Below are 144179 nucleotides of genomic sequence, written 5' to 3'. Positions count from 1 at the left end.
ATGCAACAGACAAATTGCAGAAACAGATTGCAAAACACAGAAACACCTTAACAACAAACACACAGTCGCTTTCCTACAGTGTAGATTAAACTTCACGCAGTAGCCGAGCTGCAACCTGGAGCTTGGTGCAGGGCAACTCCCCGGCAGCGGCGCCAAAAATGTGCGCTTTTGTCGCACAGGTCGTAGCTGGGGACTTGCCAGACACCGTATGCGAGCCACGAATGGCTGCAAGCATACAACCAGGGAAGGAAGCTCAAACAGAATGCCAAAGGGTGTGTCACTCACCGCTCAACCACCGCCTTGAAGGATTCCCGCGTCGCAGCCGTGAAGGAGGAGCCGCCGTCGCCGCTCTACCGCCTCTCCGCCACCGCCGTGCCGCTACACAGTGCTCAATCGCTCTCTCACTCACTCTCTCTCTCTCTCACAAACGCAGGAGAAGGAAACCAAAGAGATAAGGCAAGAGCACTCTTGTATTCACAACACATGAGAATGAGGATTTTAGGGTTACATTTGACTCATATAGGTGACTTGGCCGTTCACACTTGGGCGCCCATACATGGCCGGCCGACCTTAACCCTTATCCTACTGATATCCAAGGTGCGCCTCTCATCGGCGATCACCCAATCCCTTTATCCTTAACATATGGTGTCGACAAGCCCGGCCCATGACTCAGAATATTTAAATTAATGACGTAAAACATAGTGCGTCCGCCATGGGTTAACATACATTTTTGGCCAGAATAAGTTGTCCAACAGACATCATTGTTGCCCTGTAGCTCTACTCCCGCGAAGAAAGCTCCTTAATCGGAGTCCCGGTGCCTCCTAAAGACAAGGGTGTAGTAGCCAACACAAAGGGGGAAGAGTAGATGAAGCTCTTACCCTTGTACTGCTTCCTGTGCTTCTCTTGCTTGCCGCTCAACCCTTAGCATGAACCACGCTCTGATACCATGAAATTATGTAGGGAAGAAGAGAGCTTGAGCTCTTGCAAGCACACACACACACACTCACACAAACCCTAGAAGAGAACACACAAGGTGAGAGACTGAAATTTCTTCTTCTTCTTCATACAACCAAAGAGGTCTACAAAGAAGATAAAGTGATTGACACACATAATAGAGTATATACAAACAGTCAATAATGTGAACACACTAAGTGGAGTGGATAGGTATGGACTAGTCAGTGTAGTCTAGTTGTAGAATCTCTGGGCGAAGATATGTCGGTGCGAGCTACTACCAAACCTGCTAGTGATGTAAATGTCGAATGATCATGCATGCGCCTCATGCGTGTTTGTGCATGTCATCTCATGTTGAGCTTGACATCTCAACAAATAGCTTCTAAAGTTTCTCCTCCCATACTTTGTCATGAAGCCTTCCAAAAATAGAGGCCAGCTATTCCAAGTATCAGCTCTGCTGGTAATGCTCTGAACCATGCTTTCGCTTCATCCTTTAGAAATAAGTGTATAGCCCTTAGCTTCTCTTTAAACGTGTCCCTGCTTGATTGAAAATAGAAGAGTTCCAGCTCATCCAAAAAGTCTTGAACATTCTCAATTGATCCTCCATGAAATTTGGTAAAAATCCCATTTTTCTTCTCTTTGCAGTAACAAATAAAGATAGAAAAATAACCTTTGAGCAAGGTATAAAGTCTTCTCTCAGTGAGGGGCACTAAACTAATAGGTAAGCTGAGTTTTTTCTAGAGATGGCATATACCCCCCTATGAAGCAGCAACACCATTAGTTAACTAAGCTACAACCAATCCCTAAACCCAACACCTCCCTAGGCATCAATTTCCTAGTCACCCAAGTCTTTCAAACCATAAGCAAGGCAAGACATCTTCACCTCATGGTGATAGCTCTCCCAAAATGCTAGCAAGAGATCCTAGTAGGTGATCACTCAAGTTGGCTTGGATCAAAACGAACTGAAAACCCTTTTCAGAAAAGAAAGCTAAGTCCTATCCAAGGAGTTAAATTTGTAGCAAAGTGATGAGCTATGGTGGATCAAATGCAAGAATCAACATCATTAGTGAGTGATTAGATGATGATTAAGATGAGATTTGTGAGTAATTAATTGATAGCTTAGTGTAGGCATGGATACTCAAAAACCAACAAATACTCATTAGGCCAATGCCTCATTTTATAGTGTTTACATCCATGATCCGCTCCTTAATTTGTGCCACCTCCTACATCTGGGGGGACACCTCATCCTTGATTCACTCCACCTCTTTTGCTTGATTCTCTCCACCTCTTCACTTTTCCCAGAATATCTCCACACATCTAGATCTTCTCATGCTACCCTTTATTCTCTCCTAGTAGATTCCACTCATCTTTTCATCACTGCTACACACTCATTTACAGACTCTCTTTACAGCCTCTTGCTAAGGGCTTATTCCCGCGCACACACACCCATTCACTTGTATATTTCAACACCTCCCCTCAAGTGAATAATCCTAGCACACCTGGACCCTATACCAAGTTTCCCTCTTACTTGGTAGCCTGCGACCCAATGCCTCAAGTCCCTAACTCATAGTCCTTGACACTCTCTCTCTATATGTGCCCAAGGCTTACTACAAGTGCCCGTGACCTTGACTAAAGTGCTCACACACACATCTACCACATGTCCTATATCATCGGTGGCTTAGAAAAGCAAAACTCGTGCCACGTTCTCATCATGTAGATTATGATCTGACTCCACTTCCTTAGGAGTCTCCATGAAGTTTGCCGGTGCCGATCCTTCTTCACTGGGTTTGCTATAGCAGTCTCTTACCATGTGTCCTTGCTTCCCATAGTTGTGGCAAGTGAAGGTCTTTCCTCCTCCCCTGCCTCTTCCTCGTCCTCGTCCTCGTCCTCGTCCTCGTGAGAATCCTCCTCGGGTGAAGAATGCTTTTTCCTCTTCAGTTGTTGGGTCCACCCCTTTCTTCTCTTTGACCTTGGTCTCTTACTCTAGTAAAGCTCTTTCTATCTCATGTAGCTTCAATTCTGGTACATTCTTTAAGGTTGCCACGATGTTTTCATATTCTTCTTTGTCCACACGCTTCAGAAGCACTGCTAGTGCCTCATCATCCTTTACCAATGGCTGCTAGTTGTTGCTTAATGCTTTTATATTTGTTCAAGTGTGTGGTTAGAGGTTCACTTTCCTTCATGTCAAGTTTGTAGAATTGCATTAGAAGATTTATCTTTGAATTTTTTGCTTGAGTGCCAAATAATTTATTTTCATCCCATGCATCTTTAGCCCGTTGTATCCCTGTGATGTGGTAAATGATTTCATCATTTAAACTGAGTACAATGAGTCCTAATGCTTTCTCGTTCCTGCTCTTCCACTCATTCTCCCCAATCACCTTTGGGAATTCATCTCTTCCCTCAACTAGCCCCCACAGATTTTTCCTCATGAGAAAATACATGGTCTTTGTTTTCCATGTACGAAACTGCTTCCCCATGAGAAAATACATGGTCTTTGTTTGCCATGTACGAAACTGCTTCCCCATTAAATTTGGCTATTTCTTGTGCCGTGCTCATGATGATGTGAAGGGGGTCTTACCTCTTGATCCAATTCAAGATTCGATGGTATTTTCTATCCTTTTACAACTCAAATTTGGTGTTAAATGATGATTACAATAGATTTATCAGCATAAATTTATCAAAAATTATATAAAGCCAAGTGTAGCTGATTTGTACTGAATGGTTGGAGTATCAAACCATCTCCGAATTTCAATCTGAACTGATAGGGATCTGTATCAGATATAGAATGGTAAATTTAAACCCTCAATTGCACCAAAATACAGTGATTAATGTTGATTAATACTGATTAGTGAAATAGTCCCCTGTTTTATGTGTGCAAAAAATACATTGATTTGGAGGGATTAATCGGGGTAGTGATTGTGACAGAAAATTCAATTTGAACACATAGACATGTATAATAGCGCCTTCCCAATGTTGGATTAGATCCACCAATGCCTAATTAACACCTTGATTAGGTGGATTAATTAAGCAATTTGCCAAGATATTCACTATTCATGTGTAGAAGACTGTCCCAACTTGGAGTCTTCAATTGATCCACTTGCACAAATCTAATCTCAAAATGCTTCAATACAGTAGTAGGTAAATTCATCTAGATATGTTTTGAGCCCACAAACACCAATATTGAAGCTTTAATAAAGAATTAATCAAGTGATTAGTAGAGGTACTTTCGTGACTGTGCACAGTGTTGGATCTCACTGTAGACTTGATGAAATCAAAAACCACCTTCACCAGCTTGTAGAGCATGCTTGAAAACCCCCAGGCCTAGTTGGAATTAGGCAAATTCGAAGTAGACGCGTTGCTTGAAGCTTTTTCCCCAAATTTTTTGGCGCGTGAAATTCGCGCCGGCGTCGCCATTCTACGCTGAAATCACCCGCCGATTCCTTTGAGCTGTGTGTAGGCCCTTGAGTCTTGTATGAGGCTCTAAAAGGGCTTGGGCAATGGGTATGTGTGAAGGGAGAGAGATCTCCTTTATCAGCTGGGGGTACAGTGGCTAGTTGAAAAAGAGCAAAAAATTAGATTATCTCATAATTATGATTAGTAGAATTATTAGCAAGGTAATTAGGCTTAGAAACTAGATGAATCCTAAGCTTGGCTCAGATACCAAGTTAAATTTGAAGCAAAGTGATGAGCTATGGTGGATTAAATGCAAGAATCAACATCATTAGATGATGATTAGGATAAGATTAGGATAAGATTAGTGAGCAATTTACTGATAACTTAATGTAGGCATGGATACTCAAAAACCAGCAAATGATCCAAAAATTTTAAAGAACAGAATACATAGTTTTTTTTACAAATTGTTCATTTTTATTTTTCAGGGGTTTTCTTAATGTTTTTAGGATTTTTAACATGGTAGGGTTGCTTAACAACACTCCATTGTTATGATCTTCAACTCAAATTTTAACAAAAATAAAAATTACTAAGGCTAATGCCTTGATTAAGCTAACCTTGGCACAAAATGTAAAAATACTAATGTACACTCATGTCCTAGTAGTTGATCGAAGGCTAATGCTCATAGTTATGATGAAATCAATCAAGTGGAGAGATAACTTGTCTTAATCACATTTGAGAGAGCTTGCTCTTCATTTCACCACTCCCATGACACAAAGAATTGAAGAAATTAAGCAACATAAAACTAAAAGAGGTTAACGTTAGAAGAAAATCCTACTCCTAATTACACCCATGACACACATAATCACAAAATGCGACTCCAATCCTACTCTAGAACACATTTTTGCTGAGATTTGTGGTGCCTTATGCACTAGAAGAGGTAGCCTAGCATTGAGCCACATCATCAAAGCTATTATCCCATAAAGTAAAGCAAGCCCATGTTGTACTCAACAGATATATAAGGGGGTCTTTCCCGCAATGAATCAATTAATCACATCTCAAGTTTCTTTATGGGATCAAGTCTCAATCTTGTCACCTAATTGAATTGATTCCATTTAAATTAGAATACACATACACTTGTGTGAGTGATGAGTTCCCTTCATTCTATCCACCTTAGCTCACCTTATTCATTATCACCTCCATGGCTATGGAGAGCTCTCTCATAGCTACATTAACTTTCATAAGCTCATTAGATATTTAAATTAGAACTAATCACTAACCCCACCCTTATCCACATTCTTCACTTGTGGCTTGATTTTCTCGAGCTTGCCTTTTCCAACTCTTGCATCCATTTGTGAAATCCTTTTGGGAGCACCTTTAACTCATCTAGGCGTAGACTCTCACTAGAGCATTTAGCTCAAATCACTAACAAATGTGCAAATTTTCTACTGGAGGGCCATTGAGATTTAGAGCCCCATTCTCAAGCCGTGCTTCAAATTGAAGCAAAACCTCTCAAGAGTAGCTTAGGTATACTACAAGGAGTCCACAACTCAATGCACTCATCAAATCTTCCACTGTGCATGATGCTTGAGTACAAAAACCAATCACCAAAATTCATGGATTTGCATCAATTTGAGTGCAATTTGAGCTGGTAGTTGGGCTTCATTCAAGGCTTCTCATTAAGTGCTTCAAGAACATGGTAAAATCTCCTTTAATTTCAACTTCTATGAGCTCAATTATGCCTCCAAATCCTATTAATGTTAATCACTATTTTAAGCTACCAATCACAATCTCTAAGAAACTGTTAGCATAAATTAAGGGAAATGGGCTTGAAAATTGGAACCTTTGGGTTACATTAGCCTTGTATAAGCATCAAATATCATCATTTGGAATTTGGGATGCTGGGAAGCATTTGAGCATATTTCACTACATTAAGAGCGAAGGATAAACTTAGATAAGACCTTCACAAATGGCATCAAAGCACAATGAGTCAAGTTGAAAGATTCACTAGGGAAGGGTTCCATACTTGGGCTACATAAATGAAGTATCTTTATACAAAAACTATGGAAACTCATTAAAGAGAATGCACCTGATAATCCTAATGATGAGTGGGTAGAAAAGGATGAGCAAGCTCTTTCACTCATTGGGTTATACCTAGGGCCTAACTTTATCCATCACATAGACTCCAAAGAACACGCTAAATATGCATGGGATGAGTAAAGTGTTTGGGACTAAAGCCAAGAATCACAAAATCGATCTCAAAATAGAATTCTATGGGCTAGAAATGAACTTTAGTGAGTCACTAGCACAATTTGTTAACAAGATGAAAAACATAATGACACACTAGATGGCATAAATACTAAGGTAGGAGATAAAGATGCATTAGCCATTCTCTTAAAAAGCATGCCAAAAGAGTATAATGTATTGGTGACTACACGAAAGAATTTACCAACCTTTGAAGGATGTGTCTTCACTTTTCTCAAAGAAGAAAAGGAGCTAAAGCAAGGAAACACAATTTTGAAGCAAGCACTCTTCAACAAAACCACCAAGAAATGCTTCCATTGTGGAAGAATGAGACACTACCAAAGTGAATTCAAACTCAAGCACAAGCCAAAGTGCAACCATTATAAGAAGCTATGACACAGAGACGAGAAGTGTAGATTCAAGGACCAAGAAGCCAACTACATGGAGTCTTCATCGAGCAAAGAGAAGATCTCCAACGATAGTCTCTTCTAAGAGCTATATCAATAAAACCTCACTACCCAAGCCATTGTAAAAAGGTCACCAAATGAGTAGACCTAAATTTTGTTGTTTCCACCACACTTCACCACCTTAAGTAGACATGTGAGCACTAAGGGGGGGTGTAGGCAATCACATCTTACTACCGTAGGGGGGTGATGACGTGTTGTAGCACCTCACATCCAACCACCTTGCAGTAGCCTATCCATCAAGGCACCAAGGGGGAGGCGTGTTGAGATTTGTGGTGCCTTGTGCACTAAAAGAGGTAGGGAGTGAGTATGCCTAGCATTGAGCCACATCATAAAAGCTATTATCCATAAAGTAAAGCAAGCCCATGTTTCACTTACCTCATATAAAAGCGGGTCTTTCCAAGCAATGAATCAATCAATCTGATCTTAAGTTTCTCTATGAGTATAAGTCTCAATCTTGTAACCTAATAAACTTAAGTCCATTTAAATTAGCACACACACACACACACTCATGATGAGTTCCCTTCATTTCTATCCACCTTAGCTCACTTTCTTCATCATGGCCTCCATGGCTATTATTATGGAGTCTCTAGATCCACATTTTCTAACAATTTCCTCAACAATCTACCAAGGATTTGCATCCAAGGGTAAGATAGAATATTTTTGAGTAGAAAAATAGCTTTACTTCTCCTTACCTTATCCAAGACTAGATTGATCCTTGGTAGCGGTGCCATTTGTTCATGTCAGAACCTTCTTGCTCATTGTGTGCTAGCCAACAACCTTTGTGGCTTGCACTCGGGCTTTGAGGTTAAAAGCTATGCTTTTTTCTTCTTAGCTGCCTTGAATGTTTCCTTGGAAATTTCCCTCGTCTTTGGTACGAATCATTTTTCTTCTTTGGACCTTTGTAGTCTTTGTGGCTTGCACTCAAGCTCTTTGGCTGCTGTGCTGGCTTCGAGCTTGAAGAATGTGCTTTTTTTTTCTTAGTTGCCTTGTCAATGAATGTTTCCTTGGAAATTTCCCTCATCTTTGGTCTAGACCATTTTGATGGCATTAAGGTGGACTGTATGAACAAGTCCTATAAGCATAACAAGTTAAGGCTTACCAGAGTGGCTTATGCTTCTGGCATTGGGGTGATTGTCACCCTGTTGGGACAATCCTTGAAGCATTTTTGAATCCACACATAGGGTAAACATGGCTAGGTGGATAGTTTTTTTTAACTATATAGCATGAAGATATAGCACACACCATAGCACAAAAAAAGAACTTTGATACATAAAAAGTATAAAAATACTCATAGCCAAAAAAGGATGTTCGTTGCATGATGAGTAAGCGTACATGTTTGTGCCACTAATTTGTAAAACTAAAAGCCTGATGTGTTGTTTTTTCTAAGAGCTCCATTTACACACAAGTCGAATTTGTTCATTGGAACTTACTCCTTTTTCTCCATTTGCACACAGGTCAATTTTGCTTATCTCGAACTTGCTCACTCCCACTTGTTGAACTGTTCATGAGCTCTAGTCACTTGCAAGTTAGTTTTGATATGCCTTTCAAATGGTTCTCTCTCTATAGAGCGCTCTGTCTATCTCTTTAAGAGAAAAACATTTCTCCATTGACTGTATCTCAAATGATTCTCTCTCTATAGAGCGCTCTCTCTATCTCTTTGAGAGAACAATTTTGCTCCATTGACTGTTCACTACATGCCATTTTTTGCTTTTCCCTTCAAATGCCTCTCTTTCTGTCTCTTATGCATGAGAGGCATTTTATCTCACATATAGTAGTCGACCCTTAAATTTTTTTATTTTAAATGTTAGTGCTTATGCACACCTCTGGAATGGATTGTAATGGTTAAGACCTTTTAAGTCTTTATAATGTAACTTTTATCTCATATGCCTTTTAGGCATTCTGTAGATGTTAATATAAGTTTCTTTCTTTCTTTCTCTAAAGCTTGCTTTGTCTCTCTTAGAGAGAAAACTAGGTCTATTGGTATAGGAATGAATGACATGATCGAAATTATATTGTTACTAATATTGCAGGCCTAAAAGGATTTGGGGCATTTCACCACTATGGCACCCAATGTAAAAAAGGTCTCACTGGTGGAGGTGCTTATATAGATAAGGTTTTGTAGGTATTCCCATGAGTTCAATAAGGAGTATGGGCTCAGCATGGTAAGATTAGATCCCAGGGAATTATGACCAAGATTAAGTGACATCAGTGTGTAATACTGGGACTTTGTCTTTACTTATTCACCAATTCTGGGCCAGAAGAAGGTGAAGTCATATCGGGATATGAGTTGGCTAAGCAGCTATTTTTGTGCATTACCTCCCAATTATAAAATTGGCCAATGATTTGCAAAAGCATTTGGAGAATTATAAGTTGGCATAAAGGGTTGTGCAGCAAGCAACCTCACATGATTGCATGGGCTCCATTCTCAGAGAGTGCAATGGAGCACATGGAGACTACAGGACATCTGGCAGAGTAAAGTAAAATAGGTGGGGGGAAATACAAAATCCAAACATGGAATATTCTCTTCATTATGCAATGCAAAAACTCAAGTTACAGAGCAACACCTATGAAGATAACAAAAATCAACCCTGTGTACATGGCATCACCATGATGAATAGTTCAGTTAAGATGACATTGGGCCAGCTCAAGTCTATTGTTGATGAGGCCCATCATGTTCTTAAGGATGCTTCTTGAAACTTGTATAGGGAAGAGGGGAAGTGCTTAGAGATCAACTAGCTTGAAGGTGAACTACATAGTCTGAAAGAGGAAGTGCTTAGAGATCAACTAGCTTGAAGGTGAACTACATAGTCTGAAAGAGGATGTACTTCAATGGCAACGACTTCTACAAATGCTGTAACAATTTACAATCAAAAGATGACATTGCAGAATTACAAAGAAAGGTCGATGATGCAAAGGTATGCCACTCACATAATGTTTTCTTCTTCTGTATGAATTGTGTGTGCACAATCTATGTGTTACGCAATACACAATTTGTGGTACATAGCAAATAATATATTAACAGCTACATACTATGTATTAGAGAGTATGCGTTATATATAATAGATGTAAGATCCCCGTCCCCACCGCGCAACAGATTCTGGGTGCTAGCAGCGGAAGTAGCACATCTTGCACGGGAAAGGGTCCTACACTCGGGGCCTCGCCCCCACGGATATCCGGACAGGTGACTAATTCCTTGGTTCTTCCAAAACCGAACTTAGAAAAACTTTCCTTGCCCGGAAAGCACAGGCGATTCCTCCAGGATAAAATTTTACTCTAACGTAGTCAGGGTCATTACTGACCAAAGTGATCCAACCGAACCTAAAGTCACTTGGTCAGATCAAGGAAGAAACTTGCACTTGGATCATAGAAATCAACACTTTTTTCCCCTCAAGAGGCACAGCCATTGATTCCTTTTTCCATAGAACAATTACATCTGGGATTTACTTCATCTAGCGTACTACTATAGAAATTGAGTCTCATTTTACGGATCCATCAGTCCCCATCCACAGTCCCATGGGTTAGCCAGCCACCCAACCACTGTAGTGATGGGATCTAATTTAGAATTTGGTTAGGTTTTGTCCCGGGTACCAGGGAAAAGAGTTCCCAAGCCCCCTAGCCGGAAGTTCATGCAAACATAAAACTAGTCACACCACTTACACACCCAATATGAAATTGCCTTTTTCTTAGCATCAGCTATCTTTAAAACAATCCTTTAATGAAACCATTGTGTCACTGATCACAATCCTCAAAATCTCTGGTTGAATCCTTATTTCCAATCATTCCTTCATCGGTGTACTTATGGCATTATTGGCCAACCAGAACGCTCACTACCTGTTCACTCAAGGGCCTTTTCAATAGTTCCTAGCTCATAGTACCCGGCAATATAATCACTTATAAAAATCAAAATGGAATCCTCGTTGAAGTACAGCAAGATCAACCAACAGATCTATATAAGAGAGCTATGGACTCATCAGTTGAGGACCAACAAGGTCAATCAACCAGATCCATACTCGATTTCAGAAAACAACTCTTACTCCTTGTTCCAATATCTTCCACGATGCATGTGTGGGTATCTTCGGCGACCCAGAGCCCGAGCACCGTATGGTCAGCACCCTCTAGGATCCTTCGCAGGTCACCTAGCGCTTCACTCATAGGCCGCTTCCTTGGTCCCTCATCCACTATACCGGAAGCTCACCATTTAAATCGAACCGAGGCTGGTCAAGACCTCGGCCGACCTTGCTACGCGAGATGTTCTCCGTTGACTCTCTGTCAGCTGTTGCAACTTTATTAGGTAGGTCTCCACGACCACATTCTCAAGACATTCAAAATGCTTCCCCAACATTCTTGACATAAAACAATCATTTACAAACAGTTCACAAAATACAATTTCTATAATGAACTCTCGTCTTTCCAGATTGTTCCACATCAATCCATATTACTTAATCCAATTCCAAATCATATGTGTATCCATTCTTAACTAGATACATCATTTTCCATCCCATCACATCAGATTCATTCATTTCTCATAACATCCATTCCTATCTTTCTTAAATTACATTACGTCTCATCACATCCATTTCTCATTACCTCTCATTCATTCACATCTTATATCATTCATTCACATTCTGATTCACATGACATCTCATCTCATCCATTCACTCATATCAACGTCATATCCATTCACATACATATTCGCATTCATTCATCCACATCCACATCCACATCCATATCCACATCCATACATCCACATCCACATCCACATTCATACATCCACATCCACATCTACATCCATACATCCATTTTCACATCCACATCCACATCTACATCTATACATCCATTTTCACATCCACATCCACATTCATACATCCACATTCACATCTACATCCATACATCCACATCCACATCCACATACATATCCATACATCCATATCCACATTCCACATTCATACATCCACATCCATATTCACATCCATACATCCATATCCACATTCCACATTCATACATCCACATCCACATTCACATCCATACATCCATTTCCATATCCACATCCACATCCATACATCCACATCCACATCTACATTCATACATCCATATCCACATCCACATTCATACATCCACATCCATATCCACATCCATACATCCACATCCACATCCACATTCATACATCCACATCCACATCCACATTCATACATCCACATCCACATACATATCCATACATCCATATCCACATTCCACATTCATACATCCACATCCACATTCACATCCATACATCCATATCCACATTTCATATTCATACATCCACATCCACATTCACATCCATACATCCATTTTCATATCCACATCTACATCTACATTCATACATCCATATCCACATCCACATTCATGCATCCACATCCACATCCAGATCCATACATCCAGATCCATACATCCACATCCATACATCCACATCCACATCCATACATCCACATCCACATCTACATCCATACATCCACATCCACATACATATCCATACATCCATATCCACATTCCACATTCATACATCCACATCCACATTCACATCCATACATCCATATCCACATTCCACATTCATACATCCACATCCACATTCACATCCATACATCCATTTTCATATCCACATCCACATCCATACATCCACATTCACATCTACATTCATACATCCATATCCACATCCACATTCATACATACATCTCCATCCATTCTTCGTTCATTTTCATCTATCTGATTCATTTCATATCCTCATATCTATTTATAGAATATAAGAGAATTCTTATTTTTGATATAAGATTTCTTTACGTATCTATTTATGCATAAATTCCATTTTAAGGAGAATAACACTTTCGAAATAAAAATCAATCTTTTAAGCATCTTCCTATGCATAAATTCATTTTAAATGAGAATGACACTTTTGAATTAAAATTCAATCCTTTATGCATCTTCTCATGCATAAAATCAAAATTGATGAAAATAACTCTTTTGAACTAAAAATAGATTTCTTTATGCATCTTTCTATGCATAAAATCAAAATTGATGAGAATAGCACTTTTGGGTTAAAATAAATTCTTTATGCATCTTTCCATGCATAAATCCAATTTAATAGGAATTACACTTTTAGAATAAAAGAATTTCTCTTATGCATCTAATTTATGCATAAAATCGTTTATGATGAAAATCACACTTTTAATATAAAAAAATATCTTTTATGCATATGTTTATGCATACAAATCATTTATGATGAAAATCACTCTTTTAATATAAAAGAATTTCTTTTATGCATCTAATTTATGCATAAAATCATTTATGATGAAAATCACACTTTTAATATAAAAAAATATCTTTTATGCATATGTTTATGCATACAAATCATTTATGATGAAAATCACTCTTTTAATATAAAAGAATTTCTTTTATGCATCTAATTTATGCATAAAATCATTTATGATGAAAATCACACTTTTAATATAAAAAAATATCTTTTATGCATATGTTTATGCAAACAAATCATTTATGATGAAAATCACTCTTTTAATATAAAAGAATTTCTTTTATACATCCATTTGTGCATAAAAACCATTTATGATGAAAATCACTCTTTTGAATTAAAAATAAAATTCTTTATGCATCTTTCTATGCATAAAATAAAAATTGATGAAAATAACAATTTTTGGATTAATTTAAATTCTTTATGCATCTATCCATGCATAAATCCAATTTAGTAGGAATTACACTTTTAGAATAAAAAAGTAAAATTTATTTTTACACAATTTTAAAAAATTTTGCCATAACCTCCTTTGTATGGCTGACCATTTTTCAATTTTTAACTTCCTAAAATCAGCTAGAATTTCACCAAGAGTATTTAATTCATTCTAATGTAAGCAATTTCTACTTATTTAAGAAAATCATTATGAAAAACTTGATTCTATCCATTAATCATTCATCTAGGATAAAGAATGGTTGGATTTACTAAAGAAGAGAGGGGAATGCCTTTTTTTCAATGAGGCATAACATCATTTTCAATTTAGAGAAGACAAAAATCATAAAAAACCATAAAATTAAGCATAGATGGAAATTTATGCATCTTCTTACTATCATTCATCAATTAACTTCAATAGCATTAAAAAGCTATTCCAATTAAGCTTCTCAAGCTTGAGAGGCGTTGAGAAGAGAGAAACATTAAGAAATTATGGAAAAAGATCAAAATTCACACTTTACCTTACAAATTGCTTGATTCTTTGGTCATGGTAGAGGCCCCCAACCAATCAATTGGTTTGGTGTGTCGATGGTGGAGATTGAAGAAGGAAGGAAGCTCCAATTTCTTCAATTTGGAGAGAATTTTAGAGAATAGTAAAAATTATCATTATTCTAGCATAGTATAATTCTCCTATTTTTTTACAAAGGGCTCAGGTTCTATTTATAGGAGAGGGAGGCTCTAACCAAGGCCAACAGATTTTTAGAATTATCCAGATTCAGTTTGGTTGAATTTGAACAAGATTTGGACCTAGTTTGGTTCCTTTTTTATTCAGTTTGGTTCCTTTTTTATTCGGTTTGATCCAAGAGAGAGGAGAGATAAAAATATCACATTATTTTTGAGTTTAAAACTCATTCAAGCATGTGAAGTAGGCGCCTCCTTGAAGGGACTCCCCTTCCTTACATATGTGTCAAAATGGAATCATTATACCCAAAATATCTCATTTTTTTAATATTACTCATAGTTTTTTTACTAATAAACCTTGTACATAGTCAACTCTTCATCTTATGTGAGCATTTACTCATTTTTGGGTATTTTTTTTTATAAATTAGGTTTATCTCCTCCCCACACATGGATTGATCTTATTGGCCCATAGGAACCTTAATTTAAAATTTTGAAAAAATCTTGACCCTCAGGATAAGGCCTCTTGAACAGATTATACACCTTTTGAAAATCTTTTTGAACTTCTGTTTTGGGAGAACTTATTTTAATAATAAGAGATATTTTTCCATCCAAAAATATTTAAAAACTGAATTACCACTCTCTAGAAGATTTTCTCTCTCTAGGCCAAAACTGGTAGAAACAAGATCTTTTTTATTTCTGAAGAGGGATTTGACTACAGGGGAAGATACTAGACATCCTGAGAGGCTGGGGAGGAATCTTACAATAGAAAATGTTCTTTATAGCACACAATCTATGTATATAGCAGATAATGTATGCACACATAGCACACAATATGATGTTCATAGCACATATGCTTTGTGTACCACAAAGCTAGAATGTGTTTTATAGCAACCAAAAGGTTCATGCATGAAGTTTTGTACTATGTAACATTGAGTATGTGCTATATACCAACAATAATGTCAAAGTGGTGCATAATTATGCTATCTATGACATTATTATTGGTATATAGCATGAAGTTGTGTGCTAGACATTATTATTGTTGGTATATAGCATATAACCTATTGTATATAGCACATAAAATATGGTACATGGCACAAGCATTGTGTGGTACATTGAGGTGAAGTCTGCTATGCATGGTTGTGTGCTGTGTAGCAAAGATTATGTGATATGTAGCATGGATAATGTCCTTTTTATGACATGGAAATTTGTGCTATTTACCACATATTATGCTATATAGCACATAACCTATGCCATATAGCAATTATCTTACAAATGTAGCAAAGATTATGTGTTATATAGTGCATATAATGTGCTATGTAGCATAGTTGAACCCATGTAGCAAAGATAAGTGCTACATTCTGTGTTATATAGCCATAATCTGTGCTATATGGCACATAAGCTTTGCTACATATGTTTAAGTGTGTTATATATCATAGATAATGTGCTATAGAGGTTATGTAATAAAGCACATTATCTATGCTATATAGCACAGATAAACATATGTAGTAGCAAAGCTTATGTGCCATATAGCACAGATTATGTGCTATATAATACAGAATGTAGCTCTTATCTTTGCTACATGGGTTTAACTATGCTATATAGCACATAATATGCGCTATATAGCACATAATCTTTGCTACATACATCATAACACAATATCTATGCTATGATGTATGTGGCCACATTAAGTTTTTATAATTGATATTGTGTATATATGTACAAGTTACATTGCTACAAGCAAAGAGGATGAGTGAGCAGGCACAAGCCCACTATAATTTTTATTTGCAGTGAAGTCTAGAGCTAAGTCTAGGCATCCCATTCTAGTTCATCCATGTCCACCAATTGTTGAGGATGTGGCTAGTGAATTTCCAAAGGCCGGTGTGTCTGTAGCCATTGTTCATCATGTGGCTTCAAAGAGGATGAGTGAGCAGGCACAAGCCCACTCTAATTTTTGTTTGCAGTGAAGTCTAGAGCTAAGTCTAGGCATCCCATTCTAGTTCATCCATGTCCACCAATTGTTGAGGATGTGGCTAGTGAATTTCCAAAGGCCGGTGTGACTGTAGCCATTGTTTATCATGTGGCTTCCCATTTTCTATTGAGTCATTCGAGTTCTTCTCTTTTCCTTACTATCACATGTACCATTTTCTTTGCTTTGCTCATGTAGCAACAAAGATTGGTACATGTGTAGAGAGCTCATGCAAGGAGCCCATTTATGAAAGGGCTAAAATTATGCTAGGCATTTGCAACAACAGTGAGCCTTGGTATGTCGCATAATTTTATGTATCATGTATATATCATAGCAAGTTTGTAGTGAAATCATATAAGTTTTGTTATGTTCATGTGTAGATGGGAGACCTGGTCTCTGGAATGTACTTTGGACAACGATGGGCAAGAGACAACTCATTTTACTAATGTGTACTACATTGCACTCAACTGATTTTGCACATGCTCACCATCTAAACCCTTATGTCAAAACATACAGCAAGCTCAAAGAAAAGGAAAAAAAAAGAAAGCAAGTGGTAAAGACAACCCTGCAATATAATGATGATGGATTCAAGGAGCTCATTAGTGAAGAACCAACCGAATAATTATCAGCTTTTTGGTCACCAAGACATGTTACAATATGTTCATCACATACAATACTACTGCCATGATTTCAGACTTGTGTTTCCTAGCAAAACCACGTGACAACCACAAAATATTGTCCACTATCTTCTCTGTAGCCACTTTCTTCTTTGCATCAATGTCAAAAGTGTCATCACTCTATACCAGTTTCTTTCATTTCCTCTGATCCCATTTCTTGGTAGCTTCATAATTCCTTATGACCTATAATTCTCGATGAAGCACATTCTCTTCGATCGAACCCTGATTGTAACACTGAATGTTATTGTTGAGATCATTACCATGTTCCATTTTAAGGTTGGGGAATTTGGGAGGGAGACTATTGAGTGAGGAAGAAGAGAGTCAACAAGAAAAACATAGAGTAGAAGAGAGAAAGATGTGTGTAGGCAAAAAAAAAAAAAACATGGTAGAAGAGTGAGGGAGAGAGATAAATCATGCTGAGCAAGAGAAATAGAAAGAGAACGTGCACCCAGGTAGTGGGTGGGTCCTATTGCACCTAAACTATGCTAGAATCTTAAAGCATTTGAATGTTTTTTTAATTCTAAAAAAAACCCATTTTCACCTTTGATTTTGGGCTTTTATAGCATATCCAAGACACTACTATTTTGGACCACTTACCATGCTTTCACCCAACATGTGCCTTCATATTGAATGGATTGGAGTTTGGGACTTGATTCAAGGATAGAGTTGGGGTACTTGATGTGAAGACTCTATGAGAAGCTCTATGAGGACATTCAACAACATGGTGTGGGCCTTCATATTGAATGGATTGGAGTTTGGTACTTGATTCGAGGATAGAGTTGGGGTACTTGATGTGAAGACTCTATGAGAAGCCCTATGAGGACATTCAACAACATGGTGTGGGCCCTTGTAATGGAAACATTAGAGAGGTGGCCTACGTGACATGTTATTGAAGTCTCTCACACTTTGTTGTACCATAGCTTTAAGCAAGGAGGCATAGCCAATGGCTGGGATCTACTCTCGATATCCATATGAATCAAACTACTCATATGACTTGTAGCTCTCTTGTCCTTAGAGTCTGTTGGCAAAGTCATTGTATTGATGCAGTTCCAAGAGGAATCAGTTGGGGTGTTAATATCGGAGGTGGATATGGTATTGGTGGTGATCTCTGTACATACCTCTCAGTATAGAGTTTTGATAAATGGGCAATGGATTATGCTTCTATTTGACATTATGCACAAGAAGAGGCCACTTTATATATTCCAATGTTGCCTTATAAAAGATAAGTGCCCATTTGAGTAGGTAAGATTACAAAGTGATGCCTAGGGACATACCCCCCTGATGAGGAGTCATTGTGGAAAGGTATTATCCATGCCTTGCTCCACGTGATACGTTGCATGCCTTGCCCCATGTTAACCAAATGTTTGACCAAATGTTTGACGTAATTTTGTGAAAAGAAGATCTACATCAACCTAAGAGGTCTATAGCCGAGCACCATGAGAGAGGAGAGATGAAATATCTTGATTTTTTAAAATTAAAAATGTCAAGAAATGATGATAAAAAAGGCGCCTAATTGATGGGGCTCTCCCTCCTTACTGAGGTGTAAAAAATTCATCATTTTATTAAAATATCTCTTTTTTTAACTAATAAACCTTAATTTTTATACTCAATCAACTCTTCATCTTACGTGAGCATTCACTCATTTTTGGGGTATTTTCTTTTATTCTTTGCATTTTTCTCATCCCAACACTTGGACTAATCCTACTAGCCATTTGGTACCTTATTTGGACCTTAATCCAAAAATTTCTAAAAATGTGGACCCTTAGGCTAAGGTCTCTTATACACATATTGGAAAATTCATTTTGAACTTCTGTTTCAAGGGAATTCATCTTAGATATTAGGGAAATTTTCGTATCCAAAGATATCTCAATTTTAAATGACCTCTCTCTAGACATTTTCTCTCTCAAGACCAAAACAGGGTAAAACAAGATCTTTTTCTATTTCTGAGGGGGGATGATTACAAGAGACTGAAGGGGCGGTTCTTACAACTTTACATCTCAAAATCTGGGGGGAGGAATCTTACAAGCACACTCAAGAATAGCCAGAGGAGACTTCGCTAGAGAAGTTACATCTCGCAAAGTGCTTCAAGTAGGATTGTGGTGGCCTACGTTATTTGGGGACGCCATAGAGTTTGTGAAAAGATGCGAGAAGTGTCAAAGATTTGCTAATTTACAACAAAGAGATAGGATGCCTCTCACCTCTGTGATTGTAAGACAACCCTTTGAGAAGTGGGAGATTGATTTTGTTGGACCCATTAGTCCAGTAGCGCATCTGTCGCAATCCCGATATGTAATCGTGGCCACATATTATTTCACAAAGTGGGCAGAGGCAAGAGCCTCTAAGCGAGCTGATGCACAAACCACAGACAAGCTGTTATATGAACAGATCATTTCTAGATTTGGTTGCCCACTTGAATTAGTCAATGACCGGGGTTTGCATTTCATTAATAAGGTGATTGAACATTTACTTGCCGGATTTCTTGTAGTCCATCAAAAGTCATCACCTTACTATCCACAAGCAAATGGTTAGGCAGAGAGCACAAACAAGATTTTATGTACCATCTTGACTAAAAAATTAGAAGCCAGTCGCACGGATTGGGAACATAAGTTGACTGCTGCAGCTCTATGGGCGTATCGTATATCGTATAAGGTAGAGACGGGATATAATCCCTTCCATCTAGCTTATGGTGTTGATGCGGTAATGCCTATGGAGTACTTAGTTCCAAGCCTGTGAATTGCAGTATAGGAGAGGCTTACCAAAAATGCTTTGTCTAAGATATTTATTGATCTAGAAAACCCGGATAACATGGGCTTATGGTCAAGAAATTGTGGAGAAAGCATTGGTTTGACTATAACCTAAAACACAAGGAACTAGAAACGGGGGACCTCATCCTTATGTATGGTGTTGGAAGCACCAAGATAAAGAAACTCAAATACAGAGGGTTAGGACCTTTTAGAGTGTCCGAAATCACCCCTCAAGGGTTGGTTTAAATTGAAACCATCGAGGAAGTACAAATGGAAGGATACATCAATGGGAGTAAACTTAAGAAGTATTACAGACCACTGACCCAGGAGATGCTCACACAAGAGCATCTACTGGAACAAAAGAAAGAGCTGGCTAAAGAAAAAATCAAACAAGCTCAAGAAGAAGCCAGGCAAGGGAAGCCAAGGCCAACAGAGATTTCATGGGAAAATGTTGCATGTGAACATGGCTTCATTCACCCTTCTTGATGAGGATGACCTGGACATTGAGCCGACATGTGTCTCAGTGTAAAAGTCTCTACGAAAGAGAGACACTTCAAACGCATTACATTAATTGATACAAGATCAAGTTATAACTTGACCTCCTATGAAACATGGGTAGCTCTAGACAAACCTCACCTCGAATCCACAAATGCAGAAGTCCGAGGTGTGCATGTATCAAATACAAAAGTTGTGGGGTTTTTAAATTTTATATTTCTATAAAAAATAACCCCTTGGTGGGAAAGGTATTTGTCATGCCTGCAGGAGCCATGGAAGAAGAGATGATTCTTGGACAATCCTGGATCTGCACATAGTAATTGTCATATCCAATGGGAAGAGAGGGAAGAACAACTCAATGAAGGCAAGGATACCCTCACTGTGCCATTATGGAGCCCCTTAAACAAAGGAAAACAGGCAATGACAGGTGACATGGAACCATCGATGCCACAGAAAGCAGGGGTCATACTAGACAAAGAGTCCACATCACAACCTCACCTCCATACAAGAGAACTGTAAAAACAGTAGCAAAAGTGTCCACCAATACGTCAACAGTGATTCCCAAAGCCCAACTTCAAGCACAAGGATACTATGATACAAACAAGGTCTCATGGGGATTAAAGCAAAAAAGTCAGGCTACAAGAATGGAACCAAGAAAGTTAACCAAAGACAAGAAGAAATATACCAAACAAGCAGAACTGCCATCGTCGAAGTATTCAAAAGAAATGGGTTTGAAAGAATATACTAGCTGCATAAGGCTATTATCAAGGCAATACAACAGTATGGGTACCCAAGTTCAACCCACGATCCAATACTGCATGCACCTTCAGGAGAACCGAAAAGGACCATAAACATAAATAGAACCAATTCCCATTAAAAATTAAGTAATATACTAGCTGCATAAGGCTATTATCAAGGCAATACAACAGTATGGGTACCCAAGTTCAACCCAAGATCCTCCTTCAGGAGAACCGAAAAGGACCATAAACATAAACAGAACTAATTCCCATTAAAAATTAAGTAATAAGATGGTTCAAAATTTGGTCTAGAGAAAGAAGCCTATTCAACCAAGTGAACAAAAAAGTGCGACATTGCCAATGTCATCCACGAAGGAGAAAAATCTAAACAAAGTTGTAGATGAGGGAAAGGAAGACGTGCACTCACAAGAAACAAAATAGGTTCCACAAGATTCGGTGGATGCACTCTTCAATTGGATGGAGGGAAAAATCAGAAGCTCCCACACTGAATTGAAGCGGTTTTGAAACAACAAATTCCCATGAGTTTCCAAGTACCACATTGGTTTCTGTGGCAATAAACAGAGAAAAATTACAAGAGGTATCCATTCCCCCCAGCAAAATGGGTACGAAGGTAAGAGAGTATGATCTTCATGCCATGAAACATGTTCATTTGTTTCATTTGTATTCAATCCTTCTCTGAATGCATAACATGTGGCTTTGAGTGTTTTAGCATATAGACAACCATAAGGTATCAAAACTTGCATGCATAAGGAATAAGATAGTTTCACGCCGTGAACCGGTCTGGGGTGCTTCACACGGTGAAACGTGCAAAAACGGTTCACGTTGTGAACCGCCTTAGCACTTCATGCCGTGAAACAATTCAAATGGTTCACATCGTGAACCACCCTTGCCACTTCACATCATGAAATAGTCACAAGCCTTCCACCAGTCATATGCTAACACGTGGCATGCCCATTTAAGCTAGCCACCATGACTGAATCCTAATTCATTAAAGCTTCTTTTTTCCCTTTTTTGTGCATTTTCTTCGTCGATCTTTGTGTTTGTATTGCATTTTTTCTTCATTGCCTTGCATTCATATTCATCACTTGCAAGATTGCATTCAAGGGGTCTTCCATTTATCATTGCTTTTGACCTTCAATCACGGGCAGGAGCTTGTCCTCCAACTTAGATTGTTTCATTTCTGTTGAGTAAAAGTATTATAGGACATGAAAATAATCGAACACATTCTTATTCCATTCGTCTGCATATATTATGCCTTCTCTGTATACGGGTTGCATTGATTTGTAAACCTTTCGTCCATATTCCATTTGCATGATAAAATGTATCATCACACACATAAAGTAGCTTAACCTGTGAAATAGAGTCTACTATTTCACAGAATCCACACCAACCCTTCGGTAGAAATAACACTACATCATATCACATTGCGATGTTTTGGATGTGCTATTATAGCTACACATTCACACTTAATTTAACCCAAAACATCACACACAAAATCTCCTATTTCACAGATTTATAACTTGCACCTTCATGGGTTAAGCCTTTCATGGCTTAAGCCCTTCACGCACTAAGTCTTAACGTGCTAACTCTTCACGAACTAACACTTCACGGCTTAAGCCTTCGCACCTGCACCTTCACGGCTTAAGCTCTCACATCTACAACTTCATGTCTTAACATTGCTTCCCAACTAACACTCATACACTCTATTATTGCTCACCCTACTAACATACTCCTCATCACACATCACATACACGACCGCACACACCCAAAAAGGGGGGGGAGGGAGGACCACGAGCTCCTACCAGTCATTATGAATGACGTTCTTTCCAATGTTATATATGGCCTCCTTTGTTACACTAGAACTAGAAGTCGAAGAGACTCCGTCCGCTGTGACCCAAACCAGTACCACAGGGTCACCCGTGGAACAAAGAAAGAGAGCACCACGCGGCACCAAGCTTAGCTATCTAGGGCCATATGCATAAAAGTTCCAAGGAAATGTGATCAGCAAAAAGACATACAGACATTACACAAGACAATCACGCTCTAGTACCACAGCAACCCTGAGTGTTTTCAAATATTGGAAGATACATAGGTCAAGGGTAAGCTAGAGAAAGTGGGTCTTGGTAGAATGGCCAAAAGCCTTCCCCGCACCATCAACGCAGATTTTTGTGCGGAGTACCTCAAATCATATGATAAAGCGACTAAGAGATGTACTGTAACAAAGGTAGATGGCACCACAGAACAGATCCTCCTCTCAGAAGAACTGATATGCGATGCTTTGCAGACAGCTACTACCCCCACTAATCCACACACATATCCAAAATATTGAGAAGATGCCCATGGAAGATATGCTAAAAAGGATTTCCCATAACTCTAATGGGGTAGAGTATGACAATATACGTGATGAAGTAAATGAGAAATCTTGCAGAGAGCAATGGCTATGATGATGCACACGAAGTCAGTAGACAGGTACAACACAGTTCCACTTAACCGTATAGCCAAGGTACATGAAGAAAAAGAGAAAGACTGGGCATGGTACATCCTAGAGAGATGGATAATCACTTAAAGTCACACCAATCAAAGGTGTGCAATCATATCTACTTACCAAGGTACTGTCATGTAGCTAACCTTTCAATTCTTGAAAGCATGCTGCAAGCATAGGTACCACAAGTTGCAGTGTCTCTAGAGCCACCAACCATCATTAACTGAAGAGTTGTAGGAAGGACAAGCCCTATTAAAGGAGATAATGCAGGAGCTGAAGAAAGGGAAGCAGAAAAAGAAAGACAAAAAGATGAGGGGCATAATTCTAGGAGTTACTGAGGAATCCTAGCGCTTGGATGTAGAAATAGCACAAGATATTGCATCATTTCACCAGGTGCTGGAGCATCACGAAGCATGGGGAATGAAGCTTCCCAACATACCAACAAGCATAGTTTTGGAGGTACCTCTTGGCACATGCCCCCTCCCAACCTGGCACAAATGGCATTCAAGAATCTCTCACCACTCTCTGCAACTCTATTCTCTCAAATCAGCCAACTTCAACGGAGATTGGTGCAAAGAAGCCCCCAGCGGAAGTAGTGCCGCAAAAAAGATGTTAACAAAAGGAATGAAGAGGCTACATCCGCACATCTAGAGGCCACTGAAAAAGACCAAGAAGTTGAAAAAAGAAAGAGAGCAGAAGAACCTTCCAGCCCAAACAAACGCCAACGACTGGAAGATGAAGGCCTAGTCTGAAGATTCTTTCTTGCATAACATAGAGGTTGATCGCTTCTTACAGGAAACAATGAAGGGCCTCGATAGCTTGTTACAATGACCATTATAGCTTGTTACAATGACCATTAGAAGGCGTAGCCTCCACACGTGCTTCTATCTGAGAACAAGAGCAAAGGGTATGGCGATGTCACTTACTTACTACTCACATGATCCAAGATAGGAATGTCACCCTATGGAAGTAAGTACAGGAAGCTACAAAGACTAAGTGCAAAAGCTGAAGGAGAAAATGGCTGCAGCAGCAGCCGATGCTACACATAGAGAGGTAATCCTAAAAAGCTTGAAGGTTGTGGAAGAACAAGAGGCAAGGTACTAGGTGTTAGAAGGGCATAACCAAATGCTAATCAAAACCGTAATTCAAAGGATCAAAGAGAACACAGAGTTGTTAGCACAAGTCAAACAAGCCAAGGAGTAGCTTCAAAAAGAGGTGGCAAATGCTAAAGAAAAAGAAGGACAACATACATAGCAGCTTAAAGAAGCTCATGCAACATTCCAAGTCAAAGAAGAAGGGTTTAAAAAGCAAATCACTACCCTAACTCAAGCCGTGTTGCAACTGAACAAAAAGCGATTAACCTTCAAAAACTGAACGAGAACAATTAAACAAAGCCCATGCAGAAAAGGTTAAAGCTTTAAATGAGGTAATCACTGCAAGATCTTTAGAAAGGGATCAAATGCGGGCCAGCCACAAGCAAGAGCTTGACCATATCAATTAGCACAATTGAAGATATTAGCATCTTCTTTAGTTGCTCTTCTGCTAATATCTGGCGTAAGGAATATCTCACAATTCCTTAATATAGTCAGTAGCCCTAGTGCTCCCCACCACCAACCCAAAGGGTTGATCCACTATACATGCCTATCAAGAGGAGGCTGACCCCATTACAATTCCATGATGCCAAGCACCTGGGTTCTCATGTTTGCTATAATTTTTTGCAGTTTGCACCGTCAACATTTCTAGATATTTCAAGTCAAAGGCAGCAAATGCTTACCTGGATATGAGTTTGGAACCATATTCCAAATCCAAATATCATAGCAACAGTCAGATTTCCGAAACTGATAGTGATCCTAATAGATTAACCTAACAAATGATATGATACATTTGTAGCTAGACAGCTCCACTTTAACATGAACATAGGTCTTGCTGAAAGAGAGATGATGCTACACTATCATCGCCTAAGGTGTCTTCCAGGTTATATGCGCATTACATTTGAAGATATGGTTGATACTGGGTTCTGGACGTCACATGCAGCCTTTAGAAGAACCCAAAAAAAGCCTCAATCACGCTGCAACATCTATAGACATGAGTTTGGTGACTAGGTCTTTAGACCTCGGTAACAGGTTCTGAGGACAGAACCTACATCAAGTAGGGGGGATGTTAATCCCATTTTGGATTAACAAATATTCTCCTCCATTTGAGGACATTAATAAGTGTTATGCAAAGGAATTATAAAAGTGGTACATTATGAGATGCTGGCCACCCAAGGCCTTAGTTAGTAAGTTTTGGGCGCCTAAGTATGAGTAAGGGCCAGTTGTATAGAAGGTAATTTCTCATAATGGAAAGACACAATCCCCCTTTGTGCTATGAGAGCTCTTGTACTTTGTCAAGAGAGAGAGAGAGGGAGAGAGAGAGAGAGAGAGTGTGTGTGCTCTAGTACATGTGCCTCTTTCATGCATGCATTTGTATGAGGGAGTGAGAGGTTGGTTGCCTTGCGTATGTGGTGTGAGCGACTTTACTGGTGATAGCATGGAGGTGGTGTTTGGAAGAGTGGAACTTCCAAAAAGTGAGCTTGGGGAGCCTCAAGGGACAGGAGCTCAAAGCATTGGTAAGTTCCCAAACGATCATTGTGTCTATTGCTTCTCCCATTGGTGTTTGTGTGGAGTTGCTTCTTGGGAGGTGCGGTAGCCAATAATATGTGTTCATAGGTGAGGATGTTGCTCAAGTTCTGAGGAGTGTTGAGTTGGTTGCTCTGAGGAACAACAGAGATGCATTGAACTTTTTGAGATCAACACATACTCGTAATTCCCCATTCTTTTTAGACACAACCACAATTGGTGACACCCAGTCCGAATGTTCAATCTCATAGATGTATTCACATTCGATGAGCTTGTCTATCTCTTCTTTAACAATGTTAGGATACTTTGGATTCATTGGATAAGGTCACTGTGATGGATAGGTTTAGCATTCAATGAGCTTGTTTATCTCTTCTTTAACAATGTTAGGATACTCTAGATTTATTGGATAAGGTCATTGTGATGGACAGGATTAGCATTTGATGAGCTTGTCTATATGTTCTTTAACAATGTTAGGATACTTTGGATTCACTGGATAAGGTCGATGTGATGGTTAGGTTTAGCATTTGGTACTGTGGGGATTGTGTGCTGCACAACCTTAGTAGGTTCTCCCTTCCTATCATGGTAAGCCCATGTGAAGCAATCCTTATATTCCTTGAGGAGATCAATGAGTTCAGCTTCTTAATTTGGAGTGAGGTCTTTTGCTATATAAAGATTGACTTAGGATCTTCCTAGGTTCAGCCAAGTTGGGCCATCATAAACTCCTTCTGCCTTGCTTGGTTTTCGTGTGGCATCATCAAACACTAACTTGTGGTCCCCAATTGAAAAAGATTTATAGTTCTCTAGGGTAGGGTGTAAGTTAGGTGTTGGCTCTGGATTTTCTTCAACTGCCTCAGCTAACAGCTTCGCTTTCCTCTCTTTTTGGGCCAACTCTTTGTTCATTTTCCACCTCGCAAAATGATTAAGTTTTGCTTCATCTATGATGTAATGAAGCAAAACTCAGGTCCAAAATATGTAAATAATGGGCCATGTGCAAGGCTACTATAAATAGGACCTTGGGTTCACTGTAGGGATCTTTTGATCATTCTTATATTGGACACTTACATGTACTCATGGCTCCTTTCACGGAGATGGCCTTACATGGTCTAGGGCCCATGGAAATCTTGATAGCCATCCTCTTGGTGGGAGGTTAACTTACTCAAGCCTTAAGCACATACCTTCTTTGCTACATGTGCATGTGGATTTCTTCTCTTTTCATCATAATCACATGGATTTCTCATATGTTCTTGATGCTCATCAAATGGATGCTAGTTGTGGACTTATGTGTTGATTTCTTTGATATTTGGTCTATATTCATTTCAATTGGTATCAGAGCTTTGATTTTGATCCACTTTCTTGGATTTTCTTGAAAATTTTTGAGTTTTCTTGATCAAGAAGTTGGGAAAATGGTGAGATTGCATGAATTTTGCTTTATCTAAAAAATTTTCTAAGGTTTTTGGGGGTAAAAATTGGGCATTGGACCGAATTCGAGCATAGGATCAAATCTTTTAGGGTTGTGGACCAAATTTGAACTAATTGGGATGATTAGTGTTAATTTTTTGCTAATTACAGTTTAAAACCTTCTTCTCCACTTTTCCTCAAGCTCTCCATGGCTAGGGCTTATCATAAAGTAGCCACTTCTTCTCCAAACTTTAGAGCTTTGGTCGCGGACTTCCCAAGCTTCACATAGAGCTCCATTTCTTTAATATTTTCTGTAATTTCCAGCCCTTCTTGTGAGCTTGAAGGCCCTAGAATTTTTTGCCCTCCTTTTGGTGCTTGATCTGAGGGATTTGGAGCACATTCAGCATCGTTGAAGCTTGGTATGCCATGGGAGGACTCTTGGCTTTGAATCTTCCATAACAAGTTAAGCAAGCAATGGTGAGTCTATTCGGGGTCTCTTGCTGTTTCTTTTTTGCAAACGTTTCTAGTGCTGTCCTCTATGCGATCTTGCCTTCAATAATGTGGAGCAATGGACTTACATTCCAATATGACTAACTCTCAATAAGCTTAGTCAACTTGGCAATGGTTCTCAATGGTGGATTTCTACACGTTTTTATGATTCGTGTGGGGGGGGGGGGGGGGGGGGGGGGGGGGGGGGGGCGGGGGCTGCAGTCGTTTCCCTCTTCTTCATGGTTTTTGAGCTCACAAAGGTGCCTATTGGTTAGCCAAAACAAGCTCTATTGGTTAACCACCATTAGAGCTCACTTAAGCTTGGCAAAGGTTCGAGCAAGCATCATATTCATGAGAAGCTTCGTAATAGAGTTGCTTCTTGAGCATTTTGGCTGCCTACGTTTGGAGAAAAGAATGATGATCATCATCATCATCTTTATCTATTGCAAGTCCTCCCCCATGATGTAAGCTTCCATTCAAGTTAATTTTCTCATGATTTCATTAACATTTTGGGAATTTAGGGTTTTTCATGAAATTAGGGTTTCATCTAAATTTTTGAGAAATTTCTTCATCCATCTTCATTATCATGGTTGGCTACATTCAAATATATGATCGAACATGTAAACAAAATTGGAACCCTTCTCTTTAGCCCATTCCTAGCATGTCAAATCCCCATACCATAACGTTTATAGCATGGCCAAGCCTCTCTTACCAGAACATTTATAGCATGTCAAATCCCTCTACCATAATGTTTATAGCATGGCATATCTTATCAAGGTGTGGTGTGACCATATAAGTATCATAAGAAAGATGTGATCTTTCTCAACATATATATGTATGTATGTATGTATGTATATATATATATATATATATATATATATATATCATAAATCCCCTATGCAAACATCTGAAGAAATTGTGCAGCCATTTTATGGAAGTGTGAAGCCTTTGAAATTCTTGGGAAAAATCAAGGTTTCCTTCATCATCATGTGTTTAGATAGAGTTACCTTCTATTCACTTTGATGGCAATTGCTTCTCTATCAAGCCATTGATACACATTATGTACTCTAATCAAGTCATTAATCCTCATATGTTTGGGTACCTTCAAGATTGGTCATTTTTAACTTTTCCTTGATGGGCTTGCCTATTAGCCAAAGTCACATGCTAATTTGGTTTAAGGGTAGCCATACCACTCTTATGCTTCCAAAGATTACCATCATTAGCTATCGTATGTTATGCATTGAGACATTAAGCTTCACAAATCTCTATTGATTGCTCAATTTGTTGCATGGAAGCTTACTCTAGCAAGGACTGGAAAGCTTTATTGGATTGATAAGATTTGAATGCATATTGGAAAAAGGGAATTTCATTGAGTAATGGATGCATTGTGATGGATTTGGTTCATGCTCATGCTCAATGTGGATGCCTTTCTTTGTACTCTTAAGTCCATGATGAGGGTCTTTGGACCGGGATCATTTGGGACAAAGAAAGGCTATTGAATACATGAGTTGTAATGATTGGCATGCTCTATAAATGCCATTGGTATGTCTCCTATGCTCTCATCCATTTCTATGCTTTCCATTGTCAATTCTTGCACTATTGGAAAGCTAGTTATGTGGTGAGGGTACCTTGGCAATTGGTGGAGAGGCCAAGGGGAGAATGTCTTGAATCTAGTGTGCCATGAGTGCCTTGGAGAAGTGGTACATCGCGGAGGATTAGGTACATAGAGTGAAGGGCATTGGATTTTAAACTTTGGTAAGAGGGTGAGAAGGCTTGGCTGGGAGATTAGCAAGCAAAAGCTCTACACCAACTCACATCAAAAACCTCTACACCGATTTTCCTCAATCCAATCAAGTGGCAATAGTTTCAAGGACACTTGGCAATCAATGGTTCACAATATGGTTATGCAAGGATGCATAGTTGATATCTTTGATTGCATTGGATTAGTTTTGTATTGATTGAGAATCCGCTTCCAAATGCAACAAAGTTATGGTAAAAATTTTTCAAAATTGAGTCAAGATGTATTGAAAGGATGCTAATTGGATGTCACATGATGCTATGGGTATGCCGGAATGCATTGGTGCAAGGGTATGCAAAGGGGATACTTACGGTTGACATTTAGGCATAATCTATAGATTTTACAAAAGTATAATTCAGTTCGAGAGGTTTTGGGATGACTCAAATTGGACAACTACACTTCATTCCCCATCCAAACAAGCCACACAACATACCATTTGGAGCTATTGGTGAGCGGTTATACCCGTTTTTCATAGGGTTGTCCTGTTTTGACAGTTTGTAAACCAAAAGTGATCTCATGGTTTGAATGGGTGTGTAGTACTCCTCAAAGGGATCCTAACAAGCTAAATATTTCCCAAATCAAACTCTTGAGTAGAGAGTTACGGCCCATTTTTGGTAAAAACTTGTTTCATAAAAATCTAAAACATAGAGTGTTAGGACCCAAACTGAATTTAAACTATTCATATAGGCTTATTCTTCATCTCATTACCTTTACATAGAGCCTTAGTTTGTTCAAATCGGATAACCCTAGCTCCACTTTTGACAATTTTCTCAAAACAGTCCATTATGGTGGCCGGTAAGCCAAAAGGTTGTCCCTCCCAAGAAGCTATCATTGGTCACGGAAGACATGGAAGGTGAGGAGTTGGTGGAGCATGGCAACATTGATACAATGGAGTAGTTGGAAGAGCAATTTATTGTGACAAACACTCATAAAATCACTTCTCCATCAATGGGGCAAGCTTCAAAGCAAATTGAAGAAGCAAATTGAAGAAGAGGCAAATATGGGAGGTACTCATAAGCATACATCTCAAGGTGCTCAATCCATTTCAAATGATGCCCTCTTGCAATTACTTATGGAAAAACTCAAGTTCAAGCCACTTATGGAGAGGTTGGATGTCATCAAGTTTTGACTATCAAGATTGGGGCTATTAAAGACCAATTGGAGCAACACCATGAAGATGCTATTGGTGGTATGCATGGGAGCAAGCAGCCTATGCAAGTCATAAGGAAGGCAAGCAAGCTATGCAAGAGGCTTGCCATGGTGGTCACAAGAAAGGCAAGCAAACTATGCAAGAGGCCTTTACAAGGGCTACCCATGAGATTCCTACAAAGAATGCCCCAAGTGGATTCATGGCGGAGACTAGAAGAACTCTCATGAGGGAAATGAAGTCTACATCCTTCCAAGCCAATCCCTCTCAACTACATGGGAAGCAACATACATCTTGGTCTACACATTTGGAACCAACCCTTGGAGAACCTAAAAGAGTATCTTCACATCCCAAGGGAAATCGATCTTCTATGCTTGAAGAGGAGTTGTATGTTGATGGTGATGTGGTTGAGTATGATTGGGAGCATATGTCATTCACCAAAAGGCATAGGAAAGCTTATGATCTATGGATGGAAATGCCTAATTTCATTAAGAAAGAGTACAAAGATGTGGCTCAATTTTTCAATACTTATATGCAATTCTCAATTGATGAGGATATTGATGAAGAGGATGTTGATGCAATGCAAGCAAGGATCTATGCATTGTCAATGCCTAGTGGTGGAGGAGAAATGAGCACTTGGATGTCCTCTAGGCAAGATATCTGTGATACAAGGAGACAACGATCTCAAGAGGGGATAAGTGCCTTGAGGACTCCTATGCAACAAGGTGGGACAAATAAGAATCATATACCCTTGAATCAAGTTGATGTCCATGATGAGACACATAGTCAAACATTATTCTCCTCAAACAAAGTGATTGGAAGAAGGCAATGTGCAATGAATGATGAGACACATAGTCAAACATTATTCTCCTCAAACGAAGTGATTGGAAGAAGGCAATGTGCAATGAATGATCTTAAAATCTCTACAAGTGTAGCCAAGGAAAAGAAGAGTAATATTTATGAATTGTTGGAGCCTACACTTGGTTTTCCTCTTGCTTTGAGTGGGGATAGAAGATCTATCATGCACTATGTGGGTCTTTATGCACACATGTGGGTGTTGAAGTGGATGAGACACTTGCTGTAATTTATGGACAGCAAAAAGATAAAGATACTTTGTTACCAAATCTTTCTTAACAAGTCACCAATGTATCCATGGTGGTTAAAATGAATATGCAAGCTGAAAATGGGTATGATTGGACAGCTTTCATAAGTGCTTTGATTGAGGAATTTTCAGCTCATGATTTGACACCACGAGATTGTGAGGAGATGGTCATTGATGACATTTTAGATGAGTACCCATTTGTTGATGACGAATGGGATGATGACTCATTTGTTGATGATACATGTGATGCATTTCTATGAGATAGGAGGATTCGGTGCTATGGCCATTGATGATGGAGTTCCTCATACCCAGATGGTGTTGGGTTTATATTTTGGATTGTTGGATGCACCGTTATATCTTCCTTTCAATCCAAGAGGTCACACATTTATTTCATGGTTGGATGATCTACATTGTGGTTATCCATTTGACCCAGGAGGATTGGCTAGTCGCATCACTGACATGGGCTTTCTATATTCTCTATTTGATCCAGGCAGTTTGATAGCCATTTCTTTGGATTCTACATGGCTTGGATCTACATTTCGTCCATGCGGTCATAGTTGCGTGGATTACCTCATCTTTGGGGGGACGATACTCATAACTTTCCAATTGACCCCTGTGGTTGAAATAATAATCACATTTTGGATGACAAGGCATTTCAAAAGAATAAATTTCCATTTGACCCCGATGGTGGGATTTATCTATGAGAGGATTGCCACATTTGTAGTGGATTTACTTGTGGATGAGGATGCATGGCAACCACTTTCTTATGTGAAAAAACAAGCTCTATTGTGTGAGGATATGGTTGGGCCATTTAATATTCATTATATAGGCTTTTATGACTCCTACAATGGAAGATGTGCATTTTGGAAATTTTTGGACAAATTTAGCAAAAGCACTTTTTGGAGTCTTTTGGTAATCTCAATGAGCTCTAATAGTGACTATGATGGTAGTTTATGATATGTAGATGCTTTGGCATCATACATATGTCAATTGGAGCTCATTTTGAAGTATTCTTATGAGAGATTTGCAAGTGCTTTTGACATTGACATGGGCTACCATAATAGTCCACTATGCTTCAAGAGCACTTCTTTCATGATGATTAGAGGGTCTAGTTCCACATTGCTCATGGATGTGGCTACTTGGCAATCTTTGGAGTATGTGCAATAATATGGCATACTTGAGGAAGGTCTTGCTTGACCAAGTGGAATGATTTGTATGGAGAAAATGGACAATACTTGGGATTATATGTATGTTGTAATTTCTTTACAGTTTTGTTTAGGTTCATTGTTGGGGTCAATGCTCTACTCCAACAAGCTTCAATGCTCATCACAATGGAAGAATATGATGCGAGACATGTTTGACTAAAGTGTATGCATAATTTGCGGCCTATTTCATGGAGTTTTCATGAAGAATCTTTCAAAGGATTTTATCTACAACAAGGGTTGCCACAACAGTTCCACACATATGCATTGGAGATAAAGTTTATTGGAATTCCTTACATTTGGAGAGCATATTTAGGACCTTTATCACTTCCCATTGATTTCATTTGAGGCTATGTTGAATTGTAGATATCTTGTATAATTTTGAGGACAAAATCTTTGGGAAGGGATGGTTTGTAATGAAGAAAAACTAAGGTTCAAAATATGTGAATAATGGGACATGGGCAAGGCTACTATAAATAGGGCCTTGGGTTCATTGTAGGGATCTTTTGATCATTCTTATCTTGGACACTTACATGTACTCATGGCTCCTTTCATGGAGATGGCCTTCCATGGTCTAGGGCTCATGGCAAGCTTGATAGCCATCCTCTTGGTGGGGGAGGTTAACTCACTTAGGCCTTATGCACATAACTTTGTTGCATGTGCATGTGGATTTCTTCTCTTTTCATCATAATCACATGGATTTCTCATATGTTCTTGATGCTTATCAAATGGATGCTAGATGTGGACTTATGTGTTGATTTCTTTGATATTTGGCTTAGATCCATTTCATATGGCATCAATTTTGGCTATCAACTTAGTGGGAGGAGGGTTACAATAAATAATACATAACTTTTTATAATTCCTTTCCTTAGTTGTCAATAAACTTATGATGTGCATCGAATGCACCAACATATTGTAGCCATTGGGCGGTAGTTGTCCTCTCTTGCAGTCTTTTGTGATGATTGGCTTAATAGCGTTTACGTCTTTGCCATTTTCAAAGATGCTCCTTGGTGCTTTGAAGAACTTCATCCCTTTCTTCAGATTGGGACTCATTAGTATCGAATTCAAAGATGCTCCATGCATTTACATCTTTGCCATTTTCAGAGATGCTCCTTTGTGCTTTGAAGAATTTAATCCCTTTCTTCAGATTGGGACTCATCAGTATCGAATTCAAAGCTACTCCATGCAGTTTCTTTTGATGTTGTCAACTTTGTTTTTCTTGTGGTAATTGAGGAGTTAGTGTTGCTTCCGGTCTCTGTTTGACTTCTCATCACCACCATTGGTGCTTATGTCCGAGTCATCCCATGTGGACTCAAGTTCATTATAGCCATTCCCCTCAACATCATAGCACAAATTATTCGTAATGGCACAACCTTGGGGAGCTCCTCACTATCAAGTGTAACCCATGTAGATCCTTTGGTTCCCCAACTATCGATTGTAGCCATCATGTGTATCTAGTTTAGATCATCTTGAGACTCAACAGCTTGTTTTTCAGCATCCTTATAGGCTGGGTCCTTCTCTACATCAGTCTCATCTCTACAAGTATAACAATATTATAATGGGACTGAATGAGTGGTGGTGTCTGAACAATTCTCAAAAGTCCTCCACTACCCATAGGATATACGTGGCTAGTCACAAGATCAACCCTGATGAACAATTCTCAAAAGTCCTCCACTACCCATAGGATATACGTGGCTAGTCACAAGATCAACCCTCATGATGGAATCATCAAATTAGAGGTAGAAATGGTTCTTAGACTAGTCATGTACCACCTTTGCCTCTCTGATGAAAGGATGTCCTAAGATCATTTCATACAATTTGAGTTGTTTAGAAAAGTCCATAACAATGAATGTATATTTAACCCCATGTTTAAGAACCTTGATCTTTAAATCTTGTAGCATCCCAGTACCAATAATTTATTGAGTTCATCCCATGCATCTTTTGCCCATTGTATCCTTGTGATGTGATGAATGATTTCATCATTTAAACTGAGTGCGATAAGTCCTAATGCTTTCTCATTCTTGCTCTTCCACTCATTTTCCCCACTCACCTCTGGGCATTCATCTCTTCCCTCAACTAGCCCCCATAGATTTTTCCTCATGAACAAATACATGGTTTTTGTTTGCCATGTATAAAACTACTCCCCCCATTAAATTTGGCTATCTCTTGTGCCGTGCTCATGATGATGTGAAGGGGGTCTTACCTCCCTCTTGATCCAATTTCAAGATGTCTACCCTTTTACAACTCGGTGATAGTTTTTTTAGCCATCTTGACAATGATATCTAAGACTTCTAGATGTGGCTTAGCCATCTTCTCCTAGCATTTCTTAGTGACTATGCTCACTCCCGCACCACCATCTAGGACCCCCATTATTGTGTTGAACTTGGATTGATAATAATGTGTTGGACTCATCATCTTCAAAGTATTGTCGTAATTTATTAAGTGGAATTTTAATCATAGATTTGGTATTTTCTTCTTCCACTTGGACTATTGATTCGGGCACAACTTGAGGTGTCTCCACTATATATTGGGGACGTGTTTTATAAATAGTGGTGATCCTACATTGAGTTCTCCATTAAGGAGAGCTCTCATCGCTTTTAAATAATTCAGGATCCCCACTCAATCGGGCAGTTATAGTCGTACTTATTTGTGAGGCCATAAAATCCCACAATTTGGGGATGTTCAATGGAAAACTCGTGATCTCCTTTCCATAAAAAGGTGTCGGTGGGTGAGACTTGAAAATCCATCTCTGAGATGGAATTAGAGTTTTCATATGGTAATTGTCCCTTTAACCAATCAAGGATCAAACTATGAGTGGTGGAGACCTCATTCTCTTCCATGATGACACTCGGCACATCTAGGGGTTTGTGAGTACATAATAGTGGAGATGAAGCTCCATGGTGGGGTCCTCAAAGAGGTGTGGAGTGGGTTCAACATCCATCTCATATTCTTGATAATAATCAATAGGCTCCTCGAAGCTTATTTGATTAAGAGGTATCACCCTTGGTGGACATGGTTGCAGTCTTAAGAGACTGGTGGAGGTAATGGCACATTGGGTGCATTGTGCATACCCTTTGATAGTAGTTGTTGCATGGAATGCTCAATCATTGCTTGATTTGTTACATGACCGAGTTTTAGTGTTTATTACGATGTCAAGAAGGCTAAATGTGGTCTCTTTGTGTTGGCATAGTCTATGGGCATGTTTGGCAATCTCGGGCTTCGTGACCATAGCACCCACAAAAGCTATAGTTACCATGGTAAACGAGCTCTTAAAACTAGACATTCACTGGTGGTATGTCCTTGACAAAAAATGGAACACCAATTAAGCTCTCTCCTTGGATACATGTGCAAGGTATTACCTTTATCTTCAAGTTTCACAGTGGTGGTGCGATGATCACTGGCTACTGCTGCTAATGCAACAAACTAAGCTATGACTCCCTTTATCATTAGGTTGTCCTCAAGTTGGATGGCATTAGCTGTGATGTCCTCCCATGATGTGGTGATACCTCCAATGACAACAATTATGGATATCTTCATGTTTAAGCCTATGGATAAATCGATCAAGCAGTTGATTATTAGAGAAGCGCTCATGTAGAGCACAACAAGAGTTCAAATGCTTGAGATGACTAATAAAATCTCTCACTGTCTCATCTTCTTCTCTCTTAGCTTTATGCAACTATGAAGCCACACTCCACAAAGCTCCCTCACGCACAAACTGCTTTAGGGATAACCTTCAAAGCCCGATAAAGTTTAGATATTCTTCAACTCTCAAAGTCCGATACCAATCACTAGCCTTGCTATATAGTGTAAGGCTAAAGGCATTAGCTTTTGCAAGCTCGCTCCTCTCACTAAGGCCTTGCAAACTTGATCAAAGACCTCAAGATGTCTTCTAGATCGCCCTCTCCATTGAACTTGTGCATGAGCTTCGCGATTTGTGCAGCCTCTCCAGTGCTACTCCGTCCGTTACCTCTCATGATTGGTCCTATACTTTTAGCCACAGCTCTCCCCAATGCTTGTGCAAAGTCTATTAGATCAATTGGGAGTTTTTTCTATTGGCTGGAAGTATCAGTACATCAGGGGCAACATGTGGTACAACGGGTGCTACTTGTGCGGGTGTCATGGTATGAATCGCTGGAGGAGTAACATGAGTCCACTAGGTGGGAGGTCATATAGGAATTTCCATAGGTGTCAATAACATATGAGCCAATGGCTGTATGCGGGTGTAATGGCATGAATCTGGGAGGAGTAACATGAGTTTGATAGGTGGAGGGTCGTACACGAACTCCCATAGGTACCACTAGTCTAGTCATTTGTGAATGTCTCCCTTGCTCTAGGTGGCATTGGAAAAGTAGAGAAAGATGCAAGGAATTGAGAATTTCGGGTGACAGTTCCTCCTTTTAGGCCCTAAGAGATGATATGGATGTGTTAACTCTTGAAATATACAAGTGAATAAGGTGTGTGCGGGAACAAGCCCTTGGTTAGAGGCTGTAAAAGAGAATCTATAAATGTGAGAGAATCTGTGAAAAGATGAGAAGAATCTACTGGGAGAGAATAAAGGGTAGCATGAGAAGATTTAGGAAGTGTGGAGATATTCTGGGAGAGGTGGAGAGAATCAAGCAAAAGAGGTGGAGTGAATCAAGGAGAAATCAATGGGATTAGATGCTTGGATGTAAACTCTATAAATTGAGGCATTGGCCTAATGAGAATTTGGTGGTTTTTGATTATCCATGCCTACATTAAGCTATTAGTTAATTACTCACTAATCATATCTTAATTATCATCTAATCACTTTGTTAATGATGTTGATTCTAGCATTTGATCCACCATAGCTCATCACATTGCTGTAATTTTAACATGGTATCAGAGCCTAGCCTAGAGTCTATCAAGTTTATGAGCCCATTATCTAGTTAATTAGAATTAGTAGATAATTAGAAAATAATTAATTTTTTAGTTATTTTCAAGAAGCCTTCTGTATCCCCAGCCAGTGGAGGGGCTTGATCTCCCTCCAGGAGGCACATTCGCTCAAGCCTCTCTAGCCATACATAGCTACTTCAATGGCGCTCCAGCCAAGCTAATCAGAAGCGCAAACCGCAAGAAACGCAGTCGATTTTCGCTGATTAGTGGGCGTCGTTTTTTTGCAGCAGCAAATCAAAGATTTCTACTTCATCCAATGCAATGGGTCTAATTTCTCTTAGCTCTAGGGGTTTTCAAGCATGCTCTACAAGCTATAGTGAAGTCAGAATTTAATTTGATCAAGTCTACAGTGAGATCCAAGCTCTTCATCAAATCTGCAGGTGACTTTGGTAAAACAGAGATTAAGCATTCAATGTTTGGTCAAATCTTGTGGTTCTTGGCTTAATCCTCTACTAGACTAATTGCTATTGATGGCCTTGAAAGCATTTGAGCACATTTGAACTCTAAGGCCTCAGATCTGGGCTCCCCGCATACTCTAATTTTTGCACACAAAACAGAATTCCCAATAACCTTTTCATTCACTATGTAGCTTTTCTTATTCCTTCTGGAGGAACTAAGACCATTGAAGGTTACTCAGTATCAAAGCCATCAACAAAGCTTATCCATTCTCTCTACACAAAGATCTACAACGCGATCACGAGGATGTGATCACCATCAAGAAAGAGGGGATGTTAACCCATTATCTTATATCAAGGAGTCATGATAGATGCACCAAAGGGTCATACATTCAAGATATGAAGCAATAGTGTCCAAAGCTACAACTTGGACGGACGCCCGTAATAGTGTGACAGAGTATTTATAGTGATTCCCACTTCAAGAGCATGTGGTAGCAAGTTAGGATGAAGTCCTAAGTGATGTACTTTATGGATATATTATGAGAGTAGTCATTGTAATAGCAGTAGGCCTCTTATGAGCCTAAAGTGCCTGGCCGACCACAGTTTAAGTGTGTGAACACTTATGGCCATTTATATAAGTGAATATCTCTCATAATACAACATACTCTCCCATTATGCAATTGAGTCTTGCTCTTGCTAATCCTCTTGCTAATCTCTCTCCCTAATGCATGCTAGTGAGTGTGTGAGTGAAGTGAGGTGAGAGGAGACACGAGTACCTATAGTGCAACGCGACGGTGTGACAACGCTCTTCGCGAGACGTGCGATAGAATCGCTTCTCAAGGAGTTGTAGAGATTGGAGACCTGAAGGGTTACAAGCTCAGCCATTGGAAAGATCCTCACGACAGTTGCGGTTGACTATGTAATCTCTTGTTAGATGTGGTTCAAGGGGGTTAGGGTGAGCCATAATAGACCCTTACGTCTTCTCTATTCTCTTCTCTCCTTCTCTCATGCAAGGAGAATGTTTATTTAGGTGAACACAGTGTATGGTCAAACAAGATGATCGGGAGTATCTTGCTACCATTAGATTTTAGATATCCACTCAGATTTTTCACTTTATGTGAAAAAGATAAATAAAGGGATCATGTTGTTAGTCATCTATATAGATGACCTGATTGTTACTCGTGATAGTGACGCTACTATATACGTGATACAAGATGCTTTTGAAGCAAATTTTTAAAATGAAAGATTTCAGTAAGCTGTGGTATTTTTGCGATATAGAGGTGGTGAGATCACTTGATGGCATTTTGCTACTACGGACGTAGTATGGCTTGGATATGTTATCCTAGTATGGTATGGCAAGTTCTATATGCCTGTTTCAGTGCCATTAGAGAAAAACACTAAGTTTTTCACAAATACAAGTGAGCTCTTAAAGGATCCCACTCTATGTACAGGGGCATAGTGGGTAGCTTGATCTACATGACCATTACTAGGCCAGATTTGAGCTATGTTGTTGGGCTAATGAGTCGTTTTATGCAAGCCCCCACAAAGCCACACTTATTGATTACGGACTTTTCTACGAGGCTAGCAAAGATATACAGCTACATGGGTATACAAATGTTGATTGGGCTGGTAGTGTCTAAGGCAGGAGATCTAGTAGTGGCTTTATCTTCTCTTCTGGGAGTAATGTTGTGAGTTGGAGTAGTAAGAAACAGTCGACAGTTGCCTCGTCAAGTAGAGAGGCAAAATGCCTTGCCTTGATTATGGACTTTTATATGAGGCTAGCAAGAGTTATACAGCTATATGGGTATACAAATATTGATTCGGCTAGTAGTGTCTAAGACGAGATCTACCACTGGCCTTATGTTCTCTTTGGGGAGTAATGCTATGAGCTGGAGCAGTAAGAAACAACTGACATATGTCTTATCGAGTACAAAGGTAGATTAAAAGGAGCATTGCTATGACAGATTATCAAGTAACTTAGTTGCAAAAGCTACTTGGTGATATGGGTGCGCCAGTGGATAGGACCATTGCAACATAACATATAACTGGCCACCAACAACCCATTCTATCATGCTAGGACGAAGCACATTGAAGTGCATTATCATTTTGTGTGGAAGAAGATTCTACCACAGATGATTTAGATCTGGTATGTGACAGCACAAAGGATGGGGTGATTGACATCGTCACGAAGACATTGCGTGCAAAGAAGATCTGTAAGTTTAGGAGCTTACTTGGAGTGTAGTATGTATAGTTAGTTGGGCTCGAGGGAGGGTGTTGAGATATTGAGCTTCACTAGTATTGCGGACATCAATGACCCGCGTGGATGATAGGTTTCGCAATTACGCCGTTGGCATGGTTAGTGAGATTATGGGCGATATACAACCAGTGGTTTACAAGCTATGTGACAACCACTTTGATGTACTAGATTTATAGCATAGTTATAACGCCCACTCATATCGTCGAATTCACACAATGGATCGACCATTTGTATGTTATAGTAGGAGAGTACTCTCTTATAGCATATACTCTTATGCCTTTATTGTAGAGAAGAAGAGAATTTTTAAAAAAAAATCAACCATCCATCTGTCGTGTCGTTGTCTACTCTTGTATGTGTGTATTTGCTTGCAAGAAGCTCAAGGTCATCCTCTCCCACGCATTCTTGTCAAAGCTTGCCAACGGGAGCACAACTAAACCTTCGTCTGTCCTTCAAGATGATGCAAAGATTAAGACCTCTAGGCTAAAGCTTCCACCACACATTTGTGATGATGGATTTTTATAGAAGAGAGTCATTCACCATGATCCTCGGAGACCTTACATAGGAGATACAAAGCATGGTTCTTCACTGTTGGGAAACGAATCACATTTATATACACAAAGATAACTAATCCTTGAAAACAAGAAAGACATCCCCCATTGGTCGAGGCATTCTAGCCAATGTGTCCGACACAACGCTTGGACCACGTCAATTGATATCTAGACCTTGTAACAAAATGTTGAATGGTAAAGATGAGGACAAAAAATACAAACCCATCTCAATGAAGCCTATGACCAGGGATACTTTTCCACAAAATCTTGGGACAATGTTTGCACGATTGGATTGTTTCGAAATCACTTCCATGTTCGTACTCTTACATTTGAAGCAAAACCAATCGAACTCACTTGCTAAGCTAGAGTGTTCCTTGAAAGACCAGCTAGTTGCATAGCGAGCCTTGGTTGACATCTCATACCATTGTGAAAATCCATAACTTCACCAAAGTCAAAGCCCACACCCAAAACCTCAACCTCAACAACCCTTAAAGGAGAAGGGAGTGGGTACCCAAGAAAACCCTGGCTAGCGAAGGAAAGCACAATGTCCAAGCAAAGATCGAGCAACCACCATTTAGCCACAAGTCTACACAGCAGAGATCTACCAAGCAGGAGCTCCATGCACAAGAGTTTTACCCAACCCCCGTCTCAAGATGTTACAAGCTCAAGGCTTCTACAACGGAAATCCTTTCCCGAAAACCTTGTGGACCACACCACAATCTCTAAAGCCAAAGAGAGTCAAGTGGCCTCGAGCTCAGCAAAAGAAATGATGTTCATGGATGTATAGGCTGTGGAGATTGAAGATTCCAAAAAAGTGTTCGGTGTGTGCACATAGGACAGCCCAAGTGAGAATTGCAGGTGTTGTGCATGGGCGAGCTTCCACCCTCCCTAATCCCCATGTGTTTGCTCATAGCGAATACTCGCTCCACCATCCGAGAAGGCTGTGTCCGAAAACATCTTGAAAATAAACCACCTCCCACATTGCAACATAAGCTCATGTGTGCCTCGTGTCCAGAAAAAAAAAACATGCCACATAACATAGGCTCATGTGTGCCACGTGTCGAAAAAATCTTGAAAACAATGCATCTTACGTATTTGAGCCTATGGGCACAAAAAAAAACCCTGCAGCAATGCTAGTGTACAACCACATTTCACAGTTACGTAGACTGTTGCATCACTTGCATTTCATTTAGTCAGCTAAACACACCACCTCATTCATGCCATTCTCAAAATCTAGTGCGTCTTGCTGCATATTGTGAAACAACAGACCATAACTCAGAATAAAGGATTCAAATGGACTTACGACCTACACAGGTCGTTATCATGTCTCTGTGCATGAATCAGCACACATGAAAGTAAGCCCACATGAGCAGGGCTTCCCTACATATGTAGGGCCATAGGGGCACGCAGCAACATCAAAATTGGCCTTAGTTGATGGTTATACCACCTATATGACAAAAAATTCTCCTTGGACTTCATCTATCACAGAAAATAAACTATTTCTAGAATTTGATTTCAAAATTCACCAAATACTAATATATAGAGAAAGAATTTAGAGAACTCATGATCCAAAGATTGATCTTTTCATCAATAGGTCGCACAGAAACACAGGTGTTTGAAAACATTTGATCCACACCATTCTTGGGCCAAAACCTAAATATAATATTGCAGAAACAAAAGGTCGCCCTCAGATTTATTTATTTATTTGAGGGTGGGTACTGAAAGTAAATGCCATTAAAGTAGACTTGAAAAGGTTGTCTACTAGTCCCATCAAATTTGAAAAACACTTCAATACGGCCTATATCGTGGCTCCATCTTTGAAGAGCTTGTTGGCAACGAATTATACAATGTCCACTGGAACAAATACACAAAAGAACCAGGTTGTTCATAGATTTAAAACTAAAATATAGATTCAGTGAGCTGAATGATTTGCATGGCACAAACATTCTAACAGGAACACATGCCAATCTATAAGAAAGTCATCAACTTACTGGATCAGCGTAGTCATAACCACCAGAAAAAGCACCAAACCCAGCAGTACTAGACCCCGAGATATTGCCACCCCTAATGGGACCCGGACCACCTGCCCCACTGCTTGCAGCAGCTAAATTTGGATTATAAAAAGCCCCTGTACTAGGAGCTTCACCGATAGGAGCAGCCTGATCTATAGCCAACTGGAAAAATAGCAGAAGAAACCAATCAATCCAGCATCAAAATCAAAGAAATCATGGAGAGAGCAGATTCCATGCATAGAGATAGAACTCCAAAATTACCATCTGCCCACGGAGCTCATGTGAGCGTGAAACAACCTGCTCAACTGAGCTCTCCTCAGCAAAAGTAACAAAGCCAAACCCTCTATGTGTTGTCTTCTCCTTGTCCTGATGAGAGTGGTATACCATGTTATTAGGTCTAAAGGTGCTGTGAGCATAAAAACAAGTTTTGATTACACCTTCCCAGATTTTACCTTCGGAAGATAAACATCTAAAAGGGGACCAAATTTGCTGAAGTAAGCCCGGACATCCTCTGTGGTGGCTTCTGTAGGAATTCTTCCAATAAATATCTTCTTTCCTGTAGGCTTTGGGGCACCAACAAGCGATACAGCAGGTGCACGAGAAACATTTCTGTTATGATAACTACTTGTTTCAGCTTTATGTTCTGCCAAGCCCACAGCCCCTTTTCCTGACGCCATTTGCAGATGGTGGGCCCTAGAATTCCCTGCCCCAAATGCACTTGCTTGCATTCCTACACCTCCCATTTCACTTGGAAACCCATAACCAGGATACTCAAAAGGGAAGAAAGGAGGCATGCCAAAAAACCCTAGCCGAGCTGCTGCATTTAGGTAGCTGTTAAAGACGCCATATGGAAGCGCAAGCTTGTCAAGATTCTTGCCCGGTTCCTCCTGTCCAACACCAGCAGTCCAGGTTAAGAATGATGCCAGGCTCTTCTCTAATGAAAGCAGTCGCATAACGCAGACGCTTTCTTCGTTGGTGCCTGATAATGTGCAGGGAAGCCATTGCACAGGCAAAGAAGGGAACCAACTAACACACCTTAGGGGTTGCCCGGTCCACGGCAATGGTGGTCCCAGCTAATTGATGTGTCTCAGCCATGATTTTATCCACAGAATCTGTAAAGCATCAAATAAAGTGTCCAAACTGTTTTACTTTGGATTTTGCACTTTTGCAACACTGCTTATGCTCTAACTTGGTATTGGGATTCATATAAACTCTTTTACTCAGAATTGAAGGTAAGGGAAAACTGGAGTGAAGTGGTCTGACCTGAATTCTCAAATGTCAGAAATCCTATCCCTCGGTGTGCCCGTGATCCTTTATCCTGCAAAATCAGAACTTATGTAAGCTAAACAGAATCCAAAGCCCTGACAAAGGGGAGAGAAGGCAAAGATGAACTCACACACCAAATAACTGTACAGAAAGCAACAAAGAAAAATTTGCCAGAATGCCCCTGTGACAATAGTTACAGAACTAACCTTTGGCATATATAGGTCAGTTATGACTCCGTACTTCTCAAAATAACTGCAAGGTCCCAAACCAAAAGTGTTAAGCCTTATAGGTGTTATAGATGTAATTTACAAAGTTCTATCAACCAATAAATGTTGTTCGTCGTGTGCTCCGGGCCATGACCTCCAAGTACCTTCTAAACATCTCATCTGTAACACTTAGAGGAACCCTGGCAACAAATATCCGACTGCTCTTCTTCTCAGCAGGTGGCAGCGGCTGCATAACTTCCTGCAAACCAATGAAAATTGTTACTATAATGGCACGTTAGGGAAATTATTAAGGAGCAATTTACGTACTTTTGAGCTTACCTTAGGTGTTGCCACTTTGACATCTAGCATCCTCCCATTGAGAAAGTGACTTGTTTCTAGAGCTTTCTGAAGTACAGGTTTAAATCAGACAAAAAACTTAGCAGACAGCACCATCTTGAGCCCCTACTTCTGACAGAAAGCTTATCAAACAGGAAGAAAGAAACAATTTGGTTAGTCCCTAAACTTACTTCAGCACTTTCAGAAGACGCAAAAGTCACATAGCCGAAACCACGAGAGCGACCAGTTGCCCGATCCTGCAAGGTGAGATGTACTTAGCCAATTACTCTGAATCGTTTTATAATACTTCAAATGCAAACACCTTGAGGAGCTCTCTGCTTGGCATGGGTTAGATGAGGAGGCTAGCAATACATGTCCCAACTATTACACCACCATGCCGACAGGATGCCGCTTCTATGCATCCTGTAGCCGTGAAGCCAAGCCAACCAAATGTACGTTCTTAACCCCATCACCATTGATGCAATACATGCTTTGATAGAATAAGCACAATGAACCTATACCTTCATAACAATGACATCTGAAAGTTCTCCATACTTGCTCATAAATTGCCTTAAGCCTTCAGTATCAATGTCCCATGGTATTCCTAGAACCTGAACCACAATTACTATTAGATATGTTCAAAACTTAACAAGAATCAATAAACAAACTCGGAAATATACAAATTGCTTTGATACTATATGTCACACCTGATTTTAATAGTTTGCTCGTTACTTGTAATAGAGTGGCCAGACATATGCTTTGAGACATTGCAATGTTGACTTTGGACAATTTTGTGAGCTAGTTTTGAGTAAGAAGCAATTTGATAAAGGAAAAGTGCGGTATACGAATGTAGATAAGGATGACTTTAAACTTCGAGAATTTATGTGAATTAACCATCTTATTTCTCTAAGAGGCTTACCATTGGCCCAGACAATAGTGCCCATATTGCTATATGACGGCATTGTCTCGTAGAGGGTTTGCAGAAACATTAGGATGCATTGGACAGATTTTGCAGGAAGAGATACCTTTTGGTCAATTTGGCCAAGGTTATGGTCCTCAACACACATCTTTTGTGGTCACCTCAAGATTATCTTTCTTATACAGAGAGGCAGCAGTGGAGATCATGCAGTAGTAGGTATACCTTGGAGTCACTTTTACGGGTGCATGACCACAGTTGCCAGTAACCGACTAGCAAGGGGGCATGCCTCTCTAGCCCATCTGCTGGAGAGTGTGTTTCCAGGCACATTTCCAGGATCCCCATACTAATCGTTGCCCCTTCGACACTTTAGTACAACCAGCAGCTATGTATGGTGCAGCCTTTTAAGGGACAGGCCTAGGGAAGGATGAGTGGAGCATAGAGAGGCTACAGGTGATGATCTGGTCATGCATGATCGGGGGTAAGCCATCTGTACCACGTGACATTATATGTGCAGAGTTTGGGGTGACCCCATTGGTTATAGATGCCCTCTTTCAGACCGTCACTTACATTCAGCATGTATACACCCTTGACATAGATCGCCTCCCAAAGCTAGCACTAGAGTCCTCTACGCAGTCATATCGCGAGAGCAAGAGGGACCAGCTGGACAGCCCTTCTCCTTGTCCACATGGCCACCACCATTACCGATACATACATGGTATTCGAAGGTAGTTGAGTGGTTTCATGCCCAGGGAATACAAATGGACATTCTCCCCCCATACCAATACACCCTAGATTCCCCCTACCGTGACCTCTCACTACATGAGATCAACTGAATCATCCAGTTAAAACTACCCAAACTACAGATACATCAGACATAGGTGTCGCCGTCAGAGACTGGTAAGAAGTGTGAGTTCTACAGAGATCAGTTCTTGAGACTCTCCGAGGATGGATTCATGAAGATCCAGGGATACATGCAAATAACATGTTACATGCTATGTGCATCGCAATTGGCCAACTCAGAGTATCTACCCACACCACCGCCTCAAAATAGAGATTGGCAAAGCCGAGAATATCCCAAAGAGAAGAGGATATGCAGAGTATGCACCATGGAAATGGTACAGGATGAGGCCCATTATATTTTTTGCTGTCCAGCTTACTACGAGACACGGGGGAGATGCACTGCCTTTATCAAGAGGGATTCGGGCCACTTGCACGGGTGATACGGTATGAGGATCAAAGATGCCTAGGCATGAACTTGATGAAGATCAGACGACATAGCAATGTAGTGTTGAGGCAGTAGGCCAAGAGACAGGCCCAGAACCGACACAACACCTCCCAAAGAGCAATCACAATTTCCTTGTGATACACACATCCACATAGAAGTCCACCACCCATACCAATGCCTCTGCTCGGACTTATAAGCCTACCACCCATATCTGTGCTCCCGCTCCCCACCCTAGAGGAGTTCTTAGCGAGAGAGACCGTTCCATTCTACAAGCCAGATGCCCCTGACATAGTCACATGGGTTGGAGGATGGGAACGGGGACGGGGAAGTGTTTGGGGATGGGGAACGCCTGAAGGCAGGGAACGGGGGGGGGGGGGGGGGGGGGGAGAGACGGAGATGGGACGTGTCTGGGGGTATTCAAATTTCACCTCTTCCTACCAAGACCAGCCTAAACCCTTGCCCCCAACACGGACTGCTCGTGCTCGCGAGGAAGAGGCCATTGAAGGCTGATGGCAGCTTAGATGGAGCTTTGGCATGCTCAAGGCTCAAGAACTTGTGCAGTGTGCACTGTGTACACTCCAGAGGAGAGATGGAAGAGAGCAAGTGTGCACAACAAAGATGGAGGAGGGCAAAGATCACTCAGCACATAAGCCTTTAGATAGGCTTTTTTTAAAACATTAAAACATAAAACTTAAAACCTAAGAGGCAAAGCCTTCCAAAAATTTCTTCACATCCCCAAACACCCCCCCGTCCCACAAATTTAAGACGTCCCTGATTGGGGACGGCTGTCCCCTTGTGAGGGACGGCACATGGGACGTCCCCTTGTGGAGGAACGCATCCCCGTGTGAAAGGGAGGCCACAATGGTGTTCCCCCGTCCCTAAGGCCCGGATGGGCGTCCCCTGTTACTATGGCCCCTGACCCAAAGGATCAGGACCCTCCAAGACAAAGACACAGATATGGGATTCTCCACTGACATAACATGCTCCCATCACAGAGGGCCACATGGTGATAACATGTGCATCGATCAAAGAAGAAACTTGCCAAAGCAATAAACCACGAACGCATTGGACATGACCTTTCACCCCTGATTGTGAATCAAAGATGAAAGCATTTCGCAATAGCCAATCATGCCAAAGACCCAACCATCGAAATAAAACAAAGAAGACCTCATGTTGCTGATTGTTTCCCCGGTAAATCATTTCCAAATACCCACTGCTTGGGTGACAAAGTGTGTCCAGTCACCATTTGCCACACTGAAGAGATGAACTCCCATATCTGGCGAGCCATCAGGCAAGAAATAAACCTATGCCAACTAGATTCTGGACAAGGCTAGCAGAAGCAACAATTGCCATTCGAAAGCCTTCGACACCAAAGGGCAGTGGCCAAAGGCAAGCCCTCAACCATGACTCGCCAAATAAACACTTTAACTGAAAAGGAAGCTTGGAATGCCAACCATAGAATAGGATGCGCTTCCACCAGGAGGCCTTTTTCTTCACATTCCAAACTTTATTAGATTTTGCTGCAAGCCATCTCTTCTCTTGGACCAAAAGATGATATACAACATAAGCGGAAGCCTTCAACAGCCTGGTCTTGTGACCCAACACCCAATCATCCCATGCATGAGAAGAATCCATCCTAGGAAGGCGCCCCAAAGACTGCAACCAAATACACTTGTAACATCAGGGCACACAAAATCTATGACAAGCACGGCGGAATGATAACATTCGCAGCCACCCAGGTAACAAAGTATCAGACATCCTCACAACACCCAGTCTCTCCATACGATTGAATTGCCGTCTAAAATTATTCTTTGGCCAAGTAATCACACGAGAGGTGGCCAACACCTTTGCAAGCAGGGAGTTCTCATCTCGATGAAAATCTGGAGGTCTCCAAGAAGTGAGCCGTAACACCTCCTGCCATGATTTAACCAAATGATCCAGCAGAGGAGGGGCAGATACATGCACAGATTGTGAAGCATTTAGAACATCCCAATCTCTCTTGGTTGGAGAGACCAAGGCCTTCTCCAACCAAGAGTCACACCTTCATGAAAATATTGCACCGCACTTGTGCCCGTTAGTTGACCACGTTTCCAGCTAACGTTCCTTGTCATTGCGAACGAAACCCTATTTGATCAGGGTAAGAATAAATCCCCGTGTCTGCGTGCTCGTTTGGGCACAAAGTGAATTCATTAGCCATAGACACCAACAGTTGGTTGAGCCCCAAAGTGCAGTCCCGAAGGGCAATCACAAGGCCGTAGACATCAATCGTTGGTTGAGTCCCGAAGGGCAGATGAGTCCCTCCCGGGATTACCCCGAAGGGCAGAGCAGTGGCCTACGTCATAGTTCGTCGAGTTCTTCGAGGAGGAAATGAATCTATCCCTGCATCCCAATGTAGCAAGCCCTAGAGTCATCAGAGTGAGTAGTAGCATCAAGGCGACAGTCATGGTATGCAAAGGTTCTACAATGGTTTTCACTATATGGGATGAGTATGGACAAGCTCCCTCCGTTTCAGTATGATGAGGACCATCCGACCATGAGACTCTCCCGTGTGGAGAGGAACTGATTGATACGTCAGGATTTGAGAGGATTGATCCTCCACAGCCTCTTCTTCCGAAGAGGCAGCACTACCACGATCATTTCTTACAGCTTACACAGGATGGGTTTGTGCAGAGACTAGGTTACATGGATGTATATATGTCTCATGCCATGCGCACTACTATTGGATAGCTTCGGGTATCTTCACACACTCTAGAGCTGGAGGCAAGGAGAGCTACAAGAGCCTCGAGGGAGACACGTATTTGCAAATTGTGCCACATAGAGGTGGAGACAGAGGAGTATTATGTTTGCCATTGCCCAGTATACTATGAGATTCGGGGGTGATACCATTGTCTCTTCAGGGGATTTTCGCCACTCAACACAGTTATGCAGTTTCATGATCAGAGATGCTTGGGGGCGTTTATGATGGAGTTACGATGTCATAGAGAGCGGCTATTACAACAGCTCCCACAACAGAGGGATACTACATCTTAGACACAGATCACTAACTTCTTCCAGCCACTCAGTGGTAGGACATCCTCCACAGCTCCTTCGATCCAAACCCGGGTCACTCGGAGATGCACTATATCTACATCTACTACCAAAGGAGTGGCATCAGCCTAAGCGAGGGAGCATCCAGGAGACGCCCCGCCCACCTGGACCTCGCCCCCTAGGTCTCCACCAAACACAGATTGATGAGATCTTGAGGAGACATAGCAGAGGGGATAGACCCCAGATTGATCTAGCACAGATTGGGAGATATCTTGCCCCTGGCCCGATGCATGACATCCTACACCCAATCATTGGCACCGGTTGGAACTAGATGCTTTATTGGATGTATTTACCTCCCCTCCGTCCCACCCACCCCACAATAGTTAACCAGAGCATGTAAAAGATTTATCTCCACATTATAGAGTACTTTGCCCTTTTTTCTCTTTTGTATCTATTTGATGTCCATTGAGACATGATGATGATGTACACAGGTTTTGTCTCAAAGACCGTTTTTTGGCCTTTAGAAGATGTTAATAAAATCTCAACACCTCTCTCTCTCTCTCTCTCTCTCTCTCTCTCCAATTTCACACAAACTTTGTCTATGGTCAGATATTTTCCTCCTTCCCACTCAACAACACGGCTCCCCATCACCTTCTGCCCACCTCTCTCTGCCACCATTACTAGTGGCACTAGTGCGTGCTGATCCACCACCCCCCATCTTAGCCGACAAAATGCAACGGCTCTAGTGTGCAAGGATTCACCACTACCCAACTACCAAGTCGAGCTCCAAGCACACTGGGTGGATTCCCACCCACTTTGTGCCTTACGTGGCACGGGACCGGATTTCGTGTTTTTTGGGTAGGTCTTCCGTCATTCAACTTCACCATCCAACATCGGTTGCCTACGCCCATTCCGTCAAGTTTGTCATCCCTCGCTGACGCCGACGCTCCAGTCGCTCATGCCCTCACCGCCATACACATGCAGTCTAGCAACTTTGTCACAACTTCTCATGGGGTTCCCTTCCTAGGCCAGTGTCCGCCATTCAATACCTGGTGCAAGCCTGCTCTCCGTCAATGTGCATGCCACCGGACCTGCAGAGTACTCCAACGTCGCGTACGCTACGCTGTCAAGCTACCAACTTCTTGGCACATCTTCTCTGCTTTGACTACCTCGCTCTCGCCCCTCTCCTTATCTCTGCAAACATCTGTGCAAGACACACATTTGGTGCAAGTCGAGGACCTGAGTGCCTCCTCTCTAGCATCTCAGAGCATAGTGACAGGGGGACGGAGGGACGCCCACGTGGGACGTGGGAACGCCGTCCCGAGCAGAGAGACCTGCACACCGGGCTAGGGACGGCCAGGGGGACGAGACGGAGGGGACGTGACCAGGGGACGAGCGTTCCCCCTTGTGGGAGCGGGGGGACGTTGTTTGCAGGGGACGGGGACGGCTGCAACAGCTAAATCTTCAGGCCTTTTTTTTCAAATAAACGGCTACTAGCTGTTAACAGTGGCCATTTGAGAGAGAGAGAGAGAGAGAGAGAGAGAGAGAGAGAGAGAGAGAGAGAGAGAGAGAGGAAAGAAAGAAAGATTTTATTAACGTCTTCCTAAAGACCGAACTCGGCCTATGAGACAAATCGGTGTACCTGTATGGGGTATCCTCTGTCATCCTAACAAAATGAAAAAGTACTGAACTAAAAAGCTGAATCTGGGTGTGCAATAATGAGTGGTGGAGGGGATGGAGCTCTACTACTAGGAGAATGCAAAGCTATATGCATGGAGTATACAATCATGATATGCAACCTAGCTAGCTCCATCCTGTACCATACTGGGGGTATAAAATGGTGTCTACAGCTCCTTGAAGAACATGCCTGGGTGTGCTCTGAAGCGAGCCAGTCGCTCCGCACCCTCTCTGTGAAACTATATAATGGGCTTGGAGCCACTCCTCTTCTACTCAAGCCTTCCAAGACTTGAGTTCTTCTCCACGATCTCCCTCTCCTACTCAAGCTTTCCTCTCCACTCTCTCCCTCTCCTACTCCACGGTCCATCACCTTCCTCTCCACCCTCTCCTACTCACTACACCGTCCCCACCCCCCGTCCCCGTTCCCTACCTCTAGCCGTCCCCGTCCCCATCCCCGTTCCTGTCCCCATCCCTTGGTTAACTATGTCTCAGAGGTATTTTCTTTTTTTTCTCTCCTTTTTTTTCCCCATGAAAAGATCCTTTCATTAGTTATAAAAAAGCCCAATGGACTACAAACCCTCTCCTCCTCATAAGAAGGCAGAGCAGAGACCAATTAAGGCAGCTAGGGAGACTCTCCCTATGTGCAGAAAAGTACAAATAAACTGAGAGGCTATATCATACAATAGGAGGGGGGAAAATCCAACCTGGTGGCCTGTACTGCCAGCGGGGGTACCCGCGTGTAGAGTATAGAAAGGACCGCTGCGCCAAGTGGTGTGGAAAGCCTGGCGTCGCAAGATCGCTCGATCCGAGTCGCCCCAGATGCGGTCATACTGTCCTCGCAGGGTGTGAATCAACTCCTGCCAGATAGCCCGAACAGTCTCTGCTGGTGGCTCCAGTCTCCCCTCAAAAGCCCTGAAACAATGGGCTCTCCAGGCGAACCATATGGTGAGGCTGCTGAGGAGCTCCCATCGTAAATCCCTCTCCTGTGTCCAGCCGGCTGTCGAGAATTCCGGTGAAGGAACAAGGCGAGGCTGGCCCCCAATGAATCTGATGGCTTGGCTGGCCTGCTCCATCTCGTATCCCATAGCTAGCCCTGACGAAGTCGACCAAGCAGCGGCTCCCCATGTATACATTCCCTCTCGAGAGAGGGGGGCCAAAATGCGCAGAATCCTCAGCCAAATCTGCTGCACCTATGGACAGTCCCATAGGTAATGTCGTTGGGTCTCGGTGGCCGCATCGGACGCAGGCCAGCGGAAGGCCACTTTAGACAAGCCAGGTGCCAATTGCAGAGCCCCTGTGGGCAACCAGCCACTAGAAAGCCGAGATCCTGCGTGCCTGTCTGCTAGCCCAGAGCCTGGTCCAAAAATCCTCCAGGAACTCTTGTGAGAGTCCCTGTAGCCGCCAATGCTCCGATGCAACTGGAGAGACCATCCTCCTCGCAGTCAAAATATGGCTTCCCAACCGACTAGTGTACTGGAAAAAGGTGATCTCTGTGGCCTCGGGGGACGCATAAGGATCATGCCACTCGTACTTGCCAGGGTCCCACTGGAGCCGAGCCAAGGGGCACGCAGCATATGCCCATATGCGCCAATCAGAGTCTACATCTGCAGGGTCTGGATCAATATGCCACTTCCGAGAAGCGGCGGCCACTACCCGTATCCTCTGAAAGATGCTGCAACCAAAGGCGACTCCGCCTCCACTCTCTGAAGTCTGCCCTCATCCTGTATCTCATAGTAGAGGCATCTACCATCCTCCGTGCAAGCTCTGACAGCAATCAGGATCTCTGTGTAAAGGCTCCCATCCACCGTGGGGCCGCTGGCTCGAAAGGCGTGAACCACTCCTCAGTGAGTGCCTCCTGAATGTCATCCCTCATAATCAGCCCCCCTCTGAAGTGACTCAGCCTCACCACCTAGATCTCCTCCGGGAGACTGCAAAAGGCTTGCCAATCTCCAAAACTGCGTGTTGGGCTTGCCGCCAATGGTCCCCAGGCTAGACGAGGGCGAGAACCCAACATATGACCCTGCTCTGTGCGTACCACGGGGCTCCAGATGAGCGGCTGTCTGGCCCGCTCCTCATCGCAAGTGGGAGGTCTCTGAGAAAGCCCCGGTCTCAGCAACTCCCAAGCTCACAGGATGCTCAAGGCAAATTTGTCCTCCCATCCTCTACTGAGGCGTGTCTTCCTCATCTCTATGAAGATCCACCGTATCTCTGGTGCCCAAGTGCCCCGTGCTGGGGGAGCTCTAGCCTGCAGCCGCTGAAAAAGAAGCTCCTTCCAAGGCTCAGTGCCTGGAAGCAGCCCCCGAACAATAAGCTTCCCCAACAAGGCTCTACTCTGATCAACTGGATCTATAACGCCCAAGCCCCCCTGGGCCAGCGGAAGAGTAATACCTGCCCAAGCAACCTTTACTCGGGCCAGCTAACCATCCCGCCCTGACCAAAGAAAGTTCCTGATCAGCCTCTATACCTGGCTGATGCAAGAGCTCGAGAAAATCTATCAAGACGTGATATACCACATAGTCGCTAAAAGCATCTAATTTGTCACCACCACCCTCCCAGCCAAGGAAAGCCGAGCTGTACTCCAATATAGAAGCTTCTTCCGAAGCACTCCTTGACAAAGCCTGTCTGGGTAGCATGAATCAAATCCCCAAGGAAGGGTTGGATCCTCAAACTCAAGGCCTTGGCTAGGACCTTGTAAACAGTATTCAGGATCATAATAGGCCTCCACTGCCAAATATCATCTGACACTCCCTCCCCCTTGGGGATAAGCAAGATCAAGCCCTCTGAAAAACTCTGTGGCATCACCCCAGTGTCCAAAACGTGCTGAAAACCCCTGCGGAGGCCTGGCCCCAAAAGGTCCCAATAGCGCATAAAAAAGGCAGGCGTCAAACCATCCTCCCTAGGGCAACTATGACGCGGGAGGGCCCTCAAAGCCTCAACAAGCTCATCCTCTGAAAGGGACGCACCCAAAGCTCTGCGCATACGATCTGTGACCCTCCTCTGCAAATGGGTCCACACAGTCTGTCTGCAAGCATCACGTGTCTCCGTGGCTGGCTCCACTGAAAGCAAGTCTCTGTAGAACTCAGTGGCAATAGCTCTAATCTCCTCGGGCTCAAAGGCTAACGATCCGTCCTCCCTCCTAAGTTGGCGTATTCCTGCTCGAGCATGGCGGGGTCCGATGATCTCAAAAAACTCCCCAGTCACTCTATCACCAAGCTGAGTCCACTGAGAGGCCTGGCGATGATGGTAAAACTCGTCTCTGCTCCTCTGCCTCTTGAACCTCCTGATGTGCCTAGCTCAGCTGGGACGCCACCCACTCACATGTGGACTGCTGCTCCTGAAGGCGCTGGAGCGAAGCAAGGCTACGTCTCAAGCGACGCTCCCGCTCTCATGTCTCTCCTAGCCGTTTCAAGGCTGTAGCGTGCAAAAAAGAGCCGAGCTCGATGAGCCCCTGGACACACTGGCCTGCTGCATCCAGGTCAGAGCTCTGGCTATCCTGCCATATCCTCTCAATGTCCTCAAAAAGACTGGGGTCTATAAGTATCCTCTCTGGGATCCTCAACTGCAAGCTGGTCTCCCGTGTCCTCTCCTCGAGTCAAAATAACTAGCGCATGGTCTGAGAAAGAGGTGCCAGCGAGAATGCCAACGGAGCCACCACGCTCCCTGACCCTGTCGCCCACATAGAAGCGATCAATCCGTGATAAATTAGTCCCTCCCTGCCGGCGATCCGACCGAGAAAAACTAAGACTGTCCTGAGAACGGGAGAAAGCCTCATGCTGCCATGCATCAGTGATCCGCAGTGTCATACAAAATCGCTCCCAAGCTGCAAGCTGCGTGCCGTGCACTGTAACATGACTGCCTCCCATCCTATCGGCCGGGTCCTGAAGCATGTTGAAGTCTCCCCCAACACACTAATGTGCGGCCTCGGGCAATGCATCTGTAACAAGGGTCCACAACTCTGCTCTGGCACTAGCATGATTGGGCGCATAGACATTGAGCACACCAATGTGCTCATCGTGCATCCTCAAAATAACATATTGCACTCTACCAAGCACAATGACCCCGCGATCCACAATGGCCTGCCGCCATGCATCCGCAATGACCATACGTACTCCTCCCTGCCCTCCAAAGGGGCCAAAACCTACAGCCCAAAAATTGTCCCATCTACCAGGCATCACCGAACCATATCTGCGAATCCTGCTCTCACTCAAATGGTGCTCCTGCATCATCAAAATATCAATACTGCCCCCAACCAGGCATCTCTGAAGCTCTTGCCTCAAGCAACCACAATAACGTACATAGTGTGCGCCGCCAAGGCCCCGTACATTCCATGAGATGATCCTCTGGATGACCTGCTGAGGTGGAGGCTGTCTCAGCCATACGGCGGGCCTTCGCAAGCGGCTTGGATGGTGAGTAATCCTCATCCGAGCGACTACGAATCTGCCCACCCGGTGTGCTGCAAGAGTCTCGGACCAGGCGCCAGTGGCTGTGTCCCATAGCGACTGCCTCCCACTCCGAGAAAGAATCCTCATGTATGCATACATAGCTTTTAACGATGTGTGACCGAGTTGACTTATAAACCTTTGTAAGTCTCATCAACAAATAATTTCCCATGTTGCTCATGCTATGTAGCCATCTTTCAAGCCAAACTTTGCCAGTAGTAAATGCTTCAATTTTCTTCTGTGGAAAATCCCGATTCGCACCTTGGTTCTGGACAATGTGTGAAATACTGTTCACGACTAGTGAGGGGACCAAATTGGTGACATCCCCTCCGTCTTATAAGATAGTTGTCCGCAACTGTATAAGCCTGATACCACTGAAATATCCTTCAAATATAGCAAATCCACTGCCTATCAGTAGTATTACATAATTCCAACATTAAAGTCATGATTCTAGATCGACGATCCAAAGTCAGATACGGGCACAAGAGCCAACCGCATCAAGAAACTGTATCCATATCCTGAGTCAATAACTCTAATATTAACCAAACACAATCACAAGAACCAACTATGTCCCAAATATCCATAAATCCATAAGCCACTTTTCTGAATGTTCAGGGATGCTGAATCCTTCCCAAAACATAAGTACGAAGTGAGTACCAGGGTTGCTCGTCTTGAGAAAGATCACACCATGTCAGGCTACATCTGCCATACATGTACCATAAGAAAAGCACACCATGTCAGGCTGTATCTGCCATACATGTACTATCATGCCAGGCTCCATAAGCCACACATGTTCTGTCATGTCAAGCCTCATAAGCCACACATGTTTTCCACACATGTTCCGTCATATAAGGCCTCGCAAGCCATACATGTTCTATCATGTCAAGCCTCAATGGGCTCACACCAGAGTCCTTCTTGAGGATCATCCACATACATGCAAAAGACATAAACTCATGTTGACATGTCAGTGGCTCACACCGGAGTCCTTCCGAGGATCCATCCACATACATGCAAAAGACATAAACTCATGTTGACATGTCAGTGGGCTCACACCGGAGTCCTTCCGAGGATCCATCCACATACATGCAAAAGGAATGTGCCATGGCATGCTTGATGTGAGAAATCCTTCTCCGCAAAACTGCCAAAACAAGTACATGTTCACACAAGCCAAGGAAGCTCAGCTGGCACTCTGTTGCATAATCACAGGGGACGGATGGGAGGGAGGGGAAGGACGCGGAAACGCCATCCCGAGACGTGGTGGCGTTCCAACACAGGCTAGGGACAAGGGGGAACGTTCCGAAGAAGTTTGTCACCAGGGGACAGAGTCCCAGGAACAGCGGAATGGGCTGGTCTTGTCGGGGACATGTCGTTTTTTTTTTACTATTTTTTTTGCCGTTTTTTTCCATTGGTTTTTTCACCGTTTCTTTGCCATTTTTCGTCGTTGCTTCTACCCGTTTTCGCGGTGCTAGAAGAACGACGGTTGGTCATGGTGGGAAGTGGTTAATGCCAACCGCCCTGGAAGTGGAGGAGGTTCACGCCCGTGGTCTTGCAAGCTTTGCCCCTATAGGCGGACGAGTGGGTCAGACAAAGTGAGAGCCCACCTTATGCATGAGTCCGGGCACGAGGTTCGATTTTGCACGAGAATCACATCAGAGAAGAGAAGGGAGCTTCTTGAGTGCATTGTTGGGCATGAGGCTTTAAGGGCTACAAGGCCGACACATGTGGCTGTGGATCTTGCAACATTTGTGACACCGCCCGAGGGGTCTGTTTCAAGGTCAAGGGGTGCGTCTACCACATCTACACCATAGCCACATGGTGTAGGTTCCTTTACAATGCCCACACTCGCGCGGCGACAGAGTACACTTGAGGAAAGTTGGGATCTTAAGAAGAAGGAAGAGGTTGATACAACTGTGGCTCGCTTCTTCTTCCATGACCATATTGCTTTCCATACTGCTAGGTAAGCATTGACTCTTCCCTCTTGTCCATGTCCTGACTCACTAATTTTTCTAAGTTTCATTTTTGAAAGTTGACACTTGTTTCTTTTTGTGATCAAATCCGAGAACTTCTATCACCATTTGGTTCGTTTCCATTTCTGGAGCCACTTCTATGGGACTGTCACTTTCATAGAGCGGCTAGATTTGTACCATGTTCATATGTGGCTAGGCCAATGCCCCATGTGAAAGGGTCAGTCATCTTGTGTCACATGGGCGGGAACCAGTTTTGTGCCACCCGTGTGACCAGTATTGTGCCATATGGACGGGAGGTTGTTTGCTTCCACCCGTGTATGACCAAGATTGTGTCTTACCCATGGGACTGTCACTCCATGGTAGGACTGATATTTGTGCTGAGCTTTGTCTACGGGATTGACACTCCATAAGAAAGCACGTGCCAAGATTTGTGTTTCACCAACCAGAATCAAGCAGGTTTGGTGTTGCCCCTATACTTGCCCTCACACTCGTCGGTTGCTGCTGGTCCTAAACTCGCTATCAATATCCGTTGCCGGCTGCTGTTTGCACCAACCGACCAGGACCACATTAAAGGGGGGGCAATCTCCTTGTTGGATTATATCATCTCCAAAGGGTCTGCATCATCTTTTTCATGCTTGTATTGGCCATTTATGAGGCCTTGCATTGGCATATCTTAGGAGAGATTATTCAATATTTTTCTACCATTTTTTGATATTTTTTAGGCATTTAATGCTACAGCCATGCTGTCGACCAACATCCTGAGGAAGTATATGAGGACTGGCTCTCTTTCCCTCAGTCCATCTCATTTTTCAGCATTCAATTGAGGTCATTAGCAGCTACTACTGCTTCTCATCATTGTACAACACCTACGGGCTTCCCTCGTGCTCAAATTTCAACAATAAACATCAGTTTCCAACATTTACAGGTCTTGTATTTGGGCCTACATCTGTGTTTTATATTTGCGTCACTTTCTTTCACTCCTCACCTTAAATCCCAATTTGAATCTAAATCAAGTACTTGTTTTTGTATTTCAAATTCAAATAATATTAAATTTATATGTTGTTTTTCCAAGTCTTATGTAGGCAATCGTCACCACTAGTTGCCTTCACCAAGGAAGGCCACTAGGATGTTGATCTTTCCCCGTGAGTACCCTCACCGCACCCTCACATTCAGAGAAGCTAGTGAAGGTCAATGGGATTTGAGGGAAACTCGGAGCAAAGCTTTTACTTGGAAGCACCAAGTATCACTCCCTCCGCGATGCCTCACCCTGCAAGGTGTTAGTACGGGCGTGCCTGTTGGTGCACGGTCCCGGAACACCAGTGAAGGACAGGTGTACCCAATGAAGATGGGAGTCTGCCTGTGATTTGGTCTACTCCGACAACCGATTCTTCATCGACAGAAATCTTATTGTTTTTAGTTATATTCACTCCATGTTATGGAGAAATCTGGCCTTGGGGCCTTTGAACACTTGTACATATAAATACTCCAAGAAATACAAACTGTATTGAGGGGGAGGTGGCCCTTTCCGGCCCCAATGATGTTGTCAAGTGTTCTTTGTCATTTCCAGTTTTAATGTTGCAAGTCTTGTTACATTGCTTGTATTAGTGAAGTGATCTAAAAAAATGTGTATTTTATCTTTCGATTTGTAGGCCTCCTGTAGGGAGCGGTTACATTGGTATCAAAGCCCGGTCGTCTCTCTTTCTCAAGAGGAGACACGGTGTTTTGAGATCCGAAGCAAACACAGACACTTGACTCAATGGACAGTCAAGGCAACCCTTTCGAAGTGCCAAATTCGAGAGGTCAATCAAGTGCCTCTCGCGATTCCGATGCATTGCATGGAAGGCACAAGCCTCTTGAGAGAGTTTATGACAGTGTTTTGATGGGACAACCATCCCGTGGAAAAGAGCGTATGCATGAGAATGAGCCCAATGCATTGAGGACTGAATTGGAGCACATGAAGAAGCTTTTGCAAGCAAAGGAGCAAGAGCTGAAATTTTTGCATGAAGATCCCTATATACAAAGTGTTATTGAAGCAAGGAAAGCTGATGCTATGGTGGATATGACTTTTGAGTCTATGGCCCGTGAAGTGGGCAAGAAGCCAAGGGGATTGGCACTCTCCAATTGAAGACTTAGAAGGATTAGGGTTAGGGTTTTCACTAGCTCAAACAGGCGTGGAAACAAAGAGATGAAGGAACACGACTCCCAATATGCTTCAATGAATGAAAAAGTCAAGTACAAGCCACATGATAGTGACCCCTAAAGGATAAGTGTTCACATGACCGGCCATAAATGTGCCGGGTGGACCAAAACACTTATAAACTGCATATAAGTGAAAATGAACTAAACTGGGGGAAAAAACCTCCACTACCTGAAGTAAAAAGTGCCCCAGTAACCTACTGATGATCACTAGCACTCCTGTGGGTGCATACACAGCATAAAACCCAACAAACCCCCCTGGAGTGATATGTGATCACTGTACATCATCCACCAAAAGGAAACAAATTCAAAGCATTGCGGAATGCTTCAAATTTCGGACGTGGTAATGCCTTGGTGAAGATGTCTGCCACATTCTGATCTGTAGGACAGTAGATCAGACTGATATCTCCTGCCTGGAGTCTCTCCCGAACAAAATGATAGTGAATCTCAATGTGTTTCGTGCGAGCATGAAACACAGGATTCCTGGCCACAGCAATGGCACTCTGACTATCAGTATAGATAGGTGTAGGCTCCTCCACTGAAATATCCATATCAGTCATAAGACGACGCAGCCAAACACACTCAACAGTAGTAGTGTAGGCTGCTCTGTACTCTGCCTCACAAGATGAAGTGGCCACTGTGGTCTGTTTCTTGCTTAGCCAAGAAATGCATGAAGCGCCAAGAAAGAAACAATTCCCACTAGTGGAATGTCTGGTATCAAAATCACCAGCCCAATCTGAATCACTGTAAGCATGTAACTGCATGTCACCCCCCTCAGGATAAAGCAACCCAAGAGACAAGGTACCCTGCAAATAACGGAATACACGCTTCACAGCTTGCCAATGTGACAACCGTGGGCTGTGCATGAATCTGCTCAACTGAGAGACTGCATACTGAATATCTGGCCTTGTATTACACAAGTATATGAGGCACCCAACAGCCTGAGCATATGTAGTGGCATCAAAGGAAACACTGTCATCTTGTAGTGACAGTTTCATCCCAGGCTCCATAGGAGTACTAATAGGCTTGCAATCCTGAAATTTAAACTTCTCCAGAAGTTTAGCAACATAACGTGATTGCAACAACCCAATGCCTCTGTTATCCTGCACAAACTGTATGCCCAAATAGTAATGTACAAGGCCCAAGTCAGACATGTCAAATGTCTGTTGCAGTATCTCTTTAAATGCTGCAATTTTGTCATCATTTGATCCCATGAGCAAGAGATCATCCACATAAAGACTGATGACCAGCAGATCTGTCTCTTCTTTCTTCACATACAAAGTGGTCTCTGATGGACTGTTCACAAATCCCTGAGTGAGTAGAAAAGCATCTATTTTTGCATACCAAGCTCGTGGAGCTTGTTTTAAACCATACAAGGCCTTTTTCAGCCTGCATACTTTCCCCTCATGACCATGTTCTGCAAATCCCATGGGCTGAAATACATAAACTTCCTCCTCGAGGTCCCCATGTAGGAATGCAGTCTTTATGTCCAACTGGTGAACAACCCAACCACGATGTGCAGCCAATGCAATGACACACCTAAGTGTCGACATACGGGATGTAGGAGCAAATGTCTCCTCATAATCAATGCCCTTCTTCTGTGCATAGCCCTTTGCAACTAGACGGGCTTTGTACCTGTCAATGGATCCATCTGCATGTCTTTTCAACTTGTAGACCCATTTAGTACCAATGGCTTTCTTGCCTTTGGGCAGATCAACCAAATCCCATGTTTGATTCTTTTTAATAGAATCAATCTCATCCTGCATGGCTTTGTTCCAATGCACATTATCTCGTGCATCCACAAACGAATCAGGCTCATCATCATCCTGTAAACTGGCTGCCATAACCAGATTCAAATCCATGATGTGTGCATGCTCATTGGTCCTTGTCTCCCTACGAGTACGACCAGCAAGAGGACCCTCTAAATGGCTGTCCTGTAGTGTCCTCAAATACCATCTAGGTATATGTCTGACCTGTGGTGCCTGCTGTCCCATATTTGGTTCAGCTTCTGGCTCATTTGGCTGCTGAATTTCTGCACCACCTACATCATTTGCTGGCTGTCCATTACCCTCATGAGTTGGATCACCAACTGTGGAATGAAACTCCATGGGTAGAAGACCTTCAAATACATCATTTTCAGCCTGATTTGCCTCATAACCAGCCATGGATAATTCTGATTTTTCATCAAAAATCACATCCCGGCTGATAAATATCTTCCTGGATAGTGGGTCATATAACCTGTAGCCCTTGCTTTCACGGCTATACCCAACAAAAATGCATTTTGTGGCTTTATCATCAAGCTTCCTCCTCAACTCTTTGGGTATGTGTGCATATGCAAGGCACCCAAAGATACGAAAATGCGATACAGAAGGCTTGCGGCCATGCCAAGCCTCAAAAGGAGTAATAGAAACCAATGCCTTTGTGGGACATCGATTCAAAATATGACAAGCACACATTACTGCTTCCACCCAAAAGATATGTGGTAGTCTTTTTGCCTTTAGCATACATCTGGCCATCTCCATGAGTGACCGATTTTTCCTTTCTGCAACCCCATTCTGCTGTGGAGTGTAAGGAGTAGTATACTGATGTTTTATACCTCTACTCCCAAGAAAAGAATTCAGCACATGTGACATATATTCCCCCCCTCGGTCAGAACGGAGAGTCTTCACCTTGCATCCAGACTCTGTCTCAGCAAGTGCTATAAAGGCCAAAAATGCATCATATACCTGTGATTTCTGTGTCAAAGGATAGACCCAGCATATACGAGAGAAGTCATCAATAAATGTTGCAAAATAAAAGCAACCACCTAATGACTTCGTCTGCATGGGACCACAAAGATCACTGTGTATAAGTTGCAACTTTGCAGTTGCTCTTAGAGCCTGATCACGTGGGAAGGAAAACCTGTGCATTTTTCCCAAAATACATCCTTCACAAATGTGATCTGGAGGCTTCTCCATGAGAGGTAGATCTGTAAACATATTATGTCGTTGCATAAGCATAAGACTACCAAAATTTACATGCCCCATGCGAGCATGCCATAATTCTGCATCAACCATAGCTGAAGTAAGAGTGAATGCATGATAAGCAGACTGATCCACTGGCTGAATTGCATCCAACTCATAAAGTCCATGACATAATGTACCAGTAAGCATCAAGGTCAAGGCATTTGCTTTGTCTCTGACCATGCATTTATCATCATCAAAGTGGACTTGCATTCCACAATGTGCTAAAGAAGAAATGGACAACAAATTCTTCTTTATCCCTGGTACATATAAGGCATCTGTAAGGCGGAGAATGGAGCCATCAATGGCTGTAAGCTGAATCTCCCCAATGCCACACACTGGATATGAAGCATTGTTGGCACACTGAACAGTTTTGCCAACAGGGGCAGGGCCAACATGACTAAACAAATCCCTGCGAGATGTGATATGCTTTGAGGCACCACTATCAAAATACCAAGTACATGCATGCTCTGTCATACTGAGTGCCTGTGAAGACCAAGAGGCATCATAGCTGCATGTATAGAAACAGTAATCCCTGTCCTCAACAAAAGAAGCAGTCTCTGGAGGAGCTTTAGGAGCATCATTAACAGACATCCCAGCTTCCTTTGCCTTCTCTTTGGCAATCCTCTTCCTACATTCCGTGATGTAGTGACCTGGCTTCTTACAATAATGACATTTGCCCTTCTTCTTGGGCTGTCCATCACTTTTCTTGGTATCCTGTGAAGAACCACCATCACCTGAATTTTGATTTGCACTCTTTGGCTGAGATTTCCCTTTCCCCTTTTGACCTGTAGTAAATGCTTGTTCAGCATTTGTGTTCATATTCATATTCTTCCTCATTTGCTCCTCTTGTAATAAGAGAGCAACAAGTTCCTGATACTTGAGGGGTTCAACAGCATTCCTCATGCTGAGGTTCAAAGAGGTATGGAAAGCCAAGTAAGATCTTGGCAAAGAGTGCAAGATGGTGGACACAAGCTGTGTCTCAGGAATAATCTCATCCACATTGATGAGTTGCTCTCTCAAATCCTGCAGCTTGTTCAAGTGGCTAGACATATCATCTCCTTCATTCATTTTCTGATTTTCCAGCTCTCTTTTCAAAAATGAGATCCTAGCCTCATTACGAGCAGCATACATTTGCTCCAAAGTCACCCATGCATTCTGTGAAGAGCCAGCTGACCGAATATGAGGTATAATGGACCTCTGAACTGACAATGCAATGAGTGACAATGCTTGTGCATCCCTGGCATCCCATGTCTTTTGAGCATTTGTTCTCTGAACAGGCAATGGCTGTCCTGGAGCCTGTACCTGTTGTCCTCGTCCACGAGCACCCCCTTGGGGAGGAGTCTCTGGAGCCAATGGACCTGGACGTGGTTCATCACCACTAACGAAATCCCAAAGACCTTTTGCCACAAGCACATTTTTCAGCATAAAACTCCACAAGGAGTAGTTCGTGCCATCCAATTTGTCTTCCTTAGACAAATATGTGAATACATCACTTTGCTGTTGATTTGCCATTATGCTTTACGCACAATGTTGTACCTGTTTACCAAAAAACCCAAAAGCAAAAACCCTGATAACAACTGTACTCCACTGAATACAGTTTACCCAAATCTGCCTGCACTCTCAATCCTCTGAATGTGCAGCTTAATGCACCAATGACTGAGTGGTGCAGCAAATGGCGTACACAATGCCAAAATGCCCCAAAATTTGCTACACCCAAGCTGTGCAAAAAACCTGTATATTTCCTTGCTAGAAAATCTGCCTGTTGTGCCTGTATATTTTCACAGAGAAAATAAAAATGCCCAATATTCAAAATATGTAATGCTTACCACTTCTGTGCTGAGCAGAAGTACAGTCGACTGTATTGTGCAGGTACACAGCAACTACAGTCGAGGTGCTGTACGGAAGCAGGTACGAAAGCAGTACGGAATCTGAGCAGACAGGTACAAGTTGACTTCAATGTGAATAGACTGCAGGTACAGTTGAAGTACAGTGAATGTACTCTTACGAAGCACTGTTTTGAACAATGCGAACAGATACACTGCAGTTCTGTAAGTCGGCGCTGATAGGTGTACGGGGCTGGTACAGCGCAGTCTGGGCAGGTACAGTACCTGAAGGCGGCGCTTACTGTATGTACGGGCAGCAGACGCAGAGGTGTAGCTGAAGGCGGCGCAGTCTTGTACTGAGGTGTACGCAGCAGTACTGCAGGTACAGTCCACCACAGGAACAAGTACAGTTGACTGTACTATACAGGTACAGTCGACTTGTTCTGTACAGAACTGAAGGTGACTGCAGACAGGTACTGATGAAGGCGGCGCTGACAAGTACAGTCGGTGCTGACTGGTACAGTCGGCGCTGACTGTTTACCGGCTGGTACAGTACGATGGCGATGTCAGGTACGGAAGCAGTACGGCGCACAGGTGTACGGGCAGCTGATGCTGATAGTGTACGGACAGGGCTTGAGCTGAGCTTCAATGCTCTGATACCAAATGAAGACTTAGAAGGATTAGGGTTAGGGTTTTCACTAGCTCAAACAGGCGTGGAAACAAAGAGATGAAGGAACACGACTCCCAATATGCTTCAATGAATGAAAAAGTCAAGTACAAGCCACATGATAGTGACCCCTAAAGGATAAGTGTTCACATGACCGGCCATAAATGTGCCGGGTGGACCAAAACACTTATAAACTGCATATAAGTGAAAATGAACTAAACTGGGGGAAAAAACCTCCACTACCTGAAGTAAAAAGTGCCCCAGTAACCTACTGATGATCACTAGCACTCCTGTGGGTGCATACACAGCATAAAACCCAACACCAATCTCATCCGAAAGGGTGATCTCAAAGAAGGAGAGGATGGGGAGTTAATGTTCAAGAATCCACCTCGTTTGTGTTAGAATTGTGCATCTCAGTGTTCTAGGGCTTTACCATTTATCTGGGTATTTTATTGTATTTCTCCTATTTATTTGTCCTGTGAGAAGTTGGCCAGCCCTAGAGGCAGTCGGCCAGCTCACTCATGCACTATATAAGGAGTTCCCCATTATTCACTCCCTCATCCAATTCACTTGCACATAGTTCAACATCCAATTGCTGGCCATTGCCATTGTAAAGCTTTACTGCTGTTATAAAAGGTGATCTTGTCCAACTCTCTCTATCTCCTTTGCACTCTCTCATATGTTTACTGTTTATGCTTCCGCCTGTGCTATCTCCTTCATGGTATCATACGCTTAGGTCCAGGCTGCTCCAAACTCTGCAAATCTGCCCACCTTTCCCTCCTTTTGCTGTGCGTTTTTCTCCACATCTCTCCCGGCTGCAGATCTGTGACAACAGTGCTTGCGTTTCTCGAACAGTGCTGCGTTTTCAGGTCCAGCCAGCTGGCTGTTTGCTCTGCAGGCCAGTTTTGGTGGCTGCGTTTTCTCCTACAGAGACAACCCGGCCAGTTCACTTGGCTGTGTTTTCTTCTACAGAGGTAAACGGTGAAGTTGTGGCTGTGTTTTCTACACCGGCATCTAATTTTGGTGAGTTCTTTGCATTTGGTGCTGCCACAAGTGGCCCTACGTTGTCTTCTTCCTCCACGAGTCCCTGCCCTTCCGGTAGGAGGTTCCCGGTGGATCTTGGACTATTTTGCTGTTGTCCTGCCTCTTTCTCTCTACGGTTTGAGAGGGGGCTGATTGTTCCTGGTGCCTCGCTTCGTTGAAAAGCACTTGAGATAAGTGTTTGAGAGCTGAGATTTGTTCTTTGCTACTGTGGATATGGCTCCCCCCTGTACAAACAAAGATGACAAGTTGAAAGGACCCAACTACACTCATTGGAAGCTTCAAATTGAAGGCAATAAAGGGTTAGGGTTAGGGTTTACACAAGTTCAAGCAGGCGTGGAAACCAAGATGCAGAGAGAACACGACTTTAGTATGCTTGATTGATAAAAAAGTGAAGTACAATAGCCACTTGATAGTGACCCTAAAGATATGTGTTCACATGTCCGGCCATAAATGTGCCGGGTGGACCAAAACACTTATAAACTGCATATAAGTGAAACTGAACTAAACTGGGGGGAAAAACCTCCACTAACTGAAGTAAAAAGTGCCCCAGTAATCTACTGATGATCACTAGCACTCCTCTGGGTGCATACACAACATAAAACCCAACAAACCCCCCTGGAGTGATATGTGATCACTGTACATCATCCACCAAAAGGAAACAAATTCAAAGCATTGCGGAATGCTTCAAATTTCGGACGTGGTAATGCCTTGGTGAAGATGTCTGCCACATTCTGATCTGTAGGACAGTAGATCAGACTGATATCTCCTGCCTGGAGTCTCTCCCGAACAAAATGATAGTGAATCTCAATGTGTTTCGTGCGAGCATGAAACACAGGATTCCTGGCCACAGCAATGGCACTCTGACTATCAGTATAGATAGGTGTAGGCTCCTCCACTGAAATATCCATATCAGTCATGAGACGACGCAGCCAAACACACTCAACAGTAGTAGTGTAGGCTCCTCTGTACTCTGCCTCACAAGACGAAGTGGCCATTGTGGTCTGTTTCTTGCTTAGCCAAGAAATGCATGAAGAGCCAAGAAAGAAACAATTTCCACTAGTGGAATGTCTGGTATCAAAATCACCAACCCAATCTGAATCACTGTAAGCGTGTAACTGCATGTCACCCCCCTCAGGATAAAGCAATCCAAGAGACAAGGTACCCTGCAAATAACGGAATACACGCTTCACAGCTTGCCAAACAGCCTGAGCATATGTAGTGGCATCAAAGGAAACACTGTCATCTTGTAGTGACAGTTTCATCCCAGGCTCCATAGGAGTACTAATAGGCTTGCAATCCTGAAATTTAAACTTCTCCAGAAGTTTAGCAACATAGCGTGATTGCAACAACCCAATGCCTCTGTTATCCTGCACAAACTGTATGCCCAAATAGTAATGTACAAGGCCCAAGTCAGACATGTCAAATGTCTGTTGCAGTATCTCCTTAAAAGCTGCAATTTTGTCATCATTTGATCCCATGAGCAAGAGATCATCTACATAAAGACTGATGACCAACAGATCTGTCTCTTCTTTCTTTACATACAGAGTGGCTTCTGATGGACTGTTCACAAATCCCTGAGTGAGTAGAAAAGCATCTATTTTTGCATACCAAGCTCGTGGAGCTTGTTTCAAACCATACAAGGCCTTTTTCAGCCTGCAAACTTTCCCCTCGTGACCATGTTCTGCAAATCCCATGGGCTGAAATACATAAACTTCCTCCTCGAGGTCCCCATGTAGAAATGCAGTCTTTATGTCCAACTGGTGAACAACCCAACCACGATGTGCAGCCAATGCAATGACACACCTAAGTGTTGACATACGGGATGTAGGAGCAAATGTCTCCTCATAATCAATGCCCTTCTTCTGTGCATAGCCCTTTGCAACTAGACAGGCTTTGTACCTGTCAATGGATCCATCTGCATGTCTTTTCAACTTATAGACCCATTTAGTACCAATTGCTTTCTTGCCTTTGGGCAGATCAACCAAATCCCATGTTTGATTCTTTTTAATAGAATCAAGCTCATCCTGCATGGCTTTGTTCCAATGCACATTATCTCGTGCATCCACAAATGAATCAAGCTCATCATCATCCTCTAAACTGGCTGCCATAACCAGATTCAAATCCATGATGTGTGCATGCTCATTGGTCCTTGTCTCCCTACGAGTACGACCAGCAAGAGGACCCTCTAAATGGCTGTCCTGTAATGTCCTCAAATACCATCTAGGTATATGTCTGACCTGTGGTGCCTGCTGCCCCATATTTGGTTCAGCTTCTGGCTCATTTGGCTGCTGAATTTCTGCACCACCTACATCATTTGCTGGCTGTCCTGTACCCTCATTAGTTGGATCACCAACTGTGGAATGAAACTCCATAGGTAGTAGACCTTCAAACACATCATTTTCAGCCTGATTTGCCTCATAACCAGCCATGGATATTTCTGATTTTTCATCAAAAATCACATCCCGACTAGTGAATATCTTCCTGGATAGTGGGTCATATAACCTGTAGCCCTTGCTCTCACGGCTATACCCAACAAAAATGCATTTTGTGGCTTTATCATCCAGCTTCCTCCTCAACTCTTTGGGTATGTGTGCATATGCAAGACACCCAAAGATACGAAAATTTCTGTGTCAAAGGATAGACCCAGCATATACGAGAGAAGTCATCAATAAATGTTGCAAAATAAAAGCAACCACCTAATGACTTCGTCTGCATGGGACCACAAAGATCACTGTGTATAAGTTGCAACTTTGCAGTTGCTCTTAGAGCCTGATCACGTGGGAAGGAAAACCTGTGCATTTTTCACAAAATACATCCTTCACAAATGTGATCTGGAGGCTTCTCCATGAGAGGTAGATCTGTAAACATATTATGTCGCTGCATAAGCATAAGACTACCAAAATTTACATGCCCCATGCGAGCATGCCATAACTCCGCATCAACCATAGCTGGAGTAAGAGTGAATGCATGATAAGCAGACTGATCCACTGGCTGAAATGCATCCAACTGATAAAGTCCATGACATAATGTACCAGTAAGCATCAAGGTCAAGGCATTAGCTTTGTCTCTGACCATGCATTTATCATCATCAAAGTGGACTTGCATTCCACAATGTGCTAAAGAAGAAATGGACAACAAATTCTTCTTTATCCCTGGTACATATAAGGCATCTGTAAGGCGGAGAATGGAGCCATCAATGGCTGTGAGCTGAATCTCCCCAATGCCACGAACTGGATATGAAGCATTGTTGGCACACTGAACAGTTTTGCCAACAGGGGCAGGGCCAACATGACTAAACAAATCCCTGCGAGATGTGATATGCTTTGAGGCACCACTATCAAAATACCAAGTACATGCATGCTCTGTCAAACTGAGTGCCTGTGAAGACCAAGAGGCATCATAGCTGCATGTACAAAAACAATAATCACTGTCCTCAACAAAAGAAGCAGTCTCTGGAGGAGCTTTAGAAGCATCATTAACAGACATCCCAGCTTCCTTTGCCTTCTCTTTGGCAATCCTCTTCCTACATTCCGTGATGTAGTGACCTGGCTTCTTACAGTAATGACATTTGCCCTTCTTCTTGGCTGTCCATCACTTTTCTTGGTATCCTGTGAAGAACCACCATCACCTGAATTTTGATTTGCACTCTTTGGCTGAGTTTTTCCTTTCCCCTTTTGACCTGTAGTAAATGCTTGTTCAGCATTTGTGTTCATATTCATATTCTTCCTCATTTGCTCCTCTTGTAGTAAGAGAGCAACAAGTTCCTGATACTTGAGGGGTTCAACAGCATTCCTCATGCTGAGGTTCAAAGAGGTATGAAAAGCCAAGTAAGATCTTGGCAAAGAGTGCAAGATGGTGAACACAAGCTGTGTCTCAGGAATAATCTCATCCACATTGATGAGTTGCTCTCTCAAATCCTGCAGCTTGTTTAAGTGGCTAGACATATCATCTCCTTAATTCATTTTCTGATTTTCCAGCTCTCTTTTCAAAAATGAGATCCTAGCCTCATTACGAGCAGCATACATCTGCTCCAAAGTCACCCATGCATTCTGTGAAGAGCCAGCTGAACGAATATGAGGTATAATGGACCTCTGTACTGACAATGCAATGAGTGACAAAGCTTGTGCATCCCTGGCATCCCATGTCTTTTGAGCATTTGTTCTTTGAACAGGCAATGGCTGTCCTGGAGCCTGTACCTGTTGTCCTCGTCCACGAGCACCCCCTTGGGGAGGAGTCTCTGGAGCCAATGGACCTGGACGTGGTTCATCACCAGTAACAAAATCCCAAAGACCTTTTGCCACAAGCACATTCTTCAGCATAAAACTCCACAAGGAGTAGTTCGTGCCATCCAATTTGTCTTCCTTAGACAAATATGTGAATACATCACTTTGCTGTTGATTTGCCATTATGCTTACGCACAATGTTGTACCTGTTTACCAAAAAACCCAATAGCAGAAACCCTGATAATAACTGTACTCCACTGAATACAGTTCACCCAAATATGCCTGCACTCTCAATCCTCTGAATGTGCAGGTCAATGCACCAATGACTGAGTAGAGCAGCAAATGGCGTACACAATGCCAAAATGCCCCAAAAATGCCCAAATTTGGGGCACCCAAACTGTGCAAAAAAACCTGTATTGTTCTTTGCTAGAAAATCTGCCTGTTGTGCCTGTATATTTTGACAGAGAAAATAAAAATGCCCAATATTCAAAATATGTAATGCTTACCACTTCTGTGCTGAGCAGTAGTACAGTCGACTGTATTGTGCAAGTACACAGCAACTACAGTCGAGGTACTGTACGGAAGTAGGTACGAAAGCAGTACGGAAGCTGGTCGAGCAGGTACAGTATTGAAACAGAAGGCTAAACTGCAGTCGAATGTTGACGTAGCAGATTCTGGGCGGCTGTACTGTGCAAGTACTTTGACTGTACTATTGCAGTCGTGTTCTGTACTGTGCACTGTACAGAGCAGGGCGACCAGTTCCACAGCAGGTCGCCTGTACGGCTGTCTACACAGATCAGCAGGGCGACCACAGTACAGTACTGTCCTGTGCAGGTTTGTACAGCGGCGCAGTCTGCGAAGCAGGTACAATATACACGTGCGCTGCAGGTTCAGATGTACGTTTCAGGTACAGGCGCTGACAGGTGCAGTCATTCGAAGCAGGTACAGAAGGCGGCGCACAGGTGTACGGGCTGTAGGCGGCGCAGTGTGGGTATACGGGGCAGCAAGCGCACAGTTGTACTGGTGCTGTACGGGCAGCAGCAACAAGAGCTTGGCAGTGTACGGGCAGGGCAATGCAGAGCTTCAATGCTCTGATACCAATTGAAGGCAATGAAGGGTTAGGGTTAGGGTTTACACAAGTTCAAGCAGGCGTGGAAACCAAGATGCAGAGAGAACACGACTTTAGTATGCTTGATTGATAAAAAAGTGAAGTACAATAGCCACTTGATAGTGACCCTAAAGATATGTGTTCACATGTCCGGCCATAAATGTGCTGGGTGGACCAAAACACTTATAAACTGCATATAAGTGAAACTGAACTAAACTGGGGGGAAAAAACCTCCACTAACTGAAGTAAAAAGTGCCCCAGTAATCTACTGATGATCACTAGCACTCCTCTGGGTGCATACACAGCATAAAACCCAACACAAATGCGGGTCTGGTTCATCCACAAGGGTTTGTGGGACATTGTTCAGGGCACTGAACGGAAGCCCGAGCATCCTCAAAACTCTAGGAGGTGGACTCAAGATCAGGAGGATGAATTTGCTATGGAATTACAAGACTGGGAGAATCGGGACTCGAAGGCGCATTCTATGCTTGTGTGGACCATCACTGAGGAGGTCTCACCGGTAGTACAAAATATTTCAAGCTTGATGAGATCACTCTGCTTTGTTGTGCACATTACGTGAAGCAACTCTCTCTCTCTCTCTCTCACTACATCAGTTGATGGAGCCCTCGGACCAGCGACAGCTTGGCAGACTACTACTAGAGCTTCATAGTTCTCAAGAGAGACTCCTCCAGACACCCGCTCCCACTAGGGGTGGGAGACAGTCCCAGCTCACAGATTTCTTCCAGAGAGCTATGCCAGTGCTAGCTGATGTACCACGTGGGGTGACCGCACAGAGAGCAGAGGAATTGAGAGCCAAGAGGAGACCTAGACAGACTGGACATAGAGCACCCCGACTCCGTCACCGAGAGAGAGCAGCTATCCGAATGAGACACCAGATGGAGACACATGAGAGGGTAGCTCGCTTTCATTCAGACTCAGGGTACATGTTCACGCCATTCACAGCCTCAGCATCGGCGATGTATGATATCTTATATCCCTCTTGTGGCACTGGATGGAGTTAGACATAGATCTGCATAGCATGCATGTACTACCCCTTCAGCATATAGAGATGCATCTTGCCTTAGCACTCCATCCACATCCCCACCCCCCCTTATATTGTTTGTATATGGGCTCCACCGATCCATGATGATTCACAGTTGTATCCATACACATGCACACTTTTTCTTTTCTTTCTTTTCTTCCGATGACCGGAAGAACACATTTGTATTATTTTTTGTCTCATAGGCCGACTTTGGCCTCTCGTAGACGTTAATATATATCTCTCTTATATCCCTCTTGTGGCACTGGATGGAGTTAGACATAGATCTCCATAGCATGCTTGTACTACCCCTTCAGCATATAGAGATGCATCTTGCCTTAGCACTCCATCCACATCCCCACCCCCCCTTATATTGTTTGTATATGGGCTCCACCGATCCATGATGATTCACAGTTGTATCCAAACACATGCACACTTTTTCTTTTCTTTCTTTTCTTCCGATGACTAGAAGAACATAGTTGTATTATTTTTTACTCATAGGCCGACATTGGCCTCTCGTAGACGTTAATATATATCTCTCCTGAGAGGGAGGGGATCAGAGAGAGAGAGAGACACCTACAGTGGCAGATTACAGACTTCTTTCGACCAGAGATTGAGCAGTCAGGCCAGCAGGCATTGCAGCTAGCCCCAGAGTACAGCCGCACCAGAGGTACACTGATTGACCGGGCTATAGAGCTGGGGCGGTCGAGGCGCCCCAAGATGAGAGGCCCATCTCGACACCGGCGGAGACTACAACAGAGGATCAGGACCATACTAGCACGGCATGGGAGACGTCGAGTCAGAGTACTCACCATGGAGGACATTGAGGATATCCGCCATCGACCGATGAGAGACATCTTTGGATAGTGATGTGTATGATGGTTACCTTTGTTGCTGGAGTTTTCCTCCCAGATGTTATCCATTAGGAGCTCCTAGTACCGTACTTTTCCTCATAGTTGTTTCAGTGTCAGTTAGTTGTTTAGTTGTTTTTAGCTTTCCTTACACAGACATTGTATCAGATCCACCAATTGTTGTAACCTTTTTGGTCTCATAGGTCATTTTGGCCTTCCGAACACGTTAATATATCATTTCCCCCCCCCCCCTCCCTCCCTCCCCCCCCCCCTCCCCCCCCCCCCCCTTCCCTCCCTCCCTCCCTCCCTCCCTCCCCCCCCCCCCTCCCTCCCTCCCTCCCCCCCCCCCCCCACCCCCCCCCCCCCCCCCTCCCTCCCTCCTCCTCTCTCTCTCTCTCTCTCTCTCTCTCTCTCTCTCTCTCTCTCTCTCTCTCTCTCTCTCTCTCTCTCTCTCATAGATGGTATGATGACGAGTGCAGAGCCCTATACTCACGGCTCCGCATACAGAGAGCCTTGGGAGTCATCACAGAGCAGGAGTCGAGGAGAGAGATGAGGAGACTTACTCGCCGCAAAAGGTGGACCTTCGCAGAGATACAGGAGCTAGAGATCTTTCATTTCTTCATGAGTAGAGATAGCCCTGTCTCATAGCGGCACTTCAAAGAGCCCCGGACCCCGACACCTATTGTTGCAGACCCACAGACATGGTACACACATGCAAAGGGCCTATACCATGCCCCACAGCAGCCACCTATACCTCAGCCACACACAGGAGCCTCGACCTACCACATCTAGCTTCTTTACCCACTCGATGGTACAGGAAGCTATCCACCGCCTACAGCATGGACGGGCCGCCGACCGTATGGGCCTGTAGGGTGAGCATCTCATATATGCAGTAGATTCTTTAGCTCCTTTTCTTGCACACCTGTTTAACACGGCACTAGCAGAGGGTTTGCCTGCGGAGTGGACGATGCACACCATTGTGCCGATTCACAAAACAGGGGATATGCTCGATCCGAGCAACTACAGGACGGTTATGGTTGGCCACGTGTTGGCCAAACTCTATGGTGCAGTGCTGGAGCAAGAGCTTAGCTTATATGCTGAGCGAGCAGGTTTACGCTCATCAGGGAGGGCAGGCTTCAAGAGAGCTTTCTCTACCACTGACCATGTATTCACTTTGAGATGTATGATTGATCAGGCCAGAGTGAGGAAGAGAAAGCTCTATTGCTGCTTTGTGGATTTCTGCAAGGCATTTGACACAGTACCATGAGAGAGGCTCTTTCAGCGCCTCCAGTCTCTTGGCATACCAGCAGATATGACATGGGGCATCTATGCATTATATGAGCAGGTTTTTGGGAGAGTCAGATGTCCAGGTGGTATGTCCGAGACTATTGCTAGCACCATTGGTGTGAAGCAAGGATGCCCACTTTCCCCCACACTATTTGGGTTATACATTGATGAGGTGGCTGACTTCATTACACGGGGAGGCGGAGATGGAGTTGATTTAGCAGGTACCTCAGTACATATTATGCTCTATGCTGATGATATTGTATTAGTGTCTGAGTCCCCAGGTGGTCTACAACAGCATCTACATGCACTCCATGATTTCTGCACACAGAGGGGTCTTACTGTGAACCTTGGGAAAACCAAGGTTATGGCCTTTCATACATCGAGACAGGGCAGGAGTTAGCTGACATTCACTCTCGCAGGATGCCAGGTGGAGGTGGTGACATCATACGTGTACCTAGGGGTTACCCTTCTCTGCAGCAGCCACACGCTTTACCATGGATTCAGCAGCCAGAGCTAGATTGACACGGGGATATGCAGCATTGGCTATGCTAGAGAGACAGTGCCACCAAGCGCATTTTCAGGAGCCGCGGACGAAGGGGTGGCTATTTGACACATTAGTCACACCGGCATTGATGTATGGAGCAGCAGTATGGGCGCCAGGCCTTGCTACCCATTGGTGGACACAGATAGAGAGACCACAGGCCCTCATGATGGCACGCATGATACGCAGCAAACCGTCAGTACCTCATGACATTATCCGAGCAGAGTTTGCTGCGCCTCCTATGATGGTAGAGGCCATATTTCAGACTATATGCCTGCTAGACAGATTCAGAGAGATGCCACAGGACAGATTATCATACAGAGCTTTTCAGGCATCTAGACAGTTGGCTGAGGCAGGAGACAGAGGATCATGGTATGCACAGGTCACACATTGGTTCTCACAGCATGGCCTAGACATGGATCATCTACCACCATTCCAGTATGACAGGGATGCACCACATATCCGTCTCTCTCATAGTGAGAGGAACAGAGTATTGAGACAGGATCTATGGCAGCTCTATACACGAGAGACATGGATTTCGCCTACACAGCCTCTTCCACCGAAGATGCTATACTACAGAGATCACTTCATGAGTATCACTGATGATGGATTTATAGAGAGGCCTAGATACATGGAGGGCTTTTTACCACACAGCTCCCGAGTGGCTATTGGTCAGCTCAGAGTTTCATCACACCGATTGGAGATTGAGACTGGCAGAGCAGCACGGATCCCCCGAGAGGAGAGGGTATGCAGATTGTGCAGAGAGGAGGTGGAGAGTGAGGAGCATTATGTATGCAGATGCAGAGCATATACAGCCATCAGAGAGAGATATCCCATTTTATTCAGAGAGCCACATTCCCTACGCCAGATCTTTGAGGCAGCAGACCAGCGCATACTGGGGAGATACATTCTAGACATACAGCGCCACAGAGAGACATTATTACAGGCTCAGACAGCTCCAGAGGGGGGGCGACAGACACAGATTACTACATTTTTTCAGAGATCCATACCCCTCCCAGCCCCTACACGGCAGGGAATTACTCTCCAGAGAGCAGAGACACTTAGAGCCCGCAAGAGACAGAGGACACCTGGCTTTCGGACACCACGCCTATACCAGAGAGAGATGACAGAGATCAGAGCTCAGTTTCACAGAGAGGGTGCGGAGCGACTGGCTCGCTTCAGAGCACACCCAGGCATGTTCTTCAGGGAGCTGTGGACACCCCCTTCACTGATGTATACCATTTTATACCCCCAGTATGGTACAGGATGGAGCTAGCTAGGTTGCATATCATGATTGTATACTCCATGCATATAGCTTTGCATTCTCCTAGTAATAGAGCTCCATCCCCTGCACACCCAGATTCAGCTTTTTTATTCAGTACTTTTTCATTTTGTTGGGATGACAGAGGATACCCCATACATGTACTCCGATTTGTCTCATAGGCCGAGTTCGGTCTTTTGGAAGACGTTAATAAAATCTCTCTCTCTCTCTCTCTCTCTCTCTCTCTCTCTCTCTCTCTCTCTCTCTCTCTCTCTCTCTCTCTCTCTCTCTCTCTCTCTCTCTCTCTCTCTCTCTCTCTCTCTCTGGTCTGCCCAGTTCGCCTCTGCCCCCTTTCGCCTCTCTGCCCACCAGTTCGCCTTAGGTCTCTGCCCGCCAGTTCGCCATTTCGCCTCTGGCCTGCCCAGTTCGCCTCTCTGCCCACCAGTTCGCGTTAGGCCTGGCCCCCTCGCCAGTTCGCCATTTCACACCCACCCTTGCTCAGGCCCCCAAGGCAGCAACATAACTCTCTCTCTCTCTCTCTCCTCCCTGCCTGTGGGAAGGACTGCAGAGTGATTTGGAGGAATGGCCCCGAGTCTCCAAGAGAAACTCGAGGCCCTCGAGATGGCAATGAAGGCACTAATCAAGGAGAACAAGAAGACATCCGATTCCAACCTCAATGAGGTGGAAAACAAACTACACAGGCACATCATAGCTCTCGAAGCACGGGTCACGAACCTCGAACAAGAGAGCACGGCACTCAAGGAGGAGGTGAGTGCACTGAAAGTGGAAATGGTAGCCATCAAGAATGCTGAGAAGGAAGAAGGGGAGATCAATGGCAACACTCTCACAGCCATCAAAGAAGAGATCTCCAAGGAGATCACAAAGGACATGGAGGGAAAGCTCGAAGCCAAGCAGTCAGGATGGATCGAGGTGGTAAAGAAGAACATCCGTAAAGAAGTGAGGGAGGAGACTCAAAGGGAAGAAAACCAAATCATTCACAACACCATTGAGGAGGAGAAGATGAGGCATGCCCGCCGCCTCAACATTCGAGTCACAGGTATAGCCGAGACACCCGACTCCACTCCCGAGAAAGATGGACAACTTCTATGCATGAAGCTCGGCTACAAGGAAGAGCACCTTCTCACAAGCAGCATCACAAACAGCCCGGTACTCTGCCTCTGTCCTCGACAAGGAAAAGATGGTTGTCTCTTACTGCTCCGTAAAACTGCTCCTGGGCCTGAAGTAGATATCCTCGTGTCCGGATCTCCTCCCCAAACTGAGTCACTCCAACCGTGGAGTCTGACTCCATCCAACAATCCCCCTCCTATGTACAAGAGTCCATGATCCTTCGCATGCCGCAGAAACCACAGGAAACGCAATCCTGCCTCCCAAAGAGTCATCCGCAACCATGAGCTCAACTGCCTCATCAGGAAGCTCCCGTCCAATCTGGTGTCCATCAACCAGATCAGCAAGGGAGAAGCAAAGAGTGGCTATTAGTCCAAGGTTGATTTTGGACAGCCATCAAACAAAGGCAAAACTGATGGAGAGCCCATCCCCTCCACTCATTGCATACAACCAACTGCTTCATGTTAGAAGTCATCTCCTGTCCAGTTTTATACACCAGGGCCTTTGTTGTGGGTGTGCCCGCCCTTATGAGGTGTTTTATCATTTTTCCCCACTCTCCGTATTTTTCCCCTATTTTTCTCATTTTTTTTTGAGGCTTGGGAGTGCTGCCAGAGGGTGCCAAGAGCAGTACAGTGCTGGCCGACTGGGTGTTTATCAGTCGTGGACACTCTTGCTGCTGGCCGACTGTTTTTGATCAGAATCATGGGCAACTAGAGCGTGATCACTACCATGTGCCATGGAAGACTTATTCTTCCGTGTTTGTTTCTCTTGTGATAGCAAACCAACCAACTCCTCAAACAATAGGGGTTGAGGGTTGCCCCTCAATGACAAGGTGAGAGAAGTGTGGAAGTTCACGTACAACTCTGGCAATGAATTCAATGTCTTGGATACAAGTTCTTTTTCCCGTACGACTTCATCTATATGAAGCAACTGCTCTTCTCTAAGATCCTAAAGCTTAGTGAGATGATCAGCCATTCTGTGATGTTCTTTCATGTCCAAGTTTTCAAGCTCTTTCTTCAAAAAGACAACTCTGCCCTCATTCTTGACCTTATACATGGTCTCTACGACTTCCCATGCACGCTCTGACGTTTTACATGACCGAATGTGTGCGATAATCGATCTCTTCACTGATGAAGAGATCAGTGCCATGGCCTAGGCATCATGTGCATCCCACCTTTTCTGCTCCGGAGTAGCAACTATAGGCTACATAGCCTACTAAGCACCTCGGCCCGGGGTAGCAGGTGCAATGTCTGCAGGACGAGGTTCATCCCCGCTCACATAACCCCACAGACTTCTAGCCACAATAAGATTTTTGACCATAAAGCTCCAAAGTGAATAGTTGGTGCCATCCAACTTATCCTCCTAAGTGAGTACACCAATTACATTGGTTGCATTTTGTGCCATAATGATTGTATGCACAAACTGCAAGTAGACTAGAAACAACTGTAGGCAAAAACCAAAAGCACTGCTACGCTATGCCAGGCAACCTGGAAGTTCCTGTGCAAAGATTTGTCCACAAAAATGTAAATAGAGGCTGTAATCTCCTTCCAATGTGTTGATTTTGTGCCCAAATGACACCAAGCTTACAACCCTATATTAAATGCTTGCAATGGAGCACTAATGTGGCTCCCAAATAGAAAAGCCCCAAAATTTTCAAACTGTAAAGTATGAAAATTACCTGTATCAATCTGTAACCATAGTACCACTTATACAAGAGCTTGTATAGATGCAAATGAGTATTTAACACTCCACTATTGCAAGAAATGCCACGTCAGCAAAAGCTACAAGTACACCCAATCTATTGTAAGACTGTATGGACAGAAACAAAAGCTGTATAACAAGGTCCAAGACAACTATAGAGAGCTGGGCGAGCACAAATCTCCAAGTGATTCCCTAATTACGATTGGATGAGCTTTATGTCAATGAGAAGAAATCGGAATTTTATTTATATGAGGTTTACCACCCCGGATATATAATCGCTATTGTCAAGACATCCGATTAGACCTTGCAAAGGTGGTAGAAATCCTTAATTGGGAGATTTTGGAAACGACATATGGCATTTGGTCGTTTGTGGGTATTTGCGAAGCATATTGTGATAAAGTTGCACAATACGGAAGCAAAACATAGGAGAGAGGGAGAGCAAAGGAGAGAGAGACATCAGACAATGAACATCATGTTATGTAGCAAGAGGCTTTTACAATGGCAATACTAGCCAACACATGGTGTAGAACACATAGAGGCATACGATCGTCAGTGGGCTGCCCTACAGCAGCAAGTGATGGCGACATGTTTTTCTACGATCTTTCTTTAGATTCTTTTCTCTCCAAGATGTCTAGGTTGTGTACCGGACTTTGTGTACTTGCGAGGTTCGGATGCACGTGTTTTGTTCTATCTCAGTTTTGGACCAGCCTGTTATGAGGTATGTGTTTGTTTTTTCACATGCAAGGAACATGCAAGATAGAGTTTAACAATAAAAGCACAGTGTTGTACCGTGTTATGCAAGTACACATGTTTGGTCTGGAGTACACGAGAGTTTTTACTCCAAGAACTTTACGGACACACACACACACGAGAGTCATGGATTTGTACCATGCAAGACAGACCTAATACCCTATAGATATTGGAATGACCATTGTTTTCGTTGTTGGACTTTGATAGGTAAGACTTATCTACATATGTAGGATTGAGGAATAGTTGACCACACATTGCCACTGTGGCTACACGGATATTTGATAGAGGGCATCTACATTAAGTTACCTGTTGGGATTCATTGTCAGATTGCATGACAAGACAACTATGCAATAATATCCAATATTTATCTTTTCACCCTTACATTCCTTAAGGTTTTGATGGTTTCAATAAGAAAAATGCAAATAATAAAAGAAAATCTCCCAAAAATGAGTAAATGCTCACATAAGATGAAGAGTTACTTTTTTTTGCTCCGGAGTGAGACCATACATAGTCTCTCAATTTGAAGGGACGCTTCTTGGTAGTGTTATTTTCAGTCTTTGGACCATTTTTATCTTGGTTTTGGTCCTTTTTAGGTGGCTGTCCATTATTTAGCAAGTTTTGGACAACCCTCTCTTTGCCTTGAAATGAGGGTTTAGCCTTCTTAGATCGACTCAATTTGAGTTCCAATTGCTCGGTGGCAGTGGCGACTTCGATTAATTGGTGTAAGGTGTGACCAAGATACATTTGTAGTCCCGCTTTGTACACGGGTTGCAATCCTGATTGAAACCTTCTCTTTCTTTCCGCCTTAGTGACATGCATAAATGGAGACACCTCCAAAAGTACTTTCCAAAACTTTTGTACATATGCATTCACTGATTCCCCTTCATTTTGCTTCACCCAATCCCACTTCATTGTTATCTCATTCAATGCATTGGGAGGCAAGAATTGAGCATAGAACCTCTCCTTGAACTCTTCCCATGATCTAACAGGATTCGGTGAGAGCTTCTCTGTGAGCCACGAATGGGCAGCTGTGCCTTTCATGAACATGCTTACATGTCGGATCATAGATTTCGGAGTGAAATCCTCATCACTGAAAGCAATATCAAACTGGGCAATAAAAGCAAGTGCCTTTGATGCATCATATTTCCCATGATATGCATCAAACTTCACAGATTTGTCTCCGGTTTTGAAGTCACGAGACTTTGATGCATGTGCTTGCATCTCAATATGTTTTCCTCCATGTTTGTCCATTGGGAAAGCCCCTCTGACTGTGATTATGACTGACATCATTTTAGGACCAAAAGGTGATGCATAAGGCATAGATACATGTGTCCTATAAGCATGAGGCATGGCTGGCCCCTCAACGTGCATTGATACATTTTTAGCCATAGCTTCTTCCCCATGAGCACACTCGAAGGCATGAGTGGCATGAGAGATACGCGGAATACTTGCACGAACAGAAAATTGCAGTCCATGTTGCATGTGTTGTGCATACACATTTTCAACTGCAATGGCATTTGACATACATTTTGACCACTACCATAAAGATTGTATTCTTCACGGGCTACATAAGGTATTTTTGCATGGCGTGAAGTCACTGATTGTTTCTCTCCCATTGCATGGAGATTCATCCTCTTAGACATAAGTTCTTGTTCGAGCACTTGTGGGGATTCTAAGACATGTGGGATGGTTGCCTTTTTTGCATAGGCATCCTCGGTATGAGCCAAGTATCCACGTGCTACATCCCTCGGTTGCATGTGCAACTCTTGAGCAATCATAACCATTGCATGATCCATATAAGATTATGCTTTCTTGGCCTTCAAACGGTCATGTACCAATGGATTCTCGCGACGGTAGAGATTCAATTCTTGTTGTTGTGCATGGAGAAGAGCCTGCATACGAGTAAGTTCAGCTCTCAAGACTATGGACTCTTCTTCTTGCATCTTCTCTTTGCTACGAGACAGTTGTCCCACATATTCATATTCCCTATTGTACACCACATGAGTTTGCTCATCCTGTAAAGCATTGGAGGCATGCATTTCATTGTCCTTGCCTCTTGTGTTAGCATCTCCAACATTCATTGTATGGCTATCTATAATGTTCCAAGTGTAGAGATAGCTAGTGTTCACGGTGATCGTCTCTCACGATGGAAGTGAAAGAGAACCATATGCTCTGATACCAATGTAACTTGGTTAAACACAATGCTAATCAATACACTTAAATACACTAAGATTTGATGGACACTTGCTTAAATACAAGAAGTAATTTGTTGAATTGACAAGAGACATACAATGAGCCGGAACGGTCGGCCCCTTCCTCAAATAAAGTATATTGATCTTGGGAGAATCAAGTACATAGTGTCATGGGCATTTCTGACGAGATTTCCATACCAATGCATATGAATACACTATTGCAAACAAGTGGTTGTCGATGTAGACTTGCAATCCACACTATCCTCTCAAGTGTCCATGTTCCCTACCATCTGCTCTCTATTGTTCCACCAACACATGGTAGCTATAATCTGCAAGAGAGCACATAGGACAAGAGAACACTACACAGGGTATGTGATCTTGTAATCCGGTTTTTCCCTCCTGCTACTTACTTCCATATTTAAGCATTAAAGCTCACCAATTGCAAGTAGAGTCCATGATGACAGCGGAAGTCTTTGCGATAGAAGTCCTTGGAGTGAAGAGATCTTTGATTTGTCGCATTTCTTCGCGACAAAAGTTTTCAAGAGAATGAAGGGAACCTTGGGAAAGCTTTCCCTATGGTTCAACTTGAGAAAGGAGGGCTGAAATTAGGGTTTTCAGCAAAAAGACCAAAAATTACAGCAATAAAGAGAGCTGTTTTGCTGAATTTTAGTCATTGGGAGTGTGTAGAAGAGTGATTATCATGTGGAAACGCTCTTGGAAGCTTGTGATACACCTTAGCAAGGTTGGAAATGGAGTTGGGAAGGAGAAAGTGCAGAAAATGCAGCCCAACAGCCCTCATGAAGGAGGCCTAGAGGGAGGAGGAGGAGGAGTGAGGTGGTGAGTTGTCCAGTGTAGGTGGCAAGCAGGTGCTTTGTGGAGCAAGCTAGAGTGGATACATGGTTGGTTACTCCCTCTGTACAAAGGGGATAAGGTCTGGGCGATGGACATTGGGTTCTGTCCACCTCGCGACATCAGTGTGTGTGAACACCGGGCTGGTCATAATTTATAAGTGAGTTTTGGTCGCCCAAAACTCACTGAAGTGTGTACACACTCACTTATAAATTAGTGCTAACTCCTAAGGCTAGGTTTATGACCAATACTTACCACCTGTCACATGCCACATAACCATGTCAGCAGACAGTTTCACACGCACGGTTCGTGGGCAGGCGTCCCCTTACCCGGAACTACACATTGGTCAAGCAAGCATGAAAACAGCATGCAATTTCAATTGCAAGCAAGCACATAAAGATGCTATGCAATGCAACATTGGTATGGACAATCCCCGTTCATGAGACTATACCAAAATAGACGTGCTCCAAGCAAGTACACGAGGTACCAGACCCAATGGAACACCAATCCACCAAGCATTTCCGGGCATGTACACAGAGACACGAGTCCCAACGGAAAGCCAAGTCCACAGTATCACATGAGTTCAATCCCCGGCATATACAATTGCCATGGACACCAATCCAATGTACATACATGATGGGAAAGCACGGGTGGACCAATTGGATGGCTAAATGGTGACACAAAACATTGCGCTCTTGGTCCAAATACGCCCTTGGAACTTGCCAATAGACGGCTGCAAGGGAAAACCATGTCCATGTGCAACTCCTCCTTTGTCTAAAAACCCTCAAAACCTCGAGGTTTTTTTCATCATCATACTCTGTTTTTAGGTGGCTTTTATATATTTTTTTTTAAATATTCATAATTAATAGAAATATTGACTTTTCGAAACCTCGAGGCCGAGGGACGGAACCTTTTGAAACAAAACCTCAAAAACCTCGAAACGAAAAAAAACCTTGAAATGTTTATTGTGATTATGATTTGAACACTACACAACCAATCTCCAACACACTTCTCCAACAAACTTCGACACCACGGAAGGAAAGGACGGATTAGCCCCCTCTGAGAACCGAGGTAGAGTGGGACTGGACTGTAGCAAACAAGCCTACAAATCTTACCGGAAAGCACCCATGAAGTAGGTAGATCGAGCGAAGAAGGGGCGGGTTGAAGATGCCACCAGTCGGGGGTGCTCCACACTCGAAGAAGACCACCAACTGCTGACCAGGACTGAAAACACAGCCCACACACCACCAACAACTGGAGAAGATGGAGAAAGGACTGAAGAAGATGGAGAAAGGAGAGAAAAACGCTGCCACCCACCAAAACGTAGCTGCAATGCTGAAAACAAGGTACCCAAGGGAAGACGCAGCCACAGATCTGAAAACGCAGCCACATGGATGGAAACACAGTAGAAACACAGCCACGAGTAGATGAAGAAAACGCAGCTGCCTGTGAAGAAGCACAACCGTATGCTATAGATGCAAGAAAACGCAGGCCACCTCTTCTAGCAAAAAATGCCAAGTTTAGCAAATGAGGGAACGAGATGTGGATGCTAGCCCTGAGGCTATTGATACCATGATAAAGTTGGAAGCAGAACATAGGAGAGAGGGAGAACAAAGGAGAGAGGGAGACATCAGACAATGAACATCATGTTATGGAGCAAGAGGCTTTTACAATGGCAATACCAACCAACAAATGGTGTAGAACATGTGCCTGTCAAATAGGTTAGATGATGAACATGTGACTAGAGGAGGTCCCTTTATATAGTGGTGCTGGGAAGTTGGCCGATTGCCCCTAGGAGCTGGCCGACCGCTGATGACCTGCTAAATAGGAGAAAAATGCATAAATATCCAATAAATGGGCACATCCCCAATACAGTGAGATGCGCAATTTCTAACATATTGTATCCACATTAACAAGTTTTTTGACGTCTCGGTAGCTCTTACTTGCTTAAAGGTGTCAAGACTCGAAGGCAACGGATAAAGATGACCCCCCCGGAGTTTACAGGCTTTCAAGGACCTTAAGGTTGCATTATCTAAGGCTATGTTAACGTTAGCCTCCTGGGATGATCCATTTTAAGTGATCATCGATACGAGTAGCATCGATATTGGGGCGGTCTTGCAACAGAATGGTCATCCAGTAGCTAACATGTCTTGTAAGCTGATCCCTATAGAGAAGAACTACTCGGTTTATGACCGGGAACTCCTCGCAATGATATAGGCCCTGAAGCATTCTTTATGGGCGCGGCTTTGAGGTTTGCAGAGATCACTAGGCTTTGCGTTGGCTTCAGACAATGCCAAGCGCAAATTGGAGTGACTATCAACACCGTTGGGGTCAGATTTTCTAGTAGTTTGGTGGAATGATTGAGTATCTTTCGAGCAAGACTAACCCAGTGTGGTTGATACCTTGAGCAGGAAAGGAACCGTGTCCCATGTCCAATCCACACGAATGAAATTCGTTGGTATAGGACTAGATGAAATGAAGCACAAGTATGTGGATTCCGTGGAATTCCGTACTCAGTGTGGGAATAGGCTTTGGACGCCATAGGCATGCCATTTCTTGATACACGATGGTTGTTTTTTCTACAAAGATCAACTTTGCATATTGAAACAATTCCAGGCAACTCTTCTCCATGATGCCGTTACTGGTGGTCATAGGGGCATGAACTTGGCTTTGGAGAAGTTAGAGCGGCAGTTCTATTGGCCCAGAATGAGGTGACACGTGTTCGCTCATGTGTAACACTATTTGGTTTGTCAAAAAGTGGAAGCTCCTTGTGGGAAGAAGATAGGGTTGTTACAATCTTTGAAGGCACTCTATGCGCATGTGTAGTGCTACATGTGAACATATACTTACCAGGGGCACTTTTTATCCTACAGGTTTTTTCCCTTGGACATTTGGTGTGTGTCACTAGCTTGGACATTTCCCGGTATGAAAGGGGTCTGGTGGACTCCAGGATGCCTAAATATTTGGAAAGTACAAGCTTTGGGAATGGGGGATTATCCTAGAATACAAAGGACCACACTCCTAAAATTTAGGAGAGTTGCTATTTTTGGTCCGACTCCGATGGAAATTCTGTTCGCGTCATTACATTTGGAATTGAGCAGATACCAAGAGTTGGCAAAGTTCCTATGACAGAATGTCTACCAGTTGGGATATTTTTAGAGATAAAGTTTATGGAAGGACCCATCTCTTAGATTGGGACATGTGGCAAGAAAGTGGACCAAAGTGAGATAAGTGGCCTAACACTTGTTAAAAATGGATCAAAGTGAGACAAGTGGCCTCACACTTGTCACTTCAGCTATTGTGTGGCTCTCCACTTGTCATTGTAGCCTTCTCTTGCCATTTTAGCTCATGGGAGGCCCAAATCTATAAATTGAAGCCCTCTCTCTTCATTAATGGAGGCTCTCTTGCTGCACACTAGCCTCTACCACCGTTACAGGCTGCCCCAATGATGGCTACTCTCTTTCTCTCTCTCTTGAAGGCTGCCCATGAAGAATACCGACTGTTGGGGACTGTTTTGGAGGCTTCCATCGCGAAGAAATACTGAAGGCAAGGGTATTTAATCATTTATTATGATTTCTAGCCATTGTACTTGTTGTACCAGTCCTTGTACTTGTTGTACTTGTTGCACCACCCATTGTACAGGCTGTACCAGCTTTTGTACTTGTTGTACCAACCATTGTACTAACTGTACTAGTCATTGTACATGCTGTATCAACATTTGTACTTGTTGTACCAACATTTGTACTTGTACTTGTTATACCAACCATCGTACCAACTATACTAGCCACTGTATCTGTTGTACCAGCCATTGTACTTGTTGTACCAGCCATTGTACCTGCTGCACTGACTAAATGGAGAGCCGTACTTACTGTACCAGCTCTATTGCATGAGAACCCGTGGTTTTTGGGGAAGAATCAGTACCCACACGGAGGTATATGGATTATATTGTTTGATCGGCATTTCTACAGCCTATGTTCCGGCTTAGTAGCCTCGTGTTGGGCTATGTTATGGCATTTGTATATGGATAATCCGGCATCTCTCGTAGGGAGAGTAAGGCCCTCAAAGCTTGTACATGAAATTATTCTCCTTGGGTAATAAAATACTCCAAGGGGGGGGGGGGGGGGTCGGCCCATTCCGGCCTCTATGTGGTGTCACACGTGCAAGCTCCAATTTTCAGCATTTGTGGATGTTTTGTCCAGCTTTTATGTTTAAATTTTTTAATATGCATTGATGGTATCGACAAGTGTGTCAAAGGCCCTAGTCCCCTGGGCACCGCCCACCGCCTGCGAGTTACATTGGTATCAGAGCATAGGCTTTGTCATGGCCCTATGAAAATGGAGCAGGACAAGTGTGGGCATGGTGGTTGCAGAGTCAGAATATTTTATGATTCACATGGGGGGTGCCCGGACAGTGTTTAAGATGTGTGGACATCCCTAGGTGTGAAGGGGGGAACTAGAAACATTAAGTTTTAATGTTTATTGGAGTTTGCCCCTAGGCCTTAGTGGCCCTAGGAACTTATTAAAGTTTGGGGCCCTAGGGATTAAATTGGGGAGGAGTTTTCTCTCTCTTCTCTCTCTCTCTTCCCTTTTTGGGAGTCGTGGAGTAAAAGAGGAGTTTTCCTTCATGCGCATGAGGACAAGCGTGGAAAAGCTCTAGAGGAGGAAGGCGGCTGTTTTTCTGTGTGCTGCTGCTGATTTTCTGAGTGTAGATCAGCCGTACAGCACTGTACGGCCAGATCTGTGTAAGCACTCTCTTTCTCTCTCTAGTACAGGCGGCGGGTCTTCTTCTCTCTGCTCGATTCTCTGCGCACAGGGTCTGGACAGACTGTACCAGCAGGTACAACAGCCAGTACAACACTGTACGGCTGCCGTACAGTGTACGGACAGCCAGGTACAGCAAGTACAGTTGCTGCAGAGGTGGTGCAAACAGGTGCTGGACAGACTGTTTACTCAGATTCAGGCAGGTACAAGAGTGGACAGCCGGCTGTCTGTGCAAGTACAACTCCTGGCACGTATCCCGAGGCGGTACAGACGGGTACAGTGCTGATTTTCAGATCTGTAATTTTCAAGGACAGCATAAGAGTGAACATCAGGAGAAGGATACAGGCAAGAACAAGCACACGTGTGAAGCAGGGTTGTGGATACAAGTGCCTGCAAGTACAAATTGGTGCTGTTGCTTCCTCCAGTGTTGTTTCACGAGCTGAACTTGGTAAGCTCTGTTTCTGTTCATCTATCTCTCTTTCTATTGCTTGATGTCTGTTGCAGATATGTGTTATCTGGCCCCTTGTGAGAGGAGGGGTATGGCAGATTGACAAGGGATTAAGACAGAGATTGGACAGCACATGTATGTTTGAGCTGAGAAGATGTATCATGCACTTGAGTTTTGCCAGATGTATGCCCATGGCTGGCCTGCTTAGTGATCTTGGCTGATCAGAGGGAGGCACAGTGTGTTGTTTGAAGACACAGATCTGTGTGCATAGATCCTCTGTGCTGAGAAGGATTTGTGGGCCGTCAGATTGGACTTACAGGTGTAAACTCTTGGCTGGTCTTTGTGTTGTACTCAGCCATACATATTATTATTTTTTTTAATTGAATAAAGAAATACCGCAAGGGGCGCCAAGCTTTGGGGCCAACAGGTGTCGCTGTGTTTTCAGATTTGGGCACTCTAGCTCCAATCTGTGTTTTGTTTCTCATCTAGACTACAAGTGGACGGGTGATTGCTCCTACCGCACTCTGGTTTTCTATCAGAGGCCGGTTTCAAGGTTCCGTTGCCGGGACCAATCATCAACTTTCTGAAGGGGGTGAGCTCGTGGTTGCTTTGGAGAAAGCCATCGCTGAAAATTCAGCAATCATGTCTGATACAGAGGAAGAGTACTTCTATCATGAAGAAGAAGAGCAAGAGACTTCTCCTGAAAGAGATGTATCAAAGGATATTTTTGCAGGAGAACAGGCTGCAGATGTTGAGCCTTATGAGGATGTAACACAGTCAGAAGATGTGCATAGTAAAGAGGATGATGATGCTCGGTTCAAAGATCGCCTGGCTAGTGTTATGGATACTTTTATGCAGCTCACACAGAGCGAGAGATTTGCTGAATTTTTGAGATCCCGCACAGAGCCCCAGAAAAAGAAGAAGAAGGTTCGTTCGAAGAATCTTCCTCAAGGTCATAGTGGTGCCATCCCACAGGAACCATCTTTTGGCCAGTTTCCGAATATGCAGCATGCTTATGGAGCAAACTCTCAGAGTTCCTTCTATGGACAGCCACCTATTCCTCAGCAGAACATGCATCCAGGTTATTTTGGTGGTGGCTCGGTGTTTCAATCCATGACTGGGGGTTATCCTCAGGGAGGCATGGGTATGTATGGGCCTTTTGGAGCCAATTTTCAGCCTGGCATGCAGGGGAATATGTATGGTGGTATGCAGTCCGGTATGGCTGGAAATATGTTTGCAGGCATGCAACCTGGGATGCAAGGCAATATGTTTGGTGGCATGCAGCCAGGTATGCATAATGGAATGTATGGAAACATGGCTGGAATGTATGGTATGCCTGGCATGGGAACGGGAAATGTTGACCCAATGATGGGTATGAATGTTGGGGGCAGCAATCTCACGAAACCACTTCCATATGATAATCTAACGCCTATGGGAAAGGCGAAGGATTACAAGGAAGGAGGAGCTGCAGTGAAGTTTGACACTTTCAGTGGGGCCAAGGATAAATTGAAGGCACTTACCTTTTTACAGCAGTTTGATGCTGCTTTTTCTGGTGGGAATTACACAGAGTCCTCAAAGGTGAGGAAAGCTGCCACTTTTCTCAAGGGCAATGCTTTGCAGTGGTGGTCAACTCTTCTTTTGCAGGGCATAGCACCCACTACATGGGTCCAATTTAAACAGGTTTTCTCTTTCGTATGGCTCACATCTACATTTGAGGTGGATGTTATGACCGCATGGCACAAGCTGGATGCTTCAAAGTGTGATAGTTTGGAGGACTATAACAAGAAGTTTTGGGAAGCTCTACTCCCAGTGACTTCCTATCGTGCCGTGCCATTATCTGAGCAGGTTGAGAAATATTGTTGTGGGCTGCCCAAGGAGGTATGAGATTACTGTATAAAGACGAGTAACGAACATGTCACAGATGATTGAAAATGCTATGACAGCTAATGCGTTACTCACAGGTGGTTCATCTGGATTTAAAGGCAGTAAGAAATTGAGCAGGAAAGCTGAAAAATTTGGGCATGCTTCTCGTGATGCTAAAGGGTCTTCAGAGACAAAGTATAAGAAGTTGCCAATGCCCAAAAGGACTTCTGAGGAAAGACAGGCTTTGAGAGATGCTCAAAAGTGTTTCTACTATACTGAAGAGGGGCATATGTCATTCAATTGTCCCAAAAGAACGTCCAAAAAGGACCCTGACAATAAAGGAGAGCCCAAGCCAAAGAAACCAAAGCCTTCTGCAGGCTTAGTTCTTGATCTTGTGGGGGAGCAGCTAAGTGGTGAAGCTACAGAGTTGTGCAGGGCATGGGGCAAAGTGAGAGATCAGAATGCTTTGATCTTCTTTGACACAGGTGCTAGAGCCAACTTCATTTCACCAGATTTGGCTAGCCGATTGGGGATTCGCGCAGAGGAGATGGGGCCGTTACATGAGGCAAATATGGCTTGTCCAGGGTATGCAAAACCCGTTACTCCTATCATTGGGAAGCTTCGGCTTCATTTGCAGGGTTATGTGGACAGCGAGGAGTTCTTCATCATGCCTTTGGATGGCTGTGATGTTTTGTTGGGGATGCCATGGTGCCACAGGGTACATGCGGTGGTGGATACTTACAATAGGAAAATTACTCTGACTCATAGAGAAAAAGAGCATGTATTGGATGTAAAACTCAAAGGGGAATCTGTTCCTATTGTATCCGCTTCGGCGATTTCATCAGTAATGAAAAAGCATCTTTCCGCGTACTTGATTTATGTAAAGGATGCACAAGATGATGAGTCTAAGTCTAATTTGTCAATGTTAGATAAGGACAGGGCTGATTTCTTAAGTGGGTTTCAAGACTGTTTTTCCGAGTCATTGCCAGGAGAATTACCTCCTGAGAGGCCAGAAGATCATGCCATAGATCTGATTCCTGGTAGTACTCCACCGAATAGACCGCCGTATCGTGTTAGTGCAGCCCAACAAGAAGAGATTATGAGTCAGGTGCAAGAGCTATTGAATAAGGGGTTGATTCAGCCTAGCTCATCACCCTTTTGCTCACCTGTGCTCTTAGTGCAGAAGAAGGATGGTTCTTGGCGCATGTGTATTGATTACAGGGCGCTGAACAAGAATACCATCAAGAATCGATTCCCCATACCGAGGATCGATGACATCTTGGACCGCTTACAGGGCTCCACAGTTTTTAGTCGTATTGACTTGAAAAGCGGGTATCATCAGATACGCATTAGACCCGAGGATGTGCATAAGACAGCATTCCGAACCACATTTGGGTTGTATGAGTTCTTGGTTATGCCCTTTGGTTTGACGAATGCGCCTGCCACATTTAACAGAATGATGGACAGGATTTTCAGGCCTCATAGAGAGTTTGTGGGCACATTCTTTGATGATATGATTGTGCATTCACGAACTGAGGAAGAGCATAGAAGGCATTTGGCCATTGTGTTTGCAGAACTCAGAAACCATAGATTGGTGGTTAATGGCAAGAAGAGTGAGTTTTTCTTGCAGGAGATACATTTCTTGGGGCATATTGTGTCTGGTCATGGAGTCCGTATGGATCCAGCCAAGGTGGAAGCAATACTTAATTGGCCAGCTTTGAGGACCGTGCATGATGTACGTAGCTTTCTAGGATTGTGTTCCTATTACAGGCGTTACATACGGCACTTTGCTGAAATTGCTTCGCCTCTTCATGCTTTGACGAAGAAAGCAACTCCGTTTAGATGGGCTGATCGGGAAATTACAGCATTCAAAAAGCTCAAAGAAAAGCTTACTTCGGACCCAATATTGGTGTTACCGGACCTCCGAAAGGCTTTTGTTGTCCAGTGTGATGCATGTGGAAGTAGCATTGGTGCAGTTCTCATGCAAGAGGGACATGTGATAGCCTATGAGAGTAGAGTTTTGCAAGATGCCGAGAAGCATTTACAGGTGTATGCGAAAGAGATGTTGGCTGTAATTCACGCTCTTTCTACATGGAAACACTACTTGCTTGGGGCTGATTTTACTGTGCAGACAGATCATCAGACCTTGCGTTATTTCCTCACGCAGACTAAGCTTTCAGAGAAGCATATGCGTTGGGCAAACTTTTTGTCAATGTTTCACTGCCAGATTGTGCATGTGGAAGGCAAAAAGAATGTAGTGGCAGATGCTTTGTCACGCAAGCCACAGGTCTCTGCAGTTTCACTTGCTTATCATCATGAGCTTGATGAAATGAAAGAGCAGTATGCCCATGATGAGGATTTTGAAAGGTTGTATGATCAGATGTCTGAGGGTCAACGGCATGAGCATTACACTCTCAGAGATGGGTTTTTATTGATGCATGGCAGACTGTGTGTTACCAGGCCATTGCGACTCAAGGTTATGATTGAAAGTCATGCTCCACCGTATGCAGGTCATAGAGGTATTGACGCCACGGTCAAAGCAGTGGAGACTTTCTTTTATTGGCCAACCTTGAGAAGAGATGTTGATGCCTTTGTGAGGCAATGCATCGTATGTCAGAAGGTAAAGTTTGACCGTCAGAAGACACCAGGGTTATTACAGCCTTTACCTATTCCGGATAGACCTTGGGAGAGCATTGCCATGGATTTTGTATTTGATCTTCCACGGACACAAATGGGAAATGATGGCATCTGGACTATCATATGCAGGTTCAGTAAGCAGGCTCATTTCATTCCCGTGAGGAAGACAATTAAAGTGGATCATATGGTGAAGTTGTTCATGGCGAACATCTTCAAGTATCATGGCTTGCCTACGTCTATCATTAGTGACCGTGATCCACGGATGACGAGTTTGTTTTGGAGAGGGTTATTTGACAACATGGGTACAACTCTCAAGTTTTCATCGTCATTTCATCCACAGACAGATGGTCAGTCAGAAGAGACTAACTCTACAGTGTTGGATCTTCTCAAGTGTTATGTGTCAAAGCACAAGCAACAATGGGAAAAGTATCTTCCTTTGGTGGAGTTTGCATATAACAACACTGTACATAGCTCGACAGGCAAGGCGCCTTTTGAGATTGTAGAAGGAGGGAAGAAGGTTCCACCCATTTTGCATACAAAGTTCAAGAACTATTCACCGATGGACGCGAAGTGGATGGAGGAAGGTGACTTAACAGATTCACCTCAGGTTTTGCAGCTTTATCTCGATGCCTTTGAGTTAGAGCCGACTCTTATTGTGGCTCATTCAGGTTCAGCAGAGCATGGGTCTGGAGCATTACCTGATGCTCAAGAGGGGGGTAGCACCTCCACTCCCTTGATACAGACAGGCTCAGATGACATCTAGAGGTCGCTTGGTGCAGATCTTATCTTACCCGAAGGTACTGAGGCTAACAGTACATCTCTTTATGGGACTTCTATGATATATATGTACTAGTCACATGGAGATTGTTGTGGATATGTATGGTTCACAGTGGTATACAACTTGGACTATTACTATGCCATTGGTTTGCAGTGAATATTGATACATGTGTATGGCTCAGAGAGATTGGGACGCTGATCTTGCCATATTGTATATTTCACTTTGGATATTTTGATGCATCACCAGAATGCAATCGAGGACGCTTGCCATCTTTCAAGAGGGGGGTATGTCATGGCCCTGTGAAAATGGAGCAGGACAAGTGTGGGCATGGTGGTTGCAGAGTCAGAATATTTTATGATTCACATGGGGGGTGCCCGGACAGTGTTTAAGATGTGTGGACATCCCTAGGTGTGAAGGGGGGAACTAGAAACATTAAGTTTTAATGTTTATTGGAGTTTGCCCCTAGGCCTTAGTGGCCCTAGGAACTTATTAAAGTTTGGGGCCCTAGGGATTAAATTGGGGAGGAGTTTTCTCTCTCTTCTCTCTCTCTCTTCCCTTTTTGGGAGTCGTGGAGTAAAAGAGGAGTTTTCCTTCATGCGCATGAGGACAAGCGTGGAAAAGCTCTAGAGGAGGAAGGCGGCTGTTTTTCTGTGTGCTGCTGCTGATTTTCTGAGTGTAGATCAGCCGTACAGCACTGTACGGCCAGATCTGTGTAAGCACTCTCTTTCTCTCTCTAGTACAGGCGGCGGGTCTTCTTCTCTCTGCTCGATTCTCTGCGCACAGGGTCTGGACAGACTGTACCAGCAGGTACAACAGCCAGTACAACACTGTACGGCTGCCGTACAGTGTACGGACAGCCAGGTACAGCAAGTACAGTTGCTGCAGAGGTGGTGCAAACAGGTGCTGGACAGACTGTTTACTCAGATTCAGGCAGGTACAAGAGTGGACAGCCGGCTGTCTGTGCAAGTACAACTCCTGGCACGTATCCCGAGGCGGTACAGACGGGTACAGTGCTGATTTTCAGATCTGTAATTTTCAAGGACAGCATAAGAGTGAACATCAGGAGAAGGATACAGGCAAGAACAAGCACACGTGTGAAGCAGGGTTGTGGATACAAGTGCCTGCAAGTACAGATTGGTGCTGTTGCTTCCTCCAGTGTTGTTTCACGAGCTGAACTTGGTAAGCTCTGTTTCTGTTCATCTATCTCTCTTTCTATTGCTTGATGTTTGTTGCAGATATGTGTTATCTGGCCCCTTGTGAGAGGAGGGGTATGGCAGATTGACAAGGGATTAAGACAGAGATTGGACAGCACATGTATGTTTGAGCTGAGAAGATGTATCATGCACTTGAGTTTTGCCAGATGTATGCCCATGGCTGGCCTGCTTAGTGATCTTGGCTGATCAGAGGGAGGCACAGTGTGTTGTTTGAAGACACAGATCTGTGTGCATAGATCCTCTGTGCTGAGAAGGATTTGTGGGCCGTCAGATTGGACTTACAGGTGTAAACTCTTGGCTGGTCTTTGTGTTGTACTCAGCCATACATATTATTTTTTTTTTTAATTGAATAAAGAAATACCGCAAGGGGCGCCAAGCTTTGGGGCCAACAGGTGTCGCTGTGTTTTCAGATTTGGGCACTCTAGCTCCAATCTGTGTTTTGTTTCTCATCTAGACTACAAGTGGACGGGTGATTGCTCCTACCGCACTCTGGTTTTCTATCAGAGGCCGGTTTCAGGCGTCCTTGGAAGCAAAGGCTTCCTTTTATCAATTGTCACATGCACTCTGCACTCAGTGCAGAGTGCATGGTGACAAGATGGCTCATCATCAGAAGTGCAACAGTTGTACAGTTTTAGAACCCAATAGGATGATAATTGTCGTTCGCCGTGACCCCATTGTACATCCTCAGTCCAGGATAAGTCAGGCACGAGCTACGTAGGTCATTCCTCAGCCTTAGCGGGTCAGTCAGTCAGTCAGTCAAGTCCCTTAACCCACTTGGAGAGAATCATTCATGCATGTAGAGTCAGTAGAAGCCTTAGGGTTTGCATCAAAAAGCACTCTGCATCCTGCATAATATGCATTCATATGCCTGTGCATCATTTAGAACATCCCACAAGTCTTAGGGAATTTACTAGTATTTTTTCCGTATTTAATAGTATTTATTTAGCATTATTTGCATTATTGGGCATTTATAAATATAAACTTTATTAAATGACCAACCTCCAGTTAGTATAAATAGGCTTGCATAGAGCTTAGTTATTCATTTGTACAGAGGCCAAGAGGTTCATTGTTCATCTCACCATGCATGTGGATTCATGTTGGGATTGTGAGAGGGCAATTCAATGAACACTCCACCATATACGTGGATTCGTGTTGCGATTGTGGAGTGAGTGTTTCATTGTTTCCACACCATGCTTATTGATCAGAGTTGGGATTGTATGGGAGAACATGGGAACTGTTGGGATAGGGAGAAAGGATTGCCAGAACTATGGAGATCCAACTTTTCTGTCACCATGGTTTGTGCTCTTGAATGGCACCAGTGTGTGTGCATAGCACATGTTTCTGTGCGAGGCACTAGTTTCTTGTGCATGGCACTTATTTAAGTGTCTTAGCACCTGGTTCGTGATTTTCAGTGGCATATGATTATCTCATTGATATTGGTGATTGAGACACAATTGGCTCTTGTGCCTGTGTCTAGCATATCTTCCATGGAATTCTCGCCCATTTATTTTGGGACATGATTTTGATATTGGTATTATGGAGACTTATTTAGTCTCACCCATTTCTTTGGGACATGGATTCTTTCGTTATATTGGATTTTTGAGACTGTCTCGTCTCGCCCACTTGATGGGACATGAGAATATATGGCTTGAAGCTTAAAGTTGCGGACAACTTTTAAGAAGCTGGGGAGGATGTCACTAGCCTGGACATTTCTGAGTATGAAAGGGGTCTCGTGGACTCCAGGATGCCTAAATATTTGGAAAGTACAAGCTTTGGGAATGGGGGATTATCCTAGAATACAAAGGACCACACTCCTAAAATTTAGGAGAGTTGCTATTTTTGGTCTGACTTCGATGGAAATTCTATTCGCGTCATTACATTTGGATCAAAGTGAGACAAGTGGCCTCACACTTGTCACATCAGCTATTGTGTTGCTCTCCACTTGTCATTGTAGCCTTCTCTTGCCATTTTAGCTCATGGGAGGCCCAAATCTATAAATTGGAGCCCTCTCTCTTCATTAATGGAGGCTCTCTTGCTGCACACTAGCCTCTACCACCGTTATAGGCTGCCCCAATGATGGCTACTCTCTTTCTCTCTCTCTTGAAGGCTGCCCATGAAGAATACCGGCTGTTGGGGACTGTTTTGGAGGCTTCCATCGCGAAGAAATGCTGAAGGCAAGGGTATTTAATCATTTATTATGATTTCTAGCCATTGTACTTGTACCAGTCCTTGTACTTGCTGTACTTGTTGTACCACCCATTGTACCGGTTGTACCAGCTTCTGTACTACCAACCATTGTACCTGCTGTACTAGTCACTATACATGCTGTACCAGCATTTGTACTTACTGCACGTGCTGTACTAGCCATCGTACCTACTGCAGCCATCGTACCGACTGTACTAGCCACTGTATCGGCTGTACCAGCCATTGTACCTGTTGTACCGACTGAATGGAGAGTTGTACTTGCTGTACCAGCTCTATTGCATGAAGACTCGTGGTTTTTGGGAAAGAATCAGGACCCACATGGAGGTATATGGATTATATTGTTGGCTCGGCATGTCTACAGCCTATGTTCCGGCTTGGTAGCCTCGTGTTGGGCTATGTTATGGCATTTGCATATACATAATATCAGCAAAGGGTCCAGGTAGGTACTGGGGATGTGGATTAAGGCCAGCCATGCTTGAGGACAACTGAGGCCCTCAAAGCTCGTACATGAAATAATTCTCCTTGGGTAATAAAATACTCCAAGGGGGGGGGGGGGGGTCGGCCCTGTGGTGTCACAGGTGCAAGCTCCAATTTTCAGCATTTGTGGATGTTTTGTCTAGCTTTTATGTTTCAATGTTTTAATATGCATTGATGGTATCAACAAGTGTGTCAAAGGCCCTAGTCCACGGCACCCGTCGCGAGTTATAGTGTGACAAGACACCTAGACTAAGTTTATTATTATCACTTGTACTTGTCTATTTGATTATTATTGATTGAACATACGTGCAAGCTGTTCTCTTAGTTTTGGCCATTTTAGGGTTTTTGCAGATTTTAGGTTTTTAGTTTGTTTTAGGGTTTCTGCTTTGAATCTATCCAACCCTTCATACAGGGGACACTATAGGACATCTTGGAACTGCGCATCTGGTTAAAATCTGAAAACCCTAATTTCAAGCCTGTACGACTTGCTTGTACAACTGTACGATGCTTTCCAGTACTTTTTCGACGTCAATGTCATAATGCTCTTTTGCAGCTGAAAAAATTAGTATGTCATCCAAAAAGATAAAGACACTTTTCTATGAAGTCCCTGAAAACCCACATTATGGCCGACAAGATCATCAGCACATTAACAAGGAATTAAGAAAAGCACACAAGAGTCGTGGGAAGCATGGATGCATTATGTTATTTGGTCCTTTTTACTTATGAGAGAGGCCCCCTTTACAAGGTGTGTGATATGCTGCCACCACACATGCCAAATTTCAAGGCATGAGCCAAGTGTCCCTAAGAGGTGTCACCTTTACATATCATTGCTTACGTAAGACCCTCAAAGGGGTTGTTCCCACGTATACATGGACCTACACACTACCAACTGTTCACACACACTAGACCGCTTTATTTAAGCCCTAGTTCACACACAAACACCTAGCATCTTTTTATTTACTAACCCATTACACATTTTCACTATTGTGAATGTGAATATTCAATCCCCTCCATAGTGGTAATGTGGTAATGGCATGTATGTGCAGAGTCATGTCCCAAATGACAAGAAGCCCAAGACTCGTCGAAAAGCCTTGAACTTTACTCTTGGATGCTCTTTCTCCTTTCCCCTTGAAGCTTGGCCCACCGCAGCTTAGATGTCATCTGTAAAGAATGACTGTCCACCATCGGCTTCATCTTCATACTTGGTTGTGGCAGCTGATCTATACTCATCTCTACAAGGATCTTCTCTTTTGAAGTTCCTTTGTGTATCTGCACCACTGCAAGCATGTGCTCTTTCCTACCACAAAATGTGTACCCAAAAGATACAAGAAGATATGCTCTGCATGTGGCCAATGGTATGATGATAGGAACTACTACTTATGGACACCATGTGCCCTAAATGCTACACTACCATGCATACTAGATTTCCTTACTGCAACTTCTTGGTGTATACAAGAAGAGCCCCCCTATGATGAGAGCTTCAAAAACACTTAGTGCGGATTACACAAGACCTAGAATGTCTTTACAACACCGGGAATGTGTAAGGTACACCGAGAGTGTGCCAATTGTACCAAAAATATATTGGATTTAAGATGTCGGCAACTGAAATGCACCAAGGTCTAGATGTGCACTTAATTGAGCTTCATTGCTCTAGAAGATGAGTACATGGCTGCTCCGAAATGTGTGGTTTACTAGCACTGAGAAGTGTGCTATACAACACCAAGATTGCACTAAAACAATAGTGCCTGGGATGCTCTTACTCCACTAATTTCCCCTTATAACCAAGAATCCCCAAAACGCACCAAGAACCTGATATATGCAAAAAGACCCAAAATTGTGTTTACCTCTGTGTGGACAAGATGCTGTCTAGATCTTCCTCTTTTCTCTTCTTTTATTCTCACCACAAAGTCATAAAGATACTCAGCCTTTGAATAACTAGCACTCCCCACCTTGTGGCTGTGTAGGCGGCAGAAGACACTCACGATCCAGAGAAGAGTGCAAGCCTGTAGACGGCAACAGCACCTTTGCTTATCTGCAAAAGATTACCACGCGACAGCTGCACTTGTTATGCACACCGTATTCCTTGCAGGCCAGATGCAGATGCTTAGGAGGTGGCTAGGCTTTTCGTCTGGGAGTTATCCTACTTCCGAAGAGGATCATCTCAAACAAGGATATGAAATTCACTACAAGTTTTTGGAGAGCCAGCAGCTCAAGTATCTCCTCAAGTTCAAGGACTACCCGATCCACAATTTGCAGACAAGTCTCGCCCGTTGTTGAGAGCTTATAAAGAGACGATGCAGCTAAGGACAGCTACAATGCAAGTAAAGGAGAATGTGACACAAGTAAAGGAGAATGTGACACACTAACGAGCATGTAGAGCATAGCCGGACATCAAAAAGCAACCAACTGTCAGAGTCGGACAACCCATGTGACACATGGCAATGATGACATGGTACTGATGATGTCGCATTGATGACATGGCAATCGGGTACAAGTGGCAGACAGCAATACTATTGACCGACTAGGAGCATTGGTGCATATATATACTGTTGGAACGCACAGCGGAAAATGAGACAACTGATGTGAGAAACAAAACACAGAAGTGTAGAGAGAGAGAGAGAGAGAGAGAGAGAGAGAGAAGCTGTATAAACTCTACTATATACACAAAGATCCGGTACAAAAGAGTGTGAGGGACAAGGGTGGTATTTATACCACCCTACAGTGCTGGTCGGCCAGGTCAAAAACAGCCGTTAGCCTGCTCAGCTTGTCCACAACTGTGTAAAAAACAGTTGGCCAGCATATACATAGTTGGCCAGTAGAGGACATCAGTCAGCCAGCAACAGAGAGAGTCGGCCAGCACACGACAGCCTCCCACGACCCAAAAAAAGGCAGAAAAACACAGAAATTTGAGAAAACTCCTAGGCGGGCACACCCACAACAAAGGCCCTCACTGAGTAATATGTACAGACAGGAGATGACTACTAACATATACATGGGTAGCCAAATCGTCATATTCATCTGCACTCCTCAGTGTTGGACTTCCCACAGTATTTCTCTGTAGGCGAAGTGCTAGCCAAGAGTGTACAGTAGTTCACAAGGCTGTGATTTGACATCTGCATTCTCAACCACATCTGGTACTTGAATTTCAGTATATTACTTCTTTCTTGTACATAATACAGAGCTGTAGTTTAGGACACTTTTGTGTGCTATATCTTTCGTTCTGCCACACCCTTCTTTCTATCTTTGGAAAACCCTAGCACATAGGAACAAGTGTTCTAGAGTTACTATTGTGGGGCCTGCTCAAAAGAGCGTGTCCCATTCAAGAGGTTGGGCAAAGGGGCAGTGGTGGGGGCTGGATAACAAGATGGTGGAACTCCAAGACGGCACCTAGATAGTGTGCCGGCTACCCACTGCCACAGCAATCACAGGAGGAGCAATGCAATGTGACCCATCTCTGGGCAGATAAAGGACAAGGTTGGTAAACCTGAAAACATGATCTACTACAATAAATGGAAACCATCTAGCTGCAGGTTGGTGAGGAGTCAGGAGAGGTTCTCGCAAGAGAGAATGAGTGCTAAAAGGGTAAAGAGTCCTGCCACTCGAGCAGCGGTAACAAGTTCTGCCACTCAAGAATGATTGCTAAAAGGGTAAAGAGTCCTGCCACTCGCGCAGCAGTAACGTCCAAGGAGACTCATGGCCAATGGGAGCGTGCGACTGTCAAAATATTTCTTAGGCAGGCCTGGGAAGCAAACCATGACTGGCAAGTCATTCGTACCAGCTCACAGGTCACCAGTCTGAAAGAAGCCAGGTTTCTACTTGATGAAGTACACATGGGTGCCCTGGGAGTGGATGCCAACAATATGCCCTGGCTCACCAACAAGGCCAGCTTGCAAGAGATCTCGAATATGATACAAGCAGACAATGAACTTACGGACCAAGCTAATGGCCTCCGAGAGGCTATCGAAGAGGACAAGAGTAGCAAACACTTGCCTTTGCTCCTCTGCCAAAGTGGACTGCTGAACTGTCTTAAATTCCATGGCTTCATGGATGCCTGAGAGCTCTACTGATATGCCCCTGGACTGGGATCAAATGAGGAATGAGAGAAGTGAAAGGGCCTTTATATATGGCACAATTGCCCCCTTCTGATAATTGGCCTGCTCGACCAACTTCTGTGCAGACATCAACTTCAAGCCGTTACAAAATTGTGCAAGGTTTGCACATATACAACTGCCTAGACTTACCCAAGCCTACCTTGATGATGGCTAGTGTCATGTGTGTGGACTAGAGCTCACGTCAGTGCACAGTGCACATCACTACCAAAAAACTTGCACCTAAAGAATGACCATCTATTCACATGGCAACCTAAGTGCAAGGTGCAAGTGACAACTCGTCAACAACATACATGGCCTCATCAATAGCTTATCAAAAACATAAACAAATAGAGAGAGCACAATTAATGACAAGCATAACCTCATTAACACCATTCAACATGTGCACATCTTCATCAATGGCATCATTGACACACATGACCTCATCAACAGCATACACTATCAATGGCCTCACAAATGGCATGCATGGCCTCATCAACTACATACACAGCTTCATCAATAGCATCATCAACAAAATGCATGGCCTTGTTAAGCCTAATGAACAGCAGACATGGCTTAATGGCATCTTCGACTGCACCCTACAAGCCTTGTCAATGGCAAACACTGTCATCAAAGACATAAATGGCCTCACAAACACCATACAGCAACACGCACGGTCTTGTGCATACGAGATGAATTCCGATTAGATGGCCGGCATACATTTGCATCTAGTTTTCTAGAACAGAGTATATAAGACAACATAACATACTGCACTGAAAGAGAATCGTACCACAAGCTTCCTGTTTCCCAAGGTCACGGGCGTGTTGCTGGCAAGCGACATGTCTGGAGGCTTCTGGAAGCTTCAGCACAATCTTGCCTTCTCTCTTTTCTCTTGTTCCTCTCTTCTCTCTTATCTCTCTCCTCTTCCCTCTCTCTCACACACACAGGCCTTCTCCTCTTTCTCACTCCCTCGCTGCCTGCACACAAACACACTCACATTTCACCTCTTTTGCCGAGTCTAGCCTTTGTCCAGCAGCAGTGCAGGGAGGCTAGCCAAGCAAACAAAATCCATCACAAATACTGTTGTTGTTGCTGACGACGACGACGACAACGGTGGCGATGGGGCGAGACAAACCATCGCGTCCATGTTCGGCGAGCTCTGAGAGAAAGCACGCTGCACGTGCAAAATCGAGAATGCTTCTTTGAAGTTTGAGCAGAGCTCTAGGTTCAGCACAATGATCTCATTTATGCCTCTAGCTTCTTCTCGATAATATTATATTTATATACTAGTGTAGCGAGACCCGTACGCTAACATTAAAAAAGATAACTTTGTTAAGAAGGCATCACCAATCACGTACATTGAAATCACTTAAGACACAAAGATGACACGAGAAGCACCCGGTTCATACCTTTATGGCCTTGATAGAGAATCCTGTTAGAATGAGACTTGATGCAAAGATCTAGACCAAGAAAGAGTTCATGAAGGAACAGACTCCTACACGGTGCACTACTGAGGCTCTTCAGGTGATGACTGGCTTGCAACTGGGATATCACATTTCTTGGGAGCATTCATCTTTTGTTTCCGAGGAGAAGAGGTGGAATCAGATCTGTAGTTTACTTAATAATAGTGGGATTTCAAAGGATATGTATGGCTTTTGTAAAGGTAGACTCTTATATATGTTTCTGCACAGTTTATAAAACATAATTATAATTATGTTCCCCAAAAAAACAAAATCAGTGAATTGAATTTGACATGTAAGATGTCAAATTTGGCATGTAAGATGTCAAAAAAACGAAATCAGTGAATTTGACATGTAAGATGTCGTAGCACACTTTGCATACATATACAAAATTTGCATTTTTTCTACCTCTCTCTCTCTCTCTCTCTCTCTCTCTCTCTCTCTCTCTCAGTCCACATAATTCTCTCTTTCCAATAGAGAGACATTCAACTTTTTTTCTCAGGTGCATCTCTCTCTCTCTCCCTCCCTCTCTCTACCTTTCTCTCTCTCAGCCCAAACACACCTGCACATACAAACTCTCTCTCTCTCTCTCTCTCTCTCTCTCTCTCTCTCTCTCTCTTTTGTGATCTCTAATATAGACATGCATCTTTCTCTCTTAGGCACATCTCTCTCTCTCTCTCTCTCTCTCTCTCTCTCTCTCTCTCTCTCTCTCTCTCTCCCTCCACACGATTCTCTCTCTCCAATACAAAGATATTTTACTTTCTCTCTTTCTCTCTCTCCCTCCCTCCCTCTACCTTTCTCTCTCATGCACATCTCTCTCTCTCTCTCTCTCTCTCTCTCTCTCTCTCTCTCTCTCTATTTATCTATCTCTCTTTTCTCTCTCTATCACTCATACACACACACCAGTGAACTTGTATGATGAAAATTTTTGAGAAATATAATCAAGCTATTTTAATCACTTGAAATAGCTTGTAGTGTATTTGCAAACTTCGTTGTAATAATTTTGCAAGATAAAAATTTAAGGATAAAATGATAAATTACTTAACATAAACTACAATGTATTGCAGTAATAGTGATTAATTGCACTAACCTCCATGACTATGCTCACTCGCCTCTTCTCGCCTCTGCCGATCTCCCGGGGTGTCCGCACAGTCATGCAAGTCCATCTCCGCAAATCACACGTCCTGCAAGCCCATATGGCCTTCTTCTCATGTGCAGGCATCTTGTCCGACAGACGCAACTTCATCGAGAATGTTATGCTCTCCCTCACTGCAAGTGTGCCAATCAGATCGTCGTCTTGCGTTACATACACCTATATGCAACAGTAGCTTAGGTTACCACTAGAACAAATTTAAGACAGATTATGCAAAACCAATTAAAGCAAGCAAATTAAATATCTAGCCTTACAACAATTCCATAACACTTCTTCTTCCTTCCATTCAGTAGCACAAGTCCCCGTCTGTAGAGCGTTAGTGTCTACCCCTACCTTTTACACCAAAAAATTACAATACAGAGAGTTTAACACTAACCACACAACTCCTTCATGATGAACTAAACTAATAGATCTAAGACGTTCCTCAAGCAACAACAATACAACACTCACATATATTCACCATACTCAACCCACTAAACTAAAAATTACACTTAAATCGTAACCACTACAATTCTTTGAGTACATCATGGAGTCAGAGCTCCAACCCATTCTTACCTGCTGTGTGTCCAGCAACATTGATTTTCCAGCTCTCCCCTTTGTTTATGCATTTGAATTATTCATGCTGGCAATCCCCCTCATTCAAAATTACTCAACTGAAATAATCCAAATAGTATAATGTAATCTTTATTATTCCTTGATTATATTAATATACTCAGCTTGATTGTCGAATTATAACAATAATTACTTAATGATCGATTCATCAAAAGCAATGCTGCGTAAAACACCCAATTAGCGCTATGTTAAGATAGCATAAAAAACACTCTTGCGATTGCCTAAGATCAAAAGGATAAGAGACCTGTTGTGATCACGTGGCCGTTGTAGTTTAATGTCATCTTCGAGCTTGTGGAATTTATTGTTCAACTGACCGCCATTGATGTTCTGTTGATCCTCCCATGTTACCTCTGTCTCATTGCCTTAGCCCTTTTGTTGTCAACAAAGAAAAAGCAAAAGACACCCACATCACAATACATACACAAATCCATGCAACCTTCAAAAGGGTGTACTTAGTGTTCAAAAAACCCAACAAGACAAACATGTCAAGAGCACACCATACTTGCTACATTCTCGTCAAAATACATATTCAGTTTCCTATAGGAACGTAAGAGCTACCCATGTCACGACATCTGAATAAAGAGTGAATAAACAAAGGGGGATTTTCGATTCTTGATGGGAGCGTACCCAACTTACTTTTCTTGTGGGTAAAAGTTGTCAAAATTCAAAACTGACATGATGAGCTTTGTACGTGGGAGTAGCAAACATTTAAACTTCAAAGGCCATCTATGTAGACATTTAAAAATATGAAGCATTATAATATTTATTAATTGGGATGTGCCCTATTCATAATTTAAAAAAGCACATACATGATACATGGTTTTTTAAAATTATTAGTAAGATGAACTAAGATTCAAGCACAAAGCCATAATCCAAGGATAATAAGCACTCATCAATGTTAATAGATAAAAATACATGCGTCCACACTAATTACTATCATTTAAGACTTACATCCCATGCTTGTCAACATAGATCATGCCAATTAGTATCATTTAAGACTTATGTCACATGCCCAGATATGTCAATCACTCTATTTAGTATCATCTAAAGACTCATGTCACTTGCCTAATCATGCTAATCACACCAATAGGTCTAATTCAAGACATTATATATTGTATGCCCATCAATGTTAATAAACACACCAATTAATGCCACAGAGCCATCGATGTTAATCACGCTAATCAGTATAATCTGAGATTCATAACTCATGCCATCAATGTTGCCAGCATATCACAAAGACATCGTCTTCTTCTTCTTTCTGTCCTTCTGCTTGGCATTGCTACCATGCTAGAGACTATCTGGTGGCAGCAGGAAGATATTGTCGACTAAGCAATAGGTTTGGCGGAAGCTCGTGAGAAAGGAAAAGCCGTTGTTGTGGAGATAGACCAAGACAATACACTGGGCCTGCCAAGCATCATATATCATCAAGCGCCCACAGCTTAAGGCAACCCAAATGCTACACACCCATTGCCTTCTACTTCAAGGATACACACTACTCTCTGGCCAAGGTAATGACCATGCTGGGCCGTTCTACGAAGTGGACAGAGAGTTATATACCTGTTGTTGCTGGTGGAGTTGAAAGGGCACGGGTGGCCAACGGAGGTGCCTTTGCTTGAAGATGGCACCATTCGCCTTCTAAGGCTACCCTCGTGGTTTGTGCTTCAACTACGACACCACCTTCAAGGGCTCCCACCCCTCTTCAAGACGAGCCTCACCCACACTTTCTGCTAATCAAAAAAGGCATTTCAACTAATCAAAAAAGGCATTCGGCTCTGGTTGGGGTCAAAATCTTAGAAGCCTTTACGTCGAGCTCTGGCTGATCAAAAACAGGCACACCGCTCCCACCCCTATAGCGGGCTGATCTCACACGTTCTACGAAATGGGCAGCGAACCGTGGTCGACTATAGCTCGTGGGCTCGTATTGAAGCAGCACAGTGGTGGACTGGGCATTGTGGGCAACTTCGGCCAATCCCTCTCCCTCCTCTCCAAAATGTCCCCTCTCTCAAAGGACCTCAAAAGCCTAGAAGCATTTGCATCAAGCTCTGGCTAATCGAACACAGGCACACCGTTCCCACCCCTCTATGACTGATCTCGGATGTTCTACGAAGTGGGTAGTGAATAGTGGTCTACCATGGCTCGTGGGCTCGTATATTGAAGCAGCGGATTGAAGCAAGCGGACAGACAGAGGAGTGGTGGACTGAGCACTGCGGTGGTGGATTCCGCCACCAGTAGCCCCTCTCCCTCCTCACCAAGATGTCCCCTCTCTCAGAAGACTTCAAAAGCCTATAAGCCTTTGCGTCAAGCTTCGGCTGATAAAAAATAGGCACACTACTCCCACCCCTCTCCGGCTGATCTTAGACGTTCTACGAAGTGGGTGGTGAATGGTGGTCGACCATATCTTGTGGACTCGGAAGAGTAGTGGACTCGGAGGAGTAGTGGACCGTGGCTTGTGGCTCGTACAGTTGCGCAATGCGCTCAATGCTCCTTACTCTAGCTGGCTGCTGGGCCCTTGAAGGCTATACAATAGGATATAGCTAGCCGCATAACCTACACATTGACTTTAAAGGAAAAGCTAGTAGCAGCAGAACCTCAGGACTCAAAATCAATGATGCGCTAGTAGGTTGTAATGAAGAGAGAGAGAGAGAGAGAGAGAGAGAGAGAGAGAGAGAGAGAGAGAGAGAGAGAGAGAGAGAGAGAGAGAGAGAGAGAGAGAGAGAGAGAGAGAGAGAGAGAGAGAGAGAGAGAGAGAGAGAGAGAGAGAAATGAAATGATATATTAACGTCGTCAAAAGGCCAAAATGACCTATGAGACCAAAAAGGTTACAACAATTGGTGGATCTGATACAATGTATGTGTAAGAAAAGCTAAAAACAACTAACTGAAACTGAAATAACTATGAGGAAAAGTACGGTACTAGGAGCTCCTAATGGATAACATCTGGGAGGAAAACTCCAACAACAAAGGTAAGCATCATACACATCACTATCCAAAGAAGTCTCTCATCGGTCGATGGCGGATATCCTCAATGTCCTCCATGGTGAGTACTCTGACTGGACATCTCCCATGCCGTGCTAGTATGGTCCTGATCCTCTGTTGTAGTCTCCGCCGGTGTCGAGAGAGAGAGAGAGAGAGAGAGAGAGAGAGAGAGAGAGAGAGAGAGAGAGAGAGAGAGAGAGAGAGAGAGAGAGAGAGAGAAGCCTATTTGGTACAGCCGCGAATTCCCAAGGCCTCCAGTCATTTATTTCCTCTTTGTCATCATCTAACAGGGCCTAGAACACCTAGAAAAGTTTGATAGGGCTAAAAATATTGCCACCTGGCAAGAGGAAAAGTCAACGTTCTTCTCTCATTATATGTAAGAAGAAATGATTACAAAGATTGGAAAGAGGGGTGTTTACAACCAAGGTAGAATACAAGAAAACATATTATTTTATGGGGAAGGTTCTTATAGATGAGGAATTTCAAATGTTGGTCCTATGTCCCCTTCCAAGGTAAGAGTACCCATCAAAAGTTCCACTTTGTTGGTAGGGGCTTTTACCAAGTGCTTGTGCCTAAGTATGCTTAAAAGAAAAATGCTTTGTAACTACATTCCTAGTCACCAAGGGATTGGTGTATGCTACCCCCTGATCATCTTCTTTTGAACCATCAACACCAATGGCCAAGGAAAGTGAGCACAATTAGGAAAGCCAAGGTATGTTATTTTATGACTATAAACACCAGCAAGCCATGTGGATTGAAAGCCAAGAATTCTATATAAAAAATACATCATAGTTATCTTCTATAAAAGGTAGATTAAATCCAATGGCCCAAAATTAAAAATCTAAATGATTAAACATAAGCCAAGAATTCCATGAATCACATTCGAAGTGCGAGATAAAGTATATACCCAAAAAGTCATATGGTCCAAAACTTAATATCTCAATAAACAAACATGAGCCAAGAATCCCATGAAAGAAATGTTGGAAAAGCATTTGCTCAATGCTCCATCCTCATGATGTTTTTGTGGGTGACAGATGTGCTATATTTTGTAAGGCCCCCTTTATGAGAAGTAGCCATTGTGGGTGAGCACCCAACAACTCCCAGTTTAGACACTAATGGCGGAGTGTAGCCTGTTAGAAGATGCTTATGTAGACTTGGCACTTTACCAAGTATGATGCATGCTTGTGCGAGATATGTGACCACATAGGACACATTGTTCTCACGTTGTGAGACCACTTGAGGGTTTTAACGGTCTCAGATAGCTGTGGGAACTGTGCGCCAAGGCCTTATGGGATAGTTTAATATGGTCCCAGTCGGGTCAGTTGGTCATTTTGAACCACGTTGTGGGTTGGCTGACATGGTCAACAACCTACGACCATGCCAATCCTGGGTACTATATATAGACTAGTTTGGTAACCTTATCATCGAGTTTATTACATTCAAGTACTTTTATAAGCAAGACATCTTCCATCCAGAGTCTATCTAGATTGCCACGAGGACACAAGTGAGTGGGGTGGGATGCCATTAGTTTGTAATCAAAGTTTGCAAGCAGTAATATTGTTTACTCTCCCACTTCTTTCATCAATTCAGTGCTTTATATTGTGCTGATCATGCTTTCACTATTGTGTATTCTTACATGGTATCAAAGCATAAGCTTTAGGCAAAGCTTATTTCGGTAATTTACTATTTGAAGGTAGATTCAGAGAGATGGTCCAATTTGTAAATACCGCAGCTGCTCGTGCCCGCCCTCCATCTTTTGGTGATGGGAAGTTGGATGGAACAAATTACACTAAGATTAGGTCTATTCTTGATAATTTTATTAACGTCTTCCAAAAGACCAAACTCAGCTTATGAGACAAATTAGTGTACCTCCACTAAAGACCATACCGCCATATCCTACTCACTTTGGTGTGGAGGAAAAGGAATGCAGATACACTATGTGCCATCATCACTCTAGTGTCACTTATTCGGTGATAACCCTGATTCAGCATACAATCACACCTTATGAAGCATGGAAAGTTTTATGAGATGAGGAATCAGACAAGGATTCCAAACCTTAAGAACTATTTTGTAGCAAAAAAGCATTCTGATAGAGATAGAGCAATGCAGTTCCTATCATAGATAAAGAATTTGCAAGATTAGATGGCTGCGTTAGGGAGTGCTAAGACCAGTGAGGCAGGTGCATCAAAGTTTTGCCCCGAAGTATGACAAATTGGTGACCTCACTAAACACACAAATACCCAACCTGCCTCTTACTTACTTATGAGGAGTTCAATGCAATATTGATGGAGGAGGAGATGTGTTTCAAAGCCACAAACGGTAGTGATGTTACATTCTCTGTAAATGCAACATCACTACCATCTGTAAGACAAGGGGAAGGACTTTGGTAACCTTAATGCTTCTAAAAAGAAGAAAAAATCTAAGGTAAAGTGTTTCTACTACTACAAGCTTGGTCATGTGGTCAAATCACGTGGACTGAAGGAAGTAGATGAGAGGAATGACAGTTTGAAGCTTTGGAAGAAGGAGTTCAGGAACAGTACAAAAGCAAATTTGGAGTTGTTTCTATGAATAATAGAAGAAATATGTGCAAAGGTAGAATATTCCTCCATGTCAAATGGTTCATGGATCATCGGTAATAGAGCATTCCAGCGTTTAACCACTCAAAAGGAATGGTATACCTCCCTTAAGCATGTGGAGGGGAGCCCATCCTAGTAACACTTGATCATGACGCCAAATACCTAGCCACATGAATTCAAGTACCATTTCTTTTATTTCTAGCAATGGTGATACTAAGAAGGTGTCCAATGTTATTTATGTGCCAGACATCAAGAGGAATTTGATATCACTTTTACGACCATACCTAAACCATGACTTGAAGGTTCTCTTTGATAAGGATGGTAAAGTCATTGGCATTGTTAGGAGAGGAATCTGACACCAACAACTTATACAAGCTATCAACTTTTATAGTTGAGCTGATGTTAAGACAAGCAAGATATTGCACGAGAGATTTAAGCACCTGAATTTTGTAGTCTTGAAAGAGATGCAAAGGTTTGGGATTGTGGCACATCTAACAACATTTTTGGAGATGTCAAAATGTGTGTGAAACTTGTACGATAGGCAAGTAACATCGGCATGTATTTCCACAAGAAAGCAAGAATCGTACAAAGGCTCTCATAGAGCATGTACATGTAGATCTCTGTGGTAAAATGCCAACTACTAGACTAGGTGGTTCTTCCTGCTTCTTCTTACTAATTAATAGCTTTAGTGGGAAGATGTGGGTGTATTTTCTTTAGGATAGGACTGAAGAAAAATTCAAAATATGGCATAACTTCTTAGAATATGAGATAGGAAAGAGGTTGAAGAAGTTTCAAGTAGATCAAGGATTGCTCATAGTTTGCAACAAAATGGAGTTGCAAAGCACAGGCGTGGAGTATGCTCAAAGGCAAACGATTATAGAATTCTTTTTGGCCGAGGTAGTTAACACTACAATGCATATCCTTAACAAGAGTTACACAAAAGTAGTGCATATCCTTAACAAGAATTACACAAAGGCACTACATATACTTAATAAGAATTACACAAAGGTAGTACACATCCTTAACAAGAGTTACATAAATGCAGTGAAGGGCATGATGCCTAAAGAATATTATTCAGGTAAGAAACCCTTAGTTGCATATATTTAGAACGTTTGATTGTGACTATTTTGTGCATGTTCCAGACTCATCCATAACCAAGTGGGATTCCAAGACCAGAAAGTGTATCTTTTAGAGTATAGTATGGAGTCAAAGGGTTACGGACTATATAACCCAAAGGTAAAGAAGATAATTGTCAACCCATGATATGGTTTTCAATGAATACCTTCATCAAGTGAAGGAGATGTTATGAGAATATATTTGAAGCACTTAGCCTAGATGCATCGTACTCTAGCTATAAAGTGAAAGCTGCATTTCAAGGAACTAGATACATTAAACTAAAGAGGTTAAGAATCTAGAGTTGGAAATGGACTCATTGAAAGAAAAGATTAAAAAATTTAGTTTCTCCTTTTTATAAGGTGTTGATGTCATTTTAAGAATGCCATGGAGACATGAACATAACCCTCAGATTGATTAACATCCATATGTTAATCAAATTCTAGGATTAACAAGAGATACCGCCATTATCTTACATCAAGGAGTCATGGTAGATACACCAAAGGGTCATACATTCAAGATATAAAGCAATAGTGTCCAAAGCTACAACTTGGATGGGCCCCGTAATGGTGTGACAGAGTATTTATGTTGGCAATTCCCACTTCAAGTGTGTGGTAGCAAGTTAGCATGAAGTCCTAAGTGATGTACTTCATGGATATATTATGAGAGTAGTCATTGTAATAGCATTAGGCCTCTTATGAGCCTAAAGTGCCCGGTTGGCCACAATTTAAGTGAGTGTGAACACTTATGGCCATGTATATAAGTGAATTTCTATCATAATACAACATTCTCTCCCATTGTGCAATTGAGTCTTGATCTTGCTAATCTCTCTCCCTATTGCATGCTAGTGAGTGTGTGTGAGTGAAGTGAGATGAGAGGAGGGACGAGGACCCATAGTGCAAGGCGATGGTGTGACAATGCTCGCGAGAGACGCTGTGGAATTGCTTCTCAAGGAGTTGTAGAGCTTGGAAATCTCAAGGGTTACGAGCTTGGCCATTGGAAAGATCCTCTCACGACAGTTGCGGTTCACAAGTAAGCTCTTTTTGGATGTCTTTCAAGGAGGGTTAGGGTGAGCCTTAACATTTTTGGCGCCACTACCAGGGAGCCATCCCTTGGATTTTTCAATTGTTTTGTCTCTAATCTATGCATAACCCATTGCCTATTATCTTGATTAGTGGTTTTCTATGAAAAAAGATATGGATTTAATGGTGATTTGTGTGAGATTTGGTGTAGAAGAGCTCTCTTTTTTGTTTTTGAAAAGAATGCTTTTTGCTTAATTTTTAGATTAATTTGTTGTTTTTGTGGTTTTTCATGATCTTAGGGCTTGCACATAGTTTGTATTAGGCTTAGTTTGCATCCATTGCATCAAACAATGCAATAGAATGCAATTTTTAGTGAATGTTAGCTCTCTTTAGTTTAAACATAGATCTAAGATCATTAATTCTAGTTTAATTGTGTGTTTTTTGTTGAAATTATTTGGATTAGAGTGTTAGCAAGTATTAGGAGTAGCTTAATCTTTCAAAAAAATTATTAAAACTATCAAAAAACCCTTGAATTTGACTAATTTCTCTTAATGGATTGGTTTTTGTCATTAACGGTGATTAATCTTATTCAAGAGGCTAAAAGAGTGATTTTTTTAATTCCACTTACCTTTTTTGGAAAAATGTCCATATCACTTTCATTTTAAATTCAAAAATATTCCCTCCAAAAAGAAAAAATCATATTTTTCACTAGACTAAATAAAATAAAATAAAATAATTTAAAATTTAATTTCCACATGAAGTCTGGTTCACGCATGAAGACCATTTCACGGCGTAAAACATCAATTCACGGCAGAAAAAAAATTCGAAACTTAATTTCCACGTGAAGTCCGGTTCATGCGTGAAGACCGTTTCACGGCGTGAAACATCAGTTCACGTGGGAAAAAAAATCAAAATTTAATTACCACGTGAAGTCCTGTTCTTACGTGAAGACCGTTTCAAGATCTAAAACAGCAGTTCACGTGGAAAAAAAATTTTAAAATTTAATTTCCACGTGAAGTGCGGTTCACGTGTGAAGACCATTTCACGGCGTGAAACATCAGTTCACGCGGGGAAAAAAAATCAAAATTTAATTTCCACATGAAGTTTGGTTCACGGCGTGAAACAACAGTTCACGCAGAAAATAAAATAAAATATAATTTAATTTCCACATGAAGTCCGGTTCACGCGTGACGGCGTGAAATAGCAGTTCACGCGAAAGAAAAACTCTGAAAAACACCCTTGTTTAGAAGGCCGTATCTCCTAAATCGTATATCCGATGAAGGCATTCTTGAAAAGCTAACATCAAGCTCTTCAACTTTGGATTTGGTCATCCAAAGTCAAAATTGATTATTTTGGCCTTCGACCACAATAGCCTCAAAATTGGACCTAGAAATCGAGGCAAAAAACAGTCCAAAAATCACAAAAAATCGCAAAAAACTACGTGAAAACGACGACGAGCCATATTCGGGTTACTTTTTGAGGGTCTAAATGACAAAATCACGAACGACTCAAGAAAACAAAGTTGTAGTACTCCAAAAATACTACAACTCCCTCATACAGTGTTTTTCAAAATTCCTTTTAGAACACCCTAAAAAACGTGCTGCAAAACAGGGAAAAATTTTTCAAATTTTTTTTCGTCTTGAGACAGTGATGGAAAATAGGTTTTAGAATCTCCTCTTCTATCTAGCATACGCTTTTTCTGAAAAAATTTCTTAAGGTTCACATTTGTATAGCGCCTAAGCTAATTAGGGCAAACGGATACCCGTTTGATCGAACGGAGAGTATGCCAAGCCTCTTGAGGCTGTAACGAGCCAAGGGAAAGTATAAAAAGTATTTTTTAAAAAAACTGTGATTGCTCATTAAGGAGCATTTAGGCACTCTGACATGGCCATGATAGAGGGATTGCTAGGGATCACACAAGAACTTAACCCAATGGCTGACATCTTCGAGCCATTAATATCCATGTCACAAATTCACCTCCCAATGCCATTGGCCATGCCTATAATAAGCGTGTCATCAGGTTTTACACCCCCTATGACTTCGATCCCACCAGGCTTTGGTCCCTTGTCCAACATTTTCGCAAGTCCTATAAGTACCAGCCCTTTCTTGGATGCCCACACCTTGGACATACTGACTAGTCTAGGAAGGGGGGTGGCCCAAGGACTCAATGAGTCTCTTCCAATAAGAGCACTCACATACGGCCTCAATGATTCATACATAAATACGCCCATACAAATTTCCAAAATTATGGGCAAATATGACGGAACAACAGACCTTGTTCAATTCATTCAATGTTTGAACATAGATGTGAAGCCTTTGGAAACCCCACCGACGATCAAGACCAACTTCAAAACCTTGAAATCAACCTTTATACATGGCTTTTCCAGACAAGGTGATCAATGGAGTGCAGTAACAGAACTCTATTCAATTGAGCATCAACCCAATGAATCTATTAGAGATTTTATCCTTTGGATAAAACTCTTGGACTCACGTTGTGAGTCATGGAAAAAATTAAATGATGTTCAATTGAGGAGATGTTTCATGATGGGCTTGAAGAATAACAGCTTATGCAACTTGATCATTGTAACCAATCCAGAAACCAATCAATGTTGTAAAGAAGAAATACGTTTAGATGACAACATGCTAGCAGATGATCATACTACGAGGTGTTCCTCATCTAAACCAAGTGAAGCAATGGTAAAAGACAGATCAATCTCAAAATTGACATTCCTAGAATTTTATGCAACCTTGCTTAAAACATTACACAGCAGACATCTATAAGACATGATGAAAACCTTCAAAACCAGACATCCTTAATGCCTCTAATAGTGAGGAGCGAAATTCCTTGTGTTGAATGTAATCAATACGACCATCCCAATCCTCATTATGCATAATACAAGGCACCTGTCCTTCTATACTACATATATTGTAAAACCTTTGACCATGATACTAAAAAGTGTCCAGCTTCATCCACAATGGACTCAAAACCTCCATGTCCCGTGCACCAAATAGAAATAGTCCAAAGGATAGAAACTGCTCAGGAAGTAGTTAATCGTACACTTCAGTGTTTCTATTGTCGTGGACCTCACAAGGTGGCAGATTGCACAGTTTAGAATACTTTCATACCCATAGTCATTGACACCTTATGACCAATGTATGAATGATGTGGCATTGATCACATGTTCCAAGATTGCCCAAGATTGCTTCAATACAACTCATCTCACAAAATACAACTCTTAACATCTTAAGTGTACAAAACGGGAAATTGTCCACGGTGCCCTTGAATGTGCTTACATGTTTACAAGCCAAGGCACGACAAAAAAGAACATAAAAGATAATACCTCAACATGGGTAGAAGAACATGTTTTAAAATAGAACCTAAAAGAAAAAACAAAACCTTCTAAACCCAAGAAAAACAAGGGACAAAAATTTGTTAAAACTAAGGTCGAATTGAAAGACAGGGAAAAGGAGTCTATACAAGACATAAACCCAAAAGGGGACATAAACATGAAAGAGTCAAAAGCTATATAGGATGCAGAAGCATCCACATCAAAGACCACCACACAAACCTCAACACCCATATGTACGACACAGGATACAAAAACCCAAAAGAAAATTTGATCTCGTCGCATGGATAGACATAATGAAAAACTGACAAACCAAAGAAATTCAGAAAATGAAACAAGTTCTAGTACATCACTAAGTGAGGATGAAAAAAGTTCTAGTACATCACTAAGTGAGGATGAAACAAGTTCTTACTCTTCACTCAATGTACTATAGAGACCAATCAAGAAACTAGAACCCACCCAACCACCCCAAATGGATAATAATGATCACATGACATATGCGGAACGCAAAAAACAAGCTCAGGAGAGCATCTTCGCTTGGTTGAATGTCTTACAGGGCCACTGGTTGTGATTGAACCTCATAATGCCAAACCTAAAACAGAAACCAAAATACAAAGCCTAGAGGAGTACCGCTTTTCCTTTCAAGAGGAAGACATAGTCTCTACAGAAGAGTCATTTAAAATAAACTGTACGAGCTATAAGCTTGAGAAAGCACGTGAGGAATTCGATAATTCCCTTGCAAGATTAAAACAATCTCTCAAAACCTCATTTGGAGGAATGCTCTTCTCTCATGATAAAGCTAGCATCATGACACTTGCATCTTTAATGGCTCAACCTGAGTTATACAAGGACATAACGAACTACATAAAACAAGAATATCAGGATTTGGCAAGTTTCCAAATAGCCCTCATTAAGAATTGTCAGAGGGCCAAGTGTGCCATTGTACGCATTGGGTACTCTTGAAAAAGCTGAGACCCAAACAAAGGATGAAAGTGAATGGGAATATGAAACAGTCACAAGATCTAAAGCTGAAATAGTAACCAAAACACCCATGGTTCCTTTGGAAGATTCTATCGTGGTATGGTTGGATTTCCCTATAGGCAATGATGTTCAGCGCAAACGTGCATTGGTTAGCCCTCGAGCAAGTCATAACATCATGACAATAGACACTTGGGTGTCATTGGGACAACCTAAAGGCAATGATGTTCAGTGCAAACATGCATTGGTTAGCCCTCGAGCAAGCCCTCGAGCAAGTCATAACATCATGACAATAGACACTTGGGTGTCATTGGGACAACCTAAACTCACCCCGACAAGCAATAGTCTTGCAAAAGGAACCAATGAACAAAACATTAAAGTTCCAGGCTACTATAGATACACTACTCAAACAATCGATGGCGATATGGAATTTACATTTCATGTTACCCTAGATTCCCTTGAGTATGATGTCATCATTGGTGGACCTTGGATAAGTGAATCGTTGTATTCACTAGATGAATCCATGCAAATAGTCACCTTGAACACTCCTGCATGCAATGTACAATTGCTAACGGGAGGAAGAAACCTTGCAGGAGTTGGAACTTCCAACATATCTTACTAAAAAGATCCTTAGGATTTTGGTTGGATTGGAAATTTCAAATGAAATCACCACAGCTCAAGCATAGCTTTATCCAACACAAGAACACAATCTCATGACCCTCGAGCTATGGGATTTGTTAGGTCAACCAACACTCACGGCACATCCTAAAAGGATTACCTTTATACAAGACTTGAACATGCCATGTTTGGGGTACTTTGAACATACAATGTATATTGAAACTAACCCCCTCACTTGCAAGTTTTTGTGGTTGAGTATGTGTTGGAAAGCAGATTTGATCTTGGGGCATAAATGGACTGTTATTGCCCAAGCACCACTGTGCTTTGTTGGTGATAGAGTCATCATGTCGATCAACGACAAAAAGTTGACAATACCATACTGCCAGGAAGAGGATCCAACTTTAATGGATATCTCTGATGCTGAACGCAAAAGGATACAAGCCTCTTCCACAAAAGCCTCTCTACACAATGACCTACCATCTACATCAACAACCAACTCCGATAAAGCCTCTACTCCATCAACAACTAACTTTGATAAAGCCTCTACTCCTTCAACCCCATCCTCATCTATGAATTTCAATGCCAAAATCTCGCAATCAGCAGCTATTCCTGAAGAAGTTCCTACAGCCCACCATTTAACTCTAACAGGGAACTCAAAGGAAAGGCCTCGGCTCCTATGCATCTTCATCAACAAACCTCACCAAAGAAGACAACCACATGCTTAAAGGCCTCGTCTCATTGTCACGACCCAAGAGACTCTAACCTCATTATCAACAATGCTAATGAGTCTCAAACCTGCAGCCTTAGTGCCAACCCAACGGAGGGCCCCTAGTCACGGAGGGCCCCAAACCTTCCACACCAACCCAAAAGAAAACTCCACCAAGATTTCCACAATCACGATATCTTAATAGTATCAAAATGTGAGTGGAGAAGCAGCTACTTGTAGCTCAAGGCTACTATGAAAGTGCCAATCAAATTTGGGTGCCTCGGCAGTCAAAAACTCCTCCTCAACGAAGCACTCGAAAGCCAAGGAAGAAGAAGAGTACTCCACAACACCGTCCACAAGAGTTTATGCGAGTTCCTCAAAGAACTCCACCAATGCAACAAGTGTGGGTACCAAAAACATTGCTGCAAGCACAAGAGTTTATGCGAGTTCCTCAAAGAACTCCACCAATGCAACAAGTGTGGGTACCAAAAACATTGCTGCAAGCACAAGGGTACTACCAAAGAAATACCAAAGCTTGGGTCCCCAAGCACATCACAAAGTCCCCTAAGCTTGTATAAAGAAGAAAGCCTCAACACCAAACACATCGGCAACTAATTTACAGTGTTCATCAAAGATGGGTGCATGTGCATGTGCATGTACTTCAACAACAAGGATACTATGATGGTAATTCCATCATATGGTTGCCAAAATCGAACAATGTGAAGAAAACCTCACCACCGATATCAACCCCAACAACTTCACCTAAAGTTCGATAAAAATGGAGACCCAAGCAACAGTAAGCAAATCACTCAACCACTCTCGTGCATTCAACACCAACACAAGAGCTTGTTTGTTCACACAAACAATCAGCAGTCTTCCCTACTACCTCCACATCATTTCCACAACAAATTCAAGATCAAATATACGGAGACTTAAGAGCACATCAAGAATAAAATAACAATGCTCTTGTCACTCCTCTGGAAATGAGAAATGAGTGCACAAGAAGCTGTTGTTTGCACATTATGACCTAGCTTTTTTTTTAAAAAAGAGAAAAGAAAAGAGAGGGTCAAAATCTGCAAATTCACAAAATTCCATCTCACGGAATTACAATTGAAGGAGTTCCATCTCATGGCTTAAGAACCTGCACTTTCACGATTTAAGCCTCATCGGATTAAGCCATATCACACAATAGCCACTATATATTTGTTAAGCTTATTGCTTACTATTATTTTGGCTAAATTAATGTAGTAGCTACTCCATGAGTACATATCCATACTTATGCACTGGACAACATTTGCACCAAAGCCTCACCATTGACAACTTCTAGGTACATCTCTGGATGGGGGGCCATGGTGGGCTTAACCCATTGCCTGGAATTTTCCTTCAAATTACAAACCTCTCCAAATGACGCCACCATCTTCACAAATCAATGATCTTCAATCCTTACTGAAGATATCTATATTAGCCTTGCAAGTCAACGTATTTCTTTCAATCCTCACTCTACCAACAAGTGGCTACTTCAACACAGAGCAGTTCAATAAGAGCAGTTCAATAAGAGTCTATATGACTCAATTCTTGTACATCATGAAAATTTACTTATAAGAGTACTTAAATATGCATAAAAACATAAAAAGCACATGGAAAAAAGAAGACAGGATCAGGTCCTACTCAACAACATTTGATAAGAATCTTGCCACACAAAGGGACATCACAAGCCAATTACTTCAAATGATGAATGTCGCTTCAATGAATCAAATGAGGAACTGAGAATCACTATCTCATTTTGATGATTAAGTCTACGTTCCTTCAGATCCTTCTCTCTCTTCTCTCCCATTATTAACATCTCTTAGTGTCCCCACCACTAACAAAAATCACATGTAACTTTGCCGATGATTGCTAAAAACAAAGTGGGCCAAAAAAAGGGCTCACACAAAAATAAAAATGCAATCATTTGCAAAAAACCCCACCCCGTTAGGAATTCCCAATACACCACCAACCTCTTCATTCATTATAGCTTTTCTTATTCCTTCCGGAGGAACAAAGACCATTGAACGTCATTCAACATCAAAGCCATCGACAAAGCTTGTTCATTCTTCCCCCACAAAGGTCTTCAACGTAATCACGTGGACGCGATCATCATCTCAGGAAGGGGGGAATGCTAATCCAATTCTAGGATTAACAAGAGCTACCACCCATTATCTTACATTAAGGAGTCATGGTAAATACACCAAAGGGTCATACATTCAAGATATAAAGCAATAGTGTCCAAAGCTACAACTTGGATGGGCGCCCGTAATGGTGTGACGGAGTATTTATGGCGATTCCCACTTTAAGAGTGATGTAATTCATGGATATATTATGAAAGTAGTCATTGTAATAGCATTAGGCCTCTTATGAGCCTAAAGTGCCCGGCCGGCCATAATTTAAGTGAGTGTGAACACTTATGGCCATGTATATAAATGAATTTCTCTCATAATACAACATACTCTCCCATTGTGCAATTGAGTCTTAATCTTGCTAATCCTCTTGCTAATCTCTCTCCCTATTGCATGCTAGTGAGTGTGTGTGAGTGAAGTGAGGTGAGAGGAGGGACGAGGACCTGTAGTGCAACACAGCGGTGTGACAACGCAGCGGTGTGACAATGCTCGCGGGAGACGCGGTGGAATTGCTTCTCAAGGAGTTGTAGAGCTTGGAGATCTCAAGGGTTACGAGCTCGGCCATTGGAAATATCTTCATGACAATTGTGGTTCACTAGGTAAGATCTTTTGGATGTGTTTCCAAGGAGGGTTAGGGTGAGCCTTAACACCATACAATATGGTTAATGAAAGATGACAAAGAAATTTATATTCAGTGTCAGATGAAGGGTAATTTAGATCCTCTTTTAACTCATATCGAAGCTAAAAGAGCCATAAGAAAGAAGGAGAATATTTTTTTTATTCTTGTCACCAACTTAGTGCTCATGCTGACTCAAACATGTCTCATGATCCTTTTATTTCTAAGTTCTCTAACTGCTTTATAGATGACCTACCGCCTGATTTACCTAAACCTTGTCCAAAAAATCATAAAATGAGATAATCCCTAGAATCTCTATGCCATGTAAATCTCCTTATTGAGTTAACATGCTTGAGAAAAAAGAGAAATAAGTAGACGAATTGTTAGATAAAGGACTGATTAGACCCAGTAGTTCTCCATTTGGTGCTCTAATCCTTCTCGTCAAAAAGAAGGATAGGATATATCGAATGTGTATCGATTGTTGTGCTTAAATAAGATTACTATAAAGAATCGATACCTAATACCACGAGTGGATGAGTTGTTAAACAAGCTCAAGGGAGCACAAGTTTTTTACAAAATTAACTTCAAGTCCAGTTACCATGAGACTCGAGTAGATGGAGTTATTTTCAAGATTGCTTTTAGAACCCAAACTAGTCATTATGAGTTTTTAGTTATGCCATTTGGTTTAACTAATGTCCTCGCTACTTTCAAGAGAATGATGAATAGAATATTCTTTAAACATCAAAAATTTATTGTAGTATTTTTTGATGATATTTTAGTTCTCAATAGAAATCGAAGAGCAAGGACATCATTTGGAAAAAGTGTTCTCACTTCTTTAAGAGCATCAGATCTATGTTAATCCTGATGATGATAAGAGCAATTTCTTTTAAGAGAAAATTAAATACTTATGTAATGAAGCAAAACTAAGGTCCAAAATATGTAAATAATGGGCCATGGACACGGCTACTATAAATAGGGCCTTGGGTTCATTGTAGGGATCTTTTGATCATTCATATCTTGGAGACTTACATGTACTCTTGGCTCCTTTCATGGAGATGGTCTTTCATGGTCTAGAGCTCATGCAAGCTTGATAGCCATCCTCATGGTGAGAGGTTAAATCACTTAGGCCATATGCACATACCTTCTTTGCTACATGTGCATGTGGATTTCTTCTCTTTTCATCATAATCACATGGATTTCTCATATGTGAAATGGATACTAGATGTGGACTTTATATGTTGTTTTATTTGATGTTTGATCTATATCCATTTTAATTGGTATTTGAGCTTTGATTTTGATCCACTTTCTTAGATTTTTCTTAAAATTTATGAGTTTTCTTGATTTTCTTGATCAAGAAGATGGAAAATGATGAGATTGCATGAATTTTGCTTCATCTAGAATTATTTCTAAGGTTTTTGGACAAGAATTGGGCACTAGATCAATCTTTTGGACCAAATCTAAGCACATGACCAATCTTTTAGGTTTGTGGACCAATTTGAACTAATTGGGATGATTACCTAAGATGGATTATTTACTTACTCACATCATTTCTTTAGGCTAAACATCTTATCACTTGTAAGATTCCTCCCTCCAACTTTTGAGGTGTGCAGGTGTAAGAACCTCCCCTTCTGAACTTATAATTATTCCCCTCTCTGAAATAAAAGAAAGATCCTGTTTTACCCTGTTTTGGCCTGGAGAGAGAAAATGTCTAAAGGGAGGTAATTCAAAATTGAGATATTTTTGGATATAAAAACCCTCCTAGTGTCTAAAATGGTTTCCCCTGAAATAGAAATTCAAAAAGAACTTTCCAATGTGCAATTGGAATTAATTGAAAATAGGTGTAAAGGACCTTAGCCTAAGGGTCCAGATTTTAAAAAAAATTAGATTATGGTCCAATTAAGGTTCCTATGGGCCAATAGAATCAATCCAAGTGTAGAAAGGAGATAAATTGAAGCATGGGCACCTTGGTGTCGATGTTGTAGGCCTTCGGCCAACTGCCTTAGGGCTTGCTATTCTGGCTAACTTTTGGCCTATTGTTCTGTGTTCTAACTTCTCTACTTTCATCAATATTCATGAGGTTGGATCACTTGGCAGCCAAGTTATTGACCTTCCTACAAATAGTGTGTATAAGAATAGGGTCCTAGCTTGCTGGGCACATTTTGGGGTCTCTAGGACCCCTTGGGCACTAAACCTAGTGTGTAGGACTTTAGTTGCCCAAAATAAAATATAATATTTAAGAAGGGACTTGGTTCACCTATCTTAAGTGACATCATCATTAGTCATGAGGCTCACTTCTTTTTCAACTTATTGATCTTTGGACAAAAAGTGTATATAAGGCTAGGGTAGAGAGGCATCACTTAATATTCACAACAATGTTAGCTACAAGAACTAAAGGTAGATCATTAGCGCTCTATACAAAGGATAATTAAATTTAAGACTATCGTATATGGATGTGCCTACTAGGCTAAGCTACTTGGGCATGTACAAGACTCTATTGGCTAGACGTATATTAAGGACACTCTCGATGAAGACTCTAGGAGTTGTCTCACATGTGTTTGTGCCTAGCTTGGGTATAAATATGAGGTAAAGGTTAGGTCTATAATTAGGTAGTTATTCTAAGCTCCACCCTTTTTGTGGATCTATAAAATATCTTACATTAGTACCAAAGTGGGGGGTTTAATTGTCGGTGCCAACGAGAGAGCTTCTTTCTATCTTCTTCCCCATTTCCTTGCTCAACCATGAGGGAGGTTAGTCCTAACCCATGCTCCACTAGAGCTTGTTTCCATGCTCTCATGCTCATAAGCCTAATGTGGGTTAGCCTCCTAGTATATGCACATAACATACTTCCCCTCTCTCAAAACATTGCACTGTCGTAATGAAAAGAAAGAAATTTGCGCTGAACATTCTCAACTGACTCCCGAGTTGAATTCTCTATTTCCCTATCTTTCCACCTAATTTTAACCTCAGGGATTAGTCAACTACAAAGTTTCCTTTCCCGGAATTCAAGTACCTTTTCAAGTTCATGTGGAACATAGGATAAATCTTTGACTTCAATGAGTTCTTGAGGAATAACTGTGTTATCCTCACCTCCTAGTTTCTCTTTCAATCTATTGATGTCAAAGACTGGATGAACTCTAACATGTGAAGGTAGTTTTAGCTTATACGCAACCGTGCCGATTCGACGTATAACTCAAAATGGACCACAATATCTAGAAGATAATTTCGAGCATTTTCCTATTGACAAAGTCTGAGAATCTTTAGGAACTTTCGAATAAACCAACGCTCTTGGCTCAAAAGACCAAGGTGAGGGTTCTCTATTAGCATAAAACCGTGCCCTATCCTGAGCACCCTGATAGAATCCTGAGCTTTGGTTAGCATTTCCTGCATATCACGCAAGAAATCCCTCGATGCATTAAGCTCAATGTCCTTAAGACTGATATCAATAGGTGCCCTAGGTTAGTACCCATACATAAGTATGAATGGACTAAAATTAGTACCTGTATGTTTAGAACTATTATAGGCAAATTCCATCATTGGAAGATACTTTTTTCAATTTGATGCTTTTCCAGAGACATATGCATGAAGCATATCCTCTACAATCTGATTCACTCACTCTGTTTGCTCATCAGACTATGGATGATCAGAGGAACTTATACTCAAAGTAGTTTCCTCGTTGTAAATCATTCGGAATAAAATAGGAAGACATGGCATTATAACTGCAGAAACCAGGGATCCATCAGTGGCCCGACGTACCCACATCTGCAAAGGAAATTATCGGCATCTCGAGGTACCCATATCAACATAAGGAGTCATCAACATCTCGATGAATCACATATATACATCCGTAAACCATCAGGAGGACTGTATAAATCACCTAAAGGATGGAACTAGAAAAAGAAATGCCAACAAAGGAAGAATCCAAAATTTCTTAATCCGAACACAACAATATAAAATCGTTGAACTCTAAAGAAAAAGATTTCAACAAGTGAATATGCCGACGAGATTGCACTCATCAAAACATGCAGGTTATAGATAAAAGAAGTTTATCTAGAGAATGCCTACACTACAACTTTAAATGAATTTAGAAAATGAGATTGTCTTTGAATGTTGAGGTCAACATGCCAAGTGATGTAAGCAAAGACAACAATACTGAGCCCAAATTATCCAATAAGATAATATATGAGCGATCACTAGCGTCCCATACCACCATGATACCACCCATACATACTTTACCAATTTGGAACTCCCTAGTATGCCATTTAGGAAATATGAATAAAATCCTGTATAAAAGGAATAAGATGGCCTTATCCTAGATTTTCACATACTAAAACCTGTCTCTATATACCTGAGACCACATCAAGGAATAACTCTTTTCGAGTACATCATTAGAAAAGAATTTGAATTATTGGCACTTTCTAATGATAACTACTCCTAATAAACACAATAAAGTTGGGGTAGAAAAATAACTCACCTAGATACATAAGCAACTAGGTATCCAAGTTGGAATATGTACAAGAGTATAAGGAATATACTCCAAAATTACGTGCAAAAAATGAAGGCAAATGCTACCTTCAAAGCACATGTCGAGAAGCCGAGAAAGAGATAGAAGAGAAGGGAGAGAGAAAAAATGGTGTGTATTAAGCTGACCTTACACTCACTCTACAGAGAACACGACACCTTTGAAGGCTCAACTAAAGAGAGTGTAGAGGTCGCTTTAAAGGTCGGTGGGGATGATGCAACGCCAGCCCTTCCCATGGGAGACTCTCAAGCTCCTTGAGTAGAAGCCAATGCTTCCCTTCCTCCCAATGTTTGTCACCAACGTAGTTTATGTAGCATCTCTTGGAGGACCCCTCTCATAGCTTGGTAGCTATGGTGATGCAAATTGACAACCTGCAATGCACCCTTACACACTCTCGCTCTCACACACTAGTAAAAGATAAGATAGCAAAGGCACATAAGAGCTATTTTTGCACAAGAAATTATCCATTTTTCTTCATATATTTGATATATATACAAAACCCTTTCAAAAGGCCAGGCACCCAAACTTAAAAGGACGGGAACCTAAACTTGAATGCCCGGCACCCAAACTTGGGCAGGTCCCCAATTGAGAGAGATTATGGATTGACCCTGCCCAATGCACATTAGCAGAACTACCAACCTAGAGTGGAGTGACCTTGCCTACTAGCACACATGTAAGATTCCTCCCTCTAGCTTTTGAGATGTAAAGATATAAGAATCTCTCCTCAGTCTCTTGTAATCATTCCCTCCCTTCAGAATGGATGTAAGGTTCCTCCTCAACCCCAAAAAGATTCCTCCCTCTAGCTTTTGAGATGTAAAGATATAAGAATTGTTGGAATTAGGGTTGCAGGAATGCACACACAACTTCAAGAAGATGAGGAAGCTTGAGCACAACACAGTAGTGTATTATGAGTGCCAAAAATGAAAGATAACAAGCCCTAGAAGATAATGGGCGTATATACAATGCACGGGGGAAAAAACCTCCTAGTGAGGGAAAAAGTGCCCCGGCGGTCCTAAGTGTGTTCACACACATCACTACTATAATATGGTAACAAATCCCCCCTGGAGTGATGCGGTGAACAAGAGCTAGCACTCATGTATAGGGAAGTGTCTAGCTATGTGGACGAATCCACAAAAGGGAGTAAGCCCAAAGCTTTGCGAAAAGCTTCGAACTTCTCACGAGGCAGAGCCTTTGTGAAAAGGTCTGCAAGGTTATCCTGTGTTGGCACATAAGCCAAACTGATCTCTCCTGCAGAGAGTCTCTCCCTGACATAATGGTAGTGCACCTCAATGTGCTTCGTACGAGCATGGAACACTGGGTTCCGCGCAACTGCCAATGCGCTCTGACTGTCAGTGAAGATGGTGGTGGCAGATGGCTGCCCAACACCGAAATCAGCCATAAGGCGTCTGAGCCACACACACTCAACCGTAGCTGTGAAAGCTGCCCTGTACTCAGCTTCACAACTAGAAGTGGCCACAGTAGGCTGCTTCTTGCTCAACCATGATATGCATGAGCTTCCAAGCATGAAGCAAAAACCACTCGTGGACACGCGTGTGTCATAACAACCAGCCCAGTCAGAATCTGAAAAAGCATGTAAATCTGGCGGCAATGATCCCCCCTTGGGATAAAGCAACCCAAGATGCCGAGTACCACTCAAATAGCGAAAGATACGCTTCACTGCCTGCCAATGCTTAATGCCTGGGCTATGCATAAATCTGCTCACCTGTGAGACTGCAAACTGAATGTCTGGCCTCGTAATGCATACATAAATGAGGCAACCAACAGCTGTCTGATAGAGTGTGACATCAAAGTGATCTCCAGCATCATGAAGACTCAACTTTAAACCTGTCTCCATTGGAGTAGCAATAGGCTTGCAGTCTTCAAGGCCAAATCTCCGCAACAATGTTTCAATATACTTTGTCTGACACAAAGCAATACCTCCATCACACTGCTTAAATTGTATCCCCAAATAATGATGCAAATGCCCCAAATCTGACATCTCAAAAGAGGCATTCAAATCAGCCTTAAAATCAGCAATATGACTCTCATTTGGTCCTGTGAGCAGCATGTCATCGACATAGAGAGCAATGATTAGATGTACACCATCCACACGTTTAACATACAAAGTGCTTTCTGTTGGACTATTCTGAAACCCATGTGCAGTCAAATATGCATGTATTTTTTCATACCAAGCTCGTGGAGCTTGCTTTAAACCATATAAAGCCTTTTTTAACCTGCACACTTTGTTTTCCTGCCCTCTTTGAACAAAACCACGAGGCTGCGATACATACACCTCCTCATGCAAATCTCCATTTAAGAACGCAGTCTTTATGTCCAGCTGATGTACATTCCAACCATTATGAGCTGCTAATGCACAGATGCTACGAACAGTGGTCATACGACATGTGGGAGCAAAAGTCTCATCAAAATCAATGCCCTTCTCTTGAGCATAACCTTTTGCAACAAGCCTAGCCTTATGGCGATCCACTGTGCCATCAGGCTTACGCTTCAATTTGTATACCCACTTAGTGCCAATGGCCTTCTTGCCAGGGGGCAAGTCACATAAAGACCATGTACCATTCTTCATAATAGCATCGTATTCTGCTTGCATAGCAGCCATCCAATTTTCTGAACTTTGTGCCTCATCAAATGAAACAGGCTCACTTTCATCGCACATACTAGAAACAGCCAATGCATAACAATCTGACGCATAAGAGGCACCATGAGAGCCAGAACGAGTGCGACTAGACAAAGGGGCATCCAACTTGCTGTCACGCAAAGTCTGCACCAGCCATCTAGGCATATTCCTAGAGCCCTCAATCTCTTGTCTCTCATCCTCAAGTGCATCATGCACATCTGCATCAGATATAGGCTGATCTGTGCCATCATTTAAAACCTGCATAGGCTGAAAAACTGCCTCATGAGGTATTGCACTTGACTGTGCACCACTGAAAAGAGGCAACAATGTATCATAGACATCACGTGAGCTGATATCTGTCTCCTTAGTACATGAAACCAAGGGCCGAACTGCATCTTCCACAAATACAACATCACGGCTAACCAAAATGCGCTTTGTCTGTGGATGATACAAACGATAGCCTTTGCTCTCAGCACTATATCCAACAAAAATACATTTGACAGCTTTGTCATCCAATTTTCTGCGATGTTGCACAGGCACTAATGCATATGCCAGGCAACCAAAAACACGTAAATGGCCAACAGATGGCTTGCGGCCATGCCATGCCTCATATGGAGTGACAACCTGTAATGCTTTGGTGGGACACCTGTTTAGTACATAAGTGGCACACATGACAGCCTCAAGCCAAAAACCATGTGGTAGACTTTGACTCTTAACCATACATCTTGCCATTTCCATGAGAGACCTGTTTTTTCTCTCAGCCACACCATTTTGCTGTGGTGTATACGGCACTGTACATTGGTGTTTTATCCCACGCTCAGCCAGAAATGCATTAAATTCTGAAGACATATACTCCCCCCCTCGATCTGAACGGAGGGTGCCCATCTTACTTTCTGACACATTTTCAGCCATAACCAAAAACTGTTTGAAGCACAAAAACACTTCGGACTTTGCCTTCAAAGGATATACCCATGCATGCCTGGTAAAATCATCAATGAAAGTCACGAAGTAAAGGTAGTTTCCAAATGATGGAGTTTGCATGGGACCACAAACATCACTGTGAACAAGCTGCAATCTGCGTTCAGCTCTCACTGATCCATCTTTGGGAAAGGAAGCACGCTGCATTTTACCCAATATGCAGCCCTCACAAACATGCTTGACAGGTGCCTCAAGCTTAGGCAAAGAAGACACCATTTCAGATTTCTGCAGGCGCAGCAAACTTGCAAAATTCAGATGACCAAAACGTGCATGCCACAGTTTTGCATTTGAAATAGCCTGCGTATCCATAATAGCACATGCTGAATCCTCTACACATTTGCCATCCATATTGAGCTTATACAGCCCTCGACATAGTGAACCAGATGCTACAATGATGTCACCACAAGAGAGATCATGAACAGTACATCTGTCATCCACAAATTTTACAACCAAACCTGTTTTGGCAAATGCGGAGACTGACAGCAGATTCTTTTTGATCCCTGGCACATACAATGCATCAAAAAGTGTAAAGGTGTTGCCATTTGCAACATTCAGCACAATCTGTCCAACTCCTTTAACGGGATAAGAGGAGTTATTGGCACAAGTGACAGTATTCCCTGTGGGAGCAGACTCAAGGAAAGTGAATAAACTGCGCTGCGAGGTGATATGCTTAGTGGCACCACTGTCAAAGTACCATACATCTGAATCTACTGCAGACATACATGTGTCATGCAAAGATGGGTCATAACTGCACTGCGCATTGAATGCCCATTCTGTATCTAGCACAACATTAGCAGATTCATTGTTAGAAGGAGAGGCATCTGCAACAGCCATACCAGCCTCTTTCTTCTTAGCCTCTTTCGCAGCCAGCTTAGGACACGCTTTGATGACATGATCATTTCCCTTACAGTACTTGCAAAATGTCTTCTGTTTGTCACCCTTCTTCTCATCTTTGTCTTCCTTCTTTGGTTGCGCAGCATTTGCAGATTTCTGCTTACTAGAAGAAAAGCCAGCTTTACCTTTCCCGCTTCTCTGACTAGCACCGAAAGCTTGATCTGCGACACGCATACTATTCCTGTTTTGCCTTGACTGGTCTTCTTGCAGCAAAACAGAAACTAACTCCTCAAATGATAAGGCATTGGGATTGCCTTTCATCATCAAGCGAAGAGTGGAAGCAAAACCCTGATAAGAATCTGGTAGACCATTCAAAACAGTCTGCACAAGTGAACTGTCTGACAGGATTTCATCTGCAGAAATGAGCTGCTCTTTGAAATCCTTGATCTTTGTCAAAAAGCTATCCATAGAATCACCTTCGTTCATATGCTCATTCTCCAACTGTTTTCGGAGATAAGCAACACGAGCCTCATTTCTTGCCTGATACAATGTGGCAAGTACATCCCAAGCATCCTTAGAAGTCCTGCAGGAGCGAATATGTGGGATAATGGTACGTTTGACAGACAGCGCAATCAAGGCATGAGCCTGCGCATCTCTACCATCCCAACGAATCTGCTCTGCTGAAAGTGGTGGTTCTCGAACAGCTGCTACAGCACTTGTGCCTGCACCATCATCAACAGTACCTGTTTCTGATGTGTTTGCAGCATTTCCAGCCACAATAGGACGTGCATCAATACCCTACACAATATTCCATAACCCCTTTGCTACCAATACATGTCGCATCATATATGCCCACAATGGATAGTTGGTGCCATCCAACTTATCCTCAGCAGCCAACATGCGGAATACATCATTGTTGTCAGCCATGGCCAATGACTGTACTACTAGATGTAAATGCTGTCTGCAAGAGGTAAACCTGTATAAAATCGACCTGTGCTATATAGCACAGCCCAAAACAGACGAATGGGCACCTGTCCTGCAGATTTTAATCTTGACAGAAAATCTGCACAGTAGGACGATTTTGCCTACGCAGTACTTGGAATGCAAAAACGGAGGGCGAAATGACTTCAGATCAAAAATCTGAAACGACCAATCCCTACGGGCTCTCCCACGGCATATACTAACCTGCAGACGCTCGTGAAACCTCGTTGCAATCGGAGGAGATGAAGCGGCAGGTGCCGGTGATGCTGCCCGGGAGGAGGAAGCCTGCTCTGATACCAATTGTTGGAATTAGGGTTGCAGGAATGCACACACAACTTCAAGAAGATGAGGAAGCTTGAGCACAACACAGTAGTGTATTATGAGTGCCAAAAATGAAAGATAACAAGCCCTAGAAGATAATGGGCGTATATACAATGCACGGGGGAAAAAACCTCCTAGTGAGGGAAAAAGTGCCCCGGCGGTCCTAAGTGTGTTCACACACATCACTACTATAATATGGTAACAAGAATCTTTCCTCAGTCTCTTGTAATCATTCCCCCCCTTCAGAATGGATGTAAGGTTCCTCCTCAACCCCAAAAAGATATATAAGTTTTCCTCTCAGTCCCATGTAAACATCCCCTATTTCAGAATGCAAGAAAACATTGTTTTCCTTTATTTTTAGCCTAGAGAGAGAAAATATTCTAGAGAGAGATAATATAATTTTGAGATATTTTTGGATATAAAGTTATCCCTTTTATTTAAGATGAATTTCCCTGAAACAGAAGTTTAAAAAGAGTTTTCTAATATGCATTAGAAATTAATTGAATATGCATTAGACCCTTAGCCTAAGGGTCTAATGCATATTAGAAATTAATTTCTAATATGCATTAGAAATTAATTGAATATGTGCATTAGACCCTTAGCCAAAAAATTATGGATTAAGTCCAAAGAGTGTTCTAAAGAGCTAATGGGGTTAATCCAAGTGTTTGAAAAAGAAAAATTCAAGAATAAAAGAAAATCCCATAAAAAGGAGTAAATTCTCACAAAAGATGAAGAGTTGACTAGTACAAGCACTTAATAGTAAAAAAATGAAATTTTGACACCCCAAGAGGGTGAGTGGATTCCACCTCATGAAGGAGGTGCCTAGAATCTCATCGTTCCCCCAATTGTTTAATAAAAAATGAGATATTTTATCTCTCCTCTCACCTCTTTCAAACTAGATCAGAAAAGTGGGCCTAACTGGTCCAAAACTTGTCCAAATTGAATCAAACTGAAGCTGGAAGCCTCTAGATTCTAGTTGGGCTTGGTTGGTGGCCTCCGTCACCTATAAATAGACCCCTATTCCTTTGTATTTTCATCTTAGAGTAATTCTATGGGAGTGTAATTTTTAATTTAGTGTATTTTTCTCTTCCCTCTTCATTGGCCCTCCATTGTGAAGCTTTGGTGCTTCATTAAACCTCTTCTTCTCTTGAAGATTACCCTTTTCCCTTGGTGGCCAAGCCTTTTCTTTGAGGGCTACACAACTTTTGCAAGGTAAAGAATCAAGCAAACCAAGGGTAAGCCTAAACAATGAAGTTTATGCTCTCTTTTGATGTTAATCTTCTTCCTAACCTCCCTCATGCTTGGGAAGCTTTTTATTTTATGGGTTTCCTCTTAAAACCATGCTTTTCTTTATTTATGATGATGAATTAATGTTTATGTTTAAGCTTAGGTTTATGCATAAACTAATCTTTTTATTAAAAGTGAAATTTTAACCATTCTCAATTCATAGAAAATGTGGGAAAGTTATGGCAAAATTTTATTATTAGAAAATGGTAAAATTTTATTATTAGAAAATTTTATTATTAGAAAATATAAAAAAGTTATGGCAAAATTTTATTATTAGAAAATGAAGGTTTATGCATAATAAATTTTATCCTAAAAGTGTAATTTTAAGCATTCTCATTTCATAAAAAATGCGGGGAAACTATGGTAAAATTTTATCATTAGAAAATGAAGGTTTATTTATAAATTAAATTTTATGCTAAAAGAGGAACTTTGAGTATTCTCATTTTTTAGAAAATGTGAAAAAACTATGGCAGAATTTTTATCATTAGAAAATGAATTTATGCATAATAAATTTTATGCTAAAAGTGGAGTTTTGGGCATTATTCATTTACTAGAAAAAAAAAGAAGGTTATACACAATTTCTCTAGATTCATTCAATTTATGAGAATTAGGGAAATAATTATGAATATAATTCATTTAGATAAAAATGGATTGGTAGGTGTGCATAAATATTTTATGCTAAAAGAGGGATTTCCATGACATTTTATTTTGGAAAAATAGAGAAAAGAATGTGAAAATATTCATAGGGGTGCATCGAGAAAACATAGATAAATTTTTAATCAGAAAGAGGAATTATGGGTATAATTAATTTTGTAAATCCCATGAGATCGTATGCATAAATCTTTTATTCAAAAAGAGGAACGTTGAGCATATTTATTTTGGAAAATTTGAGAAAATAATGGGAAAATATTCATAGGAATGCATCGAGAAAACATGGATAATTTTTAATCAAAAAGAGGAATCATGAACATGGATAATTTTTAATCAGAAAGAGGAATCACAAACATATTTAACTTTTGGAATTATGAAGTATACATCTAGATTCTCAAAAAATAGAATCTTGGGTACATTCTGAACAGAAAGGATTTCCCTGAAAAAGACCAAAAACATGCGTACTTGGATGAACGTAAATAATTATGATTGACTTATTCCTAGATTCCCTGGGAAAGGAATCTGGAATTCTTAAAAGGACCGAGGGTCCAAAAGAGAATGAAATTTAAATTTAATTGAATTGAGTCGAGAAAAAAGTTACCCTTAACTGAGCCAAGTAATGGATGAGACTTAGAAAGTTCTGTTAGTATAAAAAGTAGAGTAACTATACTTTTAACTTGGTTGATGTGGAGTGATGAGAAGAGATGTGTGGGATGTGTGGAATGATGTGGAGTGATGAGAAGTGATGAGAAGTGATGAGAAGTGATGTGTGGAATGATGTGGAGTGATGTGTGGGATGTGTGGAATGATGTGGGGTGATGAGAAGTGACGCGTGGGATGATGTGGATTGATATGGTTTATATGGATTGATGTGTAGAGTGATGTGGATTGATGTGATTGATGTGTGGAGTGATGTGGATTGACATGGATGCTGTGTAGATTGATGTAGATTAATGTGGGAATGATGTGGGAAGATGTGAATGGATGTGGAATGATATGGGATGAGATGTGGAATGATGTTGAAAGATGCGGAATAATGTCGAATGATAAGGATGATGAGAAATGAGGAATGATGTGAAATAAAGAGAAATGATGAGGAATAATATGGAAAGATATGAATTTTATTTGGAAACTATAATTGCATATGAAAACTGTTTTCTAAAGATTGTTTTATGTTAAGAATGCTGGGGGAAGTATTTTGACTATATTGTGGAATGAGGTCTTAGGGGACCAAAGTGAAAATGTTGCAACAGCTGACAGAGAGTCAAAGAAGGCGTGGCAAGATCAGCTGAGGTCTTGACCAGCCTCGGTTAAAATGGTGAGCTTTTGGTACAATGGATGAGGGGCCAAGGAAGCGGCCTATGAGTGAAGCGCTAGGTCACCTGCGAATGAGCCTAGAAGGTGCTGACCATACGATGCTCAAGCTCTGGGATACCCACGCATGCAACGAGGAAGAAAATGAGTTGGAGTTGTTTTCTGAACACGGGCATGGATCTCGTTGATTGGCCTTGCTAGTCTTCAACGGATGAGTTCATGGCTCTTTGTTGGTTGATCTAGCTAATCTTCAACGGGAGAGTCCATATGGATTTTATGAGATTATAGTCCTAGAGGTACTATGGGCTAGGAACTATTGAAAAGGTCCTTGAGTAAAGTACTAGGTGAGCCTAGAGGGACTGACCAAGCGTTCTGGTTGCCGATGATGCCATAGGTACACTGAGGAAGGAATGATTGGAATTTTTGATTTTATGGTTGTTGGAAAGTGGAAAAGTTGGAAATTGGACCCTGAAAATGGAATATTGAGGATTATGATGGAAACCCTGTGGCTTTATTGCAATGCTGTTTTGGAAATAATTGAATCTAAGAAAAGGTAATTTCATATTGGGTGTGTAAGTGGTGTGTCTATTTAATTTTTGTATGGGGCCTAGGAACTCTTTTCCCTGGTACCCGGGACAAAACATAACCAAATTTTCATAATGGATCCTATCAATACAGTGGTTGGGCAATTGGCTAACCCATGGGATTGGATGGGGTTAGGCTGGATCGATGGATTTCTATAATAAAATTCAATTATGTTCAAGTTACGATAGTTGAAGTAAGTCATAGGATAATGCCTCTTTTGATGGGGAAAAAAGCATTGGTCTCTATGAACCAAGTGCAAGTTCCTCCCTTGATTCAGCTATGTGACCCGCAGGTTTGGTTGGAATACAAAAGATAGTTAAGGCTCTTGAGACTACATTAGAAGATTTTCCTGGAGGAATCGTCTATGCTTTATGGGCAAGGGAAGTTTTTTTCGAGTTCGGTTTTGGAAGAACCGAGGGATTAGTCTCTTGTCCGGACATTCGTGGACAAGGCCCCGAGTGGGAAGCTCTGCTCTGTGCACGAGGTTTCTACTTCCACTGCCAACACTCCAAAATTCGTCGATGCGCAGAGAGGGCAGGGATATCATAGCATAGCTCTTCTTGCCACCTCTGGGCTACGTGTGCGATCGTTTTGTAAAATAAAGACCAAGTACTTCTATACCTAATAATGTACATGTGAATTTGGGCCGACCTCACACTTAGCTGGACACCCCTTGTTTACATTGTGCTACAGGAAAAATATATAAAATATTCACGAAAAGCTAAAAAATCCGTGCGGGTGATTTAATCATCACAGTGGCCCCCTTGAAAAGACCTGATGATTGGTGACCACTTGGTTTGATCTTCCTATCAGCTGACTGCTTTGGACACCCTAGTTTTCTTCAATCAATATACCTCCAATTGTTCTCCCCAATCAGCATAGACTTTTGACACCTCTGAACATCCACCTAGATGGCTCTGTTGACCTCGATTGACTAAAACATCACTTAGCTGATGCTCAGCTCACTGCTACTACCTAGAACCCAAAATTTGTTGTTATTTCCAGTCAAAAACATGTTAGCCTGGCTCCCAAAATACTTCTCTAGGTCAGCAATCCTCAAATACATTCCTTGGATCTTCCTAGAACATGTCAACTACCCTTATCTGACTTAATTTTGACACAACTTATAGCGCTGCTTCCGACTCAATTGACTGCTGATTCAACTGGATTTGCATCTCAAAAAGCTCTGTCCTTCCTCCAAAAATCCTCTCTTGACTCCACTGATATCACAAGCCTTTAGGCACCTTTAAAATCAAGGGATTTCACATTACAAGCACTCTGCTGACAAAAGCTAACCGACAGCTGACCTCAACTAAATGTGCTGATTATTTTGATTCGGACGTAGCTGACGCTACTGATTGCTGATTCCTGAGTGTCAGACTTGACTTTAGACTCTACCCTTATATTCAGAAAGATTATATCTACCCCTCCAGCCCATTAGCTGACCATCCTTGATGCACAGCTGATTGTTTCTGACACTAAACCAGTCTAGTTATTTTTGAATCCTATTCACAATGGATAACTTATTCAGCAATGGGTTAGCCCTGACTTCCTAAACTTCAGAAAGGCTTCCAAAATTGTTCAACTGGACTGCATTTTTCGAAGCAGTAGGAACTTTCTTGGATCTCAGCACAGCTTACCACCCCGAGACCATTGGTCAAACTGAAAGGGTGAACCAAGTAATCGAAGATATACTTCGGTCATGCTGTGGCAGGGAACCAAGAAGTGGCTAAGCTATCTACACCTAGTCGAGTTCGCCTACAATGCTTCTTATCACAGAAGTATTGGGATGAGCCCTTTCAAAACTTTGTATGGACAAGATTGCTTAACTCCATTAACTTGGTCTGACCTATTGATTAGGGTCGAGATGTCCAGACAAATGCTTGATGACATGGAGCAGCAGATGCAGTCAATTTGCAAAGAAATAAAAGCTACCCAGGATAGATAGAAGCAGTATGCAGATAAGAAGAGGACAGATAGAAAATTCGAAGAAGCAGATATGGTCTTCATTCGAGTACGCCGTCCCAAAAGAAGTTCTCTATCTCTTGGGAAGTACAAGAAGTTATCCCCCAGATATTATGGACCATATCTTATTACAAAGAAAGTAGGTGACTTATCCTACGAGCTTCTTCTGCCTCCTCATCTCAAAGTACATAATGTATTTCATGTCAGCCTTCTTAAAAAGTATACACCAAGCCCGAATCATGTGCTTGATGATGAAATCTTAACTTCTTCAACCCAAGGGCAGATGGAACTCCAACCTGAAGAAATCCTTGATGTTCGAGAAAAGGCCCTTAGGAATAGAATTCTGAGAGAATTAGGTTAAATGGAGTTCTATCCTTTTGAAGATGCCACCTGGGAGAAAGAAGCCGAACTGTTGCGGGATTACCCCCAGTTTGCGAGATGAGGATATCTCGCATTTTTCAAGTGGGAGAGAATGTAAGATTCCTCCCCAGCCTCTCAAGATGTCCAGTATCTTCCCCTGAATCAAATACCTCTTCAGAAATATAAAAGATCTTGTTTCTACCTATTTTGGTTAGAGAGAGAATATGTTCTAGAGAGAGATTATTTAGATTTTAGATATTTTTAGATGGAAAATATCTCTTCTTATTAAAATAAATTCCCCCAAAATAGAAGTTCAAAAAGATTTTCAGAAGGTGCATTAGAAATAAATTATAATATGTTCAAAAGGCCTTATCCTAAGGGTCCAGATTTTTTAAAAATTTTAAATTAAGGTTCTGAGGGGCCAATCAGATTCATCCAAATGTGTGGAGGAGATAAATAGAAGAAATAAAGAAAATCCCCCCAAAAATGAGTAAATACTCACATAAGATAAAGAGTGGACTAAGACTAAGGACCAAAGGAAATACTAAAAAAATGAATTTTTGACACCTCAGAGTGGGGATTCCCCCTCATGAAGGAGGCGCCTATTTCACATGTGTGGTGGAGTTTTAAATTCCCAAAAATTGACATATTTCATCTCTTCTCTCTCCTAATTCAAGTCTAGTTCCAAAAAGTAAGCTAAACTGACCCAAAACTGGTCAAAAATTGACCAAACTGATCTGGAAAATTCTAGAATCAGTTAGCTTGGTTAGAAGGTCACTTTTTTCTATAAATAGAAGCCTCCCCCTTTGTTGAAGCTTAATAGTGTTTTATGCACTGTTACTCTACTCCTCCTCCCAGAGCCAAAAATTGTGAATTTATTAATAATTCATTAGTTTTTTACCATTCCCTCTTCTAAAGAATTGGTGGCCACTCTTGTTGCAAACAAGAGTAGATCCCTCAAACCATCAAGCCAAAGGAAAGCTCCTAGAAATTCATGTAAGTTAGAAATCCTACTTTTTCTTTATTCTTTTAATGGTTTTCTAATTTTTGTTATCTTTAAAATGATAAATTGATGCTATGCCTTGTTGGAAAGGCTTTCCCCCTCTCTTCATTCTTAAATTCAGCCTTTCTTTATACTAGTTAAGTAATCAAATTGTTAGAATTAAACTTTTCATATTGTTTCTCTTTTAAAAGTGGAATTTGATTATTTTAGAATGCTTTAAACCATTTGGGGATAATTTTTAAGTAATTTAAGGTTAGGAAAAATTAAAAAATGGTCAGCCATACAAAGGAGGTTATGGCAAAATTTTCTTAAATTTTGTGAAATAAGTTTTATCTTTTATTATTCAAAAATAGTAATCCCCATTGTTTGTGTATTTTAAAAGTGTTATTTTCATTCTAGGCATAGAAAAATGCATAATAGAAATATTTTTATTATAAAAGTGTTATTTTCATTAAAATTAAATTCTATGCATAGAAAGATGCATATTGATTATTTTTTATTATTATAAAAGAGTGATTTTCATTAGATTTAAATTCTATGCATAGAAAGATGCATATTGATAATTATTATTTTATTATAAAAGAGTTATTTTCATTAGATTTAATTTCTATGCATAGAAAGATGCATATTGATTATTTTTTATTATTATAAAAGAGTGATTTTCATTAGATTTAAATGCTATGCATAGAAAGATGCATATTGATTATTTTTATTATAAAAGAGTGATTTACATTAGATTTAAATTCTATACATAGAAAGATGTATATTGGATAATTGTTTTTATTATAAAAGTGTTACTCTCATCAATATTGATTTTTATGCATAAATAGATGCAAAAAGATGTTTTTATTATTATAAAAGTGTTACTTTCACCAAAATTGATTTTTATGCATAAATAGATGCATAAAAGAATTTTCTTAATTATAAAAGTGTTACTTTCACCGAAATTGATTTTTATGCATAAGTAGATGCATAAAAGATTTTTTTAATTCTAAAAGTGTTACTTTCAATAAAATTGATCTTTATGTATAAATAGATGCATAAAAGAATTTTTTTAATAAAAATGTTACTTTCATTTTATGCATAAAAGAAATTTTTTAAATTATAAAAGTGTTACTTTCATCAAAATTGATTTTTTTAATGCATAAATAGATGCATAAAAGGATTTTTCTTTTATATAAAAGTGTTATTTCCATAGAAGTTGGATTTTATGCATAAATAGATGCATACAGAATTTTTATATCAAAATAAGAGTTCTCTTTAATCCTATGTTTAAATCCCATGAATATTGGAAAATGAATAAGTAAATACTGTGTGTGAAGGAAAATTCTACCGTGTCATATTCTCTAGGATGGTAATGAGAAAATTCAAAAAAACTATCAAAGTCGGAATTTTAGGTAAATTATTAATTTATTTCTCATAGGAATTCGTGATTACATTTGAATTCAGTTAAGCAAAATACAAATTCAGTAAAGTAGTAATTGGAATATTATCCTTCGAGAAAGATAGTTCAGGGAGAACCTTTCCAGACTCAAACCCTGAATCAGACTATGACCAAGATGTAACTCCTTCGTCAGTTTCAAGAAAAGACGCTGTGACCAGTTCAGTAATCTATACTTAAATCACCCACCGAATCTGAAACTAAGTTGAGACCTTTGATTTTGATCTGAGGATCAAGAATTTAGAATTCGAGGAATTCTGCTTGGGAATCTAGACCTGTGATCTAGAAGTCTTGGGATACGGAATTAAGATATACTTATTGTATTCAAAAGAAACTCAAGACTGAAAACTTGCATAGAAACCCTATTTTTTTAAAGGACTGTCTTACGCGGAGGGAGCATTTGGTATACGTGTTTTTCTAAGGGAAGTTCGGTTGCAACAGCTAGTGGGGAGTGTTCAAAGGACGGCTCACGTGGCAAAAACCTACCCAGGTCTTGACCAGCCTTGGTATCGTGAAAAATGGTGTGCTTCCGGTAGGATGGGCAAGGGCCGACAAAGCGGTCCCTGAGTGAAGTGCCAGGACACCTAAGGAGGATCCTGGAGGGTTCTGACCAGGCAATGCATGGGCTCGCGGTGCTTAGGACACCCATGCATATGTCGTGGAAGATATATATATATGATGATAAAAATTTATTGTAATTTGTTACTGGATCTCGTTGCTGACCAGCTGATCTCGACGGAGAGTCCAGAGTGATACGTGTTTTTGAGAAACAAGAAACTGGATGGAAATTTTGAGTTATGATATCTGTAACCAATAATTATTTGTCAATGGATTGTTTTATAGGTTAAAGTTTAAAGAGGAGTGTGTGCGTATCTGTATTCTAAAGCAAAAGTTAAGAAAGGCATTCAATTATGGGTGGGTGAGTACTTGTCTGGTTCTACCAATTCCAGTGGTTGGGTAGTGGCTAACCCATGGGCCAGAGGCTAGAATCAGTAGAGTTTTAATAATAAAATTGATTAATAAGAATACGCTTATAACTCAAATAGTTAAATAATAACCTGAAGACTTCTCAAATGAATAGATCAACGGGTGTGCCTGGATCAATCAGGAAAAAAGCGTTGATTCCTTCAAGATAAGTCTGTAATAGTTTTCCTTCTATCTGGTTTAATCAGATGAAGGTTAGTTCAGTATCTTGACCTCGTTAGAAAAATTCGTTAAGAAATTCAAAATGGTGGAATTGTCCTTGTCTTCTGGGCATGGGAAACCCTGTCCCGTGCAAGAGGAAGCTACTTCCGCTCTGCTACCATCCAGGAATCCGGTGCATAGAGGGGGCAGTGGATCCCACAGTTGGTATCAGAGTGTTGTAAATTTAAGTAACAGCAATAGAAATTGCTTAAAATTTTAAAGTAAATCTAGGAAATAATGTTTTCACTCGTTGATATTATGTTGAATGAACTTCAAAAATTGAAAACTCATAAATTGAATTGGAAATTTATAGATGGATAACCCGAATCTATTTGGCATTCCTGATCTCTCCCAGAGTCAGGATATGATAGCCTTTGCATTCAAGCACCTCATCAACTTTGCTACGACGCGAGTAAGCAGAGTGAGACTCCCACGTCATTTTGAGAGTCTTTACTTTCCTGATCCTCTTGAGCGATGTCGGTATATGTGGTTCTGTGGAGGACGATGTATTAATGTCAGTACCAGTCAGCGTCAGAGGCTTAGGCAAAATATTTCCTTAGCCATGATTTTGATAAGGCTAGGGCTTGTTCAGCATCTTCAACTCTTTGATCATTCACCGAGGAACTTCAGAATTTCATGCCGAGTTTTTAGGCTTCTTAGCCGCTTTATCCCTAGAAGTAGAATTACAACATCTCTTTCTGTAATGAATCGTGTCTACCATGGCATGTCTCCTTCATAGTATCCCTAGAAGTAGAATTACAACATCTCTTTCTGTAATGAATCGTGTCTACCATGGCATGTCTCCTTCGTAGTTTCGCTTCTTTATGCGTATATGATTGAGGCAGTGATTTTGGGAGCCGTGATGCTCTATGTATATATCGAAAACTTTTGATAATAAACGATGTTTTGCAAAAAAATTCCAAATCGTTTTCATGATTGTGAATATGGTTAATAAAATTATCAGAGTAAATCTTGTTTCATGATGTATGATGAAATAATTATCTGTTTAAAGAATAAATCATAAAAATTAAATAATCATAAATCTGTTGTCAAAGTTAAGTTGACGAAAATCTCGTTTTGTCAGAGTCACGAGGCACGTGGCCCGTGTAAGGCAACTAGATCCTCTAACCGATGATAAAGAGTTAGATCTGGATGTTCGAAAAGACTTGCACAGATCCCAACCTGGTCCCTTCAAGGGTGAAGGGGAGCAGTTAGGTGAAGTAGTGGAAAAGTGGATTGAGGCAATGGAGGAATACTTTGATGTAATTGGCTACAATGAGAGAAGCAAGATGGCTCTTGCTAGGTTAAAGATTGTGGAAACGGCCAAGGTCGCTTGGAGGAATCAATGTGAGACTAACCGTCTCGACCAAAATACCCAGACCTGGACCGATCTTAAAGCTTACCTCAAAAGCGCTTTGTATGTTAAACGTGTGGATGATGTACATCTAATCATTGCTCTCTATGTCGATGACATGCTGCTCACAGGACCAAATGAGAGTCATATTGCTGATTTTAAGGCTGATTTGAATGCCTCTTTTGAGATGTCAGATTTGGGGCATTTGCATCATTATTTGGGAATACAATTTAAACAGTGTCATGGAGGTATTGCTTTGTGTCAGACAAAGTATATTGAGACATTGTTGCGAAGATTTGGCCTTGAAGACTGCAAGCCTATTGCTACTCCAATGGAGACAGGTTTGAAGTTGATTCTTCATCATGATGCTGGAGATCACTTTGATGTTACACTCTATCAGACAGCTGTTGGTTGCCTCATTTATGTATGCATTACGAGGCCGGACATTCAATTTGCAGTCTCACAGGGAGCAGGTTTATGCATAGCCCAGGGTCTCAGCATTGGAAGGTAGTTAAACGCATCTTTCGCTACTTGAGTGGCACCATACATCTTGGGTTGTTTTATCCCAAGGGGTGATCGTTGCCGCCAGATTTACATGCTTTTTCGGACTCAGATTGGGCTGGTTGCTATGACACAAGAGTGTCCACAAGTGGTTTTTGTTTCATGCTTGTGGCTCATGCATATCTTGGTTGAGAAATAAGCAACCTACTGTGGCCACTTCTAGTTGTGAAGCTGAGTACAGGGCAGCTTTCACAGCTACGATTGAGTGTGTGTGGCTCAGACGGCTTATGGC

The 144179-nt window shown here is 42.1% G+C and overlaps 1 protein-coding gene and 1 pseudogene across 3 annotated transcripts; both read right to left on the bottom strand.

The window, feature by feature from the left end:
* Positions 1 to 42996: 42996 nt before the first annotated feature.
* LOC147617340 (uncharacterized) lies at positions 42997 to 103908 on the bottom strand. 3 transcript variants are annotated; one of them, XR_015262410.1, is made up of 14 exons: positions 103774 to 103908; positions 103429 to 103615; positions 45774 to 45863; positions 45444 to 45509; positions 45256 to 45321; positions 45081 to 45175; positions 44917 to 44962; positions 44708 to 44762; positions 44480 to 44556; positions 43897 to 44331; positions 43706 to 43810; positions 43424 to 43606; positions 43131 to 43286; positions 42997 to 43099 (listed from the first exon to the last, which is right to left on the bottom strand). XR_015262410.1 is itself a non-coding variant. In XM_086776983.1 (13 exons), the coding sequence occupies exons 2-13, from the start codon at positions 103477 to 103479 to the stop codon at positions 43221 to 43223; spliced, it is 1335 nt and encodes a 444-aa protein (XP_086633109.1). In that variant the 5' UTR covers positions 103480 to 103615; positions 103774 to 103908; the 3' UTR covers positions 42997 to 43220. The 3 variants fall into 3 exon arrangements, 2 of the variants coding, with proteins under 2 accessions (XP_086633109.1, XP_086633110.1); XM_086776983.1 differs by having other exon boundaries at positions 42997 to 43286; XM_086776984.1 differs by lacking the exon at positions 103774 to 103908 and having other exon boundaries at positions 42997 to 43286; positions 103429 to 103626.
* On the bottom strand, positions 55594 to 57053 carry LOC147617341 (uncharacterized; annotated as a pseudogene).
* Positions 103909 to 144179: the final 40271 nt, after the last annotated feature.

This window comes from Cibotium barometz, chromosome 37 (genome assembly GCF_041138505.1).
Source record: "Cibotium barometz isolate CiBa-2024 chromosome 37, ASM4113850v1, whole genome shotgun sequence".
Classification (NCBI taxonomy): domain Eukaryota; kingdom Viridiplantae; phylum Streptophyta; class Polypodiopsida; order Cyatheales; family Cibotiaceae; genus Cibotium; species Cibotium barometz.
The sequence above is the reverse complement of the archived record's forward strand: the minus strand, read 5'-3'. Positions and strand labels throughout refer to the sequence as shown.

Bases quoted from the DNA above. Each gene is read 5' to 3' on its own strand.
- LOC147617340 (XM_086776983.1), bottom strand. From the start codon at position 103,479: ATGTCGCTTGCCAGCAACACGCCCGTGACCTTGGGAAACAGGAAGCTT. The intron at 43,811-43,896 runs GTAAAATCTGGG...CACTCTCATCAG, and splicing joins TAGATGTTTATCTTCCGAAG to GACAAGGAGAAGACAACACA. The intron at 43,287-43,423 runs GTAAGTTGATGA...TATTTGTTCCAG, and splicing joins GTTATGACTACGCTGATCCA to TGGACATTGTATAATTCGTT.